At 43.3% G+C, this 144,179-nt stretch overlaps 2 protein-coding genes and 1 non-coding gene across 5 annotated transcripts; 1 reads left to right on the plus strand and 2 right to left on the minus strand.

The window, feature by feature from the left end:
- Positions 1 to 17,447: 17,447 nt before the first annotated feature.
- On the plus strand, positions 17,448 to 63,188 carry MIER3 (MIER family member 3). Of its 3 annotated transcripts, none has more exons than XM_077462699.1 (14): positions 17,448 to 17,526; positions 20,958 to 20,982; positions 31,616 to 31,675; positions 35,785 to 35,930; positions 38,382 to 38,516; positions 39,593 to 39,713; positions 41,144 to 41,229; positions 41,425 to 41,497; positions 41,952 to 42,097; positions 43,803 to 43,881; positions 45,203 to 45,294; positions 52,963 to 53,090; positions 55,287 to 55,429; positions 55,567 to 63,188. In XM_077462699.1, exons 4-14 carry the CDS (start codon positions 35,832 to 35,834, stop codon positions 56,019 to 56,021), a joined length of 1,557 nt encoding a protein of 518 aa, XP_077318825.1. In that variant the 5' UTR covers positions 17,448 to 17,526; positions 20,958 to 20,982; positions 31,616 to 31,675; positions 35,785 to 35,831; the 3' UTR covers positions 56,022 to 63,188. The 3 variants fall into 3 exon arrangements, with proteins under 3 accessions (XP_077318825.1, XP_077318823.1, XP_077318824.1); XM_077462697.1 differs by having other exon boundaries at positions 17,450 to 17,526; positions 45,200 to 45,294; XM_077462698.1 differs by having other exon boundaries at positions 17,495 to 17,526; positions 20,958 to 21,198; positions 45,200 to 45,294.
- Positions 63,189 to 80,478: 17,290 nt separating this feature from the next.
- On the minus strand, positions 80,479 to 121,623 carry SETD9 (SET domain containing 9). Its single transcript, XM_077462700.1, has 6 exons — positions 121,460 to 121,623; positions 116,882 to 117,234; positions 109,415 to 109,538; positions 109,080 to 109,195; positions 83,545 to 83,650; positions 80,479 to 81,516 (listed from the first exon to the last, which is right to left on the minus strand). Exons 1-6 carry the CDS (start codon positions 121,570 to 121,572, stop codon positions 81,429 to 81,431), a joined length of 900 nt encoding a protein of 299 aa, XP_077318826.1. The 5' UTR covers positions 121,573 to 121,623; the 3' UTR covers positions 80,479 to 81,428.
- A 10,351-nt stretch (positions 121,624 to 131,974) lies between these two features.
- Positions 131,975 to 132,138, minus strand: LOC143941554 (U1 spliceosomal RNA). The gene has a single exon (XR_013264241.1). It is a non-coding gene; the product is annotated as a U1 spliceosomal RNA (small nuclear RNA).
- Positions 132,139 to 144,179: the final 12,041 nt, after the last annotated feature.

Consider the following 144,179-nt stretch of genomic DNA (forward strand, 5'->3'; position numbering starts at 1 on the left):
TACATCTGGCTGCTAGGCTGTCTGAGGGCCTATCCATAAATAAGAGAGCAGAGTAGGGTTGGTTGGGATTGCGGCTTGCAGTCCAACCAGAAGTGACCAGAGGTAGAGGGGTAGCTTTTGCCACTAAGCGACCAGCCACCTTATTACCAGGGACCATAGTGAGTAGCTAAAGCAAGTGCTGGAGCAGTATTCTCACCAACAGGGGATGGTAAAGAATTGGGAGACTTCAGCAGTTGTCAAGCCAGGGACCCAGCCAGTGGAGGAGACTCTTGCAGAGCAGCCTTGTGTGTCAAGCCAGGGACTGAGTAGGCCACTGGGGTGACGCTTGAGGAGTATCTGTGAGTGCCAAGCTATGGAGCCAGCAGGAAAGTGGGAGTGATGCTGACTGAGAAGGTTGAAAGAGCTCAGGAGATCCAGTGGCAGTGGATCAGGAAGTCTAGTGAGAGACTGGGAGCTCAGTGGAGTGAATATCTACAAGAAGTCATTGTTTTTATTAACCTCAAGGAGGTTGGTTTCCCTTGTTAATTTTACATTGTCTTTTAGAAATGTACCTGCCTACTCACAAACAAACTGTCCTATTTGAAGAAAAACACATAGGAAAGTGTTTTCAGAAAATAAAATCTCCATTTATTCTGGGTAACAAAATAAAGAGGGAGGCTACGCTGGAGAAACTTTTGGAATTTGCGAAGCCTTTTGGCCCCCAGGGCACACATCAAGCCTGTGGAAAAGAAAATTTGGTAGCTTTAGGAGTCCATATAATTTGGAACCCAATCTGGTCCAGGACTCCCAGAGATTAGGACCAACAGCAAATTACATATCTGTCCCCAGGCTGTGGTACTACACCAGCCTGCGTCTTCTGTCAGACCAGACTGAACTCAGGCCATCACTTTCTTCTCTTCGCTGCAGCCTTCCCTGCAGCCTTTCTTGGAGGCTGTGGCTCTGTGGTGGACTTGTGGCAGGAGGAGGAGGAGGAGGAGGAGGAGAAGGATAGGCTTGCTCATATATCTTCTGAAGGGCATCAAAAATAATTCCCTCACAGAGGAGGCGTTGGCCCTCCTCCAATTTCAGCAATCTTGTGGCTAGATAGCAGCCATAGGCCTCTTCAGCGTTGGGGGGGCTCCTGAGGACATCGCTTGCTTCCCTAATGAGGCCGAGTGCTGCCTCCTCCCTCATCGTCCCCTTCCTGGGCCTTTTGGTTGTAAGGCAAAGAGGAGACATCTGGGACTGGGTGAGGCTCCTACTGGCCCCATCCACCGCCTGGCTGCCACTGGGCATGACCTCCTCCTGGCTGCCACTGGGCACGGCCTCCTCCTGGCTGCCACTGGGTACAGCCTCCTCCTGGCTGACTCTTTCCAGACCCTCCTCCTGGCTGAGCTCATCCTGTGTATAAAAAAGGGACATAGTTTTAGTTTTTGCTTCATCAATCACGCACAATTTTTCAGCTCATGACTTGCAAATTTAATGTTAATAAATAGAAAAGACTATATTATTCTGACCCCAGCATTTTTCATTCTTGTCACAAACATTTTTGGCCACTACTGTCTATTGATATGTATACATCACTTATTTTATTTTTTTAATCATTAGTTTGTTATCAATTATAACATCTAGTTAACATCATTAATATTAGGACAATAAATATATATAAAAATAATATACCTGGCTCCAGCTGGGCATATCCACTTCTTCCAGGATGGAAGGCCCAGGTTGTTCCTTGTCAGCCTCTGCTGGGGCTGAGGGAAGGGTGGAGGGAAGGCTGCAAGGAAGGGGAGGAGATTCCCTGGCTTCAGTCTGGTCCTCCAGAAAACGCAGTTTGTTGAAATACCACAGCCTGGGGACATACACTTGCGCTGCTGATGCTCCTGATTGGAGTGATTTCTCGATCTTATTATGCTCCTTCTTATATATGTTCCTCAAGTTCCCAATTTTCTTTTCAAAGAACACAATGGTTGCATCGGGGACCCGAGTCTTCACAAATTCCAGAGGTTTCTCCAGCGTTGACCTCCTAGCTTGTTTATTATAATAAAAGCTGTGTTTCCCCTTCATAAATTCCTCATCTCCCTGTACTTGTCAATGAAACTGGCCATAAATTCCTTTAAAGTGATTCATATTTTCTGCAAGATAATACACAAGACAAAACCGCTAACATCAGCCTAAACTCTCATAATTTTATCCCAATATAGGCCTCAATCTTGAAGCAGTATAGGCCACTGATGTATGTACCAGTTAAGATTTTAAGATTTTACCTTCGTTAGAATGTTCGTCCTCCTTCCTCAGCACAATGATCATACGCACGACATACGCATGTTACTTTATATACACTGCGCATGCATCGCCCGCTCCTGATGTTCTTTCTAGTGTATTCCCTGCCCCTTCTCTTCGGCACGCAGTAGGAGCGACATGGCAGAGACAGAGCAGGTGTCTGTTATTAGAGTAATAACAAGGAGGAGGAAAGCCCGGAGGCAGAAACGTCCTGATCCCGGAGGCGATGATTTAAGGCTACAAATATGTCCTTTGGTGAGATGATGGACATCTTGAGGAGGAACGACTATAATGGCAAGAATGGACCATACACCAACCCGAATATGAGAGAGGCCAAAATGATGACGAAAGTTGTGAAGAGTCTGCACACAAATTTTGGGGTACGACGAACAAAGGAGCAAATAAGGAAACTCTGATTAGACCTGAAACTGAGGGAGCAGGATCAGTATATGAGGATCAAGAGAGTGCTTAGAAAAAGTAAGTAGTTGTCGTGTGTTCAGATTCTTTATTATTACTTGCATGCTGCGCCAAGTGATTTTATTTACTGTGGGACATTTTAAAATGGCAAGTTTCAGGTTAGTGGGCACAGTAATCAGTCGTAGGAAACATTGTTCGCTCATTTAATACAATGTTTTGGGCAGATACAGGTTAAATACAGTTGGTCATGCCTAAATATCTGTGTGCTAAAGTATACCTTTTTTGTTTCATTCTCATAGTGGACCAAAGACTTGGAGGACACCTCTCAAAAGAGGACACCAGGAACCCCCCACCTGACAAAGAAGGGGAACTCCCCAAAAAAACACCACACCCGAGGATCTGGAGGAAGGAGAAGTGGAGGAAGTGGGCGAACTTGTCACCACAACAGGTGAGTGTCTGACACCCCAGCTTCAGGTAATATATGTATGGCTGCATATTTATAATACATGTTGTTCCCAAAAAATTTAGGTGATTTTTGTGATTTGCTGGTTGTGGAAGAGCAAGCTCCAAAATTCACAAGTGCAAGTGCACAACTCCTAATCCAGGACATCATGACCTGGAATTCTGAAATCAACAACATAAGAAGCAAACTACATTTTCTTGAACAACAAATGAAGAACATGATTGATGTATTGGGGAGAATTTAAAAGTTCTTGAAAATGCAAACATTTTCATTATTGTTCTAAACCAGCTTTTTTTGTAATTAGTAAAAGCCAAATTTTTAAGATGCACACAGTGTGTCAACGTGCTATCTGCCATCAGGGGATTTCAATGTACGCAACCCCTTCCTCCCAAATAAAGTAGGTGAGAGGAAGGGGTTGCACCTCCAAAACAGGTCCATTGATCCCCCATGATGGCAGATACCAAGTGTTGACATTAGGCATGGAATCAGGAGGGAAATACCCATTTTGACTCCCAAATTGTGTGCATCTTTAAAATTTGGCTTTTACAGGCGTGACATCAGCCCACCTGATGAATGCAATATCCAGACATTTAGGACATACTATAATGTCTGATATTGCCTTCTGGTTTTCTACTTTGAACTTTGTAAGTTCCAGAGTTTTGTATGTTATGTTATTAAACATGCCTATTTTGAACAAAAAAATACAAAAACAAATTTTTATAACCAAAATTTTGAAAATGCACATGTATGAATGTGCACAGAGTAAAAACTTTGCTCGTCAACAATGTGTGGCTTCTTATTTCAATGATCAATACCAGTTTTTTTAAGTAATTTTGTGTTTACAGTGACAATGGGGCTTATTTACTAAAGGAAAATCCACTTGGCACTACAAGTGCACTGGGAGAACCCAGGAGACGGTCAAAAACAAACACAAGCAATAAAGAAAAATCAAGATTTTAACAGATAATTATTATTTTTATTATTTTTATTAAAAAAAATATTTAGACATTGTCTGGCATAGCAATGCCCCTCCCCCACCCATAAAATAATTGACATATATTTCTGCCGAACTTCACAGGCGTTTTTGGGGGCCAAGCAGGGCCGGCGCTCCCACTAGGCGAACTAGGCAGTCGCCTAGGGCGCACTGCCGCCTAGGGGCGCAGCCACAGCCTTGGTCCCCTCCAGAGGATCAGTTCCCCCTTGGCGAGTGGTGCAGACTGTAGCAGGAGGTGGCTCCATATGGCTGGCTGCAGAGTTGCTGGGCGGGGGAGCAGGCAGATCTCACCCTTCGGACTAAGCCAGGGATGACCATGCGGATGTCCAGCAGCCATGGGTGTCAGCTCTCTGGCCGCCCCGCCTCCCTCCCTGGGTGATGTGCAGCCATTGGAGGAGCAGGGCGGGCAGCATGGATCCACCCAGGCCCGGACTAGCTATAGGACAAACGCAGGGCCGAGGCTGGCAGGCCACTTGTCTTGGAGGAGCGAGGACCAAAAAGCAAAGCTTTTCCTGCAGCTCACCCAGCCTCTCCGCGGCCGCCGCTGGAGCGGGGGGGGGGTGGATTAGCTGAACGGGGGTGGAGCTGAAGGAGGTCTCCCGGACGTGTCACGGACTGCCGCCCGCTGCCTGACATGTGGAGGAAGCGAGAAAGAAGTGCACCAAGGTAAGAACTTGTCAGGTGGTGGGGGGGAAGCACTGGGGATGAAGGCTTCCAGTCAGAGCTTATCTTTGGTGTGTGATCCCATCCCATCCCCTGGCACCATCCCTCCACCTGGCTCCATCCCATCCCCTGGTACCATCCCTCCACCTCGCCCCATCCCTCTGCCTGGCTCCCTCCCTCTGCCTGGCTCCATCCAATCCCCTGGCTCCATCCCTCCGCATGGCTCCCTCCCTCCACCTGGCTCCATCCCTCCCCACCTGGCTCCATCCCTCCCCACCTGGCTCCATCCCTCCCCACCTGGCTCCATCCCTCCCCACCTGGCTCCATCTCTCCCCACCTGGCTCTATCCCTCCGCCTGGCTCTATCCCTCCGCCTGGCTCTATCCCTCCGCCTGGCTCCATCCCTTCACCTGGCTCCCTCCCTCCACCTGGCTCCATCCCATCCACTGGCTCCATCCCATCCCCTGGCTCTATCCCTCCACCTGGCTCTATCCCATCGCTTGGCTCCATCCCATCACCTGGCTCCATCCCTCTGCCTGGCTCCCTCCCTCCACCTGGCTCCATCCCTCCCCACCTGGCTCCATCCCATCCCCTGGCCCCATCCCTCCGCCTGGCTCCATCCCTCCCCACCTGGCTCCATCCCTCCCCACCTGGCTCCATCCCTCCGCCTGGTTCCATCCCTCCGCCTGGTTCCATCCCTCCTCCTGGCCCCATCCCTCTGCCTGGCCCCATCCCTCCTCCTGGCTCCATTCCTCCACCTGGCTCCATTCCTCCACCTGGCTCCATCCCATCGCCTGGCTCCATCCCTCCACCTGGCTACCCCCATCTCCTGTCCACTTTGCTATATCCTCCCTCCACCTGGCTGCACCCCATCTCCTGTCCACCTGGCTCCATCCCTCCACCTCGCTCGATCCCTCCACCTGGCTACCCCCTCCTGTCCACCTGGCTCCATCCCTCCACCTAGCTGCACCCCCCTCTCCTGTCCATCTGGTTATATCCTCCCTCCACCTGTCTGCACCTCCCCTCTCCTGTCCACCTGGCTGCACCCCTCTCCTTTCCTCCTGGCTGCACCCTATCTACTGTCCACCTGGCTTCATCCTTCCTCCCACCTGGTTGCACCTCCCCTCTCCTGTCCACCTCACTCCATCCCTCCACCTGGCTGCACCCCCCCTTTCCTGTCCACCTGGCTATATCCCTCCCCCCACCTGGCTGCACCCCCTCTCCTGTCCACCTGGACCAGTTCTGGTGCTAAAGTTATTGAATACATTTTTTTTGGGGGGGGGGGGGGGGGCGCAAGTAGCTGGTCTCGCCTAGGGTGCAAAATAGTCTAGCACCGGCCCTGGGGCCAAGCCACTACGGCCAGTATCCAGGCCCATCAGGGGATTAATAGGAAGTCCGGCCTCAGGGCCAACAGAGGCAATATAATTTTGGGCATTTTTCCTTAAAGCAGTTGTATACCCATTGAATTTTTAATTTTTTTTTGCTCACCTGCAAAGCAAAAGGCATAATGAGCTAGTATGCACCGCATACTAGCTCATTATGAAGTACTTACCTTAGAACGAGGCCCCGACATCTGTCCCGATCCACGCCGAGGGAGCTGACATGTTCCCTCTGTGTTTCTTCCCGGGTATCGCGGTTCCGGCGCTGTGAGTGACCGGAGCCACGATATTGTCACTCCCGCGCGCATTTCTCTCCGGCTGGGTCTGGCGTCTGCCGGGCTTCCAGGCGGGAATCTCCTGTGCGCAAGCGCCGCTGCAGTCAGCAGCGCATTGCGAGGGGAATATCTCCTAAACTGTACAGGTTTAGGAGATATTTTTTTTTTACCTACAGGTAAGCCTTATTATAGGCTTTCCTGTAGGTAAAAGTCCCCAATTTGACTATACAACCACTTTAACCACTTGCTTACTGGGCACTTAAACCCCCCTCAGTCCCAGACCAATTTTCAGCTTTCAGCGCTGATGCACTTTGAATGACAATTGCGCGGGCATACAACACTGTACCCAAATGACATTTTTATCATTTTTTTCCCACAAATAGAGCTTTCTTTTGGTGGTATTTAATCACAGCTGGGAGTTTTATTTTTTGCTAAACAAACAAAAAAAGATGCAAAAAAAAAAAAATCATGTTTAATAGTTTGTTATAAAATTTTGCAAACAGGTCATTTTTCTCCTTCATTGAAGTGCGCTGATGAGGCGGCACTGATAGGCTGCACTGGTGGGCACTGATAGGCGGCACCGATGGGCACAGATAAGGCGGCACTGATGGGCAAAGACGGGCACAGATAAGATGGCACGGATGGGTGGCACTAAGGGGCACTGATGGGTACCACTGATAGATGGGACTGATGGGCACTGATAGGTGGCACTGCTGGGTGGCACTGCTGGGCACTGATGGGTGGCACTGCTGGGCACGGATATGTGGCACTGGGGTGCAGCACCTTTGTTGAGGCAGATTGTGGGCACTGCTGGGTGGCACTGTGGGCACTGCTGGGTGGCACTGACAGGGGGGACACATTTTTTATTCATGTGGCAAAGCAGGGGGCAGGTGGGCACTGGCAGGGCTGGCCGTGATCGGGACTGATGTCCCGATCACAGCTGCCGGTGATCGGCTTTTTTCTTTTCTCCTCGCGCTGTCAGCGCGAGGAGGAATAATAGCCGTTTACCGGCTCCGTTATATCACATGATCAGCTGTCATTGGCTGACAGCTGATCACGTGATAAGGGGTCGGGATCGACCCCTTGCACGGATCGGTGATCAGGCGAGTCTCGTAGACTCGCCGATCACAGAGCGCGCCGCGCGCGCCCCTCAGGGGGCGCGCAGGCCGCTCGTGCATGGGACTACGTCAATAGACGTAGTCCCGGAAAAGGAGATCCGCGCTGTAGCCGTCATTCGGCTATAGCGCGGGTCTCAAGTGGTTAAAAAAATTGTGCAATATGCAGCAGGATAGGACAATATGGTTGATTTTGTAGTCCGCCATATGGATTGCTGTCAGAAACAGGTAGAACCGGCTGGCCATTATCTCAAAGGTATTCTCAACAACTCTTCTCGCTCTGGCCAGCCGGTAGTTAAAAACCCTCCTCTCCAGGGTGAGAGTCCTTTGGGCTCGCCCAGACCAAACGCTTCATCAGCAATAAAGACGAACGGGAGTCCTTCCAAGTTGTCCGCATCAGTTAGCAATGCCAGGCCACCAGTCTGGAGACGTTGGTAAAACTCCGTCTGGGCAAAGACTCCTCCATCCGACATCCGGCCATTCTTTCCCACGTCCACATAGAGGAACTCATATTGTGCCAACACCGCTGCCATTAACACTATACTATTATGGGGTGCTGGCACGATGTGGACATGCTTCCCATCTATAGCCCCTCTACAGGGCAAAATGGGAGGCCAAAGTCTGCCATTCCTGTGGCATTGAAGGCAACTGTGGAGTCAAAACAGAAAAAATATATAAATACTTTTGCACATAACATTGCAAGCAGATTAAACAAAAACATTATTGGCCAACATCAGTATAACATTTTTTTTAAAGGAGTATTTCAAGACAAAAAACTAAGGTCCACTTATATCATATTCCACCCCCCCCCCCCGATGGCCCATTGTAAAAAATTTAGGGGGGGGGAGGTTTGAGGTTTGAGGTGACTTTGGAATCCCCAAAAAAAAAAAAGCCTCCAGCACTCTGCCTGAATTTAAAGAGGAAGTAAACCCTGATGGGTTTACTTCCTCTTTTTTTCCCTGCAAAGGTAAAGCATAATGGACTACTATGCATCGCATAGTAGTCCATTATGTGTCACTTACCTGACACAGGAGCCAGCGAAGTTGCCGCTGTCACCTGTAGTCCGCCGCATCCATCTTGGTTGTGGCGTCTCTCGCAGCTCCGACGAATGACAGCGGAGAAGCCGCGATGACGTCACTCCCGCGCATGCGCACGGGAGTCGCGTCTCGGAGCTCCGACGCTGCCATTCGGCGGAGCCGCGATGACGTCACTCCCGCGCATGCGCACGGGAGTCGACAAATTAGGCAAATCCATTCTTGGACTTGCCGCATTTAGTGCGCCTGCGCGCCGCTGTCTACGGCGCATGCGCCGTAGACAGCGGTGCCCATTTTCGGGCAAATATCTCCTAAACCATATAGGTTTAGGAGATATTACTTGGACCTACAGGTAAGCCTTAATCTAGGCTTACCTGTAGGTCAAAGTTGTTTGGAAGGGTTTACTTCCATTTTAAGGACACACATAACATTTGTACACATTTTAGGGGGTGTTTTGGGTAAAGCGCTACAAGGGAGCTGACAAAATACATTGTTAAGGGACTAGGCTATAGGTGTATATGTGTCCAGGATAGCATGATGGGGAGGTTAGTGAAGGAAAATATGCATGTAGGCCAAAAAAGGAGCATTTAAAAAGCTTCCAGCATGCATGAGGATAAAGTGGACATTCACAGCATATTCCAATCATGGTAATTGGGGAACGGTGAAATAAATACAATACATTAGCAAACTTTTTAAATACATAGAATGTGATGTTAAAGGATAAAACGTACCCTAATATAGTCCTTCTGCGGTACCTTAATGATGGCAGAACAGGTCTCTGTAATAATGATCCCAAGAGCCTGGGGGGAGATGCCTGTAGAGAACTTGAGGTCCTGTAGACTTTTCCCAGTCGCCAAGTACCGCAAGGTGGCGACTAGCCTCTGCTCCGGAGTGATGGTTTGCCGCATGCAGGTGTCCTGCTTCATAATATAAGGGGTGAGCAAAGCCAACAGACGGTGAAAAATGGGGTCCGTCATCCGGAGAAAATTCCTGAAATCATCAGGATTATTCTCCTGGATCTCACGAAGCAAAGGCATGTGCGAGAACTGGTCACGCTGGAGTAACCAATTCTTGGTCCATGAACTCCTCCTCGCCCTGTTCATGGACTGGGCTCGGGTCAAAGTATGAACCCCAACACCAAGCCGCCACACAGCACGAACTGTACGAGTACGTACCCGCAACATGGTTTCAAAATGGTCTGCTGGTCAGAACGAACTTAACAGAACGCACTGAAGAACAGCAAGGCCTGTGAAGGGCGAGCTGAAAATCAGCAACGAGCAGACAAGAACGCACTGAAAAACCGATATGAACTGACTACACACACTGAAAAACAGATACAAACCCACAAGCACAAACTGAACAGCAGTAAAACGATCTGAAAAGCGCAAATCGTCTCTAACCAAACTTCTACTAACACCAGATTAGCAGAAGGAGCCCAAAGGGTGGCACAGTGGCTATTGAACTTTCTTTTTATAGTCCCGTCCGTGCTGTACGTCACCGTGTTCTTGATGATCGGACTTTGGTGTGATCGTGTGTACGCAAGACAGTTTCAGCGGAATTCCGTCAGAAAACCGGTTGTGTGTACAGGGTATAACAGTCTACCTCCAGACTGCTCTGTCCACTGTTATCTCTTTCTCGCAGAGACCAGAGATTCAGGGAAGCAGCACTGAGAGAGCAGGAGCCAGAAGCATTGACTGTTGTAAACAGCAAGTGTTGGGGTAAGAATTTTAACAAATACTTTAGTGATGCTTATATTAAAAAAGGCTGAGGATTAAATACTACTTTAATCATCACAACTCAAGCCAAACAGTCAATGATGAGATACAATAGGTTACCAGAATACTTGACTTGTGTTTTGCCATATCTGTTGCTGCATCTAGGGTTCCCTTAGTTTATATATATATATATATATATATATATATATATATATATATAATATAAAAAATTTTATAAATTTTTTTTCCCCCATTTTTAAGCTCGTTAGAGCTTACAATCTAGAAGGGAGGGTCAAGTGATATAAAAGGCAATAACTGTGGGGGAAGAGCTGATGGAGAAAATGAAAAAACTGTTGTTAGGTGGAGTAAGAATAGGCTTCTCTGAAGAGGAGGGTTTTCAAGTATCGTCTAAAAGCAAACAGAGTAGGAGATAGTTGGACAGATTGGGGTAGGGAGTTCCATAGGATGGGAGAAGCTCTGGAGAAGTCCTGGAGGCGAGCATGGGAGGAGGTGACAAGGGAGCTAGAGAGCAGGAGGTCTTGGGAGATGGCAATGCTGAGTGAGTGACCCCCCATTTCTACATACACTGGGACCATTGAGAACAAAGGTAGCCCCCCCTCTAACAGGAAGTCTGATCAAAACGACAACAAAAAAGGAATTTTAACCCCTTCTGACCGTACACATGCGTCCTCACGGAAGTGGGCATTTTTTCCGTGGGGGGCACATATATTGTGCTGGGAGCACTCTCCGCACAGAGACCAGGCTCTCACCGAGAGCCCCGGGCCCCCGTACTAACGCTTGGGTGACCCGTAACCGAAAGTACCAAATCCCAATCGCTGTGGTAGCCTCTGATTGGCTATCACAGTGATCAGTCACTGTGAGCCCACCCTGTGTTTACTTCCTCTTCTGAATGAAGATAAAGATACGTTGTATCTTCCTCTTCTTGTAGGAGAGGAAAATGTAAAAAATAAAAATAAATTAATTAATCAAATAAAAAATAACAAGATCAAGGTTTGCCAGGGTTAGTGTTGGGGTCAAGGTTGGCATCCAAGGTAACGGTCAGCATATTTTGGGTAGAATAAAAAAAAAAAAAAAAAATGTAATTTAGTATCAGTGTCAGTGTGTTTTAGGTAGGTTATAAAAAAAATAAAGCAAAATGCACAGCTGTACTACAGGTACATAAAACAACGAACATACACAAATGTGGAATTGCTGCAATCGTCAGAAGCAGTAGAATTTATTTTGGGTTATTCTTTGGTGGTAAATTACGATAATAGCAAGAAATATACTGCTACATTTTAAAAAAAAAAATACTAAAAAAAGGAGATATCTATTACCATTTACCACCAAAAGAAAGCCCAATTCGTCCTGAAAAATACAAGGTATAATCCACCTGGATATACAAAGTAGTTGTGATGATAAGTACAGTTTTACTAACACATGTTAAAGTTGCAAAATTGTGCTTAGGCATTTACATATGTTTTACCCTTGGGTGTGAAGGGGTTAAGATTCGTAGGAGGCTGAGAGCAGCAGATCTATTTTCTTCTAGTTCAAGTATAACTAAAGGCAAAACTTTTTTAAGCTTTGGATAGAGTGGAGATGGATTAGAACCCCAATAAGGTACTATTGTTGTCTGTGCACGGCTCCGTGACTGAATGGACACAGGGAGCCTTGGCTCAGGTGCCCCCATAGCAAGGTGCTTGCTGTGGGGAAACTCAACAGGACAGAGGGGCCAGAAGTGCCGAAGAGGGACCCGAGAAGAGGTGGATCGGGGCTGCTGTGTGCAAAACCACTGCACAGAGCATGCAAGTATAACATATTTGTTACTAAAAAGTCTCATTTTATTTTTTTAAATATCACTTTAAGTTTGGAGTTTAGAGTGGAGAAGGATTATCAAATCTGTCTGGTTTTTATTGCTGTCTGTGCCCCTATTTGTCCTGTTTACCATTATCATCAAAAGTAAAAGAAAATCCCAAATTTTGGGTTGACAACACAATAGTATTAAGCCCCATACACGCTATCAGATTTTCTGCTGATTTTTTTTTTCCTTCAGATTTACCAAAATCATGTAGTGCAAGGGCCTGCCCGATTGCAAACAAATTGAAACAACTAAGGTTTGACCTCATATTATATGGTTTTGGTAAATCTGAAGACAAAAATCCTGCAGAAAAACTGATGGTGTGTATGGGGCTTTAGTAGAGGGGAAATCTTTTACTTGTGACATTGGTCCTGGTGAGACACCTTTTGAGGGATTTCCTCTCCCCTCTCATGGGACAGAAAGGAAATAAAAATCCTCCTGATGGAACACAGATGGCAAAAAAAAAAAACTGACAGAGGTTATAATCCTCTCTTACCCTATCCAAAATGAAAAAAAGAAAAAGTTTTGCCTTCAGTTGGACTACATACTTGAATAGAATTTTTTCCTAAAGCCAATATGGCAGCATACCTATGATAGAGCTCCGCCCCATCTCAACACACAGGACCAGTTTAAATCTATAAAAAAAAAAAGAGAGAGAGAGCGATCCGCTACATTCTCCATTTTGTCCTCAAGAACTTCACCAGCAGATAAATGGTTACTTCTATCCATCCCGGCAGATAAAGAATATTCCCTGCGTTAGCCTGATGTACTTAAAGCGTAGCTCCACCCAAAAAGGGAAGCTTCACTTGTTTGTACCCTTCCCCCTCATCTATCACATTTTGCACTGGGGGGGGGGGGGGGGCAGGTACCTGAGTCGGAAGTTTGGCCCCCTCTCCTTCCCTTGCAGTCTTTTGGGACCCATCACAGGTCCCAGAAGACTATGGGACCATTCACAAGGTCCAGCGTGACTTGTGCATGCACAGTAGGAAACGGGCTGTGAAGCTACAAGTCTTCACTTTCTAAAACATTTGGAGAAAATGGCGGGTAATGCCAGACTTTTCGAGGGACTAGGTCCGATGGACTTTTGGCAGAGTTCTGACGGACTTTCCGAATGAACGGACTTGGCCACACACAATCACACCAAAGTCTGACGGATTTGAACGTGATGACGTACGACTGGACTAGAATAAGGAACTTCATAGCCAGTAGCCAATAGCTGCCCTAGTGTCGGTTTTTGTCCGTCAGACTAGCATACACACGAACGGATTTCTCGGTCCGGCGGGAAAATTTAAAACATGTTCTATTTCTAAAGTCCGCCGGATTTTTGGCAAGCAAAGGTTCGATGGAGCCCACACACGATCGAATTGTCCGACAGACTCGTTACGTCAGACCTTTGCTGTCAAAAAGTCTGGTCATGTGTACGTGGCATTAGTCCCAATTAGATAAGGCACCTCATCCAAATAATTGTTAAAAATGAGGGAGATACAGAGAGGGGAGGTTTATTGCGGTGCCAGCACAACTCAGTCAAGAAATTGTTAAAAATTTAAATTTTATTACAAAATGTCAAGTACATATCATACAAACACATAAATTGCTAAACAAAATTAAACATTAAAAATGGAGCTGATGGCCAGGATGGTATAGGCCTATATATAAATGCAGGTCAGGTCTTCTTTACATGTTTCCACAAGGCATTGGCTTCCTCAGGGGAATGAGACGTGACCAGTATGAGGAAATGGCTCTACAGAAAAAAAGAATATAACATAACATAAGTAAAAATACAAAAACATGGTGTGTGACATTGAGAGAAAATAGCAAGGCATTACATATCCAAGCCTCCCACAACACAAGTGGGGATCAACACCCCAATAGACTCCATACCTACCCCAGTGTACCCAGCTGGCAATTCCGGCACGGGGTCCGCCAAAAGGGCGGCGACCTACCACCTATATAGTGTGGCTGCAGGGGGTAAGAGGCAAAGTAAAATGATAAAGAAAAGAAAATTGAGACTATCACTCACTTGGGAGCCAACATTTGTCCCAATGTAGAGGGCCAACAAGGCCTCAATACGTACCACAATTAAATCTGGAAAGAATCTGAAACAGGCTTCACTTTCTGTTTCTCTTACTAGAGATGCTGGCACAATCGGTTCAGATGAGGACATCGCTGGATCCCTGGACAGTTAAGTGTCCTTATATTAAAAGTCAGCAGCTACAGTATTTGTTGGGAGAAGCCTGAAGCTCCTCTTTAAGGTTCACAAAATGGTTATTTTAAGGCCACTTCCTTGTTTAGGTCCTCCAAGAGGCTGTTTGTTTGCCATCAGGCATATTCAAAAGGAAGGACTTTGTCATCTTGGATTGTCAAGATTATATAGAGAGTGGACAGGGCAGTGTGGCAAGAGCTTCCGGAGGTGGTATAGGCTCACTCAGCTAGATCCCCTTCTATGTACAAGGTAGCACATGCAAGGGTGTCTATGGAGACTGTATGCAGAGAAGCAGGTTGGTCATTGCAACCTGCCTTCCTTAAGCACTATAGCATGGATCCAGGAGTCTTCACGACAGTGGATTTCGGAAGAAAAACAAATCAAGCTCCTATGTCCAATGTTGGCGCGAGGAAAATTGTATCCATACTTACTGTAATTTTCCTTTCCTGATGCCAGTCCATGGCAACACACAGACCCTCCCTGGATCTTATTTTGACAGAGAATTTAACCTAGTTTCCTTGCCGGGGTTCATGAGGTATGTAAATGATCTACTACACCTATAGCAAGGGCAATATTCAACTTTAGTCAAAGCTCCACAGTTTGTTTTTATCTACAGATGTCCCCTATGTGCAACAGGCAGTTTATTGGTAAAGGTGAAGTAAATCCTTAAACTGGTCCTGTGGTCTGGACATAGGGGCAGAGTTCTTTCATATGTATGCTGCCATGGATTGGCATCAAGAAAGGAAAATTAGAGTAAGTATTAGAGCTGTACGATTCTGGCCAAAATGAGAATCACAATTTTTTTGCTTAGAATAAAAAGATCACAATTCTCTCACGATTCATGTAAAATCTTTCACATTATACAAAAAATAAACTTTACTGGTTAGTTTTTTTTTAATTCATTTTTCATTTAATCCATTTTTTTTTTCCAAAAAAAATTGCATTTGAAAGACCACTGGGCAAATACAGTGTGACATAAAATATTGGAACAACCACCATTTTATTCTCTAGGGTGTCTACTAAAAATATATAATGTTTGGGGGTTCTAAGTAATTCTCTAGCAAAAAAAAAAAAAAAAAAAAGATTTAACTTGAAACCAACAAATGTCAGAAAAAGGTTTAGTGTTTAAGTGGTTAAACTTTTTTCACTTAGGCCCCTAATGTCCATTTTTACTCCTCCGCTTGCTCAGCGGGGGATCGCTCCATTGATCCCCGCTGAGCTGGCGGATGACAAGTCTGTCTCTGCACTCGGTGCAGGGATGGACCTGTTAGATATCCACTCTCCCCTATGGGGGGATCGGATGCTTTATGGACTGCCTGTCCATTTTCATCGGATCCGCCAGACGGATGGAAAATAGGGTTTGCATCCAACTGGATTTTGCGGATCGGATCGGATGTCAGCGGACATGTCACCGCTGACATCCGACGCTCCAAAGACCTGTATGGAGCGACTGTTTAGATACGCTGAACAAACTCACAGGCGGATCTGAATGGTCCGCATGTGTGAAAGGGGCCTTATACACAAAGTCTATTCCATTAACAAATTGTTACAATGTTTATACTTAAGTTCAACCAATAAAAATTTTTTTGATTCTTGGCAGACTGCCCAGTTTTTCTCTTGCTTTCTTTTGATGGCTGTGGCTTCAGAAGAGCAGAGAGAATTTTCTGCATAGAAAGAATTGTGAAACACTTTAGTCAAGATCGCGATAACAATTCTTGATGATTAATTGTGCAGCTCTAGTAAGTATGGATAAAAATTTTCAATTTTTTGTTTCTTTTAACCAGTTCAGTGAAACTTTAAAAATATTTGCTTTCTCATCTGGGAAGACGTACCTGGCCTAGATGACTTTCTCATCTGGGAAGACGTACCTGGCCTAGATGACTTTCTCATCTGGGAAGACATACCTGGCCTAGATGACTTGCTCATCTGAGAAGACGTACCTGGCCTAGAAGACTTGCTCATCTGGGAAGACGTACCTGGCCTAGATGGTCCTGTAACACAACCAAGTCCTAAGGCAGTGATGGTGAACCTTGGCACCCCAGATGTTTTGGAACTACATTTCCCATGATGCTCAACTACACTGAAGAGTGCATGAGCATCATGGGAAATGTAGTTCCAAAACATCTGGAGTGCCAAGGTTCGCCATCACTGTCCTAAGGCTATGTTCACACAGTTGCAGGTGGTTGTGGGTGTGGAAATTGTAGGGTCTCACAACCACCCGCAGTCAAAATGATACTCTTCAAAAGCACACGGGGCTGCCATTCATTCTTAATGGCACCTCCATGCATCTAAAAATGCAGAGCCCAAAAACACCATGTCCTGGTCACTATGTTTTTTAGGATGCTGCAGGAACCTTTTTCTTGTGTTAAACACAGGCACAGAAGCCCATTAAAAAATATAGGCTGCTGTGCCTGCGGAAACGTGGGCCGCAAACTGTGAACTTAGCCTTAGAGATGATGAATTTGTTATCAGACTATTGCTTATTTCTTTTACATATGATATGCTATATATAATGATATATGAAGCTCTACGGCACAGTATTATATATATATGTTTTTCTGCATGTAATATTTATAAAATGACAGCCCACACTACAATTTTAATTAAAGGTATGGAGAAAAAAATTAAAATATATATATATACACACACACTGTATAGATAGATATCGATATATAAAAAAAATGTATATGGAGATCCTAAGTATATATATTTATTTAGCATCTCCATATATTTTTTTTGTGTGTGTGTATGTGTTAGTGTTATTATACTATTAAAACTATATTATAAATAATAGTATATATAAGTCGTGTATATATACAAATCATAAATAATAGTATATATAATATAGTTGTAGAAGAGCTGCAGGCAGTGTACACATAGTAGGATGACTATATAAGATAAGACGATGTGGCCCCCCCATACACGATGTGATCACGTACAGTCAGTCCCATGTTCTAGAATGATAACATTGCAATGTTATGGGTGTCCAAGTGACTCCTCCCCCTCCTGGTCCTCAGTCTCAGCGCCCCGCCCCCTTCTCCAGGCCGCCGGACACCTCTGTCTCGTCGCTCTGTGATTGGCTGGCTCTCTCCATCCGGGTACTTTGCGCAGTTGCAGCTCGTTCGCCTAGAGGTACCAATATGGCGGAGGTAAGGAGGAAAACCGGGCCGGAGCGGGGGGAGGGACGGAATACACGGAAATACCGGGCTCCGCCGCCGCCGAAACCGGCTCAGTCCCCTCACGGCTCACCCCTTAGTGCCCCATCCGGCTCCACGAGGAGTCTGGGGTGACAGGGGCCGACCAGGAGCGGGGAAATGTCGGCTAGGCCGCGGCTGGGAGCGGACGGTCAGGGGTGGGGGAGGGACCGGGGGGCCGAGAGGCGGCGGCCGGCCGGGACCTGTCCGCTTCTGGCGAGAGATGGTTGGCTCTGTACGGATGAGTTGGTCATCCTCGGCGGTATCCGGAGTGTTGTGAGTGATGGACGGCCAGACCAAGCTGGGTAATCCCTCCTCCGGACCGGTCCGTACACCGACAGGACCGGGGACATGGAGGGGGCTCTGTGTACACCTAGGCCTCTCCTATAGGGGGAGATGTTACCCATAACAACCAACCACCACGCCCCCCTCCGCAATCTGACCTATCACTATCAGCAACAGGTCCGCACATCACACCCAGGACACTGCCAGACCCTCTACTGACCCGCCCCCTCCTCTTCATAGACTACAGGACCAACCACTACCATCTGACACCCTACTCCATGGTACTACACACCTCTCCATCCCTCCCCGCCATCAGACATCCTACTCTATGGTACTATACACCTCTCCATCCCCACCACCATCATATATCCTACTCTATGGTACTACACACCTCTCCACCCCCCCCCCCCCCCACCATCAGACATCCTACTCCATGGTACTACACACCACTACATCCCTCCCCACCATCATATATCCTACTCTATGGTACTACACACCTCTCCATCCTGCCCACCACCAGACATCCTACTCTATGGTACTATACACCTCTCCATCCCCACCACCATCATATATCCTACTCTATGGTACTATACACCTCTCCATCCCTCCCCACCATCAGACATCCTACTCTATGGTACTATACACCCCTCCATCACCACCACCATCATATATCCTACTCTATGGTACTACACACCTCTCCATCCCCCCCACCATCATATATCCTACTCTATGGTACTACACACCTCTCCATCCCTCCCCTCCATCAGACATCCTACTCTATGGTACTATACACCTCTCCATCCCCACCACCATCATATATCCTACTCTATGGTACTATACACCTCTCCACCCCCCCCCCCACCATCATATATCCTACTCTGTGGTACTACACACCTCTCCATCCCTCACCACCATCATATATCCTACTCTATGGTACTACACACCTCTCCATCCCTCACCACCATCAGACATCCTACTCTATGCTACTATACACCTCTCCATCCCTCCCCACCATCAGACATCCTGCTCTATGGTACTATACACCTCTCCATCCCCACCACCATCATATATCCTACTCTATGGTACTACACACCTCAAAAACCGCCCCCCCTCCACCATCATATATCCTATTCTATGGTACTACACACCTCTCCATCCCTCCCCACCAGCAGACACCCTACTCTATGGTACTACACACCTCTCCATCCCTCCCCACCATCAGACATCCTACTCTATGGTACTACACACCTCTCCATCCCTCACCACCATCAGACATCCTACTCTGGTACTACACACCTCTCCATCCTCCAAACCATCATATATCCTAGTCCTATGGTACTACCTTCATCTACACATCTCCCCACCATCAGACATCCTACTCCATGGTACTACTTCCATCTACACACCTCTCCATCATCATATATCCTACTCCATTATCATATATACTGCTTCTATGGTACTACCGTCATCTACACACTTCTCCATCCTCCCCACTATAATATAGCCTACTACCTATGGTACTACACACCTCTCCATCCTCCCCACCATCAGACACCCTACTCTATGGTACTACAGTACACACCTCTCCACCCTCCCCACCATCAGACATCCTACTCTATGGTACTGCACACCTCTCCATCCTCCCCACCATCATATATCCTACTCTATGGTACTACACACCTCTCCATCCTCCCCACCATCAGACACCCTACTCTATTGTACTACAGTACACACCTCTCCACCCTCCCCACCACCAGACATCCTACTCTATTGTACTACAGTACACACCTCTCCACCCTCCCCACCACCAGACATCCTACTCTATGGTACTACACACCTCTCCATCCTCCCCACCACCAGACATCCTACTCTATGGTACTACACACCTCTCCATCCTCCCCACAATCAGACATCCTATTATATAGTACTACACACCTCTCCATCCTCCCCACCATCATATATCCTACTCCTATGGTACTACCTTCATCTACACACCTCCCCACCATCAGACATCCTACTTTGTGGTACTACTTTCATCTACACACCTCTCCATCCTCCCCACCATCAGGCATCCTACTCTATGGTACTACCTTCATCTAACCACCTCTCCATCCTCCCCACCATAATACATCCTACTCTATGGTACTACTTTCATCTACACACCTCTCCATCATCATATATCCTACTACTATGGTACTACCTTCATCTACACACCTCTCCATCATCATATATCCTACTACTATGGTACTACCTTCATCTACACACCTCTCCATCCTCCCCACCATCAGAAACTCTACTCTATGGTACTACCTTCATCTACACACCTCTCCATCATCATATATCCTACTACTATGGTACTACCTTCATCTACACACCTCTCCATCCTCCCCACCATCAGAAACTCTACTCTATGGTACTACCTTCATCTACACACCTCCATCCTCCCCACCATCAGACGTCCAGCATACATCCTACTCTATGGTACTACACACCTCTTCATCCTCCCCATCATCAGACATCCTACTCTATGGTACCACCTTTATCTACACACCTCCACAGAGTCTCTATCTCTATATACTGGCTTTTTTTACACAGCTCTGTGCTGTGTATATTCAATTTGCAGATCCCTCTGTTGTATACATTGTATCTGTGTAGCTCTATACTGTATATAGACTCTATTTGAACATCCCTATACCATATATAATGTATTTATGGGTGCTTGTACCTATATCTGCAGATCTTTATACTGTACTTGTAGATCTCTAAATCGTATATAGGTACTTACAGATCTTTACACTCAGTGCTGTACTTAACTCTGAGGTTGGTGAGCTGTCAGCGCATACACAGCCGGTCCGGGGTTTGAAAACCCCCGCTCTTCTTGCAGTGCTTCCCCGATGGACCAGATCGATTTGATTGGCCAGTGCTATCGCAGTGAATTAATCTGTTCTGTCCCGGAAGCGATGCACAGAGAAGCGTAGGGATATTTATGTATAAATGCATAACGTATATGTTTTATAATATCCTGTTCCTGTGAGTGGATATATTATGTCAATCTCATTGTTTGTTTCTTTTCTCTCTTTTTTTTCTTCCCCCCCCTACAGGCTTCCTTTGACAGTTCGAGCCCAGGTTTGTCCTGTTTCTTACCGTTTTATACATCACAGCATCCTGGCTTGCTGAGAGGTTAGACTGAGCCAGGGAAAGGACACAACAGAGCCCTCTGCTGTCAGCTGACTTTGTTCTTTATTTAATGATGGGGATGAGGAAGTAGAAGTTCTGCTGATCGCGTCATCAGCTTGTTTTAATTGGAAATGATCCAGTAATACGAGCTTTATTATTGTCTCTGTGAGTGGTATTTACATTGTCTATTCAGAGTTTTTGTATATTGTGTAGGTTATTGATTATGTAACATAGGTTGCTAAAGATATATTCCTAGCAACAAGTGTATTAGAATACTGGATCGCAATGTGCTGATATTGGCCACAACCAGTTACATAATACCCAATTAATCAGATTTCTTAAAACTTATTTGAAGTTAACAGAACAGTAATTTACAATTTAAAATTGAATAAAGTAAATTGAAAATATATACTTCAAAACAATTTAGATGTTGAGATTTCCTATCCCAGGTACCAAGTAAACCCTTAGATTTTTTTTTTCTCCCCCACTAATTTGCCATTCTAAATTGGGGTACCGTAAAATTTCTGTTTCTTAAATAGCGTAATTTGGACTGGTTGAGGGCTGTACGCTAAGTTGCAGCTGGTATAGTTCAAGGCGGTCTGCAGTAAAATACAAGGTCTCAATACCCTGTCCCTCCCCCCTCACAAATCGCCTACTATTGGTAGGTGTAAAATGTACCTGTAAAGAAAAAGTTAGGGGTTATATATGTCTAAACCCCATGTTTTTACATGCAGCACCTAAGTGAAAATGACAACACGCTACTTCCCGCTAGATCTTGGTGAATTTAGAGCAGCCAACATTTCACATGGTGATGCTGTTTTAGTGGACTCCAGTGACCATCTTGGAAAATTTTGCTTGCTCAGCATTCACATCTTCCTCTATGGTAAGGCTGCATTCACACAAGAGTTTGTGTGCGGAGAGTTTGCTGTGTTCAGAGGTGGCTAAATGATGCATCTGAATGAAGCAACAGTCTGTGATTTGGCCACATACAAACTAGCTGACCAGATTGTGCAGCCTAAATTCAGCAGAAAAGCCGACCCTGAACACGCACTGATGTTGATTCATTAAAACCGGAGAGCGCAACATCTGGTGCAGCTATGCATAGTAGCCAATTGGCTTCTAACTTCAGCTTGTTCAATTAAGCTTTGACCAAAAAAACAAACTGGAAGCTGATTGCTTTCTATCCAGAGCTGCACCAGATTTTGCACTCTCCCTTTTTAGTAAATCAACCCCAATGTGTCCAGGGTCTATATTCACAAGTACAAGTGAACAGCAGTGGTGCCTGTAGTTTATTTGTATTGGTTGATCACCTCTTCGGTTTTTATTTTTTGCACTATAAACAAAAATAGAGCAACAATTTTGAAAAAAACGCATTATTTTTTACTTTTTGCTATAATAAATATCCCCACAAATCTGACGGTCAGCACTCTTACCTGCAACTGTTCATGAACAGTGTGTGTACAACCGTGTTTAAAAACTCCTATTTCTTGCCAGGAGCCTCCCCTTGCCCCATAGAAACTCCAGTGTGAATGCTGCCTCAGTATGATTCCAACTTTTTTTTTTTTGCAACTTCTAACAGAGGATTTGTAAAGGAGCAGGGACAATTTAAGCAGACCTGTACCATGCAGTTTTGCTTATCAGTGCGGTGGCAAAATACTCAGATGACCTAAATAGAATTTCCATTATACTTTAATTGTGGTAGTCAGTGCTTTCCAACTCCATCCTTGAAGGCTATGACCCTCCAAATAGTTTGAGGAATTTAAGAGTCCTAGAAAAATGTCATTCCCTTATAAGAAGTTATGGGGTTGCATGCAAACATTGAGGGTAACCCATCTCTCTCTCTCAACCTCCTGGCACATAACGGCAGTTCTCAGCTTCTTGTTTGACATATTTATCAAACTGAAGCCCCTGCCAGAAAAAGTAATTATTCCCATAGGGAATCTTTGTGTTAAAGGGAATCAATTGAAGCCGCTGCACCTCTGATGTCATGGTGTACTATGCAGGATCATTGGACCTGCATAATATTTGAGCATGCCGAGGGCCTGCTGACATCCCAGGAGTGTCAGAAGAGGAATAAAATGAGTAATTCACCTTCATCATCCCCTAGACAAAATGTGCATTTAATCTTTACAGTGCGGTGTTCAAACTTAAATTCTTATAATTGTGTAAACATGTTACAAAAAATATTTTTTTACCCCTTATTTAGCTGTAATTACTCTGTTGGAGTCTAAAATATGTTGTGGGGTTAGTCGCCTGTCCAGAGTTATGCGCTGTACAGAGTAGCTGGGAAGTGGTGTGTGTGGGTGGGTGGGTGGACAGGCAACTGCTATCAGACTTGGCGATCTAATACAAGCCAGATATAATGAAAAAAATTCACTTTCTCTAAAATGAACTTTTTTTTTTTTTTTTTTTTTTTTTACCAAAGTTTTTTATATTGGTTTATTATAGATGTTACAATTGCTGATCATTCTTTCTAAAAATACTGGTTACCTGGATGTCATAGAGATTTAGTTTTGTTTTTGATTTCTCAGAAGCGTACCTGAAACAAGTATGCAAATTGGTAGTTTTGAATTTCTCTGCATTCAAAATATTGAAGCATTTGGGCAGCCATTATTTTCTGCAGCAATTGCCAGTCCCTGAGTGTGTGTTTTTTTTTTTTTTTTTTTTTTTTTTTCTTTTCTCAGTAGTTTCCCTTTTTTTTTTTTTTTTTTTTTTTTTTTTTTAAAGGGATGCTCTGCCATACCAGTTTTCACCAACAGGTGTAATTGCTTTGCGTCTGACAAACAAAACTCAAATTTGGGGGGTATTTGTTTTTCTATGAAAAGCTATAACTAAACGCAATGCTTTTTGTTTTTGGTAGGGTAAGAGAAGGTTATAACCTCCTGACAGGTGTCTTCCCCCCCATGTGTGTCACTTTGGGTAGATTGTTTGTCGCTAGAACTCATGTCCCCATTGGAAGATTACCCTTCCTTTTTTCGGTGGCAATTGAAAATGTTACTTTTGGTGATAACAGTAAACAGGACCAATAGAGAGGTTTCAACTCCCTAACTTTTTGCCTTTAGTTATACTTTAGGAGACAATAATATATAAGTAAAACTCACAAAAGCAAAATAATTTTCTGCTGAACAATCCTGGCCCTCGGATTGGGTTAAACAGCCCTACATGATGTAATTAGCAAGCATCTGCTTGATAATCATTGATTTAAACAGAGTTTATTCTCTAAAAAGTGTAATAACTAAAGCTTTGTCAAAGATCTGTCAATGTATCAGCCTTAGTCTAAGTGCATAATAAAAAAAAAAAAATATATATATATAAAATTATTAAATTTTTTTTTTTATAATCCATAAGAAATATTAATGTAGAAATATGAAAAGTTTTCCAAACAGTTGAAGCCTGGACAAAAATGGTGGCATGTTTCTGTGTTAGTTTTTGTATCTAGTTGTGAGTCTTTGTACAGTTTTGTGTGAGAACGTTATAGGCAAACCCCACATTCACACACCTTACTTGTTCCATGATTTTATCTATTTGAAACATAACCTGTGATATTTCTAATTTACTTTTTTACTTGATTGGCCGGTTCTGTTTTTTTTGTTTTGTTTTTTTTCATAGAGGGGTTTGACTATATTGTTCATCTTTCTGTGTTTATGTAACTGAAATGCTGCAGTCATTTTTCCAGCTTGTCTTGGTTCTGGAGCTTTTCCTATGTTACATTAAAAATCCAAATAACAGCAGAAGCAAACCTTGGCAGTTATTCAGAGAATATAGCCAGTCCTATAAATTAAAGTGGTTCAGTCTTAACAAAGAAAAAAAAAAAAAAGTCAGCAGCTACAAATACTGTAATCCAGCGCTGTCCTCACCCAGGTCAATGTTTTGACGGTGTTTGGGTCCCCTGACACTGGCATGTTTACTAAGGGAAGCCAGCTGTGACTCCTTGCTGCTTCCCACTATTAGTGCCCAAGTCACGCTGCACTTTGTGAATGGACCTGCACCTCTCTGGGGCCTGTGACGTGTCCCAGAAAATTGCGGGCAGGCAGAGGAAGGGGATGAACTTCCGACTCAGCAATTGGAGCGGTGGTAGCGGATACCTGATAAAACAAGTTACCTCTTCCTCATTTAAAGAAAACACAATCTCCCTTTTTAGGGTGAAGTTCCACTTTGTAAGTAAGACAACTACATAAGTGTTAATAGTTATAACCTCACATAATATGCATTGTAGACAAGGTAGTAATTGGGCTAAACACAGCCTGTAGTGTGTACCCCTCCTCCAGTTATGAAGGAGGTGATTCTTCATTAGGTTCTCCTATTTGGCATATTGAACAACTGGTAATAGGCTATGAATTACATTGGTGTCACTGTGATGTTCTTGGATGCCGAGCGACAGATGAGCTTGTCTTAGCTGATGCTTCCAGTGTCTGGCATTGCTATATTGCAATAGTAACCAGTAGAAGTCAGTGTGAGAGGCTTGACTGTCACTTAGGACTAAAAAAATGGATGTTCTGGGACCACTGTTGTATAATATATTGGGCCCTATAAACATTTAGCGGTGCAACATTTTCAGTAGTGCAACAAATGATTTGCGCTGTATGTTCCTGTGGAATGTAATCTGTATGGCAGACATCGGAAAATACCTATTTGTAATATTTGTGCAACTTAAAGTAAAACTAAAGGTTGTGGTGTTTTTTATTTTATTTATTTTTATTTTCCTCTCCTTCTTTTAAAAATAACAAACATACTTGCCTGCCCTGTGCTGTGGTTTTGCACAGAACATCCTGGATCCTCCTCTTCTCGGGTTCCTCGTCGGTGCTCCTGGTCGCGAGCAATGGCCGAGCCGCAGTTCTGTGTCCATTCAGACAGTCATTGTTCGCCCCCGCCCACTCTCTCTCCTCACTGACTTTGACAGCAGTGGGAGCCAATGGTGCTGCTGCTGTGTCTCACCAATCGGGAGGGACAGTCCCAGACAAGGCACTCGTGCACATTGTGGGATCGAGCCCAGGTAAGTATTAGGGGGTCTGAGGGGGGCTGCTGCACACAGGTTTTTTTTTATGGTGCACTAATGCATTTATTTTCTCAGAAAAAATATATGCAATCCTCAATTGTAAAGGCACAAGGTTTTTTTTATCTTAATGCATTGAATGCATTAAGATAAAAACCTTGTGCCTTTACAATTGAGGATTGCATATATTTTTTTTAAATGAGAAAATAAATTCATTAGTGCACCAAAAAGCAACTGGTACAGGACTTCGGGTAGACAATGACCTTATAATTTGCTGCACTTTTTTTTTAGACCATTTCAAACATAATTTTCCTGTTGGAATTTCTTGTTACACCACCAGTAGTTTATCAGGCTTATTTTATTTATATAGCTATAAGCAGAAAGATGCAATGATGGTATTCACTTTATTCACATGCCCTGATTTATAATTTTTTCCACATTTGCATGCAGACAAGGCTTTCCAGCAAAAGTGACCATGGCAGGTGAGGGGACAAACTATATCTCTGCTTGAGTAGTTGCGGCAGCAGTTTACAAATAAAATCAAGTGTAACCAGGGGCAAAAATATTTATGGCAGTCTGTCGGCTTGTTTCCTTGAGGACACCCCCTCCTCCTAATACATAGCTTTTTATGTGTTGGTCCTGTTAGTAAATTCTTTATGTAAGTAGCAAAGTGTCAGTTACAGGGGCCATTTTTGTCCAGTTGCATTGTAAAGTAAATACTAAAACAGCAAAACAATTTTCAGCTCTGTAGTAACAGTGCCAAGGTACCTGCAGTTCTCTCTCCCGGTATCCTGGACAGACTGTAGCCTTGCAGATCATCTCCAACCACTTCCTCTTATGTCTTCCATCTTCCTTTAAGAAGCTACTCCACCTAGTCTGCCTGTCTCTTGAGACCACCACTTCTGTAACCCTGTACCTTTTTATGTAGCCCCCTTTTTCCTGTCCACCCACCACCCCTGCATTCAGTGCACTTGCACTCCTATTTACTGAGCTCACAACATTCCTGCAGCCCCCCTCCTCTCACGACCCACCATGCCGGTTGCTCCCATTCTTTCATCACCTACCACGCTTATACCTCCCCTTCTCCTATCTTCCCCTCTCACCAGCACACTGGCACTCCACACTTTATCTTCACAGTATCTGTGCACTCCCAAACAATTACCTATTTTTTTTTTTTCTCTCTACACCCTGCCCTTAACACCATGCCTGTGAACCTGCTCTTGTGTATGCTTATCCTCATTATCTCTCCATTTCTACATGAAGTGCATTATCCTGCTTAAGCTTGGACGATCTCCCCCCCACCCCACATGCTAATTGAGTATCCCTGTCTCTCACCCATCATTTTATACACACTGGAGCTCCCCGATTATATTTTATAAGGACAAGTGGATTGAGACTCCTGGGCTGCAGTACCTTTATTTTTTTTTTTTTAAGCACCCCCATAGGGCGTTGCCCTGACTTATGAAGCTTAGAATAAGCTTGTTGTGTCCATGGACTGTAAAGTGCCAGAGCCTCTGGCCACTGAAATGTTGGCATTTGAGAGTGACATTACAGGTATCAGAGCTTTGCAGGTATTTTTCCTTTAGATTTACCAAAACCATATAATGAGGTCAAACCTAAACACTTTTTTTTTTAATTTTTATTTTTTTTATTTATTTGTATGCTATCAGGCAGGCCCTCGCACTATATAGTTGAAGGTAAATCTAAAGAAAATTGTATAATGTATGGCCAGCTTAAAGGATAAGTTCACCTTGTAACAAAAAATAATGCACATTTTTTTTGCAGGTAAAAAAAATGTGTCCTGCATGTCTCCTGTAGACTTAGTTTTGTGTAGAGCCTTGTCTGCATTCAAGTTTGTAGAAAATGAAAAGGCATGTGAAATCTTTAGAATAGTATCAGTACTTAGTGATCGGTTACCTCCTAAAATAGACTATAAAACTTTCATCATTGGAAGTAAAAATACAGCATATATCTTCCCTTCCCTGCTTCACTGCATTTGGTCAGTATTTAAGTGAAAAAGTTCACTTCAGGAGACATTTTTATTTTCTGTCAAAGATCATTATTTTGAAACGAATAGCACCAGTCCCACTTGGCAAAATAGTACAAGTGAAACTGAAAAAATAAAAAATCAAACTTGCTAAAATGTATATTCAGTATTGTTGATAAAATGTATTCTAAGTGTGTAGAAATGCTATAATACTTAACGTAAAATACAAATAACTAACAATGGAAATGTGCTCTTAATTGATATCGTATATTGCATTTAAGGCCCTCTTTTCAATGTTGCTTTAAAAAAAAAAAAAAATTGCAATTTGAACACCTTGGTCAATTACTTGTATTGCTTACTTTCCAAATTTTAAAAGAGAACAAAACGGCCTCTGCAGAGAACACATAAAGATAAAATATTTCATTATTATTATTACTGGCTTCAGTTACTGACAATCATGCAACCAGTGAAGTCCAAAGTTGGAACACGTTATTGTCATGCTACGTCTGAGAAGACATTCAGCCAACTAGCATTTACATTTTTTGTAATCAGTGGTCTGTATTGCTTGCCTGTATATTTCTCTCAGTGCAGACTTTTAAAACTACAGTAATATTCAACAATAAATAGTGTTTGTTCCTTGTAGAGATGCTGTTAAAAGAGAAGTATGGGGTTTGAATTATTTTTTTTTAATTTTTTTTTCTGAATCATACTTACCTAGGCGGATGCTGCATCTGTCCCCCACGACTCCAAATGCTGAGAACCAATCGTTCAAACGATGCCGATCGATTTGTTCTCACAGCTCCGAGTAGAGAGCTGATGACTATCAGTCACTGCTGTGTACTCTACCCCCCTTGTTTACTGGAGCACTGGGTGTTGGAGGGGGCAGGAGCAGCCGGCTCAGGCTCTCAGTGGCCCACTGAAAGGCTGAACTGGGTGCTGGTCCAGGCATGTGGGCAGATCCCGACTTCATTGTCTCAATCTTGCCTGAGCCTGGTCTGGCTCTGTGACGGCAACAGGCCACAGAAATGTAGAACTAACTGTGCTCCTGTGATCCATAGGAGTAGTACAGCCAAACGAGCTTTGGCTGTACTTCGCTGCTTTAAAGGAAAAATTATTTTTGTGTTTTTTTTTTTTATTTTATTTTTTTTGCAAAATTAAGCTTTGTAATTTTAAATTTTACTTTTCTCAATCAGTCTTCAGGCAGCTATAATTTTTCAAGACAACCAGAAATGTTGCTATTAATACACATAACTCGCATGACAAAAGTCCCAATAAAAATGGTTCTTAACTATAATATTATTCATAATAATATTTAACCACTAATGATGTCGGTAATAATAGACAAAAATGACATAACTTAATATAAATTTAAACTCCACTTAAACGGGAGGCAGGGCTCTGTGCTGACTGTAAACTCCCCCTTCACTTAAACACTCACGGTGTTGAGCTGCAGCCAAGCCTGTCTATGCTAAACTGCTTACACCGAGGAAAACCTTGTTTACAGAGCACAGTAGCTTTACCTGAAACCTGCACACACAGGTGTTGTGGTTTTCAATCAGTTCTGTCAAAACTTTCAGTAAGTGAAAAAGGCGAGCTGCTGCTGTGCTCTTTAGAATCCCATCTAAGCCTAGGTTCCCATTTGAGCATTTTGTCATGCGATTTGGGAGATCAAATCGCATGACAAGTCGCAGCCTATTGCAGGCAATGGCACTGTTCCAATCAGTGCGACACCGATTAGCGAAAGTTCCTGTACTACTTTTGCCTGTTTCAGCTGCAACTTCAGTAGACATCTGTGCATGAAGCCACACAAGTAGCGGCTGTAATCACGCTGACCTTGCTACTTTGAAATTGCACTACTTGAAGTGAAGGTGGGCGATTTTCAAAGTAGCATCAATGTGAACCAGGGCATGAATTGTAAATTCTTTGTTAGATTTTGTTTCACGTAATTCCGCTTATATGAGAGCATTGTGTACAACAAGCTGCTTGGGTGAAGCCTCTGGAGCGCTCAAACGCAGATCTTAATGGAAGTGCTGTCGGTCACTTTAAAGTAGCTGTTGGCAATCTTCAGTAAACCTTGGCTGTTCTTGAAGCTTTTTAGGTCTCGTGCACATGGTGGTGTTAAAGCGATTTATTTATTTTAAGAGGTGTCTGTCTGTTTTTTTTATAATATATATATATATATATATATATATATATATATATATATATATATATATATATATAATTTTTTTTTTTTTTATATTCTTACATTTTAAAGTGCACCTTTTTGTAACATATATTACATGTTACAACTCTGCCCCACCATGTGATATATGGCCAGGTAGCTTACACACAGTCTGCTAGAGCCCTGCATTGCACTCACAATCTGCTGATTGTGGGTGCAATGTTTTCCAGGCTGCCCCGTGTGTGTGTGTGTGTGTGTGTGTGTGTGTGTGTATGTATATATAATTATTATATGAACTTCTCCTTATAAAGCTGGATTTTTCTTCCATTTCCTGGCAGAAACTTTGTGTGCTTGAATACACCATTGTGCATGACGCAGCTGCTTGACTCAGGTGCCCCTCCTTAAGCAAGCTGCTTGCTGTAGGGCAGGGATATGCAATTAGCGGACCTCCAACTGTTGCTAAACTACAAGTCCCATCATGCCTCTGCCTCTGGCTGTCATGCTTGTGGCTCTAAGAGTCTTGCTATGCCTCATGGGAATTGTAGTTCTGCAACAGCTGGAGGTCCGCTAATTGCATATCCCTTCTGTAGGGGCACTTGACAGGAGGGAGGGGCCAGGACTGCCAGCGAGGGACCTGAAAAGAGGAGGATCAAGGCTGCTCTGTGCAAAACCCTGCACAGGGCAGGTAAGTATAACATGATTGTTATTTTTAGGGGGGGGGGGGACTTTAGTATCACTTTAAAGATCAGCTAGCTACTTTGTTAAAGTTACAGCATTCTCAATAAGACTTTGCTCAATACCTCAATACAGGAACTCAAGTTTTCTCTAAAGGCTTGCTGCTCGAAGCATGCCAGATGTTTGCTGTACACACTGCTCTCATACAATCTAGCTCATGTGGACAAGGTCTTATGAATGTACCCTGTAACAATTGTTTGCTTGTAACAGTAAAAAAAGGAAAAAATTATTATATCAATTAAAAAAGCTCCAATTAAAATTGATCCGAAACAATTTTCACAAAATTGAAACTCTACGTTATCTGTCTGCACATTTTAATTGGATAGAGGTTGATCAGACTTTTGGAAATTACTTTGCCCCAGTTTTTATAAATCGATCTTATAACAAGACCAACCTGCAAGTTGTTAAGGAATGAAAGTAAAGCTCCAGTATTTGCTCTGCAATATGTTAATTGCAACCGTTATATGTAAAAATTGTTTTAATAAATGATTACTCACATTGGTGGGAGTCATAGTCAGTGATTTAGCAACTATGAAACATATCATCATGCCATGCATGTTCTAAGGGGGTTACATTTAGGAAATATGTGCATGGAAAACAACTGTATTTGTTAATGAGACAGCAAGCTTAAATTAGTCACACTTAGGAACTTTATGTAAGTCTCGAAAATATATTGTTTTATTTCAATTTTTCTCTGAAATAGATAACTACTGAAGCATTTCACAATGAATTATTCAATCAGAATGACAAAGAGAAAGTAAAGGTAATATATTAAACAATATTTTTTTTTATTTTGAACAAATGCTTAAGTGAGACTGGTGCTTAAAGAGGTTGAAGGGAGAAGATTTGTCAGCAAACTTTTTACATTTCTGTAATGATCACCACAATTTTTTATATAATACTGTCTGTGTTGGTTATTGGCATCAGGGCTGACACAAATCCAGGCTTCAATTGGCTTTTCCCCAACAGTTTTTGAATATCTTGGACCAGTAGGTAAAAAAAAAAAAATTCTGCTACTTGAAAATCTTTTATTCTTTTGGCAGTATTTTAGTATAAAAGGAGCATTCGGCACTGCAATTCAGGGATGGAGAGAATCTGGTTGTTAATTTGTATGCCAGTGTCACTTTATTCCAACTCGGGCAGAACACAGAATTCACAAGGTTCTCTTGCAAAGGAAACATTGAGAATAAATATGAATTGTGTGTTCTGATTGGAAACCATTCTGATTAGTGAACCAAGAACAGGTCATTAACAGCTAGTCTTCCATCCATCTCTGAGATTTAAAACAGACACCTGTCATCTGGCAATTACAAGGTTCATTTTATAGTGACCTCAGTGGAAGCTGCAAGAGTGACATCGTGGCTTTGTGGGAAGGGGTAGAGATAAACTACTATAGGAAAATGCCACCATTTAAAAAGCCAGCAGATGATTCTTGGGTGGTGGCATCACTTTAAGCAAACACTTCAGCCATTTTAACGTGCAAGTTCACCTTTACGGAAAATCTGTAAGATGAACTTACTCTTGAACCCCTTCCCATTGCACCCAGTCCCGCTAACCTGGAGTCTGACAATCGCCCGCACCGACGGATCATATCACCGATGTACCGGTCCAGGGATTTGAAATTCCCATGGCTTTCTCTCCTCTCTTCCTGCGATGACAGAACAGGCTACACGGGTTCTGATTGGCGGCACCAACCAATTAAAATGCTCCTAAAGATATTAAGCTGTGGGGGATTTCTAAGCCCCGGACCAGTGAGGCAGCTACCCAGTGGCTCCTAGCGGGTGATAGCTGCGCTCTAGGTCAGCTGGACTGGGGGGGCGGGGGGGGGGGGTGGAGAAGGATCCTGTGTAAGTTCACCTTTTTTATAGATTTTTTTTTTTTTTTTTTGTAAAGGTGAACTTGCCCTTTAAGCAATTTAAAGTAAAAGTTTTGTACCTATATCTCGCTGCTTCTACCTTGGTTTCACATTGTTACTAGTAGCTTGACTTTTCTGAACTTCTAGGCTAAGGCACACCCACCTACTGTACCCTATCCAATGAGTGTTTTTATGGCGCTGGTGTCCACAGTAGATAGGCTATAAATGAGCAGGAATTAGAGCTGTGGCTTAGTCTAGAAGCTTAGGAAATCAAGCCATTGGTGACACCAGGATGAGAGGGAATACAAAGATGTTTCTGGTTTTGCAGAGATCTTGTTCTTAGATGGGACTTTTCCTTTTTAGGCTCCATTCCCATGTGCGACTTTGGACACAGTTATTTGACAAGTGGAAGCCTGTTTTCAATTGATGCACCTTGAAGTTAGTGACTTAAAAAAGATTCTTGCACTACTTTGATGCAACTTGGGTCCAGAGAGTGAAAAGTAGTTGTGCTCCAAAGTCGCACTGGGAATCGTGCAACTTATGAGTCCTGCAAGCTTAAATGGAGCCTTAGAAAGACTTTGAATGTGGCTGATGGGTTTACATTAAAGCAGACTTGTGGCCCCTGAGGTTGGGATTTATCTGGGAAAACAGCTGCCTCCAGTGTTGGTGTATGTGGACCTGGACATCTACAGCTCTGATCAAGCAGCATGCTTTGATTTTATGATAATTTTTTTTTTTTTGCATGCCTGTTATGAAGAAAAATGTGAAATTCTGTTTTTTTTTTTTTTTTTTTTTTAAAGTAAATCTTTGTTTGCCTGTTTTCATATTAAGAGTTATCGCCGTAAAAAGATTCAGCCTCTTATTCTATTAGGCTGGGATCACACCTATGCGAATTGGATGCAGTTTCATTGCATCCAATTTGAATGACAGGAGATTGTGACTGGCTCTCTATGGAGCCGGTTCACATATCTCAGTTACGGCTGCGGATTGGCTTGCACAGTAATGCTGTGCATCTTTTGGCTCTGTTTTCAGGGCCGCATTCAGGCAAAAATTCGGCTCTGCTTTGTCCCTGAAATGGAGAATGGAGACGCACTGGACCCCTGCTGTGAGCCGCATCCCTCGAAGGTGTGAACCCAGCCTTAGTGCCCTTTCACGCTGGGGCGGTGCGGGCGTCGGCGGTAAAGCGCCGCTATTTTTAGCGGCGGTCTGCGGCCTCTAGCAGGGTGGTTTTAACCCCCGCTAGCAGCCGAAAAAGGGTTAAAACCGCCTGCAGCGGCACTTTGCCATCCGTATAGCCACGCTGTCCCATTGATTTCAGTGGCTAGGAGCGGTTTAGGAGTGGTGAATACACCGTTCCTTTCACCGCTCCAAAGATGCGACTAGCAGGACTTTTATTTTTTTTACCATCCTGCTAGCGCACCGCTCCAATGTGAAAGCCTTCCAGCTTTCACACTGGAGTGAAAGGGGTCAGTTTTTTCAGGCGCTACACAGGCACTATTTTTATTGCTGTAGCGACTGAAAACCGCCCCAGTGTGAAAGAGGCCTTGGACACAATGATTGATTTACGGAGGTTTGGTCTCACTGATTTTTATCTAAATGATTCTGATGCTGATCTGAGTTTTTCCATAGGGTTCACAGGGCATAGTCCAAGGTAAAATATAAGCAGAGCCAGTTTCAGTGGCTTTTATTTAGTAAAGACGACTATATTATCAAGAGACCCACTAGATCGGTTGAATACGGATAGCTAGAATTTAAGCCAAATGGTATTTAATATATAAATGTGTTAAATGTTGACTTCACAATTTGTTCAGCCTTGGCAGGCACTTTGGAAACCTTTTAAGTATTACAATAACCGCAAATACTAGTAGTTATCTTGTCTGCTAAACAAGGTTTTGAATTACGGATTTCTACACTCAAATAAATGTAAATGTAGTTCCTGGGAACAGTGCTTATTATTACTAGGGGCTTTTTTTTTTTTTTTTAAACTGGAATAGCCCCTTCAAATATCTGGCGATGGCATGTTTGTTGGTTGAATAGACACCGCATTAGTCCTGGTTCACACTGGTGTGCTGTGTGATTCATGTGATTTGCATAGCACAGTCACATGTGATGTCTGTGCGATGCGAATTTGAATTTGCATCGCATTCGGACCAAAGTATTGCAGGCCCCCCACCGCGCCCCCCCCCCCCCCTTTTTTTTGTTTTTTTTTGTTCGTGGTCTGCACCAGAATTTGATTGCGTGGGTGATTCATGTCTGAACTGACAGTTTGCATTGCGATATGCGAACCAATAAGGGGGTGTCATTAACTTTGTACTGACACTCCTAGTGGTTCGCAGTGTGAACCACTGTGCGATTCAGGTGTGATGCAGGAACCGCACTGAATTGGCAGGGTTCCCACATCGCACCAGTGTGAACCGAGCCTTAATGTTAAATGTCTGGATCCCTGATTTCAGTTTGGGCTCCTTTTACACTGCCACATCTTGAAAGTTGTGCAATTTTACCGCAATTTCGACTCCATTTAGGCAATGCCTGTGTAAACTTGAGGTCTATAGCCCTCAACTTGCATTAACATCGGACCAAAGTAGTACATGACCTTATGAATGGTACTCATTGAAAATCATTGGGTACGACTTGTCATCTGACTTTGCAGGACAAGTCACACAAGTGTGAAAGGGGCTTTAAAGTTTTTTATGTGTATTCTGATGCTATCCAGATTCTTTTGGCGTCAAGCTGGAAGAAAATATTGAATTTAATTTGGGGCTTGATGCTGGATATCAGGTATCTGATGATCTTAACATTATTTTATTAAGCTGTTACCTAGGTACAATTCTGAGGACTATTTGATTTTTGTATCAGTATTTGGAAAAAAACTTCTTTTTTTTATCTAGAGCTGTCCTATTTTACATTTAGTTGTGTTTGCTCTGTTTTTTAATCCTAATTTTTCTATATCTTTTTAGCAAATCCCAATTCAGCATTTTGTGACATTAAGCAGAGTATTTCTTTCCTGTCTTTTATAGTTGGCTCTCTGTCATCGGAAGATCATGACTTTGACCCTACAGCTGAAATGTTGGTACATGATTATGATGATGAGAGAACTCTTGAAGAAGAAGAAATGAAGGAAGACGGAAAAAACTTCAGCTCTGAAATTGAAGATTTAGAAAAGGTTTTCCATTAAGCTTGATTATTATTATTATTATTATTATTTTTTATTTATTTTTTTGAATGAATGAATTGTGTTTTAAAGTGATTGTAAAGCTTTGATTATTTAAAATAAATAAATAAACATGTCATACTTGCCTCCACTGTGCAGCTCTTTTGCACTGAGTGGCCCCGATCTTCCTCTTGCAAATATGTAAACATCCCTTGTAATAGGAATATGGCATGACAGGTCCTCTTTACAGTGAGATCTGGGGTCTGTAAGTCCCCACATCTCTCCTCTAGGCTGAGAAGCCTGAAATAAAAAAAACTACCTTGGCTTCCCAGTCGAGACAATGCAATGTTTTCAAATGCAGAGGGCAAGCATAACGTCTTTGAAGGTTGTAGAGACTGCAAGGGGCCATCTGGCCTGTGGTATTCTCTATGGTAAACTTCCGGGATCAGCGGATTCCTTCTCTGGCTCGCTGATCGCACGGGCAAGCCAGTAGAAGAACCGGAGGGTGGCGGAAGGGGGGAGATGTGCCCCTCTGCTGCCTGTAAAAACAATCAGACAGCTGTAAAAGAAAATATCTGAATGATGCTTGTAACTGCAGGCATCATTCAGCTATCTCCACTCAGTCTGCAATGTCATATGATGTCGTGCTGGTGGGAAGTGGTTAAGCTACCAAAATCAGCTGCCAAATCCGGCATTGCTACTGTTTCTTCTTGCTTGAGGCTGCCATTTTGCTGAAGCCCAGAGCCCCTGAGCAGCAGTAAATCTTTAGGCTGTCAACAGTTTGGCCTTTACAAATTCTGCACAGTGACTAAAAATAGAGAGCAACTGAGCATCTGCAGAGTAGGGTGAGACTGTATATTACTGTATCTTAAACAGTATAGACACGTATGTTTAATGTTTTGCTTAGCTATACCTGCAAAAGGGGCCAGCCTGACGTGATGTAGCAGGACTCAATTTTCGGACTAAAGTTCAGTTTTTAAAATTGTAACTGGAATATCTATTTTGATTACATTTTGAAGCTCAACTTAAGCCAGTTTGGAATTATTTTTTTCCCCAATGCTTTGAAGTAGGTTAGAACCATTTTCTGTTTTCTTTTTGTATAGTAACATGGGGAGGTGTTGTAAATCGGTATCTGTTTTTGTTGAGTGAATTTCCCTCACTTGCTGTGTTTTACTAGGGCAAGTAAACAGGAAATGTCCCCAATGGAGACCTAGATTACAGTAAAGGCCCAACATGTTTTAACCTATCCTCGCTTTTTTCAAAACTTAAACTATAGACCCTTTTAGTAGAAGAGATACAGGCGCAGAATGAACTTTTACACTATTGTTTGTCCATTGTGTGACTCGGTTCTCTCCCATTGACTTCAGTGTACATCTACCACCTTGTGTTTTCCCAGCCAGCGAAGCATTTACTTGGCTGTATTCTCACTGATAGTAAAGGCATGAGCCAGTGGATAGATGAAGCTCTATAGAGAAAAATGAGCTTCGTTCCTTAAAACGCACATCTGCCATCTCATACTGCTTTTGGTTAATATAACTGTTTGCATTTTCATACAGTACCTATTTACCACTTGCCTACTGGGCTCTTCCACCCCCTTCCTGACCAGGTCAGTTTTCAGCTTTCAGTGCTGCCGCACTTTGACAGATGCAACACTGTATATTTTTTTTTTTTTATCATCCTTTTTATTTTTTTTTTGGAGACCAATATGTCTTTTGGTGGTATTTAATCATCACTGGGTTTTTGTCTTCACTGATGAGGTGGCACTGATGAGTGCTCTGATTATCAGTGTAAATGTGTGCTGTCACAGGATTGTCAGTTATTGGCTTTCCTTTCCTCAGACAGTGACAGCGCTGAGGAAAGGAAATGCAGATAACCGCCATTTTGTTTAAATGTGATCATCTGTGATTGGATACAGCTGATCACATGGTAAAGGGCTGCTGTGCTTGGACATTTACCATGATCTGTGATGAGCTGTGTCCAAGCAGCACACGGACGAGTGGTGGGGGTCTAGGAGGAAGTCAATAGACACCCTCCTGGAAATGAGCAACCATGTTGTAGCCATCATTTGGCTTTAGCACAGTTGGCAAGAGGTTAAAGCGGTATTTAACCCAAAACTAATATTACAGCTTGCCAATCATTAGATGATGTGGCTGCATCAGTTTTCTTTTCTTAGGCTTTTTTTCCCCTCTCTGTTTTTCACCTGGTGATGTAGCAAGTAACACCTCATTATGCAGTACAGTTCTAATCATTATTACTGCTCTAATCTAGGCACATTATCACATGGCAGACTTGGCAGCAGGTCAAAACTGTCCATTTTGTGATTTTAATTTTAATTTTTTTATAGTAACTTTCTTTACTGTATGGGGTCTGTCTTGCAGGCTTATTTGGATAAGATTCTTTTTTTTTAATCAAAATAGTTTTCTTTGGCTCACATGGACACTAATTTTAAAATGTGCTTTGCAGGAAGGAAACATGCCTTTGGAAGATTTATTAGCCATTTATGTCTACGAGCCTGCAGATCCAGTAATGGCAGGATCCAGCGTTGGCAGCTCTCCCAGCGAGTTGGCTGATGAGCTCCCTGACATGACGCTAGATAAAGTAAGTAGCAACAAACTTCCCACTTTAGGCCTCTTGGTCCAACTTTGACATGTGATATTTACAAAAAAAAGTAAACCCTTAATCTATAACCAAATTAACAAGGATTGAGCAAAAAGTCTAGGGGTTTCTGTTCATTTCAAGGTGCAGTTGACGTAAAAGGGCATGTTTCAGTTATCCAGATATTTGTATTTTGGACAGAGACAGGGACTTTCTTGGTTCCGCCTCCTGCTGTTGCCATTATGAGGAAATTTTTTTGGGGGGGGGGGGATTTTGTCTGTTGGACCCAGGTTTTGTATCTTTGAGACTTGCTTCTGATGTCCCTAAGTGTTTCCCATTCAGAAATATAGGTTTTGGGTAGCCTGCCTTTAGTATTGCCCTTTTCATGCAATAAATCCATGAAATTGACTATATTGTCAAAAGCATGTGTACATATCCTCCAACTTTTTTAGTTAAGGCATTTCAAGTGAAGGGTAAGACGACTGCTGCAGCACACAAAGACCTTTTTGGACATTTGTGCTCTTCATACTATTTGGGTAAAATCCTTTTTTTCTGTTCTGTACTGTGTCCCTGTGCACAAAGGTAGCTCCATAAAGACACAATTTGGTAGATTTACTAAAGACAAATCCACTGTGCACTTGAAAGTGCAGTCGCTGTAGATCTGAAATGAGGGAAAGCTCTGCTGACTTCTATCTATCATCCAATTATGTGCAAGCAAAAATGCTGTGTTTTATTTTCCTTACATGTTCCCCTCAGATCTAAAGTGACTGCAATTCCAAGTGCACTTGTAGTGCACAGTGGCTCTGCCTTTAGTAAATCAATCGCAATGAGTTTGGTGTGGAGGAACTTGAGCCCTGACTTCAATCCCTAGAAAGCCTTCTCAGAAGAGTGGAGACTGTTATAACTGCAAAGGGGGTGGGGAGATTAGGAATGTGATGTCCATCAATCTCATAACTGTGCAAGGGTCAGGTATTCACAAACATTTGGTCATATAATGTAGATGGAAAGGTTATTCTTTCAGCTCTACTATACTTTTGATTGCAGTGGAACAGTTGGTAGCTCTATTTCTGTCTTCTCAGGAGGAAATTGCAAAGGACCTTTTGTCAGGTGATGATGAAGAAACGCAGTCTTCAGCTGATGATTTGACTCCATCCGTCACATCACACGAAACGCCAGACTTTTTTCCTCGACCTTTAAGATGTAAGCATTTGAAATATTATTTTACCTACATTTAGAAATCTTTAGAAAAAAACAAATGTATGATCAGTGATTTTTATTTATTTATTTTCTTCTTTCTCGTCCATTGATGGACACAAAAATGCAGAAACATTTGGTTTATACTGCCTCCTACAGAGGTTGGAAAATTGACAAGCATGAAGCTAACTATTTTTGTTAGCTTTCTCACTTCATGTTGTTTTATTTTTTTTCCTTGTTGACTTTAATGAAGTTTCCTTGCTACATTTCTGCTTGAGTTGCTATATAGAGCAAAAGCTTTGGAGACCATACCTGGACCTCACAGGACTGGACATGTAGGGCTAGCATGGAAGGTGTCCTTTAGTCACTGGGCTTTACATTGTGGTGCTTTCCAGACCTTTGTGCACTGTTTGCTGCAGAGCACTTTCCAGGACCAGAGCCATGGCAAAAAACATTCTTTTGAATCTGAAGACTCTTTGTGTGTGTGTGTGTGTGTGTGTGTGTGTGTGTGTGTTTTATATTTATATATATATATATATATATATATATATATATATATATATATATATATATATATATATATATATATATATATATATATATATATAATGATGGTGAGGTAGCTCCTGGGGCTTCAGCCCAATTATTTGCACCATTAGGTGTCACTTAAAATTGAGGCTGCTTTTGGGCATCCTGTTTCTGAATTTCTGTCACTTAAAAGATGAGAGAAAACCTTTTTATGTTTCCCATAATATTTTTTTTTTCATGGAATACATTGAGGGACACACCTGTCTATTTAATATAAATAAATAAATATATATATATATATATATAAAATTTATTTTATTATTATTATTATTATTTTTTTTCTGGTTCTTGGTACTGCTTACTCACAAAACTGAGGCATGCTCCATAGAGGAGGGGTTATACAAGGGCTTGCGTAATTTTTCTGTTTCCCATTGTGCAAGCTTCCGTAGGCGGCAATATAACCCAAATGTTTCTGAATTCTTTTGTTCACCAGTGAAATCCAAGAAAAACTTATTTTATTGCCCATAAGTGACCTTTTCTGCTAAAATGACCATATTTAGGATTCTTCATATCCACGTGTAATATTACTGTAATGTTGGCTAAACTGAAAGTAATATGCAGACATCTTTCTAGTATCCATGGCAAAAAAACAAAACTGGTATTTTCTGTGATTGCTGAAAATGTTCTTAAGCTGAAAAAAAAAAAAAAAAAAATGCTAATTTAACAGCTGAAAGTTTTGTAAAAAGGGTGTTGCTTATATCTCTAAAGAGCACTAAGAGACATGTTACAAAAATACCTTCTTAAAATTGGTCCACAGTTTGTTTTTAATAAAACTAGATATTGGAGCTTAAAAGAAGAAAGTAACCTTGCTCATTTTATTCTAAATTTGTCTTTAACCTTATGTGTAGCAAATACTGCATACGATGGTGATAGAGAGTGGGAAAGTGAGGATTTGGAAACGGAAATTGGAAATTCTTCAGAAGATTTAAGAAAGGTAAGTGTGTGTGTGTGTGTGTTTATGGGCTTTTCAACACTGCTTGTGGATAAAGGTATCGGCTGCTGGGCTGCATTTTATTATGCTACTGTTTACAAATGCTTGCTTCAACTTTGAATACAGAAAGAGGGGGTTCCTCAGTCAAAAGACTTTGATATGATGCTAAATGGTGTTTTATCTTTCTGTGTCTTTTAGGAAATAATGGTTGGTTCACAGTATCAGGCAGAAATCCCACCTTTTCAGGGACATTACATGGCAGATTTATCTGGTAAGTTGATGGACATTTCATCTCGCATAAAGCAGCATTTTGTAAACAATACTTTGGAATGTATTGTGAAATGTCTGGGGAAAGCTTTTCTAAGGCAGGCCATACACAATGCAAATTTATTTCCTGCAACCACAAGTAATTCCCCCATCAACACAGCGCTGACAGGGGAATCCCTCTTGCCGAGCAATTTGTCTGCTCCCGGCGGGAGAGGGAAGCCATCCCCGCCGGGAGAAGACAATGATCATCCCTCGTAGCTATAGTAGACGTTAGCAATAATTGCAAGACAATCCGGTAGGCTGTTTGTACCCAAGTCGATCTGCTTTGTACATTCAGCCTGCCCATTAACGTTTCGAATCAGGTTTAAACTGTGTATGGTCAGCCTTAATCACAACCATTACAGAGAGGGTGGCATAAATAAAGACTACATAATATCTGTTTATAAAATGCATTACAGACTACGAACACCAAGATCAGTTGATCTGGAGTCCTGAAGTTGTTCCAGAGAGCAAAGTGGAGGATTTTCTGTTGGAAACCATGAAGATGGACAAGAAGATTATGCACAATAGAGTATCAGATGGGGTCATCAAAGATAACGAACAGGTGACTTATTATTTTATATGTTGAGGGATTTTTTTTTTTTTTATTTACATAGTAACTAGGGCAACAAAGTTTGCTGTTGTACCACTGTTTTGGAGAAAACGTTGCTATTGCACTAAACTAAATTTTATTCAGTTTAGAGAGGAAGTGAAACTAGCATCGGGAGCTAGTCTGTTTTTTTTTTTTTTTTTTTTATCAGGCTCAGACTTTGGAACACTAAAATTTAAATATGGATATTGGCAATTGAAGATCTGCTCTGATTTGTTTCTGTAAACCATTTCGGCAGCCTGCTTCTACTCCAAACTCCAAGCAGTTACATTTGCTTTAGCTGCCATATTGGAGATTGACTCCCATTACTGGAAACTACCCTGTTCAGTCTGTAGTCACGTTAAAAAATAATGTTGGCTTGCCAGCCAAGTCAATTCTGGCATTTCTCTCCTACGTGTAAAAATCGTCCTTTTTTTATTTTTTTTGCTAGAAAAAAAAAAAAAAAAAAAATATATATATATATATATATATATATAATAAACCTAGGGAAGGGATCTCCAAACTACGGCCCTTCAACTGTTGCAGAACTAAACCTCCTATGAGGCATTGTAAAACTCTGACACTCACAGACATGACTAGCCATGATGGAAATTTTCTGAACAACTGTAGGGCCATAGTTTGGAGACCCTTGCCCTAGGAAATAAAATGGCGGTTGTTGCAATTTTTCATGTCACAGGGTATTTGTGCAGCATTTTTTAAAACGCGATTTTTCTTTTTCTTAAAAAAAAAAAACTTTAATTAATTAAAACAAAACAAATATAAATATATATATATATATATATATATATATATATATATATATATATATATCTTTTTTTTTTTTTTTTTTTTTTTTTTTTTTTTTTTTTGAATTTGAAAGATGTTACACTGAGTGACTAGATATCTAACATGTCATGCTTTAAAATTGTGCACACTTGTGGAATGGCACCAAACTACGCTTTTATTATTTTTTACAGATTACCTGTTTAGAGTTACAGAAGATCTAGCGCTAGAATGATTCCTCTCACACTAGTGTTCGCAGTGATACCTCACATGTATGGTTTGAAAGCCATTTACATATGTGGGTGCGACCTAGGTATGCGTTTGCTTCTGCCTGCGAGCATGAGGGGATCGGGGCGCTTAAATTTTATTTTTTCTCTTTCCCGTTTTTATTTTATTTTTTGATCACTTTTATTTCTATTACAATGAATATAAATATCCCTTGTAATAGGAATAGGTCCCCACATCTCTCCTCTATGCTGGAAAGCCTGAGATCCCCCAAAAAATCGATCTCTGGCTTTCCAGCTAAAAAAAAACCCAGCAGTGTTTACATTTGCCTGCGCCGGAAGTGACGTCATGACGCCGCTTCTGGCCTCTAAGGGTCATGGAGTTGGCCGGGAACCCTACCGTTGCTTGTAAAGGCAGCTAAACAGCCACTATGATGGCTTTATATTGCAGGGAATCGCCGGCTGAAAAAACACAATATCTGGATGATGCCTGCAGGCATTATCCAGATATCTCCACTCAAAGTCCCCATCGTCCCCATCGTCCTATGACGTTAATCCAGGGGAAGTGGTTAACACTACAGGAGACTGCCACTGTTATGTTCAGAATGTTCATGAGCAGAATTATTCAATCATATGGTTGAATTTGGATTCACTGTGTCATTTCCATTTTGCAGGCTCTGCATGAGCTCTTCAAGTGTGAATACGACTTCCCAGAGGCAATGGAAAGGTTTTGCAGTAGAGGAGCGTTACATGGTAAGAGCTCAAAGATTGCATTGGTCATTGCTTAGAAACAGCAATGTAGAATTTTCCTTTTATTTATAAAAAAAAAAATCGGATAGAAGTATATTGAAGAGTCAACAAGCCATGCAAAGAAAAGAGTTTCCAGCGTCCATGCATAATATTATGCACCATCAAAGAAAAAGAACAAAGCAGTATTTTGTCACAATACATAGTTCAGTAAATATTTATCCCTCATGCACATCAGTACACCAAGTATTGTCACTTGTGAAAATCAAGCGCCTTCCACACATTCCCTTGCGTCTCTTCAATCCCAGGAGACCAGGGGTCATATGTCTTTATAGTAACAATCCGGCCCAAATTAAGTCCACAGGGGCCAGCTCTGGTATTGCCAACCAACCGCCCCACACTTTATCAAATGTATATGGGTTACCTTTATGTTGCTATATTAACTTTTCGTATCTAAGGGTGGTGCCCATTTAATCTACCCACATCTGCATGGAGGGTACAGTCTACGTAGTCCAGTGCATCAGTTTACAGGCTTGAAGAGAGCCCGGCCAGCGGCCTCACTAATAAGTGTATCCTGTATTGCTTCCTCCAGCACACCCAGAAGAAATGTAGAATTTCAGTTAACACTTTTTTTTGTCTTTGTTACACTAAAGTGTATATGGTAGATTTAGTGATGTCTTGGCTTCTGCCTAATAATAATAAAAAAAAAAATGTCTTCAAGTGCAAGGGTTTGAGCTAGAAAATTTACACCAATTCCTGCTAGTCTAATGTACGCTTTATTATTAAGTGCTCCTTTTATGGACCCGCTAATGTTTGCAATGTGCCAGTTAGGGAAATTAGTGCTAAAGCTCTGTTTGATGTAGCGTGCCACTAGCTAACTACTTTTTCTGGCTCATCAATGTGTTTGATGATATAGGGGTGACAATTTGGGATTAAAGAGTGGATTACACCCATTACTGCCTTTTTCATATCGCATTTGGAGTGGCTTGGCTAGGGAAGTGATGTGTGTGTGTGTGTGTGTGTGTGTGTGTGTGTGTGTTCTCTGCATTCTCCGTGCTCTAAACATGGTTTCCTGAATGCTGCTCCAGCGCCAGCTCTTCTAGGCCTTGTTTTGATGGTGACTGCTGATTTGCCTTTGGTGCATGGCCAGCTTAAAGAGTGGGGACTGTTCATTCTTTCCTCTGCTCATCCTCAAGTCTTTGTCACCCCAAAAAAACAGAAGTGTGTTCCTAATGCAAAACATCTGTTTCTAGCCTGAAATATAGATTAAACTGCCAGGTTAACCACAGAAAGGTCTACCTCACTGATTTTATTTTTTCTTCAGAAGAGTTCAAGCCATGGACTGAGGAAGAATGTAGAAATTTTGAACATGCACTTCTAATCCATGGGAAAGATTTTCATCTAATACAGAAAAATAAGGTAACTATATTTCACATTGTATTACTGTGCAATGAATGTGACTAGATGGTGCCATGTTGAACTTCCAGTGACCAGTATGAGAGAGTGAGAGCGATAACACCAAATGTAACACACCTGCTCCCCATTCACACCTGAGACCTTGTAACACTAACAAGGCCCAATTTGGACATTTTTCACTTAGGGGTGTACTCCCTTTTGTTGCCAGCGGTTTAGACATTAATGGCTGTGTGTTGAGTTATTTTGAGGGGACAGCAAATTGACACTGTTATACAAGCTGTACACTCACTACTTTACATTGTAGCAAAGTGTCATTTCTTCAGTGTTGTCACATGAAATGATATAAAATATGTTCAAAAAGGTGAGGGTGTACTCACTTTTGTGAGATGGTGTGTGTGTGTGTGTGTGTGTGTGTGTGTGTGTGTGTGTGTGTGTGTGATAAAAAAAATTATATATATATATATATATATATATATATATATATATATATATATATATATATATATATATATATATATTAAAGCCATTGATTTAACTTTTGAAAAACTGTTAAATTCAAGGCATATAATGAATGATAACTGTCACATTTTACTTTTGCTTGCAACTGAAATAGCCAATCACATGTTCAGCACCATTGGCATCTGCTGACCATACATTGGCTAAGATGGCAGCTTCTTTAGTGGAAAAGGATAGGAGCGTTGCATAGAATATAGGCGAATTGTGTATGTAAAGGTAAAAAAATAAAACGGCAAATCTAGAGTTTCACTTGATGTGCACATTTGTAACATTTCTAGGTCCAGAGTCATCTATTCTAAGCTGTCAAAATAATCCTCTGTGAAGGTGCAAAAGCAACTGCTCATTCAAGCTGCCTTCAGACCAGTTCAAGAATGTGTCATTCAGATCCTTTAATTCCCATGATGACAGCTAGGGATGAGCTTCGTGTTCGAGTCGAACGCATGTTCGACTCGAACATCGGTCGTTCGTGCGTTCGCCGAATTCCGAACGTTTGGGCCGTTCGCGGCAAAATTCGTGTGGCCCACAATGCACTGCGATGGCGCAATGCATTGCTGTCTCACGATTGGCCAAGCATGCACTGTGACCCCGCATGCTTGGCCAATCGCAGCGCCAGTAGCGGGAAGAGCAATGGTTGGTCACAGGCATCCTGCCTGTGGCCAATCATAGCTCAGACAGTGTAGTGCACGCCCCACACTATATAAAGCTGCCTTTCAGGCGGCCTCGTGTAGTGTTTGTTAGCATCTGAAGCAGTGGGTGTTCTGTGTACCTTCAACACAGTTACACACCAATCGTTTTTGGCTGATTTACTATTTTGCTCTTGTGTAGTGGTTACTGTCTGTGCCCTGACCGCAGTATACACCACTATATTCACCTCACCTATATAGCTAGTGATCTAGCTTTAATAATAGAGCTTGCAGTCAGTAGTGTTAGTGCGTGCTGTCTGCGTGCTCTGTACCCAGTACATACCACTATATACACCTACATAGCTGTTCTCTATTTGAGCCCGATTGTCATTTGCTGGAGTTATTGGAAGTTGTGTGTGCCTCCAGCACAGCACAGTATACAGCTGTATATGCCCCTTTAACTCTGCTGTTTTCTTGTTATTGTCTGCGTGCCCTGACCGCAGTATACACCGTGATATTCACCTCACCTATATAGCTAGTGGTCCATCTTTAACAATAGAGCTTGCAGTCAGCAGTGTCACTCAGGAGATAGTGCGTGCTGTGTGCCTGCTCTGTACCCAGTACATACCGCTATTATCCACCTACATAGCTGTTCTCTATTTGGGCCCGATTGACATCTGCTGGAGTTATTGGAAGTTGTGTGTGCCTCCAGCACAGCACAGTATACAGCTGTATATACCCCTTTAACTCTGCTGTTTTCTTGTTATTGTCTGCGTGCCCTGACCGCAGTATACACCGTGATATTCACCTCACCTATATAGCTAGTGGTCCATCTTTAACAATAGAGCTTGCAGTCAGCAGTGTCACTCAGGAGATAGTGCGTGCTGTGTGCCTGCTCTGTACCCAGTACATACCGCTATTATCCACCTACATAGCTGTTCTCTATTTGGGCCCGATTGACATCTGCTGGAGTTATTGGAAGTTGTGTGTGCCTCCAGCACAGCACAGTATACAGCTGTATATACCCCTTTAACTCTGCTGTTTTCTTGTTATTGTCTGCGTGCCCTGACCGCAGTATACACCGTGATATTCACCTCACCTATATAGCTAGTGGTCCATCTTTAACAATAGAGCTTGCAGTCAGCAGTGTCACTCAGGAGATAGTGCGTGCTGTGTGCCTGCTCTGTACCCAGTACATACCGCTATTATCCACCTACATAGCTGTTCTGTATTTGGGCCCGATTGGCATCTGCTGGAGTTATTGGAAGTTGTGTGTGCTTCCAGCACAGCACAGTATACATCTGTATATACCCCTTTAACTCTGCTGTTCTATAAAAAAGGCATCTGCAGGAGTTAGTGGGTGTTGTGTGCCTCCAGCACAATATAAACTACCCAACTACTGTTTTACCCAACTCCCTTCAGGCCATTACCATGTCTGGAAGGCCAGCAAGGAGAGGCAGACAGACGCGAGCCGATAAAAGAGGGCAAGCAGGCTCTGTGTCTAGAGACAACAGTGCTGGTCGGGGACGCGGTGCATTGTCATCAGCACGTGGCCATGGGACATGCTTGTCCTTCTTTTCTGCAGCTGGACATGTTGAACCGCAACATGCCAACGACTTGGTAGAGTGGATGACCAAGCCCTCTTCATCCTCCTCATCCTCTCTCACCCAGTCTCAGGGTAGTAGAAAAGCAGCTGCCAACACATCGTCGTCCCTCCTCTCAATGTCATCATCAGTGACTCCTTCCCTAGACCCACCACGTCCTCCTGAGGAGTCTCCTGAACTCTTTGAGCACAGTGTTGGGTACATGCTCCAGGAGGATGCCCAGTGTTTGGTGGGCTCTGATGATGACACTCAGCTAGAGGAAGGCAGTAGCGTGAGCACAGAGAGAGGGGATGCTCAAGAAGGACAGCAATCTGGCAGTAATGTTCCACAAGCTGCAGCATACTGCCAGGTTTGCTACAGCGATGGAGAGGGAGGGGATGATGAGGGCACTGACTCCACGTGGGTGCCTGGAAGGAGGGAGGAGGAGGAGGAGGAGGAGGCACATGTCCAACGAGGCAGGATGCCCTCCGGGGGCCAGCTTAGGGGCAGCACACCGACTGAATCACACCGCAGAGCTCCGCCTGCGCAGAGCGCTTCCTCTGCGCAGAGCGCTTCCTCTGCGCGTTATTCTAAAAGTTCTTTGGTGTGGGCCTTTTTTGAGACGAGTGCATCAGATCGCACCGCTGCTATTTGCAACATATGTTTCAAGCGTATCTCACGTGGCCAAAACATCAGCCGCTTGGGCACCACATGCTTGACCAGACATATGTTGACCTGCCATGCAGCTCGTTGGCAAGCATACCTCAAAGACCCACACCAAAGAACAAAGCGGACCTCTCCTTGCTCCTCATCAGCTGGCATCTCCAACCCCACTAGACCTTCAGTCCTCTCTGAAACCTGCTCTGAGAGGAATGAAGGTGTAGAATTAGGTGTGTCACAGCCAAGTGCTTCCGGGAACTCTGCTAGTGGTACATCCACGTCCGATTATAGCAGACAAATGTCCCTGCCCCAGCTGCTGGACCGGCGGAAGAAATTTACTCCCAGCCATCCACATGCCCAGCGGTTGAATGCTAGCTTGGCTAAATTGCTAGCACTTCAACTGCTGCCTTTTCAGTTGGTAGATTCGGCCCCCTTCCGTGAGTTTGTACAATGTGCGGTTCCTCAGTGGCAGGTCCCCAAACGCCACTTTTTCTCACGGAAGGCAATTCCGGCTCTCTACCGGCATGTGGAAGGCAATGTCCTTGCCTCGCTGGACAGGGCGGTCAGCGGTAAGGTGCATATTACCGCTGACTCATGGTCCAGCAGGCATGGACAGGGACGTTACCTGTCTTTCACGGCCCATTGGGTCACTCTTCTGGCTGCTGGGAAGGATGCAGGACAAGGTGCAGTAGTATTGGAGGTTGTTCCGCCACCACGCCTCCAAAATGCTACTATTGGTTGTGACACACCTCTCTCCTCCACCCCCTCCTCTTCTTCTTCCTCCACGGCCTCTTCCAGTGCTCTGTCCTCAGAACCAGCGGTGCTCCGTAGGCGTTGCAGGGGCTACGCAAGTACGCAGGCAAAACGATGCCATGCCGTGCTTGCGCTGGTTTGTTTGGGGGACAGGAGCCACACTGGGGCGGATGTTTTGTCAGCTCTGCAGGGGCAGGCCGAGAGGTGGTTGACGCCACGCCAGCTTAAGCCAGGAATGGTGGTTTGCGACAATGGCACCAACCTCCTCTCCGCCCTCCGACAGGGACAACTGACCCATGTGCCCTGTGTAGCTCACGTCCTTAACCTGGTGGTGCAGCGGTTCTTGGGCAGGTACCCCGGCTTACAGGATGTCCTGAAACAGGCCAGGAGAGTCTGTGTGCATTTCCGCCGATCATTTAATGCATGTGCTCGGCTGGCTGAGCTCCAAAAGGAGTTGAACCTGCCCAAGAACCGCCTTATATGTGACATGCCCACCAGATGGAACTCAACATTGGCCATGCTGCAGCGGCTGCACACGCAGCAGAGGGCCATCAATGAGTACCTGTGCGACTACGGCACCAGGACAGGGTCAGGAGAGCTTGGTTTTTTCTCACCACGCCAGTGGGGCATGATCAGGGATGCATGCACTGTCCTGTCACCGTTTGAGGAGGCCACAAGGATGGTGAGCAGTGACAGTGCATGCATCAGTGACACTATACCTCTTGTCCACCTCTTGGAGCATACGCTGCGTGGAATAATGGACAGGGCACTTGAGGCAGAACAGAGGCAGGAAGAGGAGGACTTCCTTGCCTCTCAAGGCCCCCTTTATCCAGACAGTGTTCCTGCTGTGCCACCCATCACACAGGAAGAGGGTGAGGAGGAGGAAGAGGAGGAGGAGGATGATTGTGTCAGCATGGAGGTGGAGGCTGGCACTCAGCATCAGCAGCAGCAGTCTTATAGGGATGATTTACAGTCCCAAGAAACACGTGGACTTGTACGTGGCTGGGAGGAGGTAGCTGCGGATCATGTTGTCCTTAGTGACCCAGAGGACTCCGGACCGAATGCCTCAGCTAACCTACGCTGCATGGCCTCCCTGATCCTGCAAAGCCTGCGGAAGGATCCTCGTATTCTTCGGATCAAGGAGAGGGACCATTACTGGCTGGCCACTCTCCTTGATCCACGGTACAAGGGTAAGGTTGCCGACCTTATCTTGCCATCGCAGAGGGAGCAGAGGATGAGACATCTCCGGGAGGCCTTGCAGAAAGCTCTGTGCAACGCGTTCCCAGAGACTGGGAGGTCACAAACTCCTGGTCCTGGACAACGTGTTGCTGAGGCATCAGTCAGAAGGAGCGGTGGAGAAGGTGGCCGTCTGACTGATGCGTTCAGACAATTTTTTAGTCCGCAGCCCCAAGGTATGATTGGTTCCAGCACCCATCGCCAGCGTCTAATTTACATGGTGCAGGAATACCTAGGGGCAAGGTCAGACTTGGACACCTTTCCCACTGAAAATCCTCTGGCTTACTGGGTCTTGAGGATGGATCACTGGCCAGAGCTTGCACAGTATGCAATTGAGCTCCTGGCCTGTCCTGCATCCAGCGTTCTTTCGGAACGCACCTTCAGTGCTGCTGGTGGCTTCGTTACCGATCACAGGGTGCGCCTGTCCACCGAATCAGTTGATCGACTGACCTTCATCAAGATGAATCAGTCTTGGATCACCCACAGCTACCAAGCACCTGAAGCTGATGTAACCGAATAATTTTTTTTGAAATACCACATCCCTTCAAGACTGCCTATGCTGATGCTGAGTGACTGTCCTGTTATGTTGATTGTCTATCCTCTTCCTCCTCCGCTGATATGTTGGAAGAACATTTTTGGTTCTGGGTGATGCCAGCAGCCCAATTTTTCTGCCCCTGTTTAACAGGGGTGTTTAAGTACAATTTTTGATGCAATGCTTTGCAGCAGGGCTAATTCCTGCAATAAAACTAGAGTGTATGGCAGAGGTTGCAGTGTGATGGCACCAGTGCCTAAGGCCCAATTTTTCTGCCCCTGTTTAACAGGGGCGTTTAAGTACAATTTTTGATGCAATGCTTTGCAGCAGGGCTAATTCCTGCAATAAAACTAGAGTGTATGGCAGAGGTTGCAGTGTGATGGCACCAGTGCCTAAGGCCCAATTTTTCTGCCCCTGTTTAACAGGGACATGTAATTACAATTCTTGATATAATATTTCACAGGAGGGCCCCTTCCTGTGCCCACCCAGAGTAACTGTGAGGACTTATAGTGTTGTGGCACCAGCACCACAACCACCAAAGGTCAATTTTTCTACCACTGTTCAACAATGGCATGTAATTACAATTCTTGATATAATCGTTCACAGCAGGGCGCTCCAGCGGCCACCAAGAGTCACTTTGAGGGCTTACAATGTTGTTGCAAAACCAACACCTTGTTCCGCCATTTCTGCAGAGCATATAGGGCAGGCCCCTACTTTCAAACATCCAATTTACAAACATCTCCTACTTGCAAACGGAAGGAGACAACAGCAAGTGAGATGAAAAAAGATGGACGACAAAACAAATTATACAGGGGTGATAACCCTTCCCTATGTTTTCCAAAAAGCTTAAAAATAGTTTTTTTGACTGGAGCTACACTTTAAAAATGTACCAGTTGAAAATTACAAACAGATTCAACTTAACACAACAAACCTACACAGTCCCTGTCTTGTTTGCACCGCCTGTATACTGCTGTTCTGAGTATATAGGGCCTGGGGGCCACACTCATTTCCTTTTTTTAATATGGGTACGGGGTTCCCCTTAATATGCGTACAAGACCCAAAGGGGCTGGTAATGGGCAGGGAGGGCTACCCATGCCATTTTTCTGAATGATTTTCAACCATATTGCAGGAACCAGATATAACATTAAAACCGCAAGCAGTTTTAAATGGTGTTATTTCCGTTTAATGTCATTTTGTGCAGGGACTGTTCTAAACACGGGAAACACGTGGCACTTCACAGGCATACTATAGACACCCCCCAGGCACCATATTTAAAGGAATATTTCACTTTTTTTTTTCTCACTTTAATCGTCATTAAAATCAGTGCTCCCGCCAAAACGGTAGTTTTTAAAACTTTTTTTTGCAGTGACCCATGTCCCCTGAGGCAGGAGGCAGATCGCCAAACCCTTTTTAGCACACTATCTTGCATATTAGCCGTTAAAATTAGCACTTTCCAATTCGAACGTTCGAGTCCCATAGACTTCAATGGGGTTCTAACGTTCGTGCCGAACGCGGGGGTCGTTCGCAAGTTCTGGTGCGAACCGAACCGGGGGGTGTTCGGCTCATCCCTAATGACAGCCTGTGACTGGCAGGTCTAGAGTGGGAAGAGCTGAGTTACCCTCACTAATTGTTGTCCTGATTGTTGCCCTGCTGCATCCTTCAGTGTCATATAGTAATGGTTTTTGAAAAGCTGTGAGACCATCGCCTTACTCTGTCCAGAAGGTTTTTTTGGATTGAATTTCTCATTTTACCTTCTTCCACTATCCAGGTGAGAACTCGCACAGTAGCTGAATGTGTAGCTTTTTATTACATCTGGAAGAAATCGGAGAGATATGACAATTTTGCCCAGCAAACTAGATTTGGCAAGAAAAGATATCACCATCATCCTGGAGTAACGTAAGTTGATTTTAGTCTGGAGATGTATGTTGAAGTGTGTTTGAATTGGGTTATGGGGTTTTTACATTCCTGAAATTATGGCAACAATCTATAATCGATAATCCCAGTGATTGTCGTCTTGTGTGAAGCCTGTGATGGGTTGGTCTGTTCACTAAGGCTCAGCCACATGATTTTTACTTTTTTTTTCTTTTTTTGTTTACGTATTCAATTATCATTTTAGATTTGCCAAAACCATATAATATGAGGTCAAACCTAAACACTTTCAATGTGTGTGTGTGTGTAATCAGGCAGGCCCTTGCACTACATAGTTGAAGGTAAATCTCTAAAGGAACTTGAATAAGAAATTTGTATAATGTATGGCCAGCTTTAGGATACGGGGATAGAGCATTGTTAACAAAACAGAAACTGCCTGAACAAGAACCTACATGGCAGGATCACAAGGTTTGTTTTTTTTGTTTTGTTTTTTTGATAGCTGTGGGGTTTTTTGAAAAATGAACAGCTTTTAAAATCACATTAACCATTTACCCACTTCTGCTCCGGAAGCTTTTACCCCCTTTACGACCAGGCCCTTTTTTGCTATTTAGCACTGCGTTACTTTAAACTGCTAATTGCTCGGTCATGCAACTCCTGGACCCAAACAAAATGTAGATCATTTTTCACACAAATGGAGCTTTCTTTTGGTGGTATTTGATCACTACTGGGTTAATTTTTGTAAGAAAAAAGACAGAATTCTGAAATTTTTTTTTTGCTTTCTGCTATAAAACCAATCCAAAAAAAATGCAGATTTCTTCATACATTTTGGCAAAAATGTATTCTGCTACATGTTTTTGTTAAAAATGGGATTTTTTTTTTTTTTTTTTAAAGTGTGTGTTTGGCTTGCGTGAAAGTTGTTATAGCACCTACAAACTATGGTGTGTGTGTGTGTGTGTGTGTGTGTGTGTGTGTGTATATCTATATGTGTGTAATATAAATTTTTTTATTTTGTATAGGGATTTTTATACTAGTAATGGTGGCGATCCGTGACATATAGTGGGACTGTGATAGTGCGGCAAGAAATTTGACACTAACTGATGCTGGGGGGAACTTGCTAACTGCCACTGATATCACCAGGGATGCTAATACAGTGATCAGTGCTGCTAATCTGCACTGTCACCTATACTTATGGCACTGGCAGCAAAGGGGTTAACATCTAGGGCAATAAAGGGGGGTAAAAGTGTGCTGCTTTTACTAATGGATCTTGAAATTTCCCCTCCCTGTAAACCAAGCAAGCGTTCTCTCTGTTCAGAGCCCTGTGTTGTCAACACAGAGCTCTAGATTGTGATTACACACAGCCTATCCGCAGGTCCCGGCCATGAATCATTGGCCGGGATCTGTTGTTGGGCTTGCTCTGTGTACAATCACAGGGGCTGCCGGTGTGGGGGCATGCCTGCGTGCGCCCTAAACCAGCAAGCAAACCTCGATGTATGGTCTGCAGTACATTGTGAGCAGGCGGTCCGCAAGTGGTTTAAACCTGATGTAAAACTTAATGGCTAAATCCTAATTCTAGTTTTACATTGCTTTGAACCACTAAGGGCTCATTTACATGTGATTGGGGGGGGGGGGGGGGGGGAGCAGTAAAACCCTGCGCCTGAGCTACATTTTTACTGCCCCTCAATTGCTCCCCCTTTTGCTGCAGAGGCAAAGGCCTATGGTGTACAGTAACAGTGCAGATTTTTAGCAGTGTCAGCTGAACCCGTACAATTTCAAACCCGCATTTCCGTGCGATTTCAGGGGCGATTTGAAAGACCTCTGTTTTGGCTTCATGCACAGATGTCTATTGCAATCGCCCCTGAAGTCACCAAAAGTAGTGCAGGAACTACTTTTGGGAATTTGGTGCTGCGCCACAAAGTCAGCGTTGCACCGATTCAGACGGTGCTGTTGCCGGCAAAAGGCTCAGATTTGGCATGCGATTTGACATGTCAAATTGGTTCGATGTGAACGGGGGTCCTTGAACCTGGAAGCCGATTGGTTTCTATGCATAGCTGCACTTGATTTCACACCCTCCAGTAAATTAACCACATTACTACATACAAACTCTTTTCCCGGTGGACCGACCAAACTGTTTTGTTCCTGTGGTTCAGCTGAATTTTAGCCACATCTGATCTGCTAGTTTGTCACTTGTTTCCATGTGAATTCACTGTTTTCTATTGTATTTAGGGATTACATGGACAGATTGGTAGATGAAGCAGAGGCACTTGGAGGAGTTGAGCATCCATCAGCCTTAACCTGCCAGAATAGGTCTGAGTCCATGCCCGACACCCAGCTTAACATTCTGAATATAACTGCGAACGACCTTACAGGTGGGTTATCGTTGCATTTAACTTTTTATGCTCTGTAAAATGGGATGTGTATAGGACAATACCGAGCATGTTTACTGCATACCTGAGAAGCAGCAGTAGATCTATATTTATAGTTGTCTGTTCCTTTATCCTTTCAGCACTGACGCACAGCGTGACCAACGTATGCAATTCTACAGATGTAAACTGTTTAAATGATGGCTTCCCATCGCTAGACTCATTGCCCCGAGGCTCAGTTAACCACGTGCCTGTCGGCACAGAAGACCTGCTCAACTTGCCCAGCAATGGCGAAAGTGATTGCTTTACCTTGTTTGAGACTGGATTTTATCCTCCTGACCTCAACCCGGTGAGCTTATGTGGCGAGGAAACGGAGAGGCCGGCAAAAAGGATAAAAATGGGGATCTCCGTCCCAGAACCCTTCATCAACGACGTGTCTGTAAATAACCTAAGTGTAGACTTTGACAACCATGCGCACCATATTACCAGTGCCAAAATGGCTGTATCCATGGCAGACTTCAGCAGTCTTTCTGCAAATGACACAAATAGTTTTATAAGTTCGCACACACTACACCATACAGCCCTGCAGTCGGAGTGACTCCATCCTCCTACGAACGTTCTGTTTTGGGGACGCAGCCGCCGCAAAATCTGATCATAAACTTCGGGTTTGCTTAGTCTTTCACTGGAAGTTTGAACTTTTCACTATGACATCAGTGATGTCTTTTGTATGTAAAGAACTATATCTTGATTTTTGTCAAGAATTTAACTTTTTTTTTTTTTGGTCCATTTAATGGGAAAATGACAATGTTCGGCAGAGTTGGGAACTCGGATTATGATCTGGGAAAGCAGCTTTTAGGCTTAACTTCTATTTTTCTTTCTTTAAAATTCGGTAGATAAACTTGGTCTCCATCTAAAAAAAAAAAAAAAAAAAAAAAAAAAAAAAAAAAAAAGTAAACCAGCACAGGTTCAGGATCTGAGTAGGCGACTCTTGATGTAAGCTTTGTTTTACAGCAGAGAGTTCAGTGGATAACCAATGTTTACAGGTACCAGTCCCTTCCCTGCTAAATGTAGCATTTTTTATTTAAAGCAGGACTGGAAATTCGAATTTGAACTGCACAGTCTCACCCTCCACAATGTTTGTTTGTTTTTTTTGTTTTTTTTTTTCTTTAAGCATACCATTTCATAAGAGATATAAAAGAAGAGCACTTGAGCTGACCCCAAGACCAGCAACTACAGCTGGTGCCTGGGACAGTATACACTTCACCATGTTTGTTTTTTAATTTTTTTTGGGGATAAATACACAATGTTCTTTATACTGCCAGAGTGGATCTGTGTACCGTAGCTGAATGTGTCTTCTTCTGTCTCTTTTTGCAGTGTTGTACTTTTCACCGGGAGAAAGGGAGTGATACTTGTCCAAATTTTTCTTTTTTTTTTTTTTAAATTGTAAAAAAGGAAAAAAAATAATTACACATTAATCTGTGTATCTTTAATGAGAAAGCAGATATTGTCCAAGCTTAAAGTGTATGTCGAGGTGTTCCCAAATTTACCCCCAAGACCTGCATATTCCTATTTAATGTCAGGTCCCAGCATTTTTTTTCTTCTTATGCCTTGTTCCTGCTGTGAGAAATGGCTTTTTATTAAAGCTGAGTTCCACCCAAAAGTGAAAGCACCGCTTATCTTATTACCACCGTGCGATCACTCAGAAGTTCTTCTCCTGCAGCCAGGCCATTTAGAAAGCGCAGCGCGCTTCGCAAATACGCAGTAGGGAACTGACTGTGAAGCCGCAAAGCTTTAATGCCAGTCTTCCTTACAGACCATGGCGGCGGCAGCACCTGATAGCCGATGGAAATACTGGCTTGGGTGCTGACATCACTAGATTCCAGGACAGGTAAGTGTCCTAATATTAAAATTCAGCAACTACAGTGTGTAGCTGCTGACTTTTAAAATTTTGCGGCAGGGCGACGACGACAGACGGACTCTGCTTTTAAGCCATGTTTGTAAAGTTTTTCTGCAGGAGCATCTACTTAAGGGGGTCAGTTCCTGTTGACATTGGCACACAGCAGAACTATTTTTCAGAAGAGACCTTTCTCTATGTTGTATGTAAATGGACTTTTGGGAGTCAAGGCAGAAGCATTTGTTTTGCTGGGAGAGAAATCGAGTGGGACACAGCTGACTATGCTGTTTGGGCTGATAACAGTGCCTTTGCTACACTAAAATCCCAAACAGGAAGTTGGGAGCTCACTGGATTTCTGGTGGATAAACGGGTATTTTTCTGTACTTGCTTTGTTTTGAAAGGGATAAAACATGAGTATGCATGTATTGCGGAGATTTACTGCATATGTATATATTTTTTTTTTTTTGCCCAGACATACACTTTAAGTGATAGAATGCACATCCTAGTTTACATGAAGGCACTCATTTTTTATTCTGAACCTTTTCAGACTGGCGTGGATGGGCAAGGTTTTAACCAAGGCCTAGATGTACTGCTCCCTTTTTACATTTTGCTTGTTTGTTGCATCAGATACAGCCATGAACTGCTAGTTACTTAACCTGTGATTCACGTTTATTTATAACAGATCATAATACAAGGGTAATCCTTTTGTCATTGCCCATACATAAATACTGCTGAGCAGCCCAAAGCTTACCAATACATTACAGGCCTAGCCAGGAGGCGTTTATGTGCTCCCATTGTAAACTTGCCACAGAAGAGATCATTTTTAAAAGTGGGGAAAAAAAACAAAAAAAAAAAAACCTGCACATGTCCTGTGTGCTCCTCTGCCAAAGAGTCCTTCATACTGCACACCTTTTGCAACTGTCTTCTTTATTCTACCGCTGCTCCAGATAGGCTCAAGTGTTGAGAATGTCGTCTCCATAGTCCATCCGAGGAATGTGTCCATTCACCGTTCATTCATGGCACACGTTTGGGGTGTGTGCAGAGAGCATAGATCATAGCTAGATTTTTCAGAGGGAGGGTATTTATTAAACTTACTGTGAACTGCATTGGAACCGGTCCTGAGCGACTGCTGTTTTTTGAAGGATAATTAAGTTTACACTGCAGGCTTTATTAGGCTGATCAACAGTGGGTAATAACATACCTTTCCCGTGTTCTGTATGCAGTTTTATTTTTGCCTAGTTTTTTTTTTTTCTTATTTTTATGTAGTATTTAATATGAATGCCTGCCTTTGCCCCCGCTTAAAGCGTATGTAAACCCTGAATCTATTTTCTTAATTTTTTATTTTTTTGTATGTTTGTAATCCTCTTGTATACAGTTTTCTTTAAGCACATTTTTGTGACTGTTGAAATGTTTCTCACCTGGAGATCCTGCCTGTAAGCGCATTTCCCATTCAAGGCTGATGGTAGCTCGAAGCCAAAGTAATACCACTGTGAGTGACTGACTCGCATGTTGTGAACTGGATCCCAGGGTGCTGCGCAGCTCGTTTGTGAGATTCAGTAACTCACAAATCCAGAATATTGCTGCACAACTTTTTTGTATCTTTATTGAAGCATTACAATGACATCATGGGTATGACCAGGAACATTAAAAGGTGACACGTTACCAGTAGAGCTGCAAGATTAATCGCTAAAAAAATTGCGCTCTCGATTCAACCCCCTCACAATTTTGATCTGCCATTTCCACGGTTCTTTCATATAACAAGTGCAGAGCCATTCTCTGCTCACTAGCAGCTGTCAAAAAAAAAAAAAAAAAAGCCATGGCAAATGTTTATCAAAATTCCTCAGCACTGGGAGATAAAAGGAAACATTTTTGGTTCTTTTAGATCAAAGGGATGAACTGCGATCTGTAAACGAGGTCACTTTTAAGCACTTAAAGACTAAGCCTTTTTCTGACACTTGTTGCCTTCAAGTTTAAATCAGTATTTTCTGCTATAAAATTACTTGGGAACCCCAAACATTATATATATATATTTTTTTTAGCAGAGACTCTAGAGAATAAAATGGCAGTCGTTGCAATATTTTATGTTGCACTGTATTTGCGCAGCGGTCTTTCAAAGACAATTTTTGGGGAAAAATACACTTCAATTAATTAAAAAAAAAAAAAAAAACAGTAAAGTTGGCCGCATTTTTTTTGAATAATGTGAAAGATGATGTTATGCCTAGAATTGTGATTACTATCTTGGGCAAAAAAAATAGATTAATTTTTTTTTTTTTTCAGCATCCTGCAGCTCTAGTTACCAGTAAGCGCTGAATTTAGCATGAAACGTATCACTTTTTAATGCTCCTGTGATGTCATTTTAATGCTTTAATAAAGATACCAAGGAGTGCAGCAATATTCTGTATTTGTGCATGTTACAGCAGCATTGTCTACTTTCCTTCATTGCATTCACTGGGCTACAAGGAGAACATGCAGGCCTGATGGGCAACCCAACTGAAAGAGTGCATGCACAGGAAGCTGGCAATGCCGCAGCTGAGAGGTAGTGGTGTAGTGTTGTCAGCCTTTATCAAAAAGCAGGATCGCCAGGTAAGAGATAGGGCAACAAGCTCCCAAATATTGAAGATAATAATGGGAAACCTGTATACAGCGAGGCATGATGCCAAACCCACCAGATCTAGATTGTGGGTTTATATACACTTTAAAGTCATTAGATTGTTTGTTTATATTATTTTCTCCAAGGAATGGGCTTACAGTGGTTTAGAAATCGTGGTTGCTTAAGGATGACTGAATGCTCAACCTGTTGCACTTTTAGCAAAACATAATCATTCTCCATGGCAAATGCAGTAATATTCAGTGAATCTATGCATTGCTGGAATCTTAACGTAGATGAAGACAGTCTTGAGTTTCTTGCCAGTAGTTTTGATTGTCAGCAGTTTGTACAGACACTTTAGTGGTTTAACAGAATAATAATAATAATAATAAAAAAAAAGTATTTTTATTTTTGACCAAAATACTTTTTGATGGTGTAACGAGTTGAGCTAGCGATACATGCCTTTTTGTAATGCTAGTTTACTTCTAGTGTATGAATCCTGTTTAGTAAAGCCTTACGAATTCTTTTTAGGCCTCTCTTCCTGGCAACCCTCTTCTGGGAAGTGAGGCCTTTCTGGTTGCCATTGCAACTTTTTCCCCACCCCCTTTTGTGTGTTTAATTTTATTTTTATGTTTTTCAAAGTATTGCATTGCTGGTTGTGTGGGCAAAAAGAGTGTTGGAAACTGTGAGCTAGCATTAAATCTTTACCTCTTAATTCTCGTGATGAGGCAATAATTGCAAGAATTTTGTAAATATCTGTAAATTTCTCTTTATCTTAGATATATCTATTTCTGTAAAATTGTTTTCTGACTTCCTGCAGTGTATAGTAACATTTTTGTGCATGCATAATGTGACACAATGTGTACCACTATTAACTTTACCCATGTAAAATAGCTATTTATTATTATTTTTATTTTTTTTTGGGTTCTTTTTAATAAAGCTGAGCTTTCTGTTTAAATTGTCACTCTGGCTGCCACATGGGCCTGTACTAAATTATAAAGAAATGAAATACGAAACATTTTGTGTTATTGGCTGTACCTTTTTACAGAAGCACAGTATAGCAGACCAGTGTGGCAAGCCTGAGGTTCCTCCATGCGCACTGTTTAACGTGTACCTGTGTCCTTCTTAATATGGGCATTTTGCACATGTGACATCACTGAGACAATGAGGTAAATAATGGTTTCCTGGACTGTATCCAAAATGGATGCATTTACTGCAAATAGATTACAGGTACACTTTAGAATTGGCATGAAGAAACCTACAAATGTTATCTATCTTGCCTTTTGAAATGAAATGTTGTTAAGCACAATTCCTCCTAGGAAACCAGTGATTTTTTTTTTTTTTTTTTTTTTTTCCTTTTTTAAATTTTCAGCCATTTATTTCATGCAGACAAACCAAAAACAGAAAAAAACCTGTTTGGTAAATGGCTATCTGCTTTTTCTAGTGAGTGTTATAAGTCAGTGGAGCAGCAGCGTCTTAACTGCTGAGAGAAAACTGTTTCTGCAGTAATCCCGCTGTCCCCATTTACATGTTGAATCCCCAAAAAAGGAAGAAGAATTTGCTGCCAGAGAGACGTGAGGCCTTTGGACTTGTTTGCTTTCAAACGGCACATTTTGCTGTAGTTTGGAACTGTCTTATTCAGGGGGTCATAATCCTTCCACAAAAAAGATCCAGCCATTTGGTTTACTAGAGACTAATGATGTCAGTGGCAATAATGATCCTTATGCAATGGCTTAGTGTGGTGATCTACCTTAGTTTTGTGAAATATTGGCCTTAAACTATATTAAATATATTTCTGAATGGAAGGTGATTTAAGATGCGTTTATATTTAATGCATTATATTTTTTCCTACTGTTGATGTATCCCTAGGGTGCCACTTATTGGCAAAACACCTATAAGGTGCACTATGGTACATTGCAGTGACATATTCAGTTGGTTACTCCTTATACAATTTGCCTGTTTGTTTTAGATCCAAAGTTGAACATGTGCAAAGTTTACATACAGCATAATGAGCTAAAAACAGTGGAGTAAGAAAATTTGCTCTACATATTCTATTATGTTGGACTTCTATGTCACAGGTGTCTTTCGGACTTGTCATCCAAAACCAAATTGTTTTGAGTCATGTTGTCAAAGTTGATTGCGGTTTGCAATGCAAAAATGTGAATCCTTTGACTAGTCCATTTTGTAAAGTGCTATGAAAACTTCTGGCTTGATATAAATGCTATATAATAATCTGGAAACTCAGATACAGTCACACAAATGTATAGATTTGCTTGTGTTTAGCTGTACAGCCACCACTTCAACCAAGTTCTTGCATTCACACCGTAGTCATTTTGAGATGTCTTTGGTCACCACCTGGATTATACAGTTAGTTTGTAGTAAATACGGCTTCATTTTCTCTTCTATAGGTGAGATTGTCTCCACCGAGCATAGACTAAGGCCATACATAAACCTATGTGTAAAGTGTTAAATCTGGAACAAAAAAGCATAAATTTGTAGGCATGGAATGTTTATAACCCTTCCTATAAGTTTGCCGCTTTCTGGAGTCTCATTCTTCTTCCTTTTAGCTGTACACTGAGTTGTCAGCCTGTCCATAAATTTTCATGATGAATGTTTTTCATTTTTTTTTTATTTTTTTTTTTCTGAATTTACTTGAAGGGTTTGCAGAAAGTTCTAAGAAAATACTAAAGCGTGTATAAATATGTTGACAGTTGTGCAGTGTTTTATTTCCTGGTATTTTTTTTTTATTATTCATCAGCAAAAATCTTACTATGCTTCACACCTGAACTTTTGAGAAGTTTATTTTTTTTGTGTGTTTGAGTTACTTCATTATCAAAGTAAATCCTTGGTTGTTATCCTGCAAGGCTTCCTATGCGTATATGACGCCTCCTACAAGTAATTAGAATGCTCTATTTTTTCTAAGACCTGAAAAGTTTACCCATCTAAATGGCTCCCGATTTACTGAGAGGTATTTTTTTAAAAATAAAGAAATGGAAATAATTGCCATATATATTTAAGATATGTATGAATATTCCTGTTGGATCGCCAGTGTTTTTCCAGTTTCAGAATTACTGCTATAATCCCCAGGAACATTGGGTGACAATCACATTAACGTTTTAGTATCAAAAAGGCTCAAGGAGGTCACTGTTCATTGGTTTTAATATTTGTACATAAACACTGACTTTTTTTTTTTTTTTTTTTTTTTTTAAAGCCATTATTTTGTATTTTTGTTGTACTTTAATATCTGGTGTACAGTTCCAGAAATAAAAGTCTGGAAATCTTAACTTCCTCTGAGTGTATAAGATTTTTCTACTGGGAATATTTTGCATGGGGATATTGTGATGAACTTTCACTAGTTTTGCAGACGTCTAGAGGGGGTTTTACCCAAGATTTTGGTTTACTTAATTATTGGATGTGTTAGGTTTTTTATTTTATTTTTTATAGCCCCCCCCCCCCCCCTTTTTTCTTTTTTCTTTTTTACTTTCATTTATGCCTGTCCTAGAGTGACAATGCTCACCCAATGTACTGTGTCAATAGATGAGCAACGTCAACCTAAGACAGGAAGTTTGTTAGGACCAAAGAACACCTCTCCATAATATAGGGGCTCACAAAAACAGTTATCAATCCAGAAATCGGTGGGAAGGGCTGGGTTTGGGCAGGTGCTGATTGGCAAGCTACAGGCTTGTAAATCAGCAGTTGCAGCATACCCTCTGAGGTAGCCAGATCAAAATTGCAAGCTGTTGGTCCTAGGTGATTCAAGCAAGAGAGAAGGAAAGGAAGAGCATATTGAGTCAGTATAGGAGGAAGCTGAGAGACTGCTCTTTCCCAAAGTGTCACTATATTAAAGGGGGATATTTATGCAACATGCTTGTTGCCTCTGTCCGTAAAAGCCTTTGCATTGTGCAACTTGACTCTCTCCTCTGTCTCGACTTTCCCCTCTGCCCCAAAGATCTGCAAAACCTTTCCTGTTCATGAGAAGATAGACTGTGCACACTATAATTGGGTGAATCCTGAAAGGATTTTCACCCCTTCCAAAACCTTTGCATAACTGTTCAACGGAAAAAGTTTACAAAGAAGTGAGAAATTCCTGTGTTTGATCCTGCTGTCTCTGTCCTAAACAAACATCTTGCTGTCCCTATTGAGGATGTTTGGTCCTTCAAAGATTCTGCAGATAGTAAATTTTAAGACGCTCCTAAAAATGGCCTTTAACCACTTGCCGCCCGCCTATACTGTCAAATGACGGAGGAGCGTCTCTCATAATGTGATGTCACCCCAGAATGGCTGCTGTGTGTTCCTAGAACACTGCGCGACCCCTATCTCTGTAAAGAGCCAATGATGTGGCTCTTTAACCATGTGATTGGCTGTGTCCATTCTCACAGCTGGTCACATGTAAATGCGCAAGTGCCCATAATTGGCTCTCATCGCCTCACACTGACAGTGTGTTTGGAAAGAAAAGCTAATCAGCGGCATCTCCTCACAGGGGCCACCCATTCTAGGACAATGAACAACCACCAGTTACAAAGCAATTACAACAGTTACCCTCTTTTTTTTTTTATGTGGATAGACCAGAACATGTCATGAGATAAATACCGTATTTATTGGCGTATAACACGCACTTTTTCCCCCTTAAAATTGGGGGAAAGTCGTGGGTGCATGTTATACGCCGATCCCCACTGTCTGCGAGTCAAAAATAGCGAGCGCGGCGGAAAAATACCGAGCCGATTGCTCGGCTCCGCTCGTAGTCCCGCCTCCCTGCTGTTTCTCTAGCGAGCACTGCCGAAAAAGACAGAGCCGACTGTACTGTGTACTCGGCTCGGCTTGCAGTCCCGCCCATACTGGGCGGGACTGCGAGCGGAGCCCAGCCGAATACACAGTACAGACGGCTCGGTCTTTTTCGGCGGCGCTCACTAGAGAAACAGCAGGGAGGCGGGACTACGAGCGTAGCCGAGCAAGTCGGCTCGGTCTGTCTCGGCGGCGGGAAATTTAAACGTGGCCAAGCTGCAAATGACACTGCAAAGCTGCAAACAGCGTGGGGCAAGCTGCAAATGACACTGATCATTCTGCAATGATGGACAAGGCTGCAGATGCACACTGATAAGGCTGCATTGACTGGCATTTAAATGTAAGTTTTTTTTTTTTTTTTTTCTCCTTAAACTTCCCTCCTAAAACTTTTTTCCTTAAAATGCCCTCCTAAACTTGGGGTGCGTGTTATACCCCGATAAATACGGTATCCAGAATTAATAAGAATCTCCATTCACATGTACAGACATGGCTTAAAGCTTGGACAGCTGGAATTGCCTGCAAAAAGGCACCTCACACATTTGGGGGAGCCATTTGACCAATTAATTGAGAAGGTCACAGCTGGGAAGGTTTTTTCCCCAGTGAGAGATTTCAAAACAACACCTCAGCCGCTCCTAGCATCTCTAAATGAAGAGCACCTGTCCACTCTAACTTCAAAATCAAACTTTAGACCTTTTATTCACCTAAACGCTTGGCCGTAGGCTATCAGGCCTTCTTCACAATGAGGGGGAACCCTCATTGCTAAGGCTGGGGGAGGGGGATGTAATTTGCCTCATTGAGATATAGGGGGACATTTATTGATATCCAAAATGCTTATTTGCATGTTCCCATTTACCCATCCGATTAGCGCTTTCTATGCTTCGTAGTGGCAGAAAATCCACTTCCAGTTTGTCCCACTGCCCTTTGCTCCCAGGGTGTTCACAAAGGTCTTGGTGCCCTTGCATGCCCTTCTCAGAACTCAGGGCATTCATGTCACCAACCTTCTGAAGATCTCACAGAAAAATAGGATTTTTTTTACATCATATTTTGCCTGTACAATCCTTTTCTTTCAGTACATTATGGTACACAGTCAGGCTAATATTCATTACCTGCTGGGTTATACTTCATCTTCAGGTGAATGGACACTGGTAGACCAAAGGTCTTTAGACAGGAAGTGATTCCCTATATAACCCCTCCCATACAGGAAGCACTTCAGTTTTTTTTGTAGCAAGCACAGAATTCTTAAAAATGAGGGGAGGGATCTCTGTGTCCCATGATGTACTCATAAAGATTTTACAGGTAAGTTATGAAAAAATCTTATTTTCTTTTTCATACATCATGGGACACAGGCTAATATTCATTACCTGCTGGGATGTCCCAGAGCAATAGCCTTGAGGGGAGGGAGACACCCTGCCAAACAATAGCCATCAGAACTTATACAGCAGCCCACAGTACACTGCAGCCCAAAACCGCATCCTCGGCTGCTCGAACATCCACTTGATAAAGTTTTGTGAACGTATCCACTGAAGACCAGGTAGCATCCTTACGAATCTGAGCGAGCCACAGATACCTGATGTTGGAAAGCCCAGGAGGTTCATACACCCCTGGTAGAATTAGCATTCACCCTAAAGGGAGGAGCTTTACGTTTCAGACCGTAGGTCCGAATGACCAATTGGCAATAGAAGCTGCCTGCCCCTTCCTTTGGGAAAACAAAAAAGGAGTCTGATCTAGGGCTGAAACAATTAATCGAAATTAATCGATTACTATTTTAATAATCGATTAATCTGCCAGTAACATAATGGGGTTAAAAATAAACTAAAATGAGCCCTTTATAGTACAAAAATATAATCACTGCTGTAAATATTACTTTCACTGTTTTACAGTAAAAAAAATTTAACCTCCTTCCAGTAGTGATTATCTTTTTTTATACTATAAAGCTAATTTTAGTCTTTTTAACCTCATTATGTTACTAAACGTCTTAGGCCTGGTTCTCTATATGTTTATTGGTGCTTTTTGCAGAAATGCGCTACAGTTCATTTACATGGTTTCCTATGGGACACGTTCATATCTGTGCTTTTTTCAGCCGCTGCATATTTGGAAAGGGTCAGGGACTTTTAATGCAAAATGGTGCTTTTTTGGTTCAATATACTTCAATGGAGAAGCTGCAGAAAAGAATGTAATGCGTTTTTGCAGCAATTTGTGTTTTTTAATGTGCCCAAAAAAAAAAAATTCAAAAAACGCAAATTGCAGTAAAATCCACGTGCACACAAATCAAAACGCACAGCAAAAAGCACTGCAGAAACAGATCAAAAGCAAAAACTGCATAGGTGTGTACCGAGCCTTATGCTGGCCACACGGATCAATTTTCAGGTGAGAATATTCCGATGAAAAATCTTTGTACATTCGCTGAATGAAAGAATGTTGTTTGAAATTTTCACTTAATTTCTGAACAAAAACCACATACACTGTCTGAAAATTCCTTTGACCAAGAAGTTTTCTATTTCCAAATTTTCCCGGCACTGTGGTTGAAAGTGAATGTCAATTTGACCCACTTTTTTTTTTTAAGGTTATTAATCGAAACAATAATCGGCCAACTAATCGATTATGAAAATAATCATTAGTTGCAGCCCTAGTCTGATCCTTCAATCTCCACATATCTAGACAAATAAACTCTGACTGTCCGGACAACGTCCAAGGAGTGGAGTCGTCTCTCTTCCACCTAACGAGATGAAAAAAAGAAGGGAAAATTATTTCCTGATTTAAATGAAAGACTGACACCACTTTTGGCAAAAAGGGAGAAGCGGGTCGTAACACAACCCTGTCATGAAGGATCAAGTATGGTTCTCTGCATTAAAAGGGCCGCCAACTCCAATACCCTTCTAGCTATCAGGAAGGCTAGCTTGCGTGACAGCAAGTCTAATGGAATTTCCTAGATAAGTTCAAATGGTTGTTTCTATAACACAGACAGCACCAAGTTCGAGGCCCAAGGACACATAGGTGACCTAATGGGGAGGAAGCAAGCGAGTTGCCCCCTGCATAAAGGTTCAGACCATTGAATGGGGGGCTAAAGGCCTTTGGAAGAATACTGATAGCACTGAAATTTGACCTCTGATTGTACTCAAAGCCAATTTGATTTCCACAGCTGACTGTAGAAAAGAGAATTCACCCAATAATGTATTTCCGAGGATGCCATTTTTTGGCTTCACACCAAGCAATATAAGTCTTCCATACCTCATGATAGATTTTCCTAGTGACAGCTTTTCTAATATTCACTAGAGTAGACACCACTGGTCCTGAGATGCCATAGTCCTTTAACACCCTGGCTTCAATAGCCATGCCGTCAAATTTAGAGACTGTAAATTGGGGTGTAATAAAGGACCTTGAGATTGGGGCGATGTGGAAGCGCCCATGGCCCGTCTATTGTCAGTCTCACAATCTCTGGGAACCAGGGCCTTCTGGGCCAGGCTGGTGCCACCAGAATGACTGGAATCCCCTGTCTTCGAATGCTGAGCAAAAAATGTGTAAGGAGATGGGATCGGAGGGAAAGCATAAACCAGGGAGTACTGGCACCATGAAAAAACCAGAGCATCTGCTCCCATTGCCAGAGGATCTCTTGTTCGGGACACAAACTGCTGTAGCTTTTTGTTGAACCTGGATGCCAGTAGATCGACTTCTGGCCATCCCCAACATTGGCAAATTTCCTGGAACACCCCTGGGTGCAGGGACCATTTCCCTGGGCAGATCTGCTGGTGTCTAAGAATCTGCCTTCCAGTTCTCTACTCCCGGGATATGGACTGCCGATAGAATTGGCACATGTCCCTCTGCCCAGGCTAGTATGTAGTTCACCTCCTTCAGAGCTGAAAGACTCTTGGTCCAGCCTTGGTGGTTTATATAGTCCACTGCAATAGCATTGTTGGACTGAACTCTGATAGGCCAGTCCTGAAGCTCCACCGTCCATGACCGTAGGGCCAGAAATTTTTCTGGCCCTGGCTTTGCGGCTTGCCCCTGGCCCTAGTACCCTGTTGGTGGAACTGCCTTGGTGCTGACAGGAAGCAGTCCCTGAAGTTTTAAACAAAGGAATGCCCAGTGCTTTTCTTCACAGGAAGTAGAGAACTCTTTCCGCTGGAAATCTTTTGGATATATTTGTCCAAATGATCACCAAATGAAATCCCCCATGAAAAGGGAAACCTGTCAATAACTTTTCACAAGGAAGCTTGGCTGACCAGTTCTTAAGCCACAAGTCTGTGCATATGTACAGACGAGAGCCAAACGAGAAACCTGCTGTATCGAATCCTTTTAAGGCGTCAACTGCAAAACACAGCCCTCGAGGACTATCTATTTTTATTTTCAGGCAGATCATCCTCCTGGTTAGGCCGGTCAGGCTGTTTGACCTGATCCTTTACGGACTGGCAGATGCCAATTGCTGCAACAGCTGGCTAAATAGCTAAACGGGCCAAAGAAAAAGGAAGTCTTTAAAAAATGACTCAAATTTCTTGTCGGGGTCTCTCAAGCCCTGTGCGTTATCTCCCAGAGAAGTTAAGTTCTTGTTTAAGGAAGAGACTGCTGCATCTACGGCTGGCATGCTCCATTTTTTGATGAACTTTTAATCCATGGGGTATAAAAAGGGAAAACCCCTTAAGAGGAACAAAATTCCATCGGGATGTTCCCCAATCAGCATACACCGCCTGTTCCAGCTGGGGGTGTAGGGGGAAAGCCTGTGCGGCCTGAAGAGACCTCAGGGATCCCAAGAAGACCAAGGGGGCTCAGTCAACTCTGCAAGAGGCAACTTAAAGCCAGAATGAACCATTTCGGTCAGAGTCAGGAGGAAACTCTACATGACTGAGAGGCAGACATCAACTGGATATCTTTTTGTCCAGATTGCTCGGAAGCAGACTCATCCGCCAGGCGCTCTTCTCCATTCTCGACCCATTCCTGCTCCAAACTCGTAGGCTCCAGGGCAGGGGATCTGCCATGCTTCTTGCCACCATGCGGGATGGGCAAACCTTCCAGCAATCCTGTGCTCTAACCCGAATGGGGCAGAGGACAGTTCATCCTTGGTGATAAAGGGTGAAGTGGCAGCGTTGACTGTAGACACAATACCAGATAAGCGCAGCAGATTAGATTGTCTGGAAGCCTCTGGTTCTTGAGAGGATACAACACTAGGGATACGACTAGGTTGATCAGGAACTACTGACGACATAGGTGTGCCCTTCCCAGTAGTATTAGTCCCACTCCTTTTTTTGTTTTTTGTTTTTTAAAGACATTTTCCAGCCACAAAAAGAGAGTACTTGGGTGTGGTAGTAAAACACCTCAGAAGGAGACCCTTTAATCTGGCTCACCAGGCCCCTATGCAACAATTCTGCTAAGCACCTTAGCACCTTAGCCTGCCAAGCAACACTTGGTGACTCACATGACCCGGGTAAGGAAAAATGAACCGCTGCAAATGCCTGTTCAGAGTCTGCTCTGTGTTCCACAGCTGCCTTCTGGAAGCACCACATGCTTGGCATATAAAGCCTAAATAAGCTGGCTGTGCTCCTGAACGTTCTTTGCATGCGTGCACATGTATGTGTGTGGTCCCAGCGAATGGGCATGGCTGTATTCAGGTTTGACGCAAATCTTCGTGCTCACAGATAAAGTCTACTGCGCATGTGTAGGGAAGCTGCATGTGCCATGGCCACCAAACAAACTGTTAAGTCCATCAGCGCTTTTGCGAATGCATGTGCGACATGGCCACAAAAACAAACAACTGCTGGGCACAGCAGCACTTTTGCAAATGCACGTGCGCCATTGGTGAACCAAGGCAAAATGGTAACCGCACACGTGTCCAGCCTCTAGCTAGCTTGACTGATTGTTATAATCACTGGACACCCCACAATAATAAGTAAAGGGGGTTCACTTACCCGTCCAGTGCAAGACAGCTTAGAAACTAATAGGCCAAACTTCATCCATTAGGGCGGGTCCCTGTCACTTGAGGACCTTCAAGGACTGGGTACCCTTTTCATGTTTAGGGTTCATGCCCTTGGACCTGTACAGCACCCTGCAGGAATGCCTTAGCGCTGTGGAGTCCAGGATTCCACTTTGCAGGGTCCAGCGCCCGGAGGCCGCATTACAGGCAAAACAGGATCAGGATCACTCGCAGGATCTTGAGTCTTCTTTGCAAGGCTTGGGTACCATTTATCTAACCAGATCAAGCCTGTGTCAAATGGATCTGATCGGTCAATCCCTTGATTCATTTAAGAAACGTCTGTGGTACTAGACACCTGGAGCTCAGAGAACTCAAACCGTGCCATCCACCTTCCAGACACTGGTAAAAAACTAAAGTGCTTCTGGTATGGGAGGGTTTATATAGGGGATCACTTCCTGTCTAAAGACCTTTGGTCTACCAGTGTCCATTCACCTGGAGATGAAGTATAACCCAGCAGGTAATGAATATTAGCCTGACTTTGTGTCCCATGATGTATAAAACAAGTCTGCTCTCCAGCCTTTCCTTCAGCTAGAATACATAGCTCTAACATATCTTAAAAAATTGTTTTACTTCCAGGAAATAAAATTCTGATCAGCTTATTCTGGGAGGGCGTCCATGGACGTCCTCACAGAATCTTTCTCCCTCGCACCCCCTGGGGAGCGCACCCGGAAACATCCGTGACCGTCGGGTCTGGACGACCCGGCGCATAATGGAAAATGGCCGCTGATAGCGGCCATTTACCACGTGATCGCTCTGTCGGAGTGATCACAACAGATTGGCGTCCCGTCCGGAGGACGAGGAGAGGAGGAGAGATTGCAGCAGCGCTGTGGGCTGGATGTGTAGTGCCCATAGCGCTCCTCAGTGTCCATTCCAACCACATTCTGACTCTGCCCATACTCTGCAATACCCTATAATACTCTGCAATACTCTGCCATACCCTGAAATACTCTGCCATACCCTGCAACACTCTGTAATACCCTGCAAAACTCTGCCATACCCTGCAATACTCTGCAATACTCATCCATCCATACTCAGCCATACCCAGACAGGGTGGTCCTGCGGGGAGGCCCCTCAGTCTGTGAGCAGCTAGGAGGGTGGGATTTTGTGTACCTTGCCTTAACCACTTCAGCCCCGAACCATTTTGCTGGTCAAAGATCAGACCACTTTTTGCGATTCGGCACTGCGTCGCTTTAACTGACAATTGCGCGGTCATGCCACGTGGCTCCCAAACAAAATTGGCGTCCTTTTTTTCTCACAAATAGAGCTTTCTTTTGGTGGTATTTGATCACCCCTGTGTTTTTTTTTTTTTTTTTTTGCGCTATAAACAAAAATAGAGCGACAATTTTGAAAAAAAAACGCATAATTTTTTACTTTTTGTTATAATAAATATCCCCCAAAAATATATAAAAAAAAGTTTTTTCCCTCAGTTTAGGCCGATATGTATTCTTCTACATATTTTTGGTAAAAAATAAAATCGCAATAAGCGATTGATTGGTTTGCACAAAAGTTATAGCGTTTACAAATTAGGGGATAGTTTTATGGCATTTTTATTAAATTTTTTTTTTTACAAGTAATGGCGGCGATATGCGATTTTTATTGTGACTGCAACATTAAGGCGGACACATTGGACATTTTTGGGGACATGTGTGTTTTGGGGACATATGTGGGGACTGTGTTTATACTGTGTGGTGTGTTGTGTGTTTACACTAGACTGGGGATCAGTGAGTAAAAATCTGTAAAAACAGCTCATACTCACTGATCACCAGCCGGCTGCAGCGATCTGCTCTCCTCTCCTCAGTGATGACTTCTGTGTGAGGAGAGGAGGAGCCGATTGCCTAGCAACCGGCTGTTTGTTTACATCACATGACAGCCGTGATTGGACACGGCCGTCATGTGATCAGGAGGGCCAATCACAGAGCCCTCCTGCCGATCTGAGATGCGCCGTGTCCGGGTGACACGAGCACATCGGGATCGCGCCGCTGCGCGGGCACGCGCGTGCGCGATCCCGCTCCTTCTGAAGGATGTTCCTGAACGTCCTATCAGAAGTAGATGGCTCCCACCCGGCCGTATATGTGCATTGGCCGGGTGGGAAGTGGTTAATGACTTAATGGAAAAGCTTATTCTGAAGTTGTGGTCTTCTGCACCAGTCTGTGGCCTGCACTATTCCTGTCCCCAGTCTAAGCTTTTAGATTTTCCATAACCTTTTTGAGGCACCTGTTTGCATTCTTCCTTTATGGAAGAACCCTGGACATGTTTGCCCCTCCCAAATGGCTATCAGCCTTGTTTGTACACCTTTTGTTAAACAGTGGGCTGCCCCCTCTGTTGACCTAGCAGTATCCCATTGCTAAACGTTGGCCATCACAGTGCAGGATACAACTGTCTTTCAGGACCTCATCACTAAAGGACAGGAGGCCCTCTCTAGAAAATTGTTCTCTGACAGGCCCTGTGTTGAAACCCGTCTTGGCCTCCTAAGAGGTTTATTTAACAAACAAACAAAAAAACTTTGCAAAGAATTCACACAGCACAAATAATCCCTGTGATTTGCCTAAACTATTTCCTATAGCCAGAATGGAACTACATGATCTACATGAGGATAGTCTGCTCCAGAGCTAGACCAGCAGAGGTGAGGGCTAATGTAGTTTGGTGAAAGAAGAGGCATGGGTGGCCCACAGACAGCCCCTTGACATCTGACTCTCCTGCAACAGATGAGAGATGGTGAACCCCCGATCTGTGGATAGGGAGATGGGGAACTACCCAATCAGTGGAGAGGGACATTAGAGCAAACACACTGAGGACCCTTCTACTGAAAAACTATACTGTTTAAACACGTCTTCAAGTGATGAACTATTTCCAAGTGTTCCAGAATGAGGATGCCAAAAGAAGGCACTAGGATAGTCTCTGGAGTCAACCCCTGGCAACATGCCAGGTAGGCAAGTGCAACATTGACGGGTCAGAGCACTAGTAGGGCAGTTAACAGCCTGTGTTGGTCCCAGCTGATCATGCAGGTCAGAGTGTCCTGCTGTGGAGGGGCAGGGATAGTGAATCTGATCAAAACACGACCATAGCCTTATCTGTCCTAATAGTAAACATGATTGCCCTTGTACAGAGGAGAGTAGCAAGAATAGGACACTTCTCCTAAGTCAGAACTGGCACAGGAGCTAACAGAACCTTTGGGTTTAGGAGACCCTACAAGGGCAAACATAGGTCTGTTAATCTGTGGAGTGGCACAGAAATGTAGAGCATGAGCAGCTGCAGAGAGCACTAGAAACCAGAGACTAGTTTCCAAATCTGAAGGGGCACTCTCTGAACAGCAACCTACCCAAAAGCCTGCAAAGATTAACATCCCCCTACTTAATAGACCTTTATTCTGAAGGCTTTGCTGAGGGTTTCGCAAGGTTCCTTGGGTCCAGCTTTATAGGTGGCTGGAGAACCAGGCTTAGGAGGGCCCAGTTGTGCCTATATCAACACTAGGGCAAGGGACTCAGCCAACCTTTGTAAATCTCCGGTTCTCACGTAGGCAGCAGTATAACTCAACAGTGTTCCTCAGTGGAGGAGAATGAAACTGATCTTTTCAATAATTTTGTGTAAGGTAAGGCGATCTAAAGTAGTAGAATCCTGTTTGGCTAGCACACCCCTTCCCCACAGCATATAAAACTTTTTGGACAACTCATGAGTGGGTTTATACAAGAATCTAAAATTCTTAAATTAGAGTTAGAGTTAAATTACAGTGAGGGAAAAAAAGTATTTGATTTCCTGCTGATTTTGTATGTTTGCCCAACGACAAAGAAATGATCAGTCTATAATTTTAATAGGTTTAATCTTGGGTGGTATGATTGTATCTGGGTATGTAGGTGGGGGCGCGTGTGGCCTACAGTCCCATGCAAAAGCGGGCAAAAGCATTGGGGCCCGCTTTCCTGGGAATGTGGCCACTTAGCCCCTCATTTCGGTAGTCTAGGGGTTAAGCAGGTGCAGGTTGGGGTGGGCGTTTAGGCAGGTGTGGGGTAGCCAATGTGTGAGCTAGGGACAGTTTCCTCATCTAGACAGTCTATATAAGGGGCTGTAGAGGGTCTTGTGCTTCCTCTGCAGCTGACCTGGTGAAGAAAAGAAGCTCCCTCCCTCCCTTCTCGTCGCAGCATTTTTATGTGGTAGGATCACCCCGGAATCCAGGGGGAACATATTCATTGTTGGTTTAGTGAAGTTGCCCGAGTTCCAAAAACTGGGCAAGTTTAAGTGATTTATGGTGTATTTTATTAAAAGTGTTTGATTTATATGGTCATGTAAATATGTTAAACCAATAAAGTGGCCATTTTCTGCCGACTTATATGGGGTTTTTCTTGGGTGGTATGATTGTATCTGGGTATGTAGGTGGGGGCGGGTGTGGCCTACAGTCCCATGAATCAATTTGATACAAACATTATACAATGCAGTATATACCAATGCACGCATCAGATAACACGATGCGCACTTCGCGAGATCATTGCTCGCTCATCAGGGGTGGATGCGGATCAAGTGCATCTGTTCAGCTGTTTGTAGATCTAAGTAAATATGCTCTCCCCACCCTAGCACTCACCTGGTGCTGTACCTGCATTCCCTGCACTTTTTGTCTCACTTAAACATTGCTTTACACACATCCCTTTTTCCTTTTTTTTTACCAAAGGGGTTGATTTCCCAAACAAACACATTTTTTCAGGATTCACTTCCCTATTCATGGTCTCTATGTCTGCTCCACTATTGGATCAGGTTAGTTCACATATGTTTCTATACAAATAATTATATAACAACTCTTCTCTTTTTTTTTTCTATAGATGGGGTCCTGCTTGTTTTCCATAATCTGGTTATACTTAATCGAGCAGCCAATAGAATGTGTGTAGTCACATGTCTAGCATGTGGTGGTATCAGGTCTATATTGAGGTTCAGAATTCCTAGATCGGGTGTGGGGGGTATGTGTTGTTTGGATATGTCTGACAATATTTGGAATATAGTCTTCCAATATGGTTGGATAATGTTGCAGTGCCACATTATGTGGATTATGTCTCCTTTGGCTGAGTTGCACCTCCAGCACTTATCGGTTGTGCTCGAGTTGAGCGATGCCAGTTTTGATGGGGTCAAATACCAACGGAGGGACAATTTTTGTGTAAGCTCCCATAGTGTAGAGCATTTAGTGGCTTTGTATGTAGACCGCCACGCTTGTTGCCACTGGTGGGAAGTATACATAGTTCCTAAGTCCCAGTGATTGTGGGGGGATGACTTGACAAAGTGGAGTTTTTGGTGTAGAATGTTATAAAATACAGATATGCCTTTCAATTTGTGCGTGGTGTCCTTTAATTGCTGCCACTTTCTTGGGTGGATTGTGTAAAGAGGCAACTGGATCTGATCAATACAGTGTTTGACTCTGATATAGGTGTAAAGATCAGTGGAGGGTAGTTTGAATTATTTTTGGAGGGATGGAAAGGATTTTATATGGGAGTCTTGGAGAAGATTGTGGACATGTAGGATTCCATGTTTGGGCCATTGGGTCAGGGATAAATCCAGTGATAAATGTTGGAGGGACTCTATAGGGATTGGTATGTTTGGGCTGGTAGGATGTGTGGTGTTTTCGTGGATCAGGGTTTTCCATGTTTTAGCAGTGGCTGAGATAGTAGGGGACAGTGACAAGGGTATTTTGTTTCCTAATGGGATACTCATTAACCACCATTTTAGATTCGGGTGTGCCATTGACATGTTTTAAATGTTACTTCATAACTTAGTAGGGCGGGGACGGAACCATTCAGTAAGCTGATCCAAAAGGGAAGCTGTGTAGTAATCTTCAAAGTCTATGGTGCCTGACGCCCCAGCAGTTCTTTGTTTTAGTAGTTTGAAATGTGTGCATCTGGGTTTAGATCCTTTCCATATGCATTTATTAAGGAGGGTTCGAAGAGATTTAAAAGAAGTATTTGGGAATGGGGATTGGGAAAGTCCTAAATACGTAGAGGAAGCATTTTAAATGCCGCAAGCCTCCCGGACCAAGATAATTCATGTTTGGTTATCGAGTGTCAGCCCTTGTACACACGGTCGGACATTCCGACAACCAAATCCGTTGGATTCTGTCCGAAACTGTTGCATACACACGGTCGGACAAAGTTGTCGGAAAATCCGATTGCACATAACGTGATGATGTTATTTCGTTATGACGGGACTACGTTCAGGCTAGTAGCCAATAGCTTTGCTCTAGGGATTTTATCTGAGCAGGCTACACATGATCGGAGCATTTTGTCGGAAAATTTTACAGACAAGTTGGAAAACTTGGTCCGTCGGATACTCCGATGGAGACCACACACAATCGGATTATCCGACAAAAACGGTCCAATAGGACACATTCCGTCGGAATCTCCGACCGTGTGTACAAGGGCTAAGACTAGTTTTGTCAGGAGTGGTTTGTAGTTTTCCGAGAAAAGGTGTTCTATGAGGTGAATTCCTAAATAGGGAATACCTTTGTCCGGCCAGGAGAACGGGTACTTGACTTGTAGCAAATTTTTCGTTGTGGTGTCTAATTTGATATCTAATATGTGAGATTTAGATGCATTTAATTTATAGTAAGAGATTCTACCGAACCACTCTAAGCCCTTGTACACACGGTCGGAGAATCCGTCAGAATGTGTCCTATCGGACCGTGTCGTCGGATAATCCGACTGTGTGTGGTATGCTTCGGACTGATTCCGTCCGAATATCCGTCGGACCCAATTTTCCAACATGTTGGAAATATTTCCCGACCAACTGGTTCGATCGGACATACTCCGATCATGTGTAGTGAATTTTGATCGGACCAAGTGCCACGCATGCTCAGATCAAATTCCTACATCAAAGCTATTGTCTACTAGCCTGAATGTAGTCCCATCCTAACGAAAATTACGTTATCACGTTCTGAAAGATCGGATTTTTCGACAACTTAGTCCGACCGTGTGTATGCAAGAGTTTCGGACACAATCCAACTGACAAAATCCAACGGATTTGGTTGGCAGAATCTCTGACCGTGTGTACAGGGGCTAACAGTTTGTGTGCCTCCGCTAGAGAAGTTGTTGGATTGGATAGGATCAGGATGACGTTGTCTGCGAAGAGACTTATTTTGTGTGAGGTTTTGCCTATCTTCAGGCCAGTAATTAGGGGATTCGATCGTACATGTTCTGCTAAAGATTCCATCAATAAATTAAAAATTAGTGGCGACAGGGGGCAGCCTTGGCGTGTACCATTAGTTATATTGAACGGTTGGGATAGCATGTTTGCAGAGTATACTTGTGCAGATGGGTTGGTGTAAAGTGCCATGATTGCTCTAAAGATATGATCTTTGAACCCAAACTTAAGGAGTACATTTTGGAGATACAACCAATGGACTCTGTCGAACGCCTTCTCTGCGTCTAGTGAGAGCAGCAGAGAAGGCGTTCCGCTAGACTCAGCAGGGTGTATTAGGTTGATCATCCATCTTGTGGCATCTGGGGCCTGTCTTCCTTTAGTGAAACCTGACTGATCTAAGTGAATGAGATCTGGCATTATGTCAAGTAGGCGTCTAGCTATGGTTTTGGCATATATCTTCACATCCAAATTTAATAAGGATATGGGGCGAAAGGTTTGAGGGGAGGTTGGATCTTTCCCTGGTTTTGGGAGTGTTACAATAATAGCGTTCTTTAGAGAATGTAGAAGAGGAGGCAGCGTCGTTACAGAATTGTGTTAGATATGTAAGTAGTTGACAGGAGAACTGTCGGTAATATTCCCCGGTCAGGCTGTCTGGTCCTGGTGTTTTCCCAGGGGGAAGGGAGTCAATTGTCGCTAGAATTTCCAGTTCAGTAAAGGGTTCATTTAGAAGAGTCAGTTGTGCTTCGGTCAATTTGGGGAGTGAGATTTGCTGCAAAAACGAGTCAATGTCTGTATGAGAAGGCTGTGGTGTGAATGGGTCTTTGTTTATGTTGTACAGGTCTCCATAATAGTCACTAAACACATTGGCCATGTCCTGAGGGTTGGTTAGATTTTGTTTGGTATGGGGATGAACTAGTTAGGTAATCTTGGATTTAATCCTTTTCCCTTTCAGTCGTTGTGCCAGTCTCTTCCCTGCCTTATTAGAGGTAGAGTAGGATGTGGCACTAAGTTTCCTTTGAATGTGTTCGAAGGAGCTGAGGAGTAGTGATCTCAACTCCTGTCTTCAGGTTAGTATTTGGGCCAGTCTCTTTGGGTCTGGGTCACTTTTACGAAGAGTCTCTTCCCGGGCAATCATGGATGTCAAGTCATCTATACGCTGTGTCCTCTTCTTTTTACATAGATGGCTTAATTTCATTATGATACCTCTAATGACAGCTTTATGTGCATTCCACACCATGACCGGGCCCCCCACTGAACCAGTGTTTAACTCAAAGTATTCTTTTAAGCTTTCTTTAATTTCTTGAGAATTGGGTTGGAAGGGCGAGGCTGGCTGTCGAGGGCTAAAAAAAAAAAAAAAAAAAAAAACACACACACACACACACCAGAGGTCTCCCCCAATTCACAAATGTGTCCGAATCCCAACCTATCACACATTTACAAGATGTCTGACCAATATGCTTGGACCAAATACGGTACTAAATGAATCCCACAAATATCACACCAGTCATTAGTCCCCTTATCTCAATTTTCCTCTTCATATAATGTCCCTACCAATTATAATTTTCACCATTTGCAACTTGCTCATGCCTTTGCTGCACAATTTCCTACTGCATGGTTGTTCAGTCGGGGCTGGAACAAACTCTCCGAACGGAGTGTGGCAAGAAGCCCACTTTTCACCTATATTCCCATTTATTGTTTGTGTCATTGCTGCCTCTTGAGGTGCTTTGGATTCGATGGCAACGTGACATTACTGCATTGCATAACGATGACTGCGATGTTTGGGATTTCCCTTTCAGGTCTTTAGTATCAATACGCGACAGACTTGTGCAATTTAAAAAATTGTACATAGAGCATACTTCATGCCTCATAGGCTCCATATGATGGCCACAGATATTTCGCCACCATGTTGGCAGTGCTTCGCCCGGAGATTTCTTGCACATCTTTTGGCACTGTCCCAGGATCAGGAAGTACTGGGAAGAGGTTCTGGCTCTGAAAGATCTGGTCGCCTCAACCTCGATTCAGCCATCAATGGAAGCATGTTTATTGGGGCCGATAGATAATGTGCTGCCGGTTGCCAAGAGAACACCGATAGGACTGCTCCTTTTTTTATGCCAGGAAAAAATATAGCCATGCAATGGAAGAAACCCTCCGCCCCATCTTTAGCTCAGTGGAAATGATTAGTAAATGACAATCTTCCCTTATACAAAGATATGTATGCGATGACACACACACACACACACACACACACACACACACACATATACATATATATATATATATATATATATCGTACATGGCTAGCTGAACCCTCGACAGCCTAATTAAATGAGTCACTACCGTTTTTAATGGATTTGGTGTACCAGATTGTTTATGTATAAAGGTATGCGGGCAAAATGTTACTTATTCCAAATATACAATTGTTAGAGGGCATTATGTATCATTGCAATGAGCGGCACCACCTTAAATATGGGGTACATTTGCCGTATTCGTACTTGCCTCCTGCTGTATTCTTACAAGATTAGGAGTGGACCCCTCTGAATAGATGTTCTGCAAATCTTTTGTTAAGCACTTTGTGTATAAAATGGCAACAGATAAAAAAAAAAAAAAAAAAAAACGCACACACACAAGACAGTGGTCAAACTAGAATTAAAGTCCTATTACTTCCACAGTAGGTGTAAGGGTGGCATAGTCTAAATGGTAAAATGAACATCACAACAATATGCTTCATATAGAAAGACCTTTTTATTTATAATATAAAGAATATAAAAACACTTTATAAAACTAAACACATACACATAAGCATAGTGGAGATCTAAATAGAACATATGTTTAGGTTATCAGTGCTGTAAACCAGCAACACGAAAAAGCAGCATCAGGCACTTAGCACACTTTTTAGAGTTTCAATTACTTCTGTGATTGCGGACACGCTGGTTCAGTAAAAAAACAAAAAGTTGAGAGAGACACACATACATATTAAAGGAGAAATTTGCATTATCTTTTAGCATAACCCTACTTCCCATGAGTTAAACAAACTACCTCCCCTGCCCCAGATGTATACTTACCTGAATCAGACAGCTACAGCCCACACAAGCTGCAGATCCCCTGGCTATAATCTGCCTTGTCCACACAGTCAGTCCTCAGACTTCTATAGATCCATGTCCCAGTGTTTCCAGTATCAGCAGATAACCCCATAGAAGAATGTGGGGATCAACTCTGAGTTGCAAAGTGTGAGGTGTAGCCAAAACAAAAGAAGAATCTGAATATTGTATTGCAGCAGCTGTCTAAATTTAGGCAAGTATACATCTGGGGCAGGGAATGGTGTTCCTTTGCTCGGGGAGGCATCTGAAATATGGTTCTCTTCATATCACAGAAGAAACTGTGCTCTACCCAGTACAGCATTACCGTACACAGTATAGCATTGCATAAAAATGACATGCCATCCCTACTCATGTCCCCGTGTGCAGGGAAACCTTTCGCATTCATTCCAAATGTTTGGCCAATACATGGCACCAATGAATGATCACATCATGAAAAAAAAAAAAAAAAATTAAATATAAATATATATATATATATCCATTTTTTAAGACATCTGTACAGGGGGAAAAAAATAAAAAACATAGGACACCATTGCACATGTCCTGGCCTCTGATACATCTTGAGCCTCCTGCATTTGCTAATTAATTATTGTAAAATAGTTTGAAAAGAGCTCTTCTCCACAATGTATGTCTCTAAAAGCGACAAGAATGATGCACCTTACCGGCCTGCAATAGATAAAAGATTATGCCAATCAATACACTGACTAAAAATGTGAAAGGACTGGACACACTGTATGCATTTGCATTTTCTATACATCTTGCTGGACTTTGCATTTTGTCAGTGGAGTTTGTGGCAATGATGAAGAATAATCAATAATCCACTTTTTTTATACATATCAACTGACAGCCATTTCTAGTTTTTATCTATTCTATTCTTGGTCCAATTGATCTTAAAGCCCAACTGAACTTTCAGTTTAAATTTCTAGGTGCATCAAAGCAAAAGATGTTTAATGTCTTCCAGTTCATTATTTTTTTTAATTTAATTTACAAAGCAGGCACAATCTGACTAGAAAAGCCCCTCTCCTGCCAGCATGCTGTAGATAAGGACCCTTGCTCTCTGTATGGAAGCAGTGATATCTATGCACAGGCCCAGCATATACATAGAAAATAATCATTTAACATTTAAAATAATCACATTATGTTGCTTTGCAGCCTGAAATGAAGACAGATTTTTTTGTTTTATCCCTCTGTATTTACTAGCGCAGCTTATAACATCCAAGTGAAAAATAGAACACCAACATGTCTGAAAAAAGAAAAATACAAAGCAGAATCACTGGGTTGGAAAAAGGATCAGAAACGTCAGTATATTGTTGGACCACATTTTGCTTTAATTCCAGCCTTTAGTCTGTTGGGATATGTCTCTACTAACTTTTCACATCTAGACTTTGCAATATTTGCCCACTCTTCTTTGCAGAACGGCTCAAGTTAAGTTACATTTGATGGTGACCATTTGTGGACTGCAGTCTTCCAATTCATTAAGATTTTCAATGGGGTTTAAGTCTGGGCTCTGACTAAGCTATGCAGCAAGGTCCTTCACCAATTTTTTCTCCTTCAACCATTGTGTGGTCATTTAATTATTTTGCCTCAACAATGTCGGACAAAAATCCAAAAAAGCCCACTATCCAAATAACATCATTCTTACAGCAAATCATGGAGGTGGTAATATCCTGTTATGGGGGTGTTTCTCTGCAGCAGGGACTGGAGCACTTGTCAGGATAGAAGAATGTATGGGGCAAAATACAGCCAAATTCAGGAGTAAAATCTGCTGCCAGAAAGTTGTCAATGGGAATAAGGTTTACAATGACCCAAAACACGCGGCAAAAATGACCACAGTGGCTGAAAAAGAAAAAGGTGGTTCAACAAAATACTGACACAAGGGGGTGATACTTTTTCCAACTCAGTGATTCTGTTATTTATTTTTTCCTGACATGTTGATGTTATATCTTTCACTTGGATGTTATATGTGGCACTGTGGCGCTCTCAATTTAACAGATGCACGAGTTTTGATAATTGTAGAGTTTCTGTGGCTCCCTAGCCCTGACTGCTAGCATCTAACGATATTTTCCAAGTGCCATAGCCTTTTTAGTTTGAAGGTTACAAAAGGGGTGCAAGCATCTACTGAGAACAAGTCACCTGACAATAAGTGGCAGTAGACAAAGCATGGCTGCCGCTATAGGGTATAAAGCTGGAGAGTGCACTATTAGTCACACTTCAGCAGAGAAACCAATCAGCTTACAGGTTTTATTGCCAAAGCTTAATTGAACAAGCTGAGGTTACAAGCCAATTGGTATCTTTGCAGAAGTAGGACTCATTTTGCACTCTGTAGCTTTATCAAATAAACTCCTATGAGACTATAGAGGTCACTAACCTCAAGTACACACAACATATAGTATTGATATGGTGTCAGAGACATAGGTGATTTTTTTTAATGAAGTAGTTCTGCTGGGACATGTTGTGGAGTGGTTGAAGGAATTCTCCATGTAAAAGTAAAATTTCGACTAAATCTTCTGAAAAGTCCTCAGATCCTACAGCAAACACACTGGCACCCATGCTTATGCCATTTTGTGTGTGCCTACAATACTGCAAGGGATCCTATCTTCATTATTATAAACATGGACTTGTTTATGTAAGCAATGACAAAACAGATACGTATAATAAGATTTGACAAGCGCTAATAATGAAACATATACTAACCCTTCACTCTCATGAGAATAGCATATATTCGGGATGTATTGTCGTAGTTCCACTGGGAATGTGTCAGGCACATCAAATTCCTGGTAGCACACGTTAGCTTCCTTCTCTGTGGAAAGACGTGACAGATCAGTCTCCTGGGATTAAAACACATGTTAATTTTGACCACTTGGGCTGGATTCACACCTATATTTAGTGTTTTTTTGCATTTTGCAGATTTGCACTACAGAACATGTTCCATGGGAAACCATGTTAAATGGACTCTGGTGCAAATCTGCAAAATGCAAAACGCACTAAAACTGCATAAGTGTGAATCCAGCCTAAAAGGCCGGAAGAATTTACCCCTTAATTACCAGACCATTTTTTGCAATACAGCACTGCGTCGCTTTAACTGACAGCTGGGCTGTTGTGTGATGTTGTACCCAAACAAAGTTGACGTCCTTTTTTCCCCCCACAAATAGAGCTTTCTTTTTGTGGTATTTGATCACCTCTGCGGTTTTTATTTTTTGCGCTATAAACAAAAAAAAAAAAAAAAAAGCAACAATTTTGAAAACAAAAAAAGAAAAAGAAAAAAGAAAATAAATTTCTTCATCAGTTCAGGTTGATATATAGTCTTCTAGGTATTTTTTGGTAAAGAAAAAAAAAAAAAAAACACGCAATAAGTGCATTTGTACAGGAGTATCATATTAAAATATAACAAAGTATAACTGAGTTCAGTGGTAGGAGTATATTACTAGTAAAACCAACAAAATTGCTTTGTGATCAGCCGATCATTACATCGATGGTCTATTTAGAAATACTCTGAGTTTGTGTAGAAAAATCTATTATTTCGTTTGAAAAGAAGAATGAAATTGTGGGCCTCTGAGGGAATACACACATTTTATTTGCAGTAAGACATAGGGGTTACGAGTCTAAAGAAAGAGAGAGTACTCAATAAGCAAGTGACTGTTCTGTGCTTCAATAAAATAGTGGACTCCAGCAAGAAACGGGAAACACTAAATTTTAGTAAAAGTGGTCAGCCTTCGCGCCGCTAAGTGGTAATAAGTGACTAAAGTGGAACAAAATCCAAAATCAGATATAATGAAACACAGATGCTGTGAAAAAGAGCCTGAGTGATATAAAGTGCAAATGCTAACTAAAAAATGCAGCAGGACAAAATAGTGAGCACAAACTATCAAATAATGAATATAAAGGGGTGGGTCCTGCGCAAATCGTGCCACTCAAATAAAATACACAAATTCAAAATAATATAAATATGTGCATACATACAATGCCGTGAAAAAAAATATAGTCCAAAAAACAGCACGCATAAAAATATATAAAAAATATATTAAAAAATGGAAAAAAGGTTTAATGATAGAACAATAATAAAATGTCCGCTACTCAAGGCTCCCAGAACTCTCACCTTTAAACGAAGTGAATAAGCAAATCAAACAAACTCCAGGATTCTCTTATTTCATTCATAAATAATAAATAATAGCCATCAAGCAATCCAAAGGAGGGATGCAATGATACAATTCCGCCACTAGAGGGCCAGTCCCAGCTTCCAGAATAGCTGAAATGGATCTTCACTTCTATTTCACAGTGTATGGCTCAAAATAAGAGAGAGGAGGGGGAGAGAGAGAAACAGGAGACTTCCATAGTGTAGTAGTTTAAAAAACGGCAGGTAAATTTATTAAAAAGCAGTAAAGACTCTCACATTTTAATTGCAAAAACAAGCACAATCAGGAAGAGGGTATAATGACAACTTCCTCCCGCCTTACTCTACTTCCGGTTCGTCCTCTGGCCAATCCCTACGCGTTACGTCATGTGACTTCTTCATGGGGATCAGAGGACGAACCGGAAGTAGAGTAAGGCGGGAGGAAGTTGTCATTATACCCTCTTCCTGATTGTGCTTGTTTTTGCAATTAAAATGTGAGAGTCTTTACTGCTTTTTAATAAATTTACCTGCCGTTTTTTAAACTACTACACTATGGAAGTCTCCTGTTTCTCTCTCTCCCCCTCCTCTCTCTTATTTTGAGCCATACACTGTGAAATAGAAGTGAAGATCCATTTCAGCTATTCTGGAAGCTGGGACTGGCCCTCTAGTGGCGGAATTGTTTCATTGCATCCCTCCTTTGGATTGCTTGATGGCTATTATTTATTATTTATGAATGAAATAAGAGAATCCTGGAGTTTGTTTGATTTGCTTATTCACTTTGTTTAAAGGTGAGAGTTCTGGGAGCCTTGAGTAGCGGACATTTTATTATTGTTCTATCATTAAACCTTTTTTCCATTTTTTTATATATTTTTTATATATTTTTATGCGTGCTGTTTTTTGGACTATATTTTTTTTCACGGCATTGTATGTATGCACATATTTATATTATTTTGAATTTGTGTATTTTATTTGAGTGGCACGATTTGCGCAGGACCCACCCCTTTATATTCACTAAATTTTAGTAGCATCATTAACATGAAATGTATGTTCTTTTAATAAAGCGTCATTAAACCTAAATTATAAACTGTCAATACATGTAATGTTACATTGTGTTCATACAGTTGTGCTCAAAAGTTTGCATACCCTGGCAGGGCTGGACTGGGACAAAAATTTGGCCCTGGACTTCATCCAGACCAGCCTACTTTAATTTTGCAAACATGCACAAAAACAGGCAGCCAATAGCCCCGAGTTCACGAACAACCCCAGGCCTTGGGAGTCAGGGCTAATAATGGTCATCAGTAACAGAGACCCAGAGCTTTTTGGGGGCCCACTCAGGTTGGGGGGGGGGGGTGGTATACAACCAGGTGAGGGGAGGACTCACTTTCTGAGCGTCTTGACCAGAGTACCCTGTAACCAGCTGCATCCCAATCCCCTGACCCCCAAAGCCCCATGATGAGCCTGATAGTACTTCTCTCTCAGGTCCCCCAGTCGGGCAGGGAGGAGAAGCCGGCAGATGATCTCTGCACACAGAAGATGATCGCAGGACCGGAGGGGAAGTAGTATTAGTCTGGCGGAGTGCCTCCAATCCATCTCCTGGCCAGAGGAACAGAGTCCTGTGGTGACTGTGCCAGGTGCCCGATCAGACAATCGGGCTCCTAAGATATCTCAAATTACACTATTGAGTCTTTCCCTCTGAGGTGTGGCGCCAGAACAGAGAAGATTGAGGAGGTGGTGGGTGGAGTTTAGTCCTAGGCCTCCTCCGCTATGAATGCTGAGTGTGTGATGTCACTGGTTGCTAGACACCAGGCGGTAGGCATTCCTAGCAACCAGTTAGTACAATGTAGCTGGTAGGGGGGCTAGCTGTGTTAGTTGCATTCCAGGACACTGTAGTTCCAGAATAAAGGTGCCCGGGACCTGGGACAGACATGCCAAATGGCACCCTAAAACCAGCCCCCTGAGCCATCGGCCCACCAGGAAACTCCCGGTAGTCCCGATGGCCAGTACATGCCTGTACCCTGGCAGAAATCATGGAATTTTGGCATTGATATTGTAAATATGAATGGTTATACCTTTATGTAAAGGATAGTGATCATATAAATTAAGCCATTTATTATGACATAATTGTTTGGCTCCTTTTTAAAGGTTGATAACAAATCACCAAATGGCTCAGATCAAAAGTTTACATACCCTTAAATATGTGTCCCTGGTACAGACACACAAGGTGACACGCACAGGTAAAATGGCAATTAAAAAGGTTAATTTCCCACATATGTGGCCTTTTAAATTTCAATTAGTGTCTGAGTATAGTCAATAAGTTTGTTAGCTCTCACGTGGATGCATTGAGCTAGCCTGCTCAGTGCACCCACGCAAGAGCCAACAAACTCATTGACTATTTATACACAGACACAGATAGAGCCATGGTCAGAAGAAGAACGGTCAAAAAGACCTGCATAACAAGGTAATGGAACTTTTTAAAGATGAAAAATGATATAAAAAGAGATCCAAAAGCCTTGAATATGCCAGTCAGTACTGTTCACTTAAAGTGGAACTGCAGTCTGCTCACACAATTTGTAATAATCACATAATTTTTTTGCCATTCTGAAGCTTCCCTTCAATCACTTTGCATATTTTATATATACTGTGATTCTGTACATCCCAAATCTCCCTTCACTGAGTCTGGCTGCAATCATTGTAACTGGGCAGCTGAACCTGCTGCCTGTTCACTTCCTGGATTTACAGACACACACCTCCAGCTCTGCAGCTCTGATTGGCCCTCTTATGACTCATCCTTCCTCCGTTCCTGGCAAACTCAGAAGAGAGAGCTGTGCATGATTTCCAACGCCAAGGCATTTTTCCACACAAGAAACAGAGTGGGCTGTATAAGGTATTTACAGGCAGAAAAAAAAATTGTTTTACTGTCCAAAGTTAAAACAAGGGCAGAAAGATGAAAAAAGATGTAAAGATGAAAAAATTACTGAAGTTCCGCTTTAAGAAGTGGAAATTTCAGGGATCTCTTGATACCAGGCCAAGATCAGGAAGACCAAAATATATTGCAGCCACAACTACAAGAAGAATGGTTCATGATACAAAGAAAACCCCACAGGTAACCTCAGGAGAATTACAGGCTGCTCTGGGAAAAAAATAAAAAAAATAGGATTTTTATTCTCACTTTAAAATCCTTTTCTCTTTCGTTCATTGATGGACACAGCTCCAGTAATCTTGACCATAGGGTTATTACACCACCTTCAGGAGAGGACTAGGCAGAACATGTAATACATGTGGGAAAAAAAAAAAAAAACACTTTACAGTTCCGCCCAGCGGGCGATCCCTCTGGTAATAACACCTCAGCCTGCTTATGCAGCCAAGTACGTTAACAAGCAGTATAACGTAAACCAATAGGAGGGGAGGGTGCTGTGTCAATGAACTTCAGAGAAATGGATTTTACAGCGAGTACAAAAATCCTATCCTATCCAGTAATCTTGACCGTAGGGACGTCCCCAAGCAGTGTCATAATGAGGGGTGGGAACAGCGATATAACTTCACCCACAACCAGCAGTGCTCATTAACAGGGGAGTCACCATCTTAACTAACCGCATCAGAACTTGCGGTCAAATGCAACTGCATTAATACTCAAATTAACAGTTTTTTTTAAAACAGAAGAGAGTGCAGAATTGCAACATTACACGGCCGCCTGCAAAACTTTGTGGCCAAAGCAGGCATCATACGATGCGCTTACATCCACTTTGTAGAATTTTGTAAAAGTGTGAACGGACGACCAAGTCGTCGCCTTACACACTTGAGCGACTGACGCTTGATGTCGGAAAGCCCAAGAGGTTCCAATTGCCCTGGTGAAATGGGCCGTGACAGGAAAGGGGGGCACCTGCCCCTTCAAGGTATAGGCCTGGACCACAATCTGTAGAGAACGCCATCCCTTTTTTTGGACCAGCTACCAAAACGAACAGAATCCGATTTCCGGAAGGGAGCCGTGGCAGACAAATATACCCTTGGAGCCCGGACCACGTCCAGGGAATGAAGGGCCAACTCTTTAGGACGTGTCGGTTTAGAACACAGAGATGCTAACACAATGTCTTCATTGATGTGAAAAGTCGAAACCACCTTCGGTAGAAAAGAAGGTTGCGGAAGCAACACCAACTTATCCTTGTGGATAACCAGATAACCACTTGCAGACAAGGCTGCCAGTTTCGAAACCCTCCTGGCCGATGTAATGGCCACTAGGAAGACCATTTTCTGAGAGTCAACAAGAGAATTTCCCCGATGTTCTCAAAGAGCAGTTTCTGAAGCGCCGACAGCACCAGGTTCAGATCCCAGGGAGGCAAGGGTGGTCGCACCGGGGGGGGGGGGGGGGACTACATGCCTAACCCCTTGTACAAAAGGTGCTCACCAGAGAGTGAGACGCCAGGGGTCGCTGGAAAAAAAAACAGCCAAAGCTGATATCTATCCCTTAAATGGTGCTTAAAGCCAATTTTTGGTCTACTCCTCACTGTAGGAACAGCAGGATCCTGGAAACGGAATAGGTGCGGACGCCACCCCATCTCCTCACACATGGAGATATAGGCCTACCATGTATGATGGTATATCTTCCAAAAAGAAGATTTTCGTGCCCTCAACATAGTTGAAATCACCAGAGATCACAAATGAACCTGAGATCTATGGCCAACCCAACAACAAATTCATCCCGTAAAAGATTACGATATGGTGGAGGTACTCCACCTGCCAACCTTAAGAAAGATAAAAAGGCACCTAAGACCCTTAAAACTACACATGCACCCCCTACACAAGCACTTAGTGATACTCCTCTGCCCCCAGAGGGAGCAGCTGGCCACTCTACCTTACACGGCACTATTCCTAAAGTGCTTAACTCTTCACTGTTAATAAATACACAAAAGTTAATGATGATCAAATTTTTTTAGATCTCAAGAAACAAGCGAATCTAGATTCTTACATTCTCAAACCCACACCAACCCTATCACACACTCCCAACCCGACACCGACCACAACATTGTAAACCTGACTCCTTTTCGGATAACGAGTTGTCAGTACTTCACCTGGGCCTAGGTTTTTGCCCACTGGAAAGATTGAAAGTTAATGAGACTATTAAAGATTTATATCTTTTTGCCCGTAACCTTACTTTCAAATTTATGTTTGATAAGGACCGCACTAATTTAGACCTTGAACGCCAATTGACAGAATGTACCAAACATTTTACTATGGCAGAATTCCGGGCATTACGGGATTTGATGCTTCTCTATGATGAGGGTGCCATAGAATATTCTTATTCCCCTTCTTCACAAGTTACTAATCCCCATTCACTCCTATCATCTAATATTATTAGACCTGAATCGACCCTTAAAAAATTTCGTCTACGTTCACGTAGATTCCCGGATCTTATGACATGCCCTACTATTTGGGCTTTTCTTCAAGCCACCATTAAGGAGCTTAAAAGACAACAATGGCATAAAATCAGTCCCAATTTAAACCCTCGGCAATCTCGAGCACTTAGATCTTTACAAAGGCATACAGATCTGGTTGTTAAACAATCTGATAAAGGTGGTAATATCATCCTTATGACACACAACCAATATCAAACTATGTGTATGACTATCCTTAATAACCGTACGTGGTACCAACCAATTGATCAATCTGTTACTGTGTCTTTTCACCAGGAACTCTGTGTCCTTTGCACTGAGGCCCTTCTATCGGGCCTCATTGACAAGGACACTTTGGAGTTCCTGGTCCCAAAATTTCCTATAGTTCCCACTTTTTATGCCTTACCTAAAACCCACAAAAATGTACATACTCCTCCAGGTAGACCAATTGTTTCAGGGATGGGTTCATTAACAGATAACGCTAGTAAACTAGTGGATGCCTGCCTAATGCCCCATGTACGAAGCTTACCTTCTTATATCAAGGATACTACGGATCTGCTTCAACATTTGGATGGGATACAGATCTCTCCGGTCGCCCTCCTCGTGGCAATGGATATCAAGGCGTTATACTATAGTATCCCCCAAGAGCAGGGCGTCCGGATGGTTGGATCCTTCCTTCGCTTTTTTTTTTTTTTTTTTTTTCTTTTTTTCTCCACATCAGAAATCCTATGCAAGAGACTTAATCACCTTTCAGCTCATTTATGTCTCAGCATGATTCCTCATCATCGTGGCTTATGATGATTATTTCCAATCTTCTTTATTAAGTTTTCCATCAAAGGTTACAAAACGTTCTAAAAACAAAGAAACTAACTAACAACAACAGCCTAATTTTACTCCTTCAACTTTTCCCCCCATACTCCTTTCCACCCTCCCCTCTCCCCCCCAGTCCCCTCCTCCCTCCCCCTCCTTCCCCTACCCCCCCCCAACCCTCCCCCTCCCCCCTCCCTCACATAAGCACGAGGATTACGGTAAACCACCACCACAACACCTATATCACCCTCTACTAATTCCTTTTAATCAATAGGATAACCCATCTCATTTATCCAGGGCCTCCAGATTTCTTTCCACTCTCTAAAGTTCCCTCTCTTTACATATAGTGTCTTCTCTTTCCATACTAATTCATTAATACTTTGGGTCCATTCACTCACCAACGGGGCCCTCTCAGCTTGCCATCTTTGCGCGATCAGCCTACGTGCTTGGAACAAGCAACGTACCACTGCCGCCGTTGTACTTTTTGATTCTCTCCGCTCCTGTCTACAACCCAGCACACACAGGATCGGATTCATTACCAGTTCTAACTCATAGATCTTATTGATAGTATCCACCACCTCCCTCCAATACCGAAATAACTTTGGGCAGCGCCACATCATGTGGAGAAGGTCCCCCTGTCCCCGACATCTAGGGCAGTTATCGTCGGCTCTCCTGCCAAACAGGTATAGTCTCTTGGGTGTATAATAGGCCCTGTGTATTAACATCAAGTGTGAGATCCTTTGAGAGGGGGAGACCGACGTCACCGGCCCTAGCTCCATTATTCTCCTCCACTGTACCTCTGATATTTCCCCTATGTCCTCTTCCCACTTCCTTTTTAAGTTCGGGTGATCAACTTCCAGGTTTTGGTTCATACCTAACTGGTTATAAATTTCTGATATACACCCACTTGCCCTATCCGTTGTAAGTAATTTCCAAAGTAGGGGTGTTTTATCCCACCGTATCGTGTGCCCCCCGAACTGTGCTACTAAGGCGTGTCTCACCTGTAGATAACTAAAGTATGATTGTTGGGGTATATCATAGATCTGCTTTAAGTCCGGGAATGTTCTTAGGGCCCCTCCGTCGTAGAGTTGGATCAATTTGGTTATGCCTTCCACTTCCCACCTTTTAATCTTACCTATTTTAAATAATTCCGGTAGATTTTTATTGTCCCAGAGTGGTGTAAATTCTAGCAGCCCTGTGTAGCCCATTTTTAATTTCACCGTTTTCCATATCTTGCCCAGCATCTTAGTTACAGAGTTACTGTGCTGAAAGGAGTCTGCCTCCAAGGCCTCGGCCATAAGTTCGTGTGGTGCTCCTACCATCCTGATCCCTCCCCTTAACTTTCTTCCCTGCTCCGAGTCGCAACCCGCCAGATGCTGCAGCTGCGCCGCCAGGTAGTAATTCCTGGGGTGTGGCACCGCCAAGCCTCCTCTATCTAACGGTAACTGTAACGTCTGGAGTCGTATCCGGGCTGTGCCCTTCCTCCAAATAAGCTCCCGGAAGAGGGTGTCCAGTTTTTTGAACCACTTTTTGCATATCCATACCGGTGCATTATGTAAGACATATAGCAATTGTGGCATCCATATCATCTTTATCAGGCTGGAGCGACCCATCACTGATAACGGCAGCCTACTCCAGACGTCACACTTAGACCTAAATCTATTCAGCAGTGGAATTAAATTTTTGTTGATGTACTGATTAGGGTTCACTGTCAAATATACACCAAGATACTTCATAGCATCTACCACCCTCACCTGTATCCCCCCCGGCGCAGCCGCCCCGTCCAGGGGGTCGACCCGGAGCAGCTCAGACTTCCCCCAATTTATGGCCAATCCTGAAAATTTTCCAAAGCCCTCTACTAAGGTAACTGCCTGACTCAGTGACGGACCCGTATCCCCCAGGAAGAGTAGGACATCGTCCGCGTATAAGGCAATCTTTTCCTGTCTCTCCCCCTTTCCTTGAAATCCTTTAATCCCGGGGCTTTCCCTAATCGCTATTGCCAATGGCTCTATAGCCAACGCAAAGAGCAAAGGAGACAGCGGGCAACCTTGCCTTGTCCCTCTGCTCATTTCGATCTTTTCAGAATACCTGCCATTAACCCTTACCCTAGCGCTTGGGGCGTTATACATCAATTTGACCCAACCAACAAAGGAAGGGCCCAGACCTATTTTCTCTAGCACACGCCAAAGATACTTCCACTCCAGGCTATCAAAGGCCTTTGTTACATCCAGGGACATTATAGCCCTTGCCCCTATATTCTCTGAGGGGATCTGCATATTTAAAAAAGTCCTTCTAATGTTCATGCTAGTAGACCTTCCCGGGATAAATCCCGTTTGGTCAGGGTGTACTAACTTTGTGATGAAATGATTCAGCCTATTTGAAAGTACCTTGGCCAAGATTTTTTCATCCGTATTTAATAACGAGATTGGCCTGTATGAGGCCACTTCCAGAGGGTCCTTATCCGCTTTGGGGATCACAATGATAGTTGCCTCCGTCATCGAGTCAGGCAGTTGTCCTTCCCCCAGTGTACCCATTAAGGTCTTATGTAACTCTGGGAGCAGCAATTCTCCATAATGTTTATATATTTCTACCGGGAGTCCATCCGGGCCCGGGGCCTTTTGATTGGGCATCCCAGCCACTGCTTGCTGTAATTCCTCAATAGTTATCGGGGCATCTAATACTTCCCTCTCCTCCTGAGTAAGAGTCACCATTTCCAGGCCTTGCAGAAATCTATCTATTTCCCCTTCTTCCCCTACTCCTTGTGATCGGTACAGCTCCCTATAAAAATTCCCGAATGTTTCTACTATCTCCTCTCCCCTTTGGGTCGGTTCCCCATTTGAGGCTCTGATGCTAGAAATGGCTGAGGGAGGGGCGTTTGTTTTTACCAGCTGAGCAAGCAGTCTGCCCACCCCCTCTCCTTCTCCAAAATACCGTTGTTTCAAAAAAATTTGTTTACTTTCTTCTTTTTTTATGATTGCTGTCTTATAACCTTGTTGTTTGTTTAACCATATTTTTTGATTTTCTGGGGTTGGGTCCTTTACATAGTTGTTTTCCGCCTCTAATACTTCCTTCCTAATACTCTCCTCCCACATCCTGGATTTTCGCTTCATCCTTGCTACCTGCTGGATCAGGGTACCTCTAAGAAAGGCCTTTAAGGTATCCCAGATTACGGTAATTGGGGCGGTACCCACGTTAAAACCGATAAACTCGCGTATTTTTGACATAACTTCCTCTTTATCCTTTATTAGTTCCAACCAAAAGGGACTAATCTTCCAGTTCGGTTGAGTTTTTTTCACCCCTGTGCATAATACTACCCTTACCAAGGAGTGGTCCGATATCCCCCTGGGCATATATTCTATATCTCTTACGTTTTGTGCCGTCTCTGTATTTCCTAATGCCATATCTATTCTAGAGAGGGTGGCGTAGGTTCCCGACAAGCAGGAGTATTGCTTAACTTTCGGATTTCTCTCTCTCCACAGGTCCATTAACCCAATTTCCTTCAAAAAAAGGCTCAATCTAGTTTCTCCCATACCCCGGGGTCGCACTTTAGGGGGAAATCTGTCCATATCTACATCGAGAACTTCGTTGAAGTCTCCCAGCACTATAATCGGGATACTTTCTTTATCCCCAATAAATTCCATCAATTTATATACAACCTCCATTTTAAACGGTGGGGGTATGTATATATTTGCCAGGATGCAGTAGCTACCCTCCAATTTACCATACAAAAAAACATAGCGACCTAGTTCGTCAATGCTGACCTGCCTGCAGGAGAAGCTCACCCCCTCTTTTATTAACACACTCACCCCTCTTGAATAAGAGGAATATACTGAGTGATACTGCTGTTGAAATCTCCTGTTGTTCAGTTGTAATTTAGACACATTTGTTAGGTGAGTCTCCTGCAGGCAGACCAGCCCCAAATCGAACCTCTCCAACATAGCAAACACTGCCGCCTTTTTTACTGGGGTACCCAAGCCCCTCACATTCCAGGACCCGGCATTAAGAGTTTTAGCCTGTGTCATCTATGCTATCAGGTGAGAGAGAAAACAGGCCTAGAAGAGGGGGACTCCACACAGCTAAATAACACAAGTGTATATACAACTTGAAATACGTAAACCCTACCAGAGTACCCCTCTTCAATAAATACACCAACCCCGGTTTCACCTCCAATCAAATTTTCCAAATTTAGTGTAATTGTATTTGTGCCTTAAATTTAAATTTAACCCTTAAATGTGTTACCCTGTAACATAACTTAATATTATTTATCTTATTTATCTTATTCTGCTGTGCGTTTATCGTGCTATAATCATGTTTTACCTTCACGTGATTTTCTTTAAACATTTTTCCCCTCCCCATCCCATCCACCCCCCAGCATCCCCCAAACCACCCCTCTCCCCTTTCCCTCCCTTTTACCCCCCCCTCCCCCGCTACCCAACCCTCCCTCCCTGCCCTCCACCTATCAAGGTGCTCCCTTAAGGGGTTTACCGTGACCGTAACATCCATACCCCACCTATGCTCACACTCACAACCACCGTCCCCGCTATCCCCCCCCCCCGTCCTATCACACGTATTCCAAGACCGAGTAAATTTTTCTTTTCTTCTCCTTTTCCCTTCCCCTCCCTCCTCCCCTCCCCCTCTTTTCCTTGTAACCTCCCCTCTCCCTCGCTATCTACCCTCCCTCTCCCCCTGGCTACTCCGTAGAGACTCCTTATTATCTTCCAGCCAGTGTAATGCAGTCTCGGTTGACTCAAAAATCTGTGCCCCCTCCGGGGTCATCACGCGCAATCTTGCTGGGTATAGCAGTGCGTATGTTACTTTATATTGCTGTAAGGTAGCTTTAATTGCCCGAAATTCCGCTCTGCGTCTCTGCAATTCAGGGGAGTAATCTGGGTAAAATGAGATCCTTGAACCTTTAAAGGAGGTATTCCCCATTTCCCTCGCCTTACGCATTAGTGTCACCTTGTCTTTGTAATTAAAGAGCTTCAACAGCATAGGTCTAGGGCGGCCTCCAGGCGGCGGGGCTCTAAAGGGGAGCCGATGAGCTCTTTCTATCGCAAAAAATGGTGAAAACCCTTCTCTTCCAAACGTATCTACAAACCAGGACTCCAGAAATTTTATTGCGTCCGGACCTTCACATTTCTCGGGCAACCCCAACATCCTAATATTATCCCTACGAGATCTATTTTCTAATTCGTCTAATTTAGTAGCATAGCTGTCCATTTGTTTTTTCATATTCTTAACTTCCAGCTGTAGTGGATAAATGTCATCTTCTAATTGACTTATTCTCGTTTCCAGCACCGTTGTTCTTTCAACTACTTTTTGAATATCTTGACGTGCTAGTGATATTTCCTCCTTCATTCCTGTAAACTGGAGTGCCAAATCCCCCAGGGACGATCTACATGCGTTTACCACTTGCAGAACATCCTTCAGGGTTGGAGTCTCCTCCTCCGATGTGCCATTACTCACAGCCGGGTCCGGGTCTCCTTGGGTGTCCCGCTGGCTCTTACTACCTTTGCTCTTACACTCGGATACTGTCATGGCCGAAGATGCTATTTGGCCTTGACTTTTTCTATCAGTAGGGCCCCCATGATGAATTTTAGTTTGTGTCGTCTGTCCCCCCTTTGTTGGAGTTTGAACCGGGGTATGCACAAACCGCTCTAATTTTGCTGCAGCTGTAATTGCTGCCTGATTACTTTTTTCCTTTTCCTTTTCTTTAGAGGAGCGAAGGTGTTGTGACCCCGTACCTTCCTGTTGTGCCTGGTCCTCTCCTCGTCGCCTTGACATTTTTCTTTTCTTTTTTTTTTTTTTTTTTTTTTTTTTTTTTTTTTTTTTTTTTTTTTTTTTTCCCTTCTCTCCCCTTAACCTTTACAGCGAGAAAAAAAAAAAAAGGGGGGGATTCCTCCGTCCAGTTCCAGGCTGTTGAGAGGGGAAAGGAAGGAGAGGGAGGAAAAAACGCCAAGAGGGAACAAAAAAACAAAATAAAAAACCACCAATAGGGAAGATCAGGGACAAAGATGCTATGCTATGAGCGGTGGATCCACCTCCCCGGGTAAAACCCAGAAAGTGATCCTAGAAGGCCCTTTATGTAGCACGGATCCTTCCTTAATGAACAGGATATGACCTCATGGCCTTTCAACAAAAAGGGAAAAAATTAATCTAACCAAATGGTGAACTATTTCGATCGCGAACCTTCTCTGACTGCAGTACGAAAGGCATTATATATTTAATGACCTGCAAATGCAAAGCTTTTTATATTGGAAAAACAATCCGGGAATTTATGCAACGAATAGGGGATCACCTTTATTACTTGAGCAATGGAAAATTTACTACTATTGGGAGACATATAGGTCTCCACCACCGTTTTGATACCTCTGTTGTTCAAATTTACATTCTGGAGGTGATCCCCCCAAATCCAAGAGGTGGTGATTGGAACAGAGTGGTCCTACAGAGAGAAACCCTCTGGATTGAACGGCTCAATGCCACCCACCCCCCTGACCGTAACGAAACAATTTCTTATAAACTGTTTCTTTAAATATTCAGTTTGGGTCCAAAAAACACCCCCCTCTCCCTCTTTTTTTTCTCTTTTTGTCTCTTATTTTATTGCTACTCCTCTAGGATATTCAAAATATCTTTTGTATAGATATTTTTTATTATTACTAAAAAATATATGTACTTTATTATTGTATAATTATAATATTTAAATACCAATTAACAACATTGAATTTAAGGTCTTTCCCCTTTTAGGACTTCTCATCCGATGATGCGGTGACAGACGAAGCAAATATTTTTTTTTTCTTTTCTTTCCTTTTTGACTTATATTTTAGGTTAGAGCCCTTTAATTAATTTCCCCCTCCGGCGGACATGTGCTCCTCCTGGCTTTGGTGAGGGGATCCGTCCCCTTCTACAGCTTGCAGGGCTAGCGTGATGGACATCCCGTGTCTTCTTCTCATTTTGGCCCTGCGCACTTCCGCTGTGGTCTTTGACACACCGCAGCTGCGCAGTGTGGAGGCGCTGACTGCGTACACGTCATACGCCGCTGACTTCCGGTCGGCGGACGTGTCTGGCATGGCGCATGTTGGGGAGCCCATAAAACAGCGGCCATTTGACCGCTGTGTTTGGGCGGGTGAACGGACGGTTGTTGTAACTAGAGGACAATACTATATCACATCAGGTAACGTGCTACCCTTATGATTTCCCTCTGGAGATACTATTTTTATTGCCACTATGTTGCCGAATTTTTCTTTAACCACTTCCCGCCCGCCCTATAGCCAAATGACGGCTATAGAGCAGGCACTTTCGTCCAGGAGGCCGTCCCTGGACGTCCTCGTGTTTACTTCCGCAATGCACTCCGCCGCGGGCACGCGCATCGGGGAAGTTCTGTGTTTGCCGTGTCCCCCGGAGACAGGCAAACACAGATCGCTGTAAACGGCCAATCACAGCGCCCATTTACAGCGCGATCGGCGTGTCCAATGTGAGATGATCACATGTAAACATACGAGATCATCTCTCAGCGCCGCTCTCCCTCCTCACACAGACAGCGTGTGAGAGGGGAGAGATGAGCGGCTGCAGCGGCCGTAAGTGGGAAAATAAAAAAAATTTATAAAAAAAAAGTGCCATCCTGCCCCCAGTGCCACCTGTTAGTGCTATCTGTCCCCAGTGCCACGTGTCATCAGTGCCACATAGTGCCATCTGTCATCAGTGCCACATATTCGTGCCATTTGTCATCAGTGCCACCTGTTAGTGTCACGTGCCATCTGTTGTCAGTGTCATCAATGCCACTTATCAGTGCCATCTGTCATCAGTGTCACGCGTCATCGGTGCCACGTATTAGTGCCACCTGTCATCGGTGCCACGTATTAGTGCCACGTATAAGTGCCATCTGTCATCATTGCCACGTATCAGTGCCATCTGTCATCAGTGTCACGTGTCATTGTCCTGGTGCTCCAGGGCCTTCAAAAGTGTAATAGGTAGTCAACAAGTTAGATGTGTAATTTATGCTCCTAGAACACCTGATGGCGCTCCCTGCATGTTGGGCCTCTCTATGTGGCCAGGCTGTGAAAAAGTCCCACACATGTGGTATTGTAATACTCAGGAGGAGTAGCAGAATTTTTTTGGAGGTGTCATTTGTGGTATACACATGCCATGTGAGAGAAATAACCTATTACAATGACAAATTTTGTGGGGAAAAAATGAAAAAATCTTAATTTTGCAAAGAATTGTGGGAAAAAAATGACAACGTCAAAAAGCTCACCATGCCTCTTACTAAATACCTTGGAATGTCTACTTTCCAAAAAGGGATCATTTGGGGGGTATTTGTACTTTCCTGGCTTGTTCGGGTCACAAGAAGTGAGATAGGCCACCAGTACATCAGATGTGATCAATTTTGTGCAATTCGCACCACAGCTTGTAGACTCTCTAACTTTCACAAAGACAAAGTAATATCCACTAATTTGGGTTATTTTTACCAAAGATATGTAGCAGTATAAATTTTGGCAAAAATTTATGAAGAAAAATTAATAATTTTGTCACAGAAACAGAGAAATATGCGTTTTTTTTTTTTTAATTTTCAGTCTTTTTTCATTTATAGCGCAAAAAATAAAAACCCCAGAGGTGATCAAATACCACCAAAAGAAAGCTCTATTTGTGGGGAAAAAAAAGGACAAAAAATACAGTGTTGCATGACTGAGTAACCCTAAAGTGGACCTTCCGCTCATTGGAATCCTCCCCCCCTCCGGCGCCACAATCGGCACCTTTCAGGGGGGTGCAGTTACCTGGATAATCCAGGTAACTGCACCCACTTCCGGGATAGCTCTCTGCGGAAAGGGGCGTAGATCTACGCCCCTTTCCGAAAGTCCCCCGCTGCCTGCTGGGAAACACACAGATCCCAGAGGCAGCGGGTCCATCCTTATTGCGCAGCGCGATTCGCGCATGCGCAGTAGGGAACTGGGAAATGAAGCTGAAAGGCTCCACTTCCTGATTCCCATACCCAAGATGGCGGCGGCAGCACCCAAATGACGATCAAGAGATCGGCTTCGGGTGCCGACATCGCGGGCGCGCTGGGCGGGTAAGTGTCCTTATTTTAAAAGTCAGCAGCTGCTGTATTTGTAGCTGCTGGCTTTTAAAAAAAAAAAAACGGCGGACTCCCGCTTTAAGTGCCCAGTAAGCAAGTGGTTAAACAAGTGTTTGTGTGTGTTTTTTTCTCCCTCTCAGATATAATGATGCCTTACTCCCTATGGTAAAAATTATTTTTGTACCCAAATTGTACGCCATGGGAACCGTTTAAGCACCAGAGAGTATTATCCAACGAAACAATACATATATAAACTTAAAAAACCTGGTAAGGGACTATCAATGAACGGGGGTATAGGTTGGGTTGTTTCCCCTCCCCATTAAAAAAAAAAATTATATAAAATTTTTTTTATCTCCTTTTCTTTTATCAGCACCTGTTTCACCAATCCCCCATGTCTGCCGTAGGGGGAATATAGGGTCCCTGCCACCTGTTAATGTGTGTTTTTCCTTTTTGGCTTTGTCTCTCATTGATTTTCGGGTGAGTTAATCTCCATACCACTTGTAGGTGTTTACATACTCTTATTTAAATGATGTCTTTATTATTTTTATAATTGTTGTTAATGACCTGTATGTTAATTGTTACAATCCTACTTAGATATCCTCCTGAAGAAGCGGTTGGTCCACAAAACTAGTAGAGGAGACCCCCATTCACCACCAGAATCAAATCCTCTCTTTCGAGTGTTTGTACATGCTATATATTCTGGGGTGTATTTTATTTTACTATTGATGTTTTATATATTGTTTTCTTCTATTTTGTCTTTTTGTCATTTTGTATTTTCATTAAAAATTGAAAAATTTTCCTTTTAAATTTCTTTTTTTGCTTTATCATAAAAAGTACCGGTATAGTCCAATTTAACTATTGGTCTGGGTTGGTTAATAGGAGATTAGCATGGACAGCTGTCCAATACCCCCACATCAAATCCCTTTCTATATTCTAAAATTTGTGGATGATGGTACTAGTTAAATCTGTAAAATTCCGCATATCTAAGGAGTTATTTATAATTTCTTGAATAGTTGAAATCAGAGTCCGACAGGCCCCGGTTCCTTAGCACCTGGCTCTCAACAGCCATGCTGTTAAAACCAGCGATGGTAAAGCAGGATACATTGGTAGTCGCCGGGGAGCGACCTCCACTCTGGAGCAGACGTGGTAACAATTTTAGTGGAGAGGGGGGGGAAGGAGTAGGTTAGTCAGTACTGATCCCACGGAGCCACAAACACGTCTGACGTGTTTGCCTAAGGATCTCTTGTCCTGGATACAAATCTCTGCACTTTCCAACTGAGTCGGGAGGCCAAGAGATTAGGGCCGAAACAAGTAAATCGATTATGAAATGAATCGATTACTATTTTCATAATCGATTAATCGGCCACTAACATAATGGGATTAAAAAAAATAAATAAAAAATTAGCCCTTTATAGTACAAAAAGAGCAAATCGCTACTATAAATATTACTTTCACTGCCCCATAATAAAAAATGAACCCCTTACAGTAGCGATTATTTGCTCTTTTTGTACTAATTTTAGTTTTTTAAACCCCATTATGTTACTAAACATCTCAGGCCTGGGTCACACCTCTGTTTTTTGGTGCTTTTTGCAGAAACCCACTACAGTTCATTTACATGGTTTCCTATGGGACACATTCACATCCATGATTTCTTCATATGCTGTATATTTGGAAAAGACAAGGACTTTTTTTTTTTTTTTTTTTTAAGCGCAAAACTGTGCCATTTTGGTTTTTTGGTTCAATATACTTCAATGGAAAATGTAATCATGCGTTTTTGCAGCAATTTATGTTTTTTAATCTGCCCAACAACAAATTGGCCAAAAAAATACGTAAAAATACAAATTGCAGCAAAATTACCTTTTTTTTTTTAAAGGTGATTAATCGAAACAATAATCGGCCAACTAATTGATTATGAAAATAATCGTTAGTTGCAGCCCTACAAGAGATCCACGTCTGGTGTGCCCCACCGCAGGCACAGAAGCCTGGACACCTCCGGATGCAACGCCCATTTCTCCTGGGTCCAGAATCTGGCGACTTAGATAGATAGTCCGTCTGACAGTTTTCTACTCCTAGGATGTAAATGGCCGGTACATGTCGCTCTGCCCACTGAAGGATGTGAGCAACCTCCCATGCTGCAGCCAAACTTCTTGTTCCTCCTTGATGGTTTACATATGCCACCGCCGTGGTGTTGTCTGACTGGATCCTGATCGGACCCCCTCTTAGTCTCATCGACCATGTGGAGAGGCATAGCCTGATTGCTCGGAGCTTGAGCACATTGATCGGCAACTTGGATTCCTCCCCCGACCAGAGATCCTGGGTTGACTGTACTCCCAGTTCTCTACCCCAGCTGGTCAGGCTGGTGTCCGTTGCGATCACTGTCCAATGTAGAGGTAGGAACGACTAAACAGACGGAAGTGCCGGGGATCTCAGCCACCATAGCAGGGAGTCCCCAAATGACTGGCACACCCGAATCTGCCGATCCAGGGATAACAGAGATTTGTCCCATTTTGTCAAGATCTCCTTCTGCAAGACTCTAGTGTGAAACTGGGTGTACGGTACCACCATGAGGCCCAGGACTCGCATGCAGAAGCGCAGCGACGATCACCTGCGATTCATCAACAGCTTCACTGTAGCTCTGAGAGTCTGCAGTTTGTCTGAAGGGAGAAACACTCTCGCTTCCACGGAGTCCAGCAGTAAGCCTAGGTACTCCAGGCGCTGAGTCGGTATCGGCACCGACTTTTTGAGATTCAACAGCCATCCAAATTCCTGCAGGGTTTGCATGGTGACCGCCACATCGTCCTTCAATTCTAAGGGGGAAGCTGCTCTCAGGAGAGAGATTGTCTAGGTAATCCACAATCGTGATCCTGCGTTGTTGTAACACAAAAATTGGAGCCAATACCTTGGGGTAAAGACTCGGGAGTGCTGATGCCAAGCCAAAGGGCAGAGCTACAATCTGGTAGTGGGCTTCCCCTACTGCAAATCGCAGAAAACTCTGATGGCTGAGGCATATGAGTATGTGCAGGTACGCATCCTGGATGTCCAAAGAGGCCAGGGAGTCCCCCTGATGGAGTGCATTGACAACCAAGCGAACTGATTCCATTGAAGGCATTTAGGTCCAAGATTGGACGTACCCCTTTCTTTTTGGGGACTACAGATTGGAGTAGAACCCCTGAAACCTTTCTGATTCTGGAACAGGCACTATCACCCCACGGCTTAGCAGGTCCCTTACTGCCCCCAACAGGGCCTCCCGGCAAGCCGAGAGTAAAGGTATGCTGGAGGGGGAAGAGTCTGTTTGGCGGCCAAGAGAGGAACTCTATCTTGTAGCCCAAGGAAATCAGTTTGCAGACCTATTGGTCTGACAGCCGAGAGGCCCACCGGGCTGCAAACTCCAGAAGGCGACCCCCCCACCCGAGCGACGGCAAACCTTCATGCGGTAGCACTTTTGTTCGCAGGCTTGTTAGGCTTACGGGTCCGTGGGCGCTTTTTTCCACCAGAGATCGTCCTGTCAGACTAGGAGCGTTTAGCCGAAGTCCCGGACGGACGAAAAAGCCTCTTGAGCAGAAAACGAGGGCCCTTGCCTGCAGCGTGGCTCCTTAGTCTTCCTGGCCTGTGGGAGCAAGGTACTCTTCCCACCTGTGACATTCTTAATAATGTCATCCAACGAGGCTCCAAAAAGCCACTCACCAAGGGTAGATCCGTCAAGGCTTTTTTAGATGCCTGGTCCGCAGACTAGCATTTTAGACAAATCAGGTGCCACAGCACCACTGGCGACACTGAAGCTCTGGAGAGCAAAGGAAGCGTATCCAGGGCCGCATCACAAATGTACTTAAGGCCGTGCACTAACTGGTCTGTTAGTTCCACGCAGACAGGAGTAGCCTGCTGCTTCTCAAATTCGCGGTGTGTGCGACACTAGTGCTGTGGCCAGTGCTGGTCGTATTGCTGATCCACAACCGTAAACAAGGATCAGGCCATTGCCTCGGCCTTCTTGTCGGTAGGGTCCTTAAATGCAGTCCCCTCTTATTGGGATCGTGGTTACTTTATTTAACCTCGATACTTGGGGGGGGGGGGGTCCACGACTGGAGGAGCTTACCATTTTTTAAGAAGGCTCTCCTCAAAGGGGTAGCGCACCGCCATTCTTTTAAGGACCGAAAAGGTCCGTTGCAGGCTTCTCCATTCCTTGTATATGAACTTATCAAAATAAAAGTCAGATATGAAAACACCTTAGGTGTACGGGCTGGCTTACTGGACCCAAAAGGGACCGCTACTTCAGTGGAGGAACCTGCTGTATCCTGAATTTTCAGGACATCACGCACAGCTGTGATAAGTGCTCCAACTAGCGATTTGTCCTGCGCGGACCTGGGCGGTGAATCCCCCTCGCTGTCCGATCGGTCCTGGTCAGCGTCATCTGAAACAACACAGCAGGGGCCGTCAGTCTTAGAGTGGCCCCGAGTCTGAGCTCTTTCAGGAGGACGGGGGGGGGGGTTAGGGGGCAGGGGCCGCTTTTTACCACCTTTGTACCCACACACCGCCTCCAACCTGGCAACGAATGTTTCAAGGACCGCCGACAAAGGCACTGCACTGTTTGCTGATGAGCCAGTTGCAATTGCCGGGAGTTCTGGGGAAGAAACTACAGTTTCTGAAGCCATGCTGACCCACCCTGTCTGCCACCCTTGGGGACTTAGGACAGGTGAACAATCCCACCCTCCTAGCTGCTGCAGACTGAGGGGCCCCCACCGCAGTACTCACCACCCCGAGTGCTGCGCCGTTCAGTTATAGGTGTCTGCATCCAGTATCAGCTCCCAGGTGTCCTGAGCGAAAAAACGCGCCGCTCTGGGCAACAGGGACCAGCGAGGAGGATAAAAACCATGCTGAGCTACAACAAAATGGCCACCGGCCGCCCTGTATGAAGGGACAATCACGAGGTAAATGGCCTCCAAACATACTTTCCACTGAGGCACACAGAAAATGGCTGACAAACAACTATAAACCGTGAATGAAGATAGTAATGGCAGCAGAACAGCGCAATGGTGATCAGCAAATGCAGACCTCCAGACACCCAGCGGAGAGACTACAGACACCCAGCGCAGCCCCCAATCTAAGGTCAGAGTCCCCCAGAGGACCTCTGGCTCAGGTACACACCTCTCAGCAGCACATCATGCAGCAACCCCCATGGGGGGGGGAGAGGGAATAGGGACAGGCAGAGAAGAGAGGGACCCCCTAATTGACCGCTCAGAGAATGCCCAGCTGCCCAATCCTGCCAAGGCAGGGAGAGCTCTACATACCATCCGGACGAGCTGGGGACATCCCATCACAGACCCACTCCCGAGCAGTATGGGGTGGCTGCTGGCCACGGCACACTGACAAGGATATCGGTAGTCCGGTCATATGTGTTCCCCGGAAAGTTGCGCTCACCGGCCGCCCCTGGAGCCTGAGGGGCATGTTGTGGCCAACCCAGCACGTAGCTAGGGTCTGCATATGCTCGATGGCCAGGCTTATCCAGCCTGTCACCCAGCCGGCTGTTGATAACAGATCACAGGATCTTAAAATCTTGCGCAAATGGCATAAATTCAGAAAAAAATTCCAGGACCAATGGTCCCGCAGGGAGCCTAGGTCCTTCTTTACTAGGCAGACAAAAACTGAGCTTCAGGAAGCAGGCTGATGGGTTATTACCATGATTACATGTTCTGCCTAGTCCTCTGCTGAAGGTGGCGTAATAACCCTACGGTCAAGATTACTGGAGCTGTGTCCGTCAATAAACGAAAGAGAAAGTGTTGTTTCAAGGAGCACAATACAACGATACTTGAACAAAAATGAGCTGCATGGTCGAGTTGCCATAAAGAAGCCTTTACAACGCCTTCAGATCTTTCCCGGAGGACAGGGAACCACCATGTGACCTCTGAGCAGCAAAAGGTGAAACGAGGTACACAGATGCTTTTTTTCTATATTAAATATAGTGGCATGATCTTTACACAATTAGAAGGGGTGATGGCAATTACACATAGTATGCTTAGGATCACTGTAACCACTTGCCAACCACTGTCAGCACATATACGTTGGCAGAATGGCACAGCTGGGCAGAGTAACGTACCCGTACGTTGCTTTGAAAATTTCCCGTGTGCATGCGCCTGCCGCGAGTTCCGTGACCGTGCCCGCAGGACCCGCAGACTCGATCGCCACTGGGATACCCACGATTGTGTCACGGAGCTGAACGGGGAGATGGCCATTAATTGATGTCAAACTGTTATGGGCAAAGTTCTGCTTCAATGTGGAGCATGCCACAAAGCCAGTTTTCTGTGTTATTTTAATGGCACAGGAACCCTTGTAATTCCCCTTTTTGTTTTCCCAAGACAGGAGAGCTCATACTGAACAGAATTTTAAACACAAATGGAACTTTAACATTTATGATACCAGCATGTAAACAACTGGCTGCTATGGTAGCCAGGCTTTTGTTAGACTTTTTCAGTCCCAGCTTGCCAGCTTTCTAGTAGATTCCAGTAAAACCACCCAGCATTTTTAACTGAAAATACAGATTTAAGCAGTAGTGCAAATATCTTGACAAAAAAGAAAAATCCAACTATTTTATTCTACTAGGGCTCTGTTTTCCGAAAATATGTAACGTTTTGGGGGTTTTAAAGTAATATTAAATCTACCTTTTTTCCCCCCTTTCTTTAAAATAACAAACATTGTATACAGTGGAACCTTGGTGAATGAGTGTTTTGAAAGACGAGCAACTTTTCTTTTAGAAATCCTGACTCTGTTTGCGAGTGTTGTCTCACAAAACGAGCCGAATTCAAGCTAATGTGGTGTGCTGTACCGCATTTGACCAGAGGTGCGGGGCGCCGGTGACAATCGGAACGGTTTGGAGCCGTTCAGAAATACTCCGTTCAAGTGTTTGAGCCTTTCCGAATTCAGCCGAGCTGTCCAAGTATTTGCGAAGTTCTCTGGGGCCCCCCCCACCTCTGGCCACATGCAGTATTGCATGCAATAGAAGTCAATGCGGAACAAAGTATCTTCGTTTCCATTGATATCTATGGGGGAACTCGCTTTGATATGTGAGTGCCATGGATTACAAGCATTCTCCTGGAACGGATTATGCTCGTAATCCAAGGTTCCACTGTACTTGGTCTGTGCAATGCTTTTTAACAGTAGCCCTGATCCTTTTCTTTTGGGGTCCTCTGCCGGTGTTCCAGGCCCCTCTTTGGCGAGTGCCCCCATGGAAACCCACTTTAATGGGCTCATCTGTGCGTGCTCACTCCAGAGCCACCCCATCTGCGTCGATTGACACCCACTGTGGTTCTAAAGACAGGTTTTTTATCTTATTGCAGGCTATACATTAGGATAAAAAACTGTGTGCAGCAGCCCCCCTCATACTTACATGAGGCCCATCTCAATTCAGCGACGTTGCATGAGAGACTCGGCTGTCCGGGACTCTCCCTCCTGACTGGCTGAGACACACAGCGGCCCCATTGGCTTCCACTGCTGTTATTTAAAGTCAGTAAGCCAATGAAAAGAGAGGGAGGGGCCTGGTGTGGGTCAGTGTCTGGCTGGACACACAGAGCAGTGGCTCGGCTCAGGTGCTCCCATAGCAAGCTGCTTGCTGTGGGGGCTCTTGGCGGCAGGCAGGGGCCAGGAATGCTGGCAAGGGAGCTAAGAAGAGGAGGATCAGGGCTTCTCTTTGCAAAACCACTACACTAGAGCAGGTGTATAGAACATGTTTGTTATTTTAAACAAGATTTTAGTATCACTTTAAGTGCGTATTCATGTAAATAAATAAATAATATATATATATATATATATATATATATATATACACACACACACACATTTTAATACATGTGCCAATTTATGATGAAAGATGTATTCTAACAACTGTATGCATCTAATACTAGTTGAGATCATATTCTCTATATGGATTCCCCCCCCCCCCCCCCCATTTCTTTTTGACAGTATTCTGTATATTACTTCCTCTATCAACTTATGTTTAATGCTTTCTTCAAAGCAGCATATATTAACTTTTACATAACAACCCCCGCTCTGTAAAGCGACAGAGTGAAGAAATGCCAAAATACTTGAGTACGGAGGAGCTTGCGACTCAATCCACTTCCTCTGATGTGATAGAGCTTGTGCTTGATACCTGGCCTAGTGCAGTTAGAACATGCGGGAGACAGTCCTCAGCCCTGTCTAATCTCCGGCTAGAGTGCTATGGAGCGAACAAAAGATTTTATGTCCACCAGTGGAGAGTATGTAAAAGATGCTGGGCAGGGTGGCATAGAAATTTGCCTACATGGACAAGGCATTGTTATAAGCAGGGAATCCTAATCACATTCCTTAATATTCATACAGCCAACAGGGGGACCCCAATTACAAGTCTTTAAATATGCAATATTGAAAAGACAGCTGCAAACAAGTACAAATGTGAATGTCACATCAAAAAATTGCTTTCAGATAAATGGTACAAAAAGAGTAGCCATTATAAAGAACTTTGATGCAATTAACAGCAACCGATCAGAATTTCTTAATGGCTACCTTGAGGCAATGATTATTATGGTTTGCTGTGAGTTACTGCGTTTTACAAAATGCCAAAGTGATAAAATAAAAATTGTGGTGGGGTCACTGCCATTGCCCCTTCCAGAAATGTTATTTGCCTGGCTATTATGTTGATCCACTGATTTGAGTACTTTCCGACTTACTGTCCTGGGGAACATGCATGCAGATTAGGAAAGATGGGTGAATAATTGGATGAAAAGCACGGAATCCAGGGAATCAGTGTTTTTGGCAATGGCAACTTCCATGTTTCTCTTGTGACAGGTTACCTTTGAGGGAAGGTTGGTAAGTGGATGGGCAAACATACCATTGGAGCAATTGTTAACATACTGTCCCACAGCCAGTGGATTATGGGGGAAGCTGGTCAGCCATGTGGAATCGCACATCTTCAGAGGCCCCAGCTGGTCTCTTCCACTGCAAGACCTGAAACACATTTAGAATCATTTATAAACTGATGGACTGCCAGGTTTACCTACTAAAAACCAATCAATGGCAATAGAAAAATGATTGCTAAAAAGGAAAAAAAATAATATTTTTTCATTTTAACAATGTAAGCAAAAAGCCAATTATTATAATATTTACAATTTCTAACCAGAGCACTCCATGTAATATGACTTTTCAATGAAAGGCAACGTGTCTCACCGGTATACAGACTTTGAGATCCCCTTGTCATTCCCATCAATGAGAATACCATCCAGGCACCGAAAAATAAATGGGTTTCCGACCGACTGAAAAAATATGGGCTCGTACTTTTGGTAAATAGTACCTTTTAAAATAAAATCAATTCAGAAAGTTACAAAAGGCAACGCTTCCTCTGTGCAATTCATTCACCACATTACTATTAAAATCATATGTTACTATAGCTATATAAAACATATGTCTAATGCCCCATACACACTATCAGATTTTCTGCCGATTTTTTCCTTCAGGTTTACCAAAATCATGTAGTGCAAGGGCCTGCCTGATTGCAAACAAATTTAAACTCCTAAGGTTTGACCTCATATCATATGGTTTTGGTAAATCTGAAGGAAAAACTGATAGTGTGTATGGGGCTTTAGAACAGTAATAGCTAAGCTTTACTTTCTTAAAAAGGAGAATTTAACCTTATGTAACTATGTCACCACGTAACCCTTTGACAAAAAATAAATGCACTTTTTTTGCAGGTAAAAAAAAAATAAAAAAAAATAAAAACGTGCATTATTTTTTGTTTCAGAAGCCTGGAAAGCATTGCACCAGTGATCAGCAGATTACTGATGGTCCGCAGGAGACCTGCATGCCTATCAGTGTATCTGCTTCCTCGTACCACATATTCTCACAGGAAGAATCAGTGAAATACCACAGTGCTCACATCAATGTGGTAGTTAATTGAGAACTTCAAAGTGGATAGCCACTTAAGCCTCGTACACACTGTACGATTGTTGGCAGGGGACTGTCTGTTAATAGACTATTGTCCTAATATCTTACCGTCAGTACGCTCTTTGGCAATTGTCCAACAAAATGTTGGATGGCAGGCTAGTAAATTTTCGGCGGACAGCGGTTTGGCGTGAGATTTTCATATGGTCAGTACACAAATCCATCACACAAAAGTTGAAAGTACAAACACGCATGTTCATAATCAATGCTCACCAAACAAAATTAGAAGGGGCCCAAAGAGTGGCGCTCAAGAGCTGAAATTCCTCGTAGTACATCACTACATTTGTGTTTGTGGCACGACAATTGAGTACCGTCAGTATGCAAGACAAGTTCCTGGCACACGCCCTTTTGACACAAATCAGACGCTCGGTTGGCCAACAATCGGACCACGTGTACGAGGCTTTAAAGCCGTCCCGCACTTGTATTTTTTCATTCACAGAACACCAGGAATGAATGATGCGGCCAGGCAGACAGAGCTTTGCACAGAAGTGTTTTTTTTTCAAATTGTGACAGCTAGCAGGGGAAGAAGATCCCCCGCTAGCTGTCAAAATGGGAGACGGTCCTTTCATAACAGGTTACACCCTGAAAATGGGTGTAACATGTTATGAAAGATGAATTTATCCTTTAAGAGAACTAAACCATCTGAAGAATCACCAAAAAATTTTTTTTTTTATATACAGTGGTGTGAAAAAGTGTTTGCCCCCTTCCTCATTTCCTGTTCCTTTGCATGTTTGTCACACTTAAGTGTTTCGGAACATCAAACCAATTTAAACAATAGTCAAGGACAACACAAGTAAACACAAAATGCAATTTGTAAATGAAGGTGTTTATTATTAAAGGTGAAAAAAAATCCAAACCATCATGGCCCTGTGTGAAAAAGTGATTGCCCCCTAAACCTAATAACTGGTTGGGCCACCCTTAGCAGCAACAACTGCAACCAAGCGTTTGCGATAACGTGCAATGAGGCTTTTACAGCGTCCTGGAGGAATTTTGGCCCACTCATCTTTGCAGAATTGTCCTAATTCAGTTACATTAGAGGGTTTTCGAGCATGAACGGCCTTTTTAAGGTCATACCACAACATCTCAATAGGATTCAGGTCAGGACTTTGGCTAGGCCACTCCAAAGTCTTCATTTTGTTTTTCTTCAGCCATTCGGTGGTGGACTTGCTGGTGTGTTTAGGATCATTGTCCTGCTGCAGAACCCAAGTTCGTTTCAGCTTGAGTACACGAACAGATGATCGGACATTCTCCTTCAGGATCTCTTGGTAGACAGCAGAATTCATAGTTCCTTTTATCACGGCAAGTCTTCCAGGTCCTGAAGCAGCAAAACAGCCCCAGACCATCACACTACCACCACCATATTTTACTGTTGGTATAATGTTCTTTTTATGAAATGCAGTGTTCCTTCTACGCCAGATATACTTGGACACACACCTTCCAAAGAGTTCCACTTTTGTCTCATCGGTCCACAGAATGTTGTCCCAAAAGTCTTGGGGATCATCAAGATGTGTTGTGGAGAAATTGAGACGAGCTTTGATGTTCTTTTTGCTCAGCAGTGGTTTTCTCCTTGGAACTCTGCCATGCAGGCCATTTTTGCCCAGTCTTTTCCTGATGGTGGAGGCATGAACACTGACCTTAACTGAGGCAAGTGAGGCCTGCAGTTCCTTGGACGTTGTTGTGGGGTCTTTTGTGACCTCTTGGATGAGTCGTTGCTGCGCTCTTGGGGTAATTTTGGGCGGCCGGCCACTCCTGGGAAGGTTCACCACTGTTCCATGTCTTCGCCATTTGTGGATAATGGCTCTCACTGTGGTTTGCTGGATTCCCAAAGCTTTGGAAATGGCTTTATAACCCTTTCCAGACTGATAGATCTCAATAACTTTCTTTCTCAATTGTTCCTGAATTTCTTTGGGTCTCGGCATGATGTGTAGCTTTTAAGGATCTTCTGGTGGACCTTACTGTGTCAAGCAGCTCCTATTTAAGTGATGCCTTGATTGTGAACAGGTGTGGCAATAATCAGGCCTGGGTGTGGCTAGAGAAATTGAACTCAGGTGTGGACAACCACAGTTATAGTATGTTTTAACAAGGGGGGCAATCACTTTTTCACACAGGGCCATGATGGTTTGGATTTTTTTTCACCTTTAATAATAAACACCTTCATTTACAAATTGCATTTTGTGTTTACTTGTGTTGTCCTTGACTATTGTTTAAATTGGTTTGATGTTCCGAAACACTTAAATGTGACAAACATGCAAAGGAACAGGAAATGAGGAAGGGGGCAAACACTTTTTCACACCACTGTATTATATACTTTGCTTTCTCAAGACAAGTATCTGTGACATACAGGAGAACAGACCTTAGTAGGTACACTGCTTACATATTAATGCAGCCAGAATAGTGTGATAAATTGGGGGCTGAGCAGTTATGTTTGCCATAATTAACCCTGTCTGTACTGTGCAGGCAAATCTCCATTATCAACTATATCTGAACACTGTCTGTCCTAATAAAGGGTTAAAATAGAACTAAAAAGGCAAATGTTTCTCATTTTAAATAGCATAAGGTAGGTAATAACCAAGACAGGTTCCTTTGCCAATGTTTCCCATTGGGGAGATTTCCCTTCAGTTGTCCTATAGTCAAATAGAAAATAAGAGAAAGTCCCTTAAAAGCAAGGGAACCCCTGATTTTTCCCCCCAGGTTCACCAAAACTAGTGTCCCAATTGGAAGATTTCCCTTCTATTACTGTTCTAGGGACAACCCAAAATTTTTGATTCTCTTTTGTGTAGGGACAAGAGGGTGAATAAAATAGTGGTAGTTCCATTTGTTTATGTCATATTACTGCAAAGGTTTAGGAAACACAAAAATGTCAATAAAAAATAAAGCTAAAAGTTAATTTTAGGGCACACACACACACACACACACACAATACAATTATATATTTTACACACATTTTCTAGAATTTGACTGCAAAAATGGAAACACACTTTAAACCCAAATTCCAGGCAAACAGCTCTACACAAAGTTGAAATGCATATGGGATTACTGATATACCTGCTGAAGAATTCATAACTCTGGTCAAAAATTCTTACGATATACAGTTCCTTTATTCATTGCACAGACAGAAAAGTGACCCACTTATTTCCTGGTTCAGCTTTGTTACCTTTTTTTGTCCCCTCTCCACCTCTAGCTTCATTATGGGGCAATGAATTGGCATTGTTATCTCAATCCAAGAAGTAGTAAAGCTGACCCAGGAAAAGTATAGGTAAAGCAGAAAGTATCAGTAACCATCCAGAGTAGTAGAGGTATGTGCATTACAAAATGCGTACACAAAATTCCAAATGGTTTGGCATATAAAAACAACCATTAGTATTTTAACTGTGTACTCAACTCTCTGACCGGAATTAGACATTAGCTTAGTAAGTAAACTCTGGTAAAGTTTTTTTTTTTTTTTTTTCCTGCAAGTTCATGCCATAATGTGATAAAATGTACCACATACAGTGGGGAAAATAATTATTTGATCTGCAGATTTTGTAAGTTTGCCCACTTACAAAGAAATTAAGGTTCTATAATTGTTATCATAGGTGTATTTTAAATGATAGAGCCAGAATATCAACCAAAAATCTAAATCGAGTTGCAGTTCAGAGTAAAATAAGTATTTGATACCCAAACAAAACGTGATTTAGTACTTGGTGGAGAAATCCTTGTTGGCAAGCACAGAGGCAAGACATTTCTTGTAACTGGTTACCAGGTTTGCACACATCTCAGGAGGGATTTTGGTCCACTCTTTGCAGATCTTCTCTAAATCCTTAGGGTTTCTTGACTGTCGCTTAGCAACTCAAAGTTTCTGCTCCCTTCATACATTTTCTATAGGATGGCTAGGCCACTACATGCTTCATCTTGAGCCACTCCTTTGTTGCCTTGGTGGTATGTTTTGGGTCATTGTCATGCTGGAAGACCCATCTTCAGCGTTTTGGCAGGGAAGAAGGTTCTCATCCAAGATTTTTTTTTAAATCAAAAAGTTTTATTGAAAAAGTAAAACAGGCAAAGAAACAGAACAAATAGAGTATTGCCAAGACAGTCATACACAAATATCAGGCAGATAGCTCTGTACGTATCCTTGAATAAACACACTGCTAAGAAATGTAGTATACCACATCTGCATACATAACGGGACAATTACCACCTTAACTAGTTAAGGACCGAGCCTCATTCTGACACTTGTTTACAAGTTAAAATAATTTTTTTTGCTAGAAAATTACTTAGAACCCCCAAACTATATATAAAAATTTATTTTTTTCAGACACCCTAGGACAGTGATGGCGAACCTTGGCACCCCAGATGTTTTGGAACTACATTTCCCATGATGCTCCACTACACCGCAGAGTGCATGAGCATCATGGGAAATGTAGTTCCAAAACATCTGGAGTGCCAAGGTTCGCCATCACTGCCCTAGGAGTATTAAATGGCGGTCATTGCAATACTTTATGTCACACTGTATTTGCACAGCGGTCTTACAAGTGCAATTTTTTGGGAAAAAATACACTGCATTAAAATAAGGCAACAGTAAAATTTGCCCAACTGTTTGCTATATTGTGAAAGATAATGTTACGCAGAGTAAATTGATATCCAACACGTCACACTTCAAAATTGCGCCCGCTCGTGGAATGGCGACAAACTTTGGCAATTAAAAATCTCCATTGGCGACGTTTAAAAATGTCTACAGGTCACCAGTTTTAAATTACATAGGAGGTCTAGTGATAGAATTATTGCTCTCGCTCTAATGATCGCGGTGATACCTCACGTGTGGTTTGAACACCATTTTCATATGCAGGTGCGGCTTAGGTATGTGTTCGCTTCCGCATGCAAACTTGGCGGGACGGGGCACTTTAAAAAAAATATAAAAATTCTTATTTTACCTTTTTCACACTGTCCTTTAAAAAAAAAAAAAATTGGGTCCCTTCTATTCCTATTACAAGGAATGTAAACATCCCTTGTAATAGAAAAAAAAAAAACATGACAGGACCTCTTATATGTGAGGTCTGGGGTCAGAAAGACCGAAAGACCTCAGATCTCATATTTACACAAAAACGCAATAAAAAACGAAACAAAAAAAACACAACCTTTAAGAGTATTGGGCGGAAGTGACGTTTTATGTTGCTTCTGCCCTCCAATGCAATGGAGCCGAGCGCGGGCCATCTTTCCTTCACTTGGCATCCAGAAGAGAGGACGCAATAGACTCCGCCACTACTGATGGCTCCGGTAAGCGGCGGAGATGACTGGAGCACGGCAGGAGGGGGTCGTTTCCTGGGACCAATAAAATTGATCTTGCGGCAAATCCACTGTAGAGACCACTTTTATCCTAAAGAGAAATGCACGCCAATACCAGAATTATGGCAGCTAGATGCTGCCATATCACGGGATTTTGCGTCAAAGTACTGATGTACGGGTACGATGATTTGCGTTAAGTGGTTAATAGAACCATTCCGGGGTGTATCCCTCACCTTCGGCTTCCAGTGGAAAGCTTCTGTTTACGTTCACTAGTTAGGAAAATCGAGCCTAGCCTGTGAGCAGTCTGTCCATTACCAGTATCATCCAAAATTTTACAATACATGGCCCCGTATATTGGCCCTTCGATGCGGCAAAGTCTGCCTGTACCTTTTAGCAGAGAAACAGCCCCAAAAGCATGTTTACACCTCTGTGCTTGACTGTAGGGAGGGTGTTCTTAGGGTCATAGTCAGCATTTTCCTTCCTCCAAACACAGCGAGTCAAGTTAATGCCAAAGAGCTCAATTTTGGCCTCATTTGACTACAGCACTTTCTCCCAATAGTTCTCTGAATCATTTAGATGATCACTGGCAAACTTCAGATGGGCCTGTACATGTGACTTCTTGAGGGGGACCTTGCGGGTGCTGGAGGATTTTAATCCATGGCAGCATATTGTGTCACCGATGGTTTGTTTGGCGACTGCCTTGAGATCATCTACAAGCTCCTCCTGTATAGTTCTGGGCTGATCCCTCACTTTTCTCATGATCATCCTTACCCCATGAGGCAAAATCTTGCATGGAGCTCCAGGGCCGAGGGCGATTGATGGTCATTTTCTATTTCATCCATTTGCAAATAATTGCTCCAGTTTTCTCCTTCTCACCAAGCTTCTTGCTAATGGTCTTGTAGCCCATTCCAGTCTTGTGCAGGTCTACAATCTTGTCCCCGATGTCCTGTGACAGCTCTTTGGTCTTGCCCATGATGGTGAGGTTTGAATGGAAGAAAGATTCTGTGAACAGATGACTTAACACACAGAGTTGTTGTTCGGAGCACCTTCTTAAATTAACAGGACTAATCTGTGTACCACATGAGCACACACTGTAGCCAGAATTATTGTTGGTTGGTAGGGGATCAAATACTTATTTTACTCACTGAACTGCAACTCAATTTGTAACATTTGTATCATGTGTTTTTTCTGTATTTGTAGTTTATATTCTTTCTCTATCATTTAAAATACACCTATGATAATTATAGACCCTTCATTTCTTTGTAAGCGGGCAAACTTACAAAATCTGCAGGTGATCAATTAATCGTTATCCCCCACTGTATGTTACAAAAATGGCTGGCCAGAATTACAACAGCAAGAAATACACATTTGAACAGTGTATGGAGCCATTTGCCTGGAATTAAACACGAGTCCAATTCATATTTTAAACTATACCGGGGTACATAGACACTACGGCTCCTTTGGGCACAAACCCTCTAGTAACAAAAACTCCAACCCCAGCTGAGTCCAGAGAGCTTGGGTGTCGTTCAATGGTGAACCCGAGAGACCTGTACAATATCTCATCCACTTGTAAAGTGACATCCTGCTCCGTGTGGCAGTGCTGTGCGTCTCCAGGGTCTGGGTTATAATACAAGACCTTAGTGCAATCAGGGAGCATGTGGAGGAGGTCTCTCTGTCTGTACAAATCAGCCCTGAATAAAGCTTGGAAGAGGCTGACTAGTGTGTTGTTCACAACGGCATCAGAAACAAGTTTGTCACTACTGCTTTCCGAAACATAGCGCAAGGTTCTGTGTAGAGAAAATAAAAAGAATCATTTATAAAGAGTGATTTAGATAAACTAACATGCTGACTACACTGCGGCTGAACAATGCACTCTGCTCTAAAACATGATTGAACAATAAAGGAGCAGCAACATGCTGATAAGATCATCACTCTGTCTCTATTTTCAGGAAGCTAAGTAATAGACAGTGCTGTGCTATAATACATCAGAGCCAGCCTGTTTCACAGTGCAGTTTTTCCTTCTCCCAGTCTAAGTGCTGCTTTACCAGCGATTACAGAAGACTCGTATCAGTTCAGTTTGAGGTAATTTTACCAGCTGCATATACAGTGCCTTGAAAAAAAAAAATAATCACACCCAGGGGCAGAGGGTCAATTGCGCTCCCCGAAAAAATTACTGACGCCCGAATCTCTCAATCTTACATCAGCGGCGTTGAGTCTTCATGTTGCGCTGGAGCCTGGAGAAGAGGGAGGAGGTGGGTGGAGCTACTCCGCTGGCATGGCCTCTCTAACACCTGCTGCACTGGTTTCTAGCGCCTGTGCCACCTTGCATCTAGCAACCAGTGATGTGAGTCATGTCTGAGCCACTGCTGAGGATGAAGAGAGCGAGGCGCCAGCATTCAGAACCTTCTTCCTCCTCCGTGCCTAGTGAGAGAGTGTTGGCTCCACCCAACCCCTCCCTCCCTCCATGATCTCCTCCAGGGCTTCAGCGAAGTGTGAAGACAGGAGGCAGTGGCTGTATGTCATGTAATGGCTTTTCTGCCTGCAATCCCGGATCCTGCTCATCTCTATTGCTCCTTGGAAGCCCCCCCCCCCCCCCCCACCAGAGCACCAAAGTACATGAATTAAAGGGAGTACAAAAATTAATGATTGTGTAAAATCGCAGAATACAGGTATGCCATTTATGAAAAAATAAAAAAAATCTACCCTAAAGCCACTTTCACACTGGGGAGGGAGCAGCGTCGGCGGTAAAGCGGCGCTATTTTTAGCGGTGGTATGCGGCCGCTGGCAAGGCGGTTTCAATGGCAGCGCTGCCCGATTGATTTCAATGGGTAAGAGCGGTGAATACACTGCTCCAAAGATGCGGCTAGCAGGGCTTTTTATATAAAATACAAAAAAATCTTTTTATTTATACACAACACACAATGTTGGTTGACTCCCTGTATGTGCTCACTCCTGTACCTATGCTGAGGTATGTTTTTTTTGTTTTGTTTTTTTTGGGGGGGAAAGGGAAGGAATTTTGGATGGGGGTGGGAGACTACATCTGATAGGGATGTTCCCGTTGGGGTTTCATGTGGCCATCTTGGACTGATCTAATGCGGTTTATGTGTTCTTTATTCATTATTCATTCATTTATTATTTTTCTCTTCTCCTAAGGTTGAGAATCTATATCAGAATTTATCAAAAAATTACTTTTGAACAACTTCGTCCATTTGTAGAAGTTTTTGGACGCAGTATTTTAAGTGCGAGATTACAGCATTGACGGTGTCGCTAATAGGGATTTTGTGTATATACCTATGACTCTGAATATTTGTCTGTATCCATCTTATTTTATTTGTGTATAAATAGAAAGATTTTTTTTGTATTTTTATAATACATTGTAGTGTATATTTGAAATATGTACCCTTAAAATCCCTTATCCAGTACTTTATTATAATTGTTTTTCATAGTCTAACCCTCTGCACCAGAGATTGAAGTCACACAGAAATATTGTGAAATCAGTGTGTCTTTATTCGCAGAACGATCTTCTATTAGAGGGGTCCCCAAACTACAGCCCACGGGTCAAGTCTGGCTCTCTGCAACATTTTATCAGGCCTGCAGCTTGGGTCAGGCCACTGGTCTCCCTTCATCCATACAGCTCCTCCCACCTTTAGCCCAAGTTTTGTACTTTTGCTGATTACTAGGACAACCAGCGTACTCACAACCAATTATGTGCTTGCCCCAGCATTAGAATAGCACTTCCTCCATCCAGACCTGCTCTGCATGCTTCTACAGCCATGCATCTGGTATCTCCAGGCTCCCAGCCATGCTGTATGTGTGTGAAGTAAGGGTGGACTCCGATGGGGACCCCAATTTAAGGGGAACACTGATGGGGAATCTAATGTATGAGGGGAATCAGAGAGGACTTTGATGTAAGGTAATTCATACTTTGGTGAGAACTTCGCAGGGGACCCTGATCTAAGAGGAAGACTGATGGGGGGGGGGGGGTTAGTTATGTAAAAAAGGAATCCAAAGAGGAACCTGATGTATGGGGGGGGGGGGGTCTCTCTGATGTAGGGATGATTCTGATAGGCTCAATTTTATTTGGGATTTCTTTACCAGAAAAAAGCTCCAAGTAAAACGTCTTAATCCATTCAAATCGTAATTATTCATTTATAAAACCAATTATTTATTTTTTGGCTCACAAATATTTGTAAAATATACAATACGGCCCTCGTGCTGAAAGGTTTGGAGGCCTCTGCTCAAGTATAATATTACAAATGATCAACATTCCTGAGCTAAAGACATAACATTTCCACACTGATACATTGTATTCTTTTACCTTACTGGTCAATGCAAAGTTTTCTGTGTTCCCCATTTTATCTCCTAAAATATGGTCTGCCTGTACCATGAGATAGTTGGCAAGTTTTATTTATTTTTTTGTGAATTGACTTTAATAAAATTATCTCAATTGTTTTGATATTTACCGCAAATCTGATATCTTACTTTGGAGAATTGGCTCTAATATTATCAAAGATAATATAAAACCTCCAAAGCAATATATTTTCTGAAAGCAGACACCCCCTAGGGAATAAAATAGTGGTAGTTCCAATTTTTTTTTTTTATGTCACTCCATATTACCGCAAAAGGTTTTGTTTTTTTCCAGAAAAACACACACACATTAAAATTTAATTTTAGAGGTCACAAAAACACAATTAATTACCCATTTTTTTTTGTTTGGTGTGATTTTGTGTGTATTGTTTTAATGTTGTTTCTATATAAAATAATAAAAAGGATTAGATAAAAAAAAAAAAAAAAAGACCCAATTTTTGTTGATAAAATATAAAAGCCGAGGTCGCACCAAGTAAATAGATACCCAACATGTCAAACCTCAAATTTGTGTGCGCCCGTGTAATGGCGACAAACTTCAGTTCCCTATAGTTTTCATAGGTGACGCTTTAAAAGCCCCCTATAGGTCATCAGTTTAGGTTTACAGAGGCGGTCTGGTGCTAGAATTATTGCTCTTGTTACGGCGTGTGCGACAATATGCAACCCGTGTATCACAATCAATGCTTTCAGGCACCCCGCCACATGCATTTGTGTGTGTACATGTGGTGGTGGGGCTTAATTTTTTTATTTTATTTTTACATGGAGCGTGTGGAGCATTCAGGGCGGCAGCAAGGATGCAAATGTATGTCGCCATGGCACCCTGGGGTTTGCAGATTTCTGGTTTACTCGCTGTAACCTCATCCATTATATTTTACCCAAAAAATTGGGCCTTGTATCTGTGAGCACTAAAATTCATTAAAGAGGAAGTAAACCTTGATGGGTTTACTTCCTCTTTGATTCCCTGCAAAGGTAAAGCATAATGGACTACTATGCATCGCACACGGGAGCCGACACTCGCAGCATATTGCTGCGATCTGCGGCTTACCCGGTGCGCATGCGCCGTAGACAGCGGCGGCTGTCTTCAGGTAAATATCTCCTAAACCGTATAGGTTTAGGAGATATTTCTTGGACCTACAGGTAAGCCTTAATCTAGGCTTACCTGTAGGTCAAAGTGGTTTGTAAGGGTTTACAACCACTTTAAAGGGTATTTTTTTTTTTCCTGAAAATTTGCACTTTAAAAATGGCTGCACAAATCTCGTGCGTCATCAAAAAATTTCAACTATCACTATTTTAATCTCCAGGTTCTCTGCTTTCAGAAAAAAAAATTTAAACATATTTAAGGTTTCTAATATAACGTTCTAGCAAATAAATGCAGATTTTTACACGTGGGTTAGAGGGCACAGAATTATCCCTCTGGGGAGGGGTGAGGTGGGTAATCCAGGTGAATGACTGGAAGTAGTAATGTCAGAGGACTGGCATGTCTCTGTATTATACGTGCACTAGAAGAAGTGCCCCTCCCCCTTCCATCACTAGCAGTCAGTGCGCGTCACTCCCAGTGCCGGCCTGCAGGGGGCGCTGTACTCGCCGCACTCATATACAGAACAGGGGGGCAGACCGCCTCCCGACAACAAGGACCTGTGAGCACACCTGCGGTTCCGGGCCAGGTTCAGAGCCACCCAGGGCACAAAGCGGTGTCGGTATGACTTCCAGCGGGAGAGCAGAGCCCTGAGCACCGAGCCCGGGGAAGAGGACGACATCATCGCCGCCACCAAGCAGCAGCGCCTCAGCTCACCGGCTTCCTAACTGGGAGGGGCGGGATGGAGAGAGGGGCAGCTCTTAGCCTATCAGCTGTCTCCCTGCTGCTGCTCCTCCCACCGCGTTCGTGCGTGTAGAGTATGTATGTATGTATAGAGGTGTACGTATCAGACGTCTCCCTGCTGATCCTCCCGCCGCCTAGTGGCCAATCATAAGTTTCTTTTCCGATTACAGCTGGTCACGTGAAGAGCTCTTGCTCATGCCTTACCTCTATGGCACCTCTAGGTGGGCGGGGTTTGCTGACTTTTTTTTTTTCCTCCTTTACTGACAATGGGAACAAATATCACAGAAGTGTTGTCACTGCCTGTATACTGTATAATATATCAAGCATTTTTTATTTTTTTTATTTCTAAATATCAGCCAATATTAACCACTTGCTCTCTGGAAGATTTACCCTCCTTAATGACCAGGCCATTTCTGCGATACGGCGTCACTGCGTCACTCTGACAATTGCATGGTTGTGCGACACTGTCCCCAAATTAAATGTATGTCATTCCCCCCCCCAAATAGCGCTTTCTTTCAGTGGTATTTGATCACCTTTGCGTTTTTTATTTTTTTGTGCTATAATATATATTTTAGCATCTACAAACTATGGGATATTTTTATTTAGGTTATTTATTTTTACTACTAGTAATGTCAGCGATCAGCGACTTATAGCGGGACTGCAATATTGCGGTGGATAAATCAGACACCCGACTGACACTTTTCGGGGACCAGTGACACCAATACAGTAATCAGTGCAAAAAAATATGCACTGTTACTGTATTAATGAATGAATAAATGAATGAATTGTATAGCGCTACCTATACTAACTGAATCGCCTCAGGGCACTTTTTCTTGCCACCGGTGTCCATCTGCAGCTATTTATGCGGTGCTTTAAAATGTAGAGTCCCGACACACTTACAACATTGACATACACATATTATGGCCAATTTTTTAGGACAGGGTCTAATTAACCTACCAGCATGTCTTTGGAGTGTGGGAGGAAACCGGAGTACCCGGAGGAAACCCACACAGGCACAGGGAGAACATGCAAACTCCAGGCAGATAGTGTCGTGGTCGGGATTTGAACCAGCAACCCTATTGCTGCTAGGTGAAAGTGCTAGCCACTACACCACTGTGCTGCCCTGGCATGGAAGAGGTTAACATCAGAGGTGATCAAAGGGTTAAATGTATTCCTAGGTTGTGCTTACAAACTGCGGGGGAGGTGCTTTTACTAGGGGAAGGCAAAGATCCATGTTCCTGCTTAGAAGAAACACAGAATGAGTACCTTCTGCATTTACTCAGGTAGACTGTCGCTCTACTTGTGTCCCAAACGATCGGCGGGTCCCAGCGGACATTGAGTCGCGTGTGCCCCAGAACCAGAAGTGTCAGATCATGTACTAAGTATGTTATCTGGCACAGAGTGACTGCCCTGCCGTAGTAAATGCATGTAGGGCGGTCACTAAGTGGATAAAGTGGAAGTTAAAGAGGAGCTCCAGGCTATCCCCTAAAAAATAAAAAAATCAGCAGCTACAAATACTGTAGCTGCTGACTTTTAATAATAGAATTTTTAAAACAGCTTACCTGAAAAATCTTTTTCTTGGAGGATATCATAGGACATAGTGCCTCAAGTAATTACTTGGTGGGTTATGGGCCTACCTTCAGGTGTTGACACTGGTATAACCAATACAGGAAGTTGACTCCCCTATATAACCCCTCCTTCCAGGAGCACTCAGTTTTTGTAGCCAAGCAATATAAGCAATATGCTCTCACCCCATAAAACAGAGGGGCGGGAGCTCTGTGTCCTATGATGTACTCCAAGAAAAGGATTTTACAGGTAAGCTGTTTTAAAAATCCTATTTATCGTACATCATAGGACACAGAGCCTCAAGTATTTACTTAGTGGGATGTCCCATAGCAATGCTACTTGAGGGGAGGGAGACAACCCATAGGGTAACCCCCAGACCTGAGGACTTATACTGCTGCCTGCAGCACACTGCGCCCAAAGGCGATATCCTCATTCCATCTTACATGCACTTGATAACATTTTGCAAATGCATGTACTGAAGACCAAGTTGCGGTCTTGCAGATCTGAGACATGGAGGCCTGGTGACGCACTGCCCAAGAAGCACTAACTGCTCTGGTAGAGTGCGCCTTAACTTAAAATGGGGGAATCTTTCCCTTTAAATCATAAGTTTAAAATTATAACTTGCCAAATCCACGGCCTCAGGTCTTCCTTTGTGCCTGGATTTGACCCTGGTCTCTTCCCATAGAGTCTGATGGCAGAGGCCATCGCCCCTGCCTAGAGGTGGATGACCCTGGTGTGGGGGGAAAAAAAGTCAGTTTAAACGAAGGACGTTTATATTTTCTCTTGACTGGCAAAAGAGTACTCTTTCCACTGGAAAATGTTTGAATGCATTTATCCAAACTTTTGCCAAATATTCGTTCTCCCTTAAAGGGGAAACTAGTTAGAAGGTTCTTACAAGGAGTTTCAGCTGACCAACCCTTTAACCAAAGGGTCCTTCGCATATGAACAAGTAAAAGCGCAAGGCGTGATGCCTGGTGAATAGAATCCTTCATAGCATCTATAGCAAAGCATAATGCTTTAGGTAGCTCTGCCAATTCCTGTGCTCGTTGTGCAGGGAGCTCATTTGAGAACATCTGTGAACTGGTCCTTTAAGGACTGACAGATGCCTATAGCTGCAGTTGCAGGCTGAGCAATAGTACCTGCTAAAGAAAAAAGAGGATTTTAACAGACATTCCAACTTCTTATCTGTTGGATCTTCAAGCATAAGCGCATTGTCCACTGAACAAGTTAAACTTTTATTCACATTGGAAATCGCAGCGTCAACTGCTGGAACTTTCCATCTTTTAGTGAATTTTTCTTCCATAGGATAGAGACTTAAGAATCTCTTTGGAGGGAAAAAATGCTTATCCGGATGATCCCATTCGGTATAAATAAGCTTTTACAGTAATGCGTCGACGGGAAGTGCGTACAAAGGCTGTAAAGGCTTCAAGGAACCCAAGGAGGAGACCGGACTTTCAGCTAACTCTGTTAGGGGTAACATGAAAGCAGAGTGAACCATCTTTGTAAGGCTCTGTACTTAAGATTGTGAAGTAGGAACTTCAAGTATTGTTTCCTCCGCAGAGGAATATTTGGCTTGTCTTTCCTCTCGATCATCTTAGGGCAATACCCCATCCTGTCCCCATAATTCTTTTGGACCCTCCACTGACTGTAAAGAGTCTAAGGTGGGATAGGTGGATCTAGGACGCTTCCTATCCACTTGGATGGAGGATGCGGTTAAAGTTACTAATCTTCCTTCTAAGCCTTGCAAGGCAGAGGAACATGCATCTTCAGTCACATATACAGGGGCTGAAGTGTGTGAAGCAGTTGCACCACCGCTAGCTTCCAATGACTCACCCTGGCTTGCCATGTCTGATCTCTCCAAAGAGGAAGACAGTATAGAGGCATAACTGGGATTCCCAGCGCCTGGGGGTGACACATTTGGTACCTTTACGGTAGGTCTGGAAGACATAGTGCTAAGCACAAAGCAGAGGTACACACAAAATATTTGCTTGACAACAGTTCTAGCAAAGACAATGTCACCAAAATAACAGTTCTTTAGTTGCTAAGTAACAATAGTTTTTTCCTTTTTGGAAATGCCTGTTTACACCCTTATGTGCCCAGCGCTCTGGTGTCTCTTATGCCACATACACATGATCGGACTATCTGGTGGACTAAGTCCGGCAGGCAAACCACCGGACTTTGAAGTGGAGGTCTGCCGGACTTTTTCCGAACGAGTGGACCTGCCAACACACGACCGGACTTTTCCGGCGGACAAACCGCTGGACTATGGCAGGAGTCCGCCGGACTTTTGAAACAAAAGGACTTGCCCACACACGGAGGAAAGTCAGTTCATTTTGAACGCAGCTCCAGTCCAGGTAGCCGGGACTAGCGATGGAGGTTAATGTCGCCGCCTCCATCGGTGAGATTGACACCTCGCTGGCCCGGTCAGCTGGTATGGACTTAAAGGGGAAGCCCTACGCCAAAAAAACGGCGTGGGGGTCCCCCCCAAGTCCATATCAGAGGCTTATCCGAGCACGCAGCCCGGCCGGTCAGAAAAGGGGGTGGGGACGAGCGAGCGCCCCCTCCTGAGCCATACCAGGCCACGTGCCCTCAACATGGGGGGTGCTTTTGGGAAGGGGGGCCCTGCACCCCCCCACCCCAAAGTACCTTGTCCCCGTGTTGATGAGGACAAGGGCCTCTTCCCGACAACCCTGGCCATTGGTTGTCAGGGTCTGTGGATGGGGGCTTATCAGAATCTGGGAACCCCCTTTAATAAGGGGGCCCCCAGATACCGGTCCCCACCCTATGTGAATGAGTATTGGGGTACAATGTACCCCTACCCATTCACCTGGTGAAAAAAGTGTAAAGAAAAAACACAACACATGTTTTTAAAATAATTTATTGCACAGCTCCAGTGGTCTTCCGTCTTGGGGGGTCTTCTCGCCGGACTCCTCTGCTATCTTCTGCTAGCTCTTTTACTAGCGGAGGAGCCCGGCTTTCTTCTTCGTCGCCGCCCCCGTCCGGGGGTCTTCTTCCGACTTCGGGGGGTCTTGCCCCTCTCTTCGGATCTTCTTCCCGGGCCACCACTATCTTCTTGTAGCTCTTTTACTAGTGGTGGCCCGGTCTTCTGTCGCCGCCGCCTCTTCTTCTGACTTCGGGGGTCTTGTCCACCTCTTTGGTTCTTCTTGCCGGGCCTCCTCTTTTTTCCTCCAGCTCTTTTACTAGCGGTGGCCCGGTTTTCTGTTGTCGCTGTCGCCTTCTCTTCTTCTTCTTCCTTGAGATGTTGACTCGGCATACGGACACCGGAAGTGATGTCTGACACGAGCGCGATGCTCGTTTATACACTGCACTGCTGTTTTTAACTAAACGTGAGTAGTTTTTTTGACTTAATAAATTCAACAAATTGATTCTAAATACTACACCTAGTATGGCTCTCTCTCTAACTACCCATACTGAGTACCTGAACGAGGTCTAGGGACCCACCCCCCTGAAAGGAATAAGAGCAACCTCTGCTGACACCCGATATTGCTATACAGAAGGAATATACTGGATCCATATAATCCCTATATGCTGTTTACCTTACAGCAGTAAGGTAATTACCCACTATATCTCACGGGTGTCACCGACACTGAAGAAATCACATTTTTTCACATTATCACCAGATGTGATTTATTTAAGAAATCTTCACTGATTGTTCCCACAAGAATCTTCACTACAGTTGCACTTCTGAACTTTGGACTTTGATCTATGTTTACATACTTTATTATATTTTTTTATATATGTTTTTTTTCAACGCTTTGCAGTCCAAAGCTTGATTTTTCACCAAAGTCACTTTTCTTTTTTATTAACCTTGTGCTTTTCTAACAGATGCATGATATTTATATTAGTACATGAGCACTTTATACACTTTGTGTATATGAATTTTCACCTTATTATACGGTTGTTTTATATATTTATTTTTGATCTTCACATAGGAGATATGGGGATAGATATATCTTTACTATTCAACATATAGCACTTTATTATTACCAGATCGATTATAGCTAGGTGCACAACACCACTTTTTTTTAATATTGATCTTAGTGTGACAGACTGCCTCTCTTCAGTTAAAAAGTATTTCTGAAAATGAGAGTGTCCGTTATATAAAGCCTTAGGTGAAACCTGATTGGCACCCCCAGCGCTTCCCCCTCAGCTATGCGGCGAGTGCTGTGTGTGGACATTACATCCATACACAGCGCCATGTGACCTTGCGGACACGCCCCTCTGCGTCCTCAAGCATACCCGCCCTTCTCTTTGAATATGCCTGGTTCGCACGCACGAACGGCATTCGGGTATGCTATTGCAGACCTGAAGGGAGAAGGTGACCCTGGCCATTCCTTTCGTAAGCTGAACATGCCACCTGAAACAGGGATCGACATTTACACTACCCTGCTTGGGACCCGTATGGTCAATACAAAGTAAGGTGAGTATCTGTAACTTGTGGACACACTATATACCTCTACAAGAGGGGAAGGGGGGGGGGGGGGGTGGTTCTGTCAGCAGATTTATAGTCTTTAAAACCACAGAGGCACAGAGAGATTCCCAATCTTACTAGGTGGAAGTGCTGGGTTGTAATTAAACCATGCAGCTAAAGCAGCTGTGTCAACCATTCAGCCACCGCGCCCATATAGAAGATTATATACATCTCTGTATTAGTAACTGCTGTATTTTTACCAAATCCCACAAGATCTCTTTAAGTAAGAACCCCCTCTGCCGCTGGGACCACACATGTTCTGAGACAGAGCTGCACTAAGACACATACATAGGGAGTGTAAGTTACTCCCTATAGAGGAGACATTTTTAAGGCATATAAGGTATATTGAAGGAAAAAGCATAGCTTCTTCCCTTACCTTGTCCTCGCTGCAGGATACTGCTGATTTAACAGACAGATCCAAATTTCACCCATCACGGCGGGCAGCGTAGTTTAAACCTTCAAAGACTGGGGACCTTTTAATAGGAGTTCCTCTCCTTTGGGCCTTGTATAGCACCCCTCAGGACAACTTTAGGTAATGTAGCAAGATCAAAAAGAGTCCTGGTTCCTAGGGACCAGCTCTCAGAGAGAAACTTACAGGCAAAACCGCGTTCTTGAATCGAGGTCCAGGTACCATCCTATGGCCTCAGTGGCAAGCATGGATCCGGTTGTGGAGGTTTTTTAAATCCAGCATGGATCCCTCGTTGGAGCTCCTCAGAGCACATCTTCACTCGTGACCAACACCTTAGACACTGGCGGAAAAACTGAGTGCTCCTGGAAGGAGGAGGGGTTATATAGGGGAGTCAACTTCCTGTATTGGTTATACCAGTGTCAACACCTGAAGGTAGGCCCATAACCCACTAAGTAAATACTTGAAGCTCTCTGTCCTATGATGTACAATAAAGAAATAAGGACACTTACCTGTCCAGGGAGCCCGGGATATTGTCATGTGAACCGATTCTTCAATCAGCTTCGAGTGCAGGTGCCAGCATAACAAGGGAAACAGGAAGTGAAACTGTGCAGCTTCACACCCAACCAGGTGTTACCATGCTCCTACTGAGCATGCACAAGTCACACTACGCATTGTGAATAGTTCCTTAGTCTTCTGGGACCTGTGATGTGTCACGGGGGAAGGAGTGGGGGCTGAACTTCTGTCTCAGATTGCCTCAGCATCAAAACTAGGTACCCGCTTCCCCCCAAAAAGTGCCAAATGCAGCAGTCGAGGGAAGGGGGGGGTACAAACAAGCAGAGCTTCCCCTTTTGGGAGGAGCTCCGCTGTAAGTCCCCTTCTTAACTTGTACCTACAGGTAAGCTTATAATAAGGCTTACCTGTAGGTACAGTGATTATCTCCTAAATTTGCACTGTTTAGGAGATATTCAGAATGGATGCAGCCGCTGACATAAATGTAACAGCTGCGTAGGAGGCTTAAAACTGGGTGAAGCACAGCTAAAGTCTGCCACTAAGGTGAGGTTGTAGAAGACAGTTTCCAGTCCCAGGCCTTACATCTTGGCAAGACTAAGCACAGCAACAAGCCATAAGGTAGTTTGACTGCATCAGCAAGATCACTCCCTGGCAAAGATTTCAAAGCAGACTGGGGTTTCAAGGTGCGCCGGTCAAGATTTTTTGAAGGAGTACAAAGAAAACGGGCAACGCTGAGGAGCGCAGATGCAGTGGTCAGTCGAGAAAACTTAAAGTGGTTAAGCGCTGGAGGTTTTTTTTTTTTTATCTGCAAGGCAAAGGCATAATGTGCTAGTATGCATTGCATACTAGCACATTATTTGAAACTTATCTGAAAGTGAACCTTTTATCTTTGCCCATCTTGCTTCCGGGTTCGCAGACTCTGGCTCTGTGGCTAGCCGGAGCCACGATGATGTCACTCCCGCGTGAATGCACATGGGGGACCAACAGTCACAGGGTTCTGTAAAAACAGCACGGGTGGCCGTTCCTTTAGAGCGCATACGCCAGTGATGTCACTAGCTGCACATTTAGTAGATATTTACACTACTTATAGCTATGTCTTATTATAGGCTCACCTATAGGTTAAATTGAAAGATGGAAGTTTACTTCCTCTTTATTGCAGCAGATGAAAGACACATCATGCTTACTTGCCTGATAGGTGGCACTGATAGGTGACACTGATGGGCACTGACAAGTGGCTGGCACTGATAAGCGGCACTTATGGGTACTGATAGGCGGCACTTATGGACACTGATAGATGGCACTGATAGGTGACATTTATGTGCAGGCACTGATTGGCAATTACATAATACATGACATGAATGATGAGAGGAGAGGAAAGATTTTGCAATGCTATATGGCATAAAGCGTTGCGAAAATCCTTCCTTGCCTCTCACCATTCATGACATTTAAAGAGGAAGTAAACCCTGATGGGTTTACTTCCTCTTTCATTCCCTGCAAAGGTAAAGCATAATGGACTACTTTGCATCGCATAGTAGTCCATTATGTGTCACTTACCTGACACAGGAGCCAGCGATGTCACCGCTGTCCCCTGTAGTACGGCGCATCCATCTTCTCTGTGGGTCTTGCCGCTCCGCCGCTGTCCTTCGGCAAAGCCGCGATGACGTCACTCCCGCGCATGCGCTTGGGAGCCGCCACTCGTGGCATATCGCCATTGGCTGCGTAGGTTTAGGAGGTTTAGGAGATATTTCTTGTACCTACGGTAAGCCTTAATCTAGGCTTACCTGTAGGTCAAAGTTGGTTGTAAGGGTTTACAACCACTTTAACATCTAGTAAGAATTCTGCGAACTCCATCTTAGTACACCTTGCACTGGGCTGCAGTAAGCCAGCAGCGGACATCTTGTTACACCCAGCCTGAACTATATGAGCTGGGTGGAACAAGATGTCCACTGCTGGCTTACTGCAGCCGAGTGCAGGGTGTACCTAGATGGGCGTCATGATGTTTACCCTCCAACGGAGACACAGAACATCACTTCCTTTACTGAATGTGATGGCTCCGGTCACCATTTTTGATGGAATATGCGGCGGCGCCCTGCACCGCTGCCCCAGCCAGCTTACTCCTAGTTCCACTGCTGCCAGACCGATCTCCGCTCCGCCTTCTCCGCCCGCTGACTTCCGGTTCCAGGTATCGGATTAGGCATCGGGAGCATTTGTGCAAGTACAAGTACTCGCACAAATGCTCAGTATCGGTACCGATACTAGTATCAGTATCGGAACAACCCTAATTTTGTTAAATTGATGTAAAAATTAACTATTAACACTTCTATTTTTAAAAGAAATCTTGGTTTACAACATTATTTTTTCTACACCTGCCTAAAACATCCGCACAGTAGTATATTGAAAAAGAAGCCATAAATTCAATTCACAGCCACCTGAAATAAAGCCCGGAAGAAAAGATGAAAATATTTAAAGCTGAAAGCCTCATTCAGGCCAGGTGGTGAAGTGGCCTGCAAATTAAATATCCATCTCAACCCACATTGAAGTAGACACTTGTTAAAGTCACCCCCTCTGGAGTTGAAGTGGATATGATATAAGTCCCAGAAAGTATACCTTGGGGATAGATTCCAGGTGAACTAATGCCATATGGCGACCAATAGGCACATTGAGGTCTTGTTTGCTTATGGTGGATAAGTGTTGGTATTTTCGTTTCCAGAATTAATTTATAGTTTTCCAGAAATAGTAGCACCCGCATTCACACATGAGTAGGTACACTATGCCGAGAGCTCTACAGTTTACATAATGTTTAGGATGAATATTGCGTCCATTTGGTAAATCGATGTGTCTACGCCTATCAACGTACATTTCCTTAAAAGTAAACCTTCAGTGATGACTTGCTTTGGTTTGCGATTCAAAGGCCATGATCGGGAATGATCTGGAGAGGCAGGCGGGAGGTGAAAAGTAGTTGTGGAGGCAAGGGTGTCAAAGGTGGAGAAGGTGACCCTATATGCTAAATGCAGGGGGATGAACAGGCAAGTCCAAAAGAGGACCATGTTTGGCAGCGATCAGCTTTTAAGCATTGCTGTTTACAGAGTGGAATGGCGTAGGGGCCTGTAGCACATACGAGTAGCCAGGGAAATCTGTACATAGGCAAAGCAATTGTGTAATAACTGTGGCATACGCAGCTGCAAAGAACGCATTATAAAAAGGAGAATACTGCCTGTAAAAGTATGGGAACAGCTGACATGAGGTGAAGTCCATTAAAAAATTTAATAAAAAAGGGGGGAGGTTGGGACTTCAAATGAGGCACATAAACTATGAGGTGACACACAAGATAGGCATCTTTGAAAACTGTCTTTGACAAGGAATGATCAGGGGAAAGCGCGAACGCAGTCCCCCACTACCACAAATTATGCAGTCGAGTTTCCTGCATTTGAGGAAATCGCAGGGGTCAGCACAGCCGGAGTGCAATGGCCGAGCCTCGCCCTGGGAGAACCACCTTCATGATCATGGTGTCTCCCCTGCCAGGTAAGTATGAGTTGGAATTGACCAGCTAGGGCTCCCCGGTCGGGGCACGCCTCCACCAAGTTATTGAGGCTTCAGGAACATGTGACAAACTAATCTTATTCAGTGCTAGACCACAAGCCAGCCATGTCCTTGTAAAACAAGAGTCATTTATCCACTCCTAATAGATAAGATGTCTCCCAAATGTCTGGATTCTACGCAAAGGAATAAAAAAAAAAAAATCCCAGCGTACACTGCAGCAGCACATAATTTTGCATACGGGGAGGGCCCTTAAGCACCCAGCCACAGCGTAGCGTCCCTCCACTAAACAAAGCCCGTAGCCTATTGCATATCAAAGGGCGCCGACGCTACACTGTTCACAAGCCTGTCTGTTCTAACTCACTCGCTGACCTACTCACGAGTCAGGATGTTAACTCTCACTTGTGTCAGTATGAAATGGCTGAACGCTTGTAAAAAAAACACAGTAAGAACTCAAGGCAAACAACTAAGCGCGCAGCTAAAATTCATCAGTGTGAACAGTTACATCTGCCAAAAACATTTTGAATTCCCTGCACCCTTCAACCTCTGCGACGATGCCTAAAGGGTATACAGCTCTGAGCAAAAGTTTCAGGCAGGTGTGAAGAAATACTGTAAAGAATGCTTTAAAAAACATACATTTTAATTGTTTCTTTTTATTATTTAACAAAGTGAGCAAACAGAAGAAAAACCTATATCAATTCAATGTTTGGCGTGACTACCTTTTGGCTTCAAACCGGCATCGATTTTTACTCTTGCACAAAGTCAGGGATTTTGTAGGATTAGAGTCAGGCGTGTGATTAACCAAATTATACCAAAGCAGGGGCAAATGATCCTTAACATATATGTAGGCTGAAACACAGTCATTAACGGACACAGAAACAGCTGCGTAGGAGGCTTAAAACTGGGTGAAGCACAGCTAAAGTCTGCCACTAAGGTGAGGTTGTAGAAGATAGTTTCCAGTCCCAGGCCTTACACCATGGCAAGACTGAGCTCAGAAACAAAGTCACAAGGTAGTTCAATTGCATGCTGTGAAAGCTCTTTTGAAGGATCACAAAGAAACGGGTAATGTTGAGGATTGTAGATGCAATGGTTGACTGAGAAAACAATGCATTTATAATTTTTTGTAAATGTCATCAGTGGACCAGTTGCAGAAACCAAGAAGAGACAACTGGATAGAGCATACCTCTCAACTGTCCTGGATTTGCCCAGACTGTCCTGGGATTTCAAGTAAATCCTGGTGTCCCGAGAATCCGGGCTGAATCCCACAGTGGAGCCCAGTGCCATAACAAGTCCACCTGTCAGTCTGCACCACGCTGCAGCTGAGACTGGCATAGTCCCCCCACCTGCTCACCCACCTGTCGGCTCACCTACCCTCTCAGAATGGGAGAGGAGGTAGGCTAGATCTGTTCCACCTCTCCTCGTGTCTCCCCACAAACCCCGGCATGCAGCCAATCCTGTGGCTGTGAAGGGATTGTGTGGACGGGAATTTTGAAGCAGTGCACACAATATAACTGGCTGAGCCTCGGGAGACCAGCCAGCCGTGAGTGAACTCTCCCCTCTCTCTCCCTTCTTGCCATGTGCCATAATGATCCTTCCTTCCTGCCTTCCATGTGCCTTAGTGATCCTTCCTGCCTTCCATGAGACATAGTTATCCTTTATTTCTGCCTTCTGTGTGACATAGTGATCCTTCCTGCCTTCCATGTACCATAATGTTCCTTGCTGCCTTCCATGTGTCAGTGATCCTTCGTGCCTTCTATGTGCCATAGTGATCCTTTATTTCTGCCTCCCATGTGCCATAGTGATCCCTCCTGCCTTCCATGTGCCATAGTGATCCTTCCCGCCTTCCATATGTCACACTGACCCTTCCTGCCTTCTGTCTGATTGGTGAGATTTTACTTTCTGTCCCATAGGCACGAAAGGAAGTGAGAGGAGATTTCCCCTAATCCTCTTCTGGTGCCAACCCAAAATGAGGGATTTTCTTTTACTTTCAGTGATAATAATAAGTAGAACAAATAGAGAGGGCGATTCTCTCTAATGGGGAAACAGACCGCAATAAAAATTGACAGGTGTTCTAAGCCCTGTGCACTGCGCTACTTTAACTGGCAATTGCACAGTCATGCAACACTGTACGCAAATTCAATTTTTTATCTTTTTTTCACACAAATAGAGCTTTCTTTTGGTGGTGTTTGATCACCACGTTTTCTATTACATAAACGAAAAAAAAGACCGAAAATGTTGAAAAAAAACTATGTTTTCTACTTTCTGTTATAAAAAATACCCAATAAAATCAAATTTCTTTATACATTTAGGCCAAAGAGTATTCTGTTACATGTCTTTGGTTAAACAAATCCATAAGAGAGATAGCAGCAACATTAAGAGTGGCCAACTCAACAGGTTGGTACATTCTGAAGAAAGAAGAACACACTGGTGAGCTCAGCAACATAAAAAGGCCTGGACATCCACAGGAGACAACAGTGGTGGATGGTCGCAGGATCCTCTCTATGGTAAAGAAAAACACATTCACAACATCCAGACAAGTGAAAGACACTCTCCAGGAGGTGGGCGTATCATTGTCAAAGTCTAAAATCAAGAGAAGACTTCATGAGACTAAATAAAGAGGATTTACCACAAGGTGCAAACCATTCATAGGCCTGAAGAATAGAAAAGCCAGATTAGACTTTGCCAAAAAAAATCTAGAAAAGCCAGACCAGTTCTGGAAAAGCATTCTTTGGACCGATGAAACTAAAATTAATCTGTACAAGAATGACAGGAAGAAAAATGCAGAAAAGGCTTGGAAGAGCTCATGATCCAAAGCGCACAACGTCATCTGTAAAAAAAAAGGTGTAGTCACTGGGTCATTCGTGTTTATTGATGATATGACAGAAGACAGAAGCAGCTGGATGAATTCTGAAGTGTTTAGTGATATACTGTTAGCCCAGATTCAGTCAAATTCAGGAAAGTTGATTGGATGGCGCTTCACAGTACAGATGGACAATGATCCAAAACACACTGCAAAAGCAACCCAGGAGCTTTAGAAGGAAAAGAAGTGGAATATTCTGCAATGGCCGAGTCAATCACCTGATCCCAACCCAATTGCGTATTCATTTCACTTGCTGAAGGCAAAACTAAAGGCAGAAAGACCTACAAAGAACGGTAGATAGCTGCAGTTAGACACAGTCTTTGGTAATGTCCATGGGTTCCAGACTTCAGGCAGTCATTGCCAGTAAAGGATTCTCAACAAAATATAAAAAATTTACATTTGATTACATTTCAGCCCCTAAAAATGAGGGGACTGTGTATAAAAATGTTTGCAGTTCATAAATTTGGACTTGATATTTATGTTCAACCCCTTGAATTAAAGTTGAAATCTACAATTTAAATGGATTTAGATTGTTTTGTTTTCATTTTATTCTGGTGGCATACAGAGCCAAAAGTATGAACAATGTGCCTGTGTCCAAATATATATGGACCTAACTGTATAGTTTAGAAAATTGATCAGTTCTGATGTACTGACTGGTGATCTCATTTCTTGAGGCCTCAAAGTGCCAGGACAGTAGGAATACCCCCGAAATGAACCCCTTTTTGGAAAGTAGACAGTCCAAAGTATTTTGTTTTTTGAAGTTGTAATTTTTTTGGAAAATGAAGACGTTAAATAAAATTTGTTGTCTTTTTACAATTTTCTTTTACATATCGTCACCATTGCAGTACAGTGTCATTAAATGTCTGGTGTGGCGGTGGTCAGGAACACTGACTGGTTAGAGAATATATTTAACCACGTAAGGACCGCCGCATGGCAATGTACGTCGGTGAAATGGCACCGACAGGCACAAGCATGTACATGTACGTGCTTGCCTTCCAGCGGGTGGGGGGTCCAATCAGACCCCATCCCGCTGGATGCGGCGGTCCATTTCGCTTCAGGAGCGATCCGGGATGAGGGGATGGCCGAAGTGATGTCATTCTCCTCGGGGCGGTCTTTTTGACCGGACTGCGAGGAGAACACAGAAAGTAAGTGCACCAAACACTACACTGACATGTAGGTACACATAGGCACACAAATCTCCCCCCCCCTCCCAGTCACAGTGTCACTGATTGCAGTGATCATTTATTTACTGATCACTGCATTTAGTGTCAGTTGTAACAGTAAAAACTGTCAGGGCAGTTAGTGTTAGGTCCAGGGTAGCCCCCTACCCCCCCAATAGAGGTTTAACTCCCTGATTGCCCCTAGAGTTAACCCTTTCACCCCCTTTTGCCAGTGTCACTAAGCGATCGTTTTTCTGATCGCTGCATTAGTGTCACTAGTGCCGCTAGGTAGCTAGTTATTTTTTTTAGGTTCACCGCCAGGTTTTTATAGCGCTAGGTACCCCGATATACTACCCAATAATGGTTTTAACCCCCTGATTGCCCCTTGTTAACCTTTTCACCCCCTTTTGCCAGTGTCACTAAGCGATCGTTTTTCTGATCGCTGCATTAGTGTCACTGGTGCCGCTAGGTAGCTAGTTATTTTTTTAGGTTCACAGCCAGGTTTTTATAGCGCTAGGTACCACGATATACTACCCAATAAAGGTTTTAACCCCCTGATTGCCCCTAGTTAACCCTTTCACCCCCTTTTGCCAGTATCACTAAGCAATCATTTTTAACCCTTTCACCAGCGATCACTGTATAAGTGCCACTGGTGACGCTGGTTAGCCAGTTAGTTATTTAGGTTCCCCGTCAGGTTTTTATATAGCGCCAGGGATCCCCATATACTACCTAATAAAGATTTTAACCCCCTGATTGCCCCTAGTTAACCCTTTCACCAGTGATCACCGTATAAGTGTTACGGGTGACTCTGGTTAGTTAGTTTGCTTTTTATAGCATCAGGGCACCCACCATTTATTACCCAATAAAGGTTTAACCCCCTGATCACCCGGAGGGTGATATCAATTAGGTTTTAGGGTCAGGGTCTGCGTCGCCGCAGGCAGCGCTAGGTTAGTGCCAGTACCGCTAACACACATGTGCAAAGCATAAACCTCCGGTAGTGGTATAGAATCTGAACAGATCAATATCTGATCTGATCAGATCTCTACTAGCGTCCCCAGCAGTTTAGGGTTCCAAAAAAACGCATTGTTAGCGGGATCAGCCCAGATACCTGCTGGCACCTGCTGGCACCTGCGTTTTGCCCCTCCGCCCAGCCCACCCAAGTGCAGTATCGATCGACCACTGTCACTTACAAAACACTAAACACATAACTGCAGCGTTTGCAGAGTCAGGCCTGATCCCTGCGATCGCTAACAGGTTTTTTGGTAGCGTTTTATATTTAAATCCTGAAGGCAGTGCTTGGTTTTCGGGGTCCCTTACGTGGCTAGGCTCCAAAAAAGTCCCCCACATGTGGTATCCCCATACTCAGGAGAAGCAGTAGAATTTATTTTGGGGGGTAATTTCACTTATGCCCATAGCATGTGTGAGTAATATATAATTTAGTGACAACTTTGTGCAAAAAAAAAAAAATTGTAATATTCCTGCAACTTGTGGCAAAATATAAAATATTTCATGGACTCAACATGCCTCTCAGTAAATAGCTTGGCGTGTCTACTTTCCAAAATGGGGTCATTTGGGGGGGGGGGGGGGGTTTGTGCTATTTTGGCATTTTATGGCCCTCGAAACTGTGATAGGTAGTGAGGAGTGAAATCAAAAATTTGCACCCTTAGAAATCCTGAAGGCAGTGATTGGTTTTCGGGGTGCTGTACGCGGCTAGACTCCCAAAAAGTCCCACATATGTCGTATCCCCGTACTCAGGAGAGGCAGCAGAATATATTTTGGGGTGCAATTCCACATATAACTATGGCATGTGTGAGCAATATATCATTTAGTGACAACTTTTTGTAAACTTTTTTTTTTGTGTCATTATTCAATCACTTGGGACAAAAAAATATATATTCAATGGGCTCAACATGCCCCTCAGCAATTTCCTTGGGGTGTCTACTTTCCAAAATGGGGTCATTTGGGGGGGGGGGGGGTTTGTACTGCCCTGCCATTTTAGCACCTCAAGAAATGAGATAGGCAGTCATAAATTAAAAGCTATGTAAATTCCAGAAAATGTACTCTAGTTTGTAAACGCTATAACTTTTGCGCAAACCAATAAATATACGCTTATTGACATTTTTTTACTAAAGACATGTGGCTGAATAAATTTTGCCCTAAATGTATGACTAAAATTGAGTTTATTCGATTTTTCTTATAACAAAAAGTAGAAAATATATTTTTTTCTCAAAATTTTCGCTCTTTTTCCATTTATATTGCAAAAAAACAAAAATCGCAGCGGCAATCAAATACCATCAAAAGAAAGCTCTATTTGTGGGAAGAAAAGGACGCAAATTTCGTTTGGGTACAACATTGCATGACTGCGCAATTACCAGTTAAAGCAGTGCAGTGAGAAATTGTAAAAAGACCTCTGGTCCTTAGGCTGACAATTGGTCCGGGGCTGAAGTGGTTAAAAAAAACAAAAACAAAAAAAAAGTACCATGTGATTGCTTTGCGCCAATCACAGATCACAACAGTAAGCAAGCTGTTCATGAATGGAAAGCCATTCATGACAGGTTGTTTACATTGTTATCATGTGACTGCTGTGACCAATCATAGCGATCACATGATACACAGATACCAGTTATCTGCGTTGTCCAATAGACATAACGGTCACAGGAGGGATGTGCTGCACGCTCCTAACCTGGAAAGAGGCTCAGTCATATAGATATACGTGATTGAGACTGCCTGGTGCAGTATATCTGCAAGAGTGAAGCGGCAAGTGGTAATGAAAAAAAAACCAAACAGCATTAATGGCAATATTTAATGGCTCCTGGCAAGATTAAGTGGAGGAGGCTTGAGGCTGCCATACCTGGAGGGATCCTTACATGCGTTTGATGCTGTTGTGATTAAAGAATCTATGTCTGGCGAGTTTCCATTTCACAAGGAGGTGGTGGTGGTTGCTGTTGTTTCTAACACCTAAAAGAGTGGCGTGATCTAAGAAGGTGGTGGAAGATTAATTTTCCCATGTTTTACATTGGAAATACTGTTTGAGACTTTTTTTAAATTTATTTATAAAGTCTTCTAGGACAATGTTTGCTCTTTCTGGTAAAATTGCACCGTATTATTGTTATATTTAACTGCTTGCTGGCAGCCACATAGCTATCCACTATAATTTGTTATTATATTATTGACGTGCTGCTCTCCTGCATGTGCGGTAATGTCAGAGCATGTGCCCTGCCCTATGCATTTTGTCACAGCTGCTCTCATCAGGGAGAAACAGAAACACGAGCTCTGACCACAGTGGAACGCATTATATACCGGAACAGATAGGCGAAGGAGAAAAAGACTACTGATTTCTGGTCTTGTACCATAATAGCACCATTTTAGTTTCTTTCAATGTGAAAAAATCTTTCTTCAAATACAGCAACTGAAATATTACATGATTACAGAAATTGCAGAATCGCCATCTCATTCATATAACTAAAAAAGTTTAAATATAACACCACACCATCTAGTGGCAGAAAATTAAAATAACATCTCATTTTCCCTATTATAACTAAAAGCAAAAGGCAACAATGCCTACAGAGATAAAATGTCAAATATAACACTACACCATCTAGTGGTGGAAAATTAAAATAATATCCCATTTTCCCTATTATAACTAAAAGCAAAAGGCAATATTGTCTACAGAGATAAAATGTAAAATATAACACTACACCATCTAGTGGCGGAAAATTAAAATAACATCTCATTTTCACTATTATAGCTAAAAGCAAGAGGCAAAATGCCTACAGAGCTTTAAAGCCTATTTGTAATTACTGCAGTACCCTTGTGGATTGCAGGATATTGATAGAACCCCCCACACTTTAGACATTAGGATTGGTAAGCATATCACCAATGTATCAATTACAATATCTGATCAGACAGACAATCTATCCACATGGCCCACAGCAGGATTGCATGTCTCATAATGCATTTGCACACAGACAGAATCAGAGCTTTTCTGCTGGTCCCTCCTCCTCAATATTACCTAAATGGAGGATCTGCAGAAAGCAAGTAAACGCTTTTTTTTCCCCAACTATTATAATTGAAACGATCTTTTGACTTTAACCATTTCAATTACAGGGCACTTATACACCTTCCTGCTCTGGACAATTTTGAGCTTTCAGCGCTGTTGCATTTTGAATGACAATTGCGCGGTCATACAACACTGCACCCAAACTAAAATTTTTATCATTTTGTTCCCACAAATAGAGCTTTCTTTTGGTGGTATTTGATCACCCCTGCGGTTTTTATTTTTTGCTAAACAAATAAAAAAAGACCGAAAAATTTTGAAAAAAAATAAAAGTTTTGCTTTTGTTTCTGTTATAACATTTTGTAAATAAGCAAGTTTTCTTTGACAGGCACTAATAAGGTGGCACCAACGGGCACCGACGATGGGCACTGATATGCACTGATGGATGACACTGAAAGGCTGAAAAGATGGGTACTTATGAGTGGCACTGCTGGGCATTGATATGTGGCACTGATGGGAATCCCTGGTGGCACTGGCAGTGGTAGACATTGTCAGTGGGCATTGATTGGCAGCTGTCTGGGCACAGATGTGCATTTGACTGGGGGTCTAAGGGGCATACCTGGTGGTCCAGTGTGGATGGCCATCCTGGTGGTCCTAGGCGGCATCCTGGTGGTCTTGGGCAGGATCCAAGGGGGGACTGCGCTGATAAACAATCAGCACAGACCCCCCCCCCCCCCCATCAGGGGAGCCACCGATCAGCTCTCCTCTAATCGCGTCTGTCAGACGCTAATGAGGAAAAGCCGATCACCGGCTCTTCCTGGTTATATCGTGATCAACTGTGATTGGACAAGGCTGATCACGTGGTAAAGAGACTCTTTACCTAGATCTGTGTTGCGCGTAGTCAGACTGACACACCGCAACAACAATCGCCGCGATGCACTCCCCCGGGGTTGCGCAGCGGCTCAATATCCTGATCACGTCATATGACTTCCGATCAGGATATTGAAACCACTTTGCCGTCGTCATTCTGCTATATGGCGGGCGGCAAGTGGTTAAAGTGGAAGTCTTTTTTTTTTTTTTTAACTTGTACCTACAGGTAAGCCAATCATAAGGTTTACCTGTAGTTACAGTGAAAATCTCTTGAACTTGCAGTGTTTAGGAGATATTCCCACTGCATGCAGCCAGTGATGTCACCGGCACATCCACTCTGAAGGGATGGTATACCTGTGCCGTCCCTTCAATGCTCTTTGCTGCAGCCGTGACGCCTAGGTACATGCGAGTGACATAATCAGAGCTCGGACACTCAGACGGTAAAAGCATGTGAACCTGGAAGATTGGGTGAAGATTTAAGCCCCGTCAGCGCCACTGGAGGGCTTCGTTCTAACGTAAGCATTTAATTAATGTGCTAGTATGCAATGCATACTAGCATATTATGCCACTGTTTTGCAGGTTTTTTTTTCTTTAAAGGCTGCGGTTTACTACCACTTTAAAGTGAAACTTTAGTCAGCAAATAAATACTGCTAAATCACTTCAGGCTGGCCACTTGCAGGTATAGCTATGTAAATCATTAAAAATAAGTGTCTATAACTGTTTAACCACTTGCTTACTGGGCACTTAAACCCCCCTCCTGCCCAGATCAATTTTCAGCTTTCAGCGCTGATGCACTTTGAATGAAATACAACAGTTTTCTTTTGGTGGTATTTAATCACAGCTGGGGTTTTAACTTTTTGCTAAACAAACAAAAAAAGATGGAAAAAAAAAAATCAAGTTTCATAGTTTGTTATAAAATTTAGCAAACATGTAATTGTTCTCCTTCATTGATATGCGCTGATGAGGCGACACTGATGGGCACAGATGGGCCCTAATAGGTACCATTGATAGATGGCACTGATGGGCTCTGGTAGGTGACACTCATGGGCAGCACTGTTGATGAGGCACTGATAGGTGGCACTGATGTGCACTGGCAGGTGGTACAGGTGGGCACAGATGAGCTGGCGGGAGAGCTCCTTAATCGGGACTGATGTCCCTCTGAGAGCCACCAGTGATCAGCTTTTTTTTTCTCCTCACACTATCAGCGCAAGGAGAAAAATAGGATTTTTTGTACTCAACGTAAAATCCTTTTCTCTGTAGTTCACTGACTGACAGAGCTCCTTTCTTAGACCATTGGGTTTTTACACCACCTTCAGGTGATGACTAGGCAGAACATGTTAAAATGTTATAATAAAACTAGAACTTTCTAGTTCCACCCAAGGGCGGTCCCTTAGGTAACAACCCCTCAGCCTGCTACTGCAGCCTCAGTATATCAACAAGCAGTATAACATAAAAAAAAAAAAAATAGGAGGGGAGGATGCGGTGTCAGTCGGTGAACTGCGAGTACAAAAAATCCTATTTTCTCTTACGTTCACCGACTGACACAGCTCCTTTCTTATACCATCAGGACGTCCCTGAGCAGTGCCAAAACGAGGGGTGGGAAAAAAAACAGTATAAAACCTTCATCCACCATGGCAAGTGGGAAGTAGTATAAAAACTTTACCCACAAAAACAACAGTGTGTGGGAATAACCAAGAACTTTTTTACCCACAAAAAAACAGAGTGCTCCTCAATCTGGGAGCCACTACCTCCAAACCGCCTCAGAACTTGCGGTAACAAATGCAACAGTGCATTTATTTAAAGGTACTGTGTTTTTACCAAAAACCAGGAAAAAAATGTAAGTGCAATTGCAATTACACGGCCGCCTGCAAAACTTTGCGGCCAAAACAGGCATCAGCCGATGCACCGACATCTACCTTGTAGAATTTCATAAAGGTGTGAACAGACGACCAAGTCGCTGCATACACACTTGAGCGACAGACGCTTGATGTCAGAAGGCCCAAGACGTTCCAATTGCCCTGGTGGAGTGGGCCTTGACCGGAAAGGGGGGCACCTGCACCTTCAAGGCGTAGGCCTGTACTACAATATGTCTGATCCACCTGGAAATGGTGGCCAACGAGACCGCCATGCCTTTTTTTCGGACCAGCCACCGAAAGAAACAAGGAGTCTGACTTCCGAAAGGGAGCCGTAGCCTCAGAGCCGGAACCATGTCCAGGGAATGGAGGGCCACCTCCTTAGGATGTGTCGGTTTAGGACACAGAGATGGTAACACAATGTCTTCATTGATGTGGAACGCCAAAACTACCTTCGGCAGAAAAGAAGGTTGTGGACGCAACACCACCTTATCCTTGTGGATAACCAGATAGGGCGACTTGCAAGACAAAGCTGCCAGTTCCAAAACCCTCCTGGCCACTAGAAAGACCACTTTCTGGGAATGGTGGCTTCTGAAGCGCCAATAACACCAGGTTCAGATCCCACGGGGGTAACGGTGGACGCACCGGAGGAACCACATGTCGGACCCCTTGAACAAAAGTGCTCACTAGAGAGTGAGACGCCAGGGGTTCGCTGAAAGAAGACAGCCAAAGATATTTGTCTTTTAATGGTGCTTAAAGCCAATTTCTGGTCTACCCCTTGCTGTAGAAACAGCAGGATCCTGAATATAGAAAAGGAGCGCGGGCGCCATCCTTTCTTCACACACACGGAGATGTAGGCCTTCCAGGTACGATGATATATTTTCCTAGAAGATTTCCGTGCTCTCAGCATAGTTGAAATCACCGAGTCTGAAAGACCCCGGTTTCTCAACACCTGGCTCTCAATAGCCATGCCGTTAAAACCAGCAAATGATAAAGCAGGATGGAGAACCGGACCTTGAGACAGCAGATCCTCTCGTAACGGCAGTCGCCATGGGGCGTCCGCCACCAGGCGCACTAGGTCTGCGTACCAGGGAAGCCGTGGCCAATCTGGGGTGGTAACAGTTTCAGCGGAGGAAAGGCATAGATCAGCAGGTACAGATCCCACGGAGCCAACAGCGTGTCCAACGCGTCTGTCCAAGGATCTCTTGTCCTGGACATGAATCTCGGCACCTTCAAATTGAGACGGGAGGCCAGGAGATCCACATCTGGTGTGCCCCATCGCAGGCAAAGTAGC

Source organism: Lithobates pipiens, unplaced genomic scaffold, assembly GCF_037356315.1.
Source record: "Lithobates pipiens isolate NorthernLeopardFrog02 unplaced genomic scaffold, aLitPip1_a1.2 Scaffold_3, whole genome shotgun sequence".
NCBI lineage: Eukaryota > Metazoa > Chordata > Amphibia > Anura > Ranidae > Lithobates > Lithobates pipiens.

Bases quoted from the DNA above. Each gene is read 5' to 3' on its own strand.
- SETD9 (XM_077462700.1), bottom strand. From the start codon at position 121,572: ATGATGTCGTCCTCTTCCCCGGGCTCGGTGCTCAGGGCTCTGCTCTCC. The intron at 109,539-116,881 runs GTATAGTTTAAA...TTATTTTAAAAG, and splicing joins CGTAGTGTCTATGTACCCCG to GTACTATTTACCAAAAGTAC. The intron at 83,651-109,079 runs GTATGTTTGCCC...GTCTTTCCACAG, and splicing joins TGTTAACAATTGCTCCAATG to AGAAGGAAGCTAACGTGTGC.
- MIER3 (XM_077462697.1), top strand. From the start codon at position 35,832: ATGTTGGTACATGATTATGATGATGAGAGAACTCTTGAAGAAGAAGAA. The intron at 41,230-41,424 runs GTAAGTGTGTGT...TGTGTCTTTTAG, and splicing joins CTTCAGAAGATTTAAGAAAG to GAAATAATGGTTGGTTCACA. The intron at 45,295-52,962 runs GTAACTATATTT...TCCACTATCCAG, and splicing joins ATCTAATACAGAAAAATAAG to GTGAGAACTCGCACAGTAGC.